This window comes from Mytilus edulis, chromosome 4 (assembly GCF_963676685.1).
Source record: "Mytilus edulis chromosome 4, xbMytEdul2.2, whole genome shotgun sequence".
In the NCBI taxonomy this organism is placed as follows: domain Eukaryota; kingdom Metazoa; phylum Mollusca; class Bivalvia; order Mytilida; family Mytilidae; genus Mytilus; species Mytilus edulis.
In genome coordinates, this window is record NC_092347.1 from 82,391,227 (window position 1) to 82,513,733 (window position 122,507).

At 32.7% G+C, this 122,507-nt stretch overlaps 5 protein-coding genes across 7 annotated transcripts; 3 read left to right on the forward strand and 2 right to left on the reverse strand.

Moving 5' to 3' along the window:
• Positions 1-49,269: 49,269 nt before the first annotated feature.
• On the reverse strand, positions 49,270-86,901 carry LOC139520746 (neuronal acetylcholine receptor subunit alpha-9-like). Of its 3 annotated transcripts, none has more exons than XM_071313667.1 (8): positions 86,318-86,901; positions 71,534-71,688; positions 69,145-69,189; positions 61,475-61,584; positions 58,918-59,132; positions 57,867-58,193; positions 52,209-52,447; positions 49,270-51,396 (listed from the first exon to the last, which is right to left on the reverse strand). In XM_071313667.1, exons 1-8 carry the CDS (start codon positions 86,349-86,351, stop codon positions 51,091-51,093), a joined length of 1,431 nt encoding a protein of 476 aa, XP_071169768.1. In that variant the 5' UTR covers positions 86,352-86,901; the 3' UTR covers positions 49,270-51,090. The 3 variants fall into 3 exon arrangements, with proteins under 3 accessions (XP_071169768.1, XP_071169769.1, XP_071169770.1); XM_071313668.1 differs by lacking the exon at positions 86,318-86,901 and adding an exon at positions 72,297-72,324 and having other exon boundaries at positions 50,648-51,396; XM_071313669.1 differs by lacking the exon at positions 86,318-86,901 and having other exon boundaries at positions 50,648-51,396; positions 71,534-72,120.
• A 10,996-nt stretch (positions 86,902-97,897) lies between these two features.
• LOC139520745 (uncharacterized) lies at positions 97,898-110,397 on the forward strand. Its single transcript, XM_071313666.1, has 2 exons — positions 97,898-98,464; positions 107,836-110,397. Exon 2 carries the CDS (start codon positions 108,061-108,063, stop codon positions 110,224-110,226), a length of 2,166 nt encoding a protein of 721 aa, XP_071169767.1. The 5' UTR covers positions 97,898-98,464; positions 107,836-108,060; the 3' UTR covers positions 110,227-110,397.
• Positions 99,076-100,458, reverse strand: LOC139521567 (uncharacterized). The gene is made up of 2 exons (XM_071315044.1): positions 100,333-100,458; positions 99,076-99,747 (listed from the first exon to the last, which is right to left on the reverse strand). The coding sequence occupies exons 1-2, from the start codon at positions 100,456-100,458 to the stop codon at positions 99,076-99,078; spliced, it is 798 nt and encodes a 265-aa protein (XP_071171145.1).
• Positions 102,669-106,298, forward strand: LOC139520744 (uncharacterized). The gene is made up of 4 exons (XM_071313665.1): positions 102,669-103,848; positions 104,421-104,668; positions 105,034-105,196; positions 105,725-106,298. Exons 1-4 carry the CDS (start codon positions 102,915-102,917, stop codon positions 105,988-105,990), a joined length of 1,611 nt encoding a protein of 536 aa, XP_071169766.1. The 5' UTR covers positions 102,669-102,914; the 3' UTR covers positions 105,991-106,298.
• Positions 110,396-111,427, forward strand: LOC139521568 (uncharacterized; the record flags this gene model as incomplete). The annotated part of the gene is made up of 1 exon (XM_071315045.1): positions 110,396-111,427. A coding segment is annotated over one exon (1,032 nt), but the record flags the coding sequence as incomplete, so codon positions are not given.
• Between the last annotated feature and the right edge of the window lie 11,080 nt (positions 111,428-122,507).

The following is a 122,507-nucleotide window of genomic DNA, read 5'->3' on the forward strand; positions in this document are numbered from 1 at the left end:
ATAACCATAATTGAATTGACACTAGAAACGAAATTTTAAATCGTGACATCAGACTATAACTGTCTAGAAGTGAAATAACTCGCAATGAGTGACCACTCTGTTATAACTACAATCGATTCTTCTTGTAAATGGTTTCTCTGAGGTAAATAAAATCTTCCTTGGTATGATTTTATTGCTATGTACATTAGAAAATAAATCGAATTTATTCTCTCTAGACTATTGTAAGAAAATGAATTTGTAGTTATATTGCTATACTGAATGCCTAAGAGTATTGTGTTACTCCTCGACGCGAATTAGTTTTCTCAGTTATTTCTTTTACGAATAATATAATCCGACACGGATCAATTTTCTTTTTAACGTCTCCAGCGTTTGAACGTACGACGAGAAAAGTAGCCTATATGATATCAAAATGTACCCTGGGTAATCAAATAAAAGCTTAATTACTGTAATCAGAAGAACAATAATACTTCATGATGAAAAAGATCAAACTTCTGCTACATCAAAAGAATTGTCACCAAGTCTCATCTGCAAATGCAACGGAAACAATATTCAGATCAGATACTACAATTTAATTCATTGGTTTCACGCAAAGCTGAATCACGGAATACGCAATTTGATTATAAAACGTCTTTAAATCAAAGGAATTTATTCTGCAGCGTGGCATCTACTTAAATAAATGGCGAGAGAAAAAAACAAGTAATGAGACTATCGATTTTTGAGGATTCTGCGACATATCAAGAAAATGACTTGTCTAGTTTTGTAAGTGAAATAGAATAAATTAGATTTGAATCCTGGAATTGCACCACTTGTTTGAATTAATCTATCTATTTCAAATAAAAAAGCAGTCTCAGCTTTAGGTTCTAGGTTATAAATGTCAATTCATCAGCTGAGCAAAATGGGGTTCTCAAGGTTTTTATCAAGACTATTAGTTTTATCCACCACTAGTGATGGTCGTGTCTTTAATAATTATTTATGTTTTATTGTTTTGTCGTTATGTCATATGTGATAAAACTAATCAATTATATACTTTAATAGCCATGTGGTTGTAAGTTTGTCATCCATAATGTGTTTAAATATCCTTTTGATATCGTCCTTCTCTTTTTGTGTTTTAAACAATCTTGCTTATATCACCTCCATTGGAACTTGGGTGGATATTTGTCCCATTGGCAATCATATATTTGTTTTTCACAATTATATATGAGAGTTTTTGAATAATTTTGTATTTTGTGTTAAATCTTTTTCAAGTAAATCTATCTTTGTCTAGTTTATTGTCTTGTCGAATAGCGAAAACATATTTTTCAACAATATTTATATTTTGTTTATGATAAATCGACAATACTATATAGACTAACATGAGGTCATCTCATTCTGTTGTATATGTTTTCAGAATGTTAAATGACAACTATTTCATACATATTAAAAACGCAAACAAATAAAACATCGAATGAGTAAAATAGGTTTTTATAGCAGTTTTTATAGTAATACATTGTTTCTACATACCTTAAAGAAAGGTTTGACTGTCCCTTTGGTATCTTTCGCCCCTCTTTTAAAGAAACTGACAACAAATCTAGTCCGTTTGAATTGTAGGATGTATATAAGCCTTAATACACCTTACCAACAAGTCTCATTGGGGTCATTTCGTGGATCTAGTTAGATATATAGTATATGTCAAAGTTTATTCATTTAAAATTCTAAATGAAAGTACTTGCATTGGTACATTTTTTTGTGAAAAGGGAAACGGAATTAACAGTTATTTTAAATTCTAAATTGATAAACATGACTCAATCGCAGCTGTGTAAAGAGTAAGAATAATTACGACAAATAAAAAAGATCAAATTCATAACATTAATTGTATCTATAATTTCAGCTAATAATGCTAAATAATATTACGTTTGATATAATACTGCTATTCATCTTTATGCCCGCGTCACACAGTCCCGATTTTTACGCCGATGACACCACGATAATGGAAATTTTCAAAATCGGGACTGATCGTATCCAGATCGGGCTATTCGTAGTGCCATCTTTAACCATCTTTAACCATCGGCCACTTTTTCTAGCCTTCGGGGAAAACTTCGGGAAGGGTTCTAAATTTTTTAACATGTTAAAAAATCACCGAAGGTGCGTCCGATGTTGAGGGTTCGTATTGAATTCGGTTCACCATCCTCACCATCGTAATGTCACCGGGAATGCATCTTTGCACATCGTATTGCATTCGTGTGTCCATCGTTTCCATCGGGCAGTTTTGACATTACGATGTCTACACGAATGAATCACGAAGATACCCGAAGGTCTTACGATGGCAACACGACTTCGTGAAGACCTCGTAATCCAGTCGTGTTGCCATCGAATAAAAGTACGAAGGCGACAAGATGGAACTACGACGGCAATAAATCCAGCTAAATGTAAGTTAATTTTCGCGCTAAAATACATTTAAAGTGCCATGCGCGATATGCACTGGTCAGTCTAATACGACAGTTAAGAAAGACGTTCACAAAACATGGAGCTCATATCATATGATTCTATGAGAACAAGAAAGGCGACAGCGTTGTTTCTATCAATTCAAATGGAACAAGAAGAGCAGCTATTACAGGCTCAGGATTTACTTTTACAAGAAAAATATTATTTTTTGTCAATTTTTCATATTAAGTAACATAATGAAAATCATAAACGCGCCTCGTACACCAACACTGCAGGTACACGTATATAGGGAAACCAACTTTTTCTTCATTATTCTAATTTTTTAGGTATCGTCTGAGTTGTTGTCACACGAATGTACTCCATAACCATTTTGTTTTCTATATGTCATATTTTGCCGCATTTTTTGCTTTCCCCACATCCTTCCTTTTGTCTATATTATTATGATATTCTCCTGGAAAGAGCTCTTTTTGAATAAAAGGGATCAACGAACCCATTATTACCTTTAAGATAGATCAGTAAACATGGGCATAATTATGGGTGATTATTCAGACTAGTGCACACATTTTACAGTTCAAACAAGGCAATGCCGAGTGTGGCATCCCCTCGTATGTAACATATTGGGGACAAATATGGACCGTGCACTATATTTGTATATGACACATGCAGAAAATGGTAAATTGAATATGCATATATTTATAAACTATTTTTTTAGAAATCAACCAAAACATAACTGAAAATACCTTTAATATTGTCTTTAGAACCAGCAGGTAAAAAAATGAGCAACCAATTTCCTGTGTATTATGCTATTTCAAGGAGAAAAAACAAGTCCATCTGCATGACCTTGACCTTTGGCCTTGAACGTAAAAAATGTCAGATCATTACAAGGAGGAACATATACCAAATGTGGTTAAAATCTTTTGAAGCATATTGGTTTTAGAGTGTCCACAAGGGTGATATTGCCTTGTATTACAACTGCCACTGTGACCTTGACCTTTGAACTTTAAAGTCAATAGCGCTTAAGATATTCTTAACGAGTAACACCATACAAAGTTTTGATCATTTTGGTTTTAGAGTGTCCATAACAATTTCATCTACACGCAACTTACACGTAGAAGCCGAGGGGATAATAAACTAAGTTTTATAAGAATTAGACAAAAAGATCGATTTGCCGCCATGCATGGCAGACTTGTACAGAAACGAAATGTTGTCGAAATTCTGTTCGTATCTTTTAGACATCGTATGGCCATCGCACCATCATCGTAATCCATCGTTTAGCCTTCGTAATCCATCGTTTAGCCTTCATGATCCATCGGGTAGGCTTCGGCTGAGATATGAAGCTTAAATACCCGTCTTCGGTTTACCTTCGTATGTCCATCTTTTGCTATCGTATATAATTTCGGCACCATCGTATAGACTTCGTTATTCATCGTACTTGCTTCGGTCACTTTTTGGTATTTTAACGAGATCGGGACCAACTTCGTACGAACTTACAATTTTCGCATTCGGGTGTCCATCGTATATAAAAATCGGGACAGTGTGACGCGGGCATTAATAAAGGAGTTTAAGCATCACTTGATATAATAGTATGAAATTCAAAACAGTGTAGCTGTGGCCATTGATTGACACATTAAAATCATTCATTGACTGGGACAATTTAGGTGAACGTTTGTATGTAACGACCAATGCTCACTATGTACTTTTTAAAGAAACTTAAACTATGGGGTCACCAAAGGTTCTCAAAACCTAAATAAAGTAATTCGAAAAATTAATCAGAAATAACACGATATTTTAATTTATATCAATTATATAAATCAAAACACAAAGTTTATTCCTGATTAATTTTTCGAATTATTTTATAATTAAAGGCGTTAAGAAACCTTTGGTGACCCCACAGTTTAAATGTCTATCGTAGGTACGTCATGAACAGTGGTTGTTACAGACAAACGTTCACGTAAATTGTCCCAGTCAATGGATGATTTTGATGGGTCAATCAATGGCCACAGCTACACTGTTTTGAATTTCATACTAATTGACTGTTAGATGCTAAACGTTTAGTAACAAATACTTAATATGCATTCAAGATAATTCAAGTTAGATCAACATCAGTTGTTATGACCAATAACATAGTGGGACTGGAACACACGATGGACAGGTACATGACACCCATTGTAAAAGTTGGATCAGAAACACTGTCCGACAAATGCTTAACTTCCCAAAGAGTATTTTAGGTTATTGAAACATTCTCCCAACACTGAAGTACCTATAATCAACGTCTGAAATCAGACCAGACAGATATTACTTCAAAAAGTCACATAGATACTTAGTCAACAATAACAGTGATAAATTAGTTATCATTTGCATGCAAGAAATCGATTGTTTGTAAGCTAAAAGCCTGTAGAATGACTTTTTGTATTTACGTATTTGTTTTAGTGATAATGAAGGTGAAGGAATATCATCAAATGTGTAAAGTTGTATTATTGCTTTAACTTTATCGTGTAAATGTTGTTTTGCCAGGAAAGTAACATACATAAAACCTTTAAAGAAAATAAAGTACCGGAAGCAATATTCCGGAAATTCTATCCGTTACTGTTACTGCAGTTGTATTGATTTTATGCCGTCAAACGGAATAATGAAAACGTTAGGAAACGGACACGAAAACATACAACGGTGATTTGAATAGTTCGATTTGGTAAACTTACGTAGTTTGTTAGAGACAATTTTTCCGGTTGCTAAACAATAACTTCATATAATGCTATGATGCGGCTTATGGTACCAGTAATGCACATTTATTTTATAACTGAACATATGGTTTTACACTAGTAATTTTTGGGGCCCTTTATAATCCTTTATAGCTTACTGTTCGGTGTGAGCCTTGACTCCGTGTTGAAGACCGTACCTTGACCTATAATGATTTACTTTTATAAATTGTGACTTGGATGGAGAGTTGTCACATTGACACTCACACCACACAACATCTTCCTATGTCTATATACATTAAAAGAAAAAAGATTTTGACTAAAATCGTGGCTTTAATTAGAAGATAAAAGTAAAAGATTTATTATATATAAAATTAAGAATGGAAACGTGGATTGTGTCAAAGAGCAGAAAACAACACAAGGCAACGAATGGATCTGCTGAATCCGTACAACGAGAAAATCCCGAACCAGAGGGCGAGCTTCAGCTGGTTCCTAAACAAAAATGGATACTTGTTCAGCGAAAATGGATGTCACATTAAACTCCGAAACATATTTATGGAAACAAGGATTTGTATAGTACTATACAAATCCTTGATGGAAAGAAAAAAATTGTTTTATTTAATGAAATATTTAAAGAAATACCTCACATATTCCATTATAAAGAATTAGTCTAAGATACAAATGAATATATCAGTATCTTCAGAATATGAATATTTTATTAGAAAGTTTGATTTACATTAATATATAACATTGTTTGATATTAGTGTTAGGATTCACGATCAACATAAAAGCCTTATATAATGTCTTTGTCAATCGGAAATAAAAAGGTCACATTTTCGTGATAAAGTAGCATCCTGTCATTAAATTAGATGAATTGGCTTTTTATTGATAGAACTTTCATAAATATAAAAAACATAATAAAGGTTTTAAATGGAAGAGGTCAATAACTTCAATTCCCGAAAAATATAATTGTATTTTCAAATTTGATCTATATATGACTTGTGAATGAACTATAATCTTTATCATGCAGTAAGAGATGTTTTTACGTATATGTGTATGTATATTTTGTAGTAATAGCTTTGTTTTGCATCCCTTTTATTTTGTGGGAAAGCATGTATTATAGTCAAATAATGAGACAGTTGGTGTTTGTAAAAGTTTTTGTTTTTGTATCCACTGTGCGAAATTCTCAAGGACAGCCAAGGTCGTAAAACATCCTCGTCGAGTTGTGCAAGAATATTGTTTCATAATATAAAGGGAAATTTAATTTTGTAGAAATCATTTCATTCTAATTTTAATTTATTTTAGCTAATTTTAAGGAAATGACAATGAGAAAAAGTAGGTATATAAGTAAAATACGAGTTTGGTCAAGATTGAGGTTTTACGAAATAAATGGCCGAATCCATCTGAAATTTTCATTTGTATTATAAGCAGGTGTTTAACACGGCAATAGACAACCACGGCTCTTTGTGGAAGTTAGTTTTTTTTGTAACCGGAGAGAACAAGCAACCTTTGGCAGTTCTTGACAATCCAGATCGGAGTTGAACGCACCTTTGGCAGTTCTTGACAATCCAGATCGGAGTCGAACGCACCTTTGGCAGTTCTTGACAATCCAGATCGGAGTCGAACGCACCTTTAGCAGTTCTTGACAATCCAGATCGGAGTCGAACGCACCTTTGGCAGTTCTTGACAATCAAAGATCGGAGTCGAACGCACCATACCACGAGCGAGGCTCGACTAAAAGAGTTGCAAGAATGGTGATCACTGTAGATGAACTACTTACACATAATGTCACTCCACAACCTTGACCCCAATAAGAAAGTAAACAGTGAATTCTGCTGTTTTGTGTAATTTAATATCGTTTCTTGTAATATTCTATGATTTTCTAATGTATCTCTTTTTTAAAATGGCAGTACGAGTTTTTACGCTTGTCCCAAGTTGCTGAACGTAAGCAAAATTAATAAATTCCATACTGATTAACGGACTACCGACACAGCAACGGATGCTTTTTGACGTCACTTACTCATAAAATCATTAACTGACAGAATATTTTCTGCATCCATATCTCAATAATGACTTTACTCATAATTTGAAAATTGTTGTTTCGTGTTTATTGTTCATGGAAAAAAATCTTAAATGACAATATCATATAACGGAATTTCTGCGTTTGTTTAAAATATATAACCTTACAATGCCAGACTAAGATTCTAGAAATAGCAGTGGAATAAAAGATAACATTAATTGCTATGTATTATCTGCTACACTAAACACGAGATATTATCAATTGTTGTTGCTCTATAATAATAATAAAATAAGCAATACAGACATGTATCTCTAAACTGCAGATTTTGATTGCTTGATAATAAAAAAAAAATGAAAGTTATTAAAAATTTCTCTTTTATAAGTCTGAGTACACTCTAGTGAACACATTATTGGTGTAATAAAATTTCTAACAAACTTAAGTATCGTTTTTATTCTTGAACAAAAATGCATAAATTGTACTTGTAAGCAAAGAAAACATGTAACATGATAGATGACTGTTTTTAAACAAAATGCGTCAAACCTTCACACGAATTATAGCATCAGTCTCTGATCTTCAAAGGATTAATTCGGCAGAGATAAGCCTTAAAGTGTGACATATCCTATTGAATGTGAACCCGATCAATATTTTATTTTCTATTTTTGGTTGACGTTTCCAATCTCTTAATGCTGAAAGATATACAGTTGTCAATTTCACACTGTTACATCACTTTATGCTACGTTAGTCTGAAAACAAGATCTCCAATGCCTTCAAATTTACACATTTTAATTGCCTTTATACTTGTTATATGTTCATCAATATACGTTATTTCAGTCAGATCTTAGATTTTAGTGCATTTATTTTTGTGAGTTTTTGGATCAATATGATTTTTTTTTATTTCTATACAACTTTCAGGTAGATAGACTATAAAATATTTTCTGACAAAGCCGATTTCCATATCAAACTTGTCGCCTCTTTCTAATTTTCTGAAGACTTTTATGGAAGAGCCGGTTGGTTATCGGCAAAAATCAATTAAAAAATAATTACACTTCAGTTTTGGAGATAAACACTAGTACTTGAACAAGCGAAATGTTTTTCAAGAAAGTATCTATACCATATAAAGAACCTTGTTCTAATCCTAGTAACAATATAATTGGAAATATAAATGTCTTATCTCACAAAGAACTTGTCAGTGAATGAATAAAGGGGTTAAATTGACAGCTAGTGATCCAATAAATAAACAGAAGGATGATTAGTCTGGTTCCTAACCTAATGGCCGAATGTCATTCCATATCGAGTTGGTTCGTTTGTTTCAAATAATGAAAAGAGTAATATTATGCATTCAAATTTTTCATTCATTGTCGACCATGACAGATAAGACCGGCTTGACAGTTGTGAAGAATATGAAAGAAACTTGTTGGTTTATTTCTATCTTAATATAATTATAGACCAAAGCACTTTAATTTTCAATAAATCAACATCGTTTCTTTTTTTAAGTTTTTAATTCCACACTAAAATTCATGATGGAACTGGTGTTAATATCTTCGGATTACGTTTGAAGACCGTAGCTCAAACCCCTTTGTCGTTTAATATTCGTTTGTATTCCCATGTGCATATGCCTACACAATTCGTCTTCTTTATGTCTTATATATACTTTAAACATTACTTTATAAGATAAAATATGTGGATGATAATGTATAAAATTATATAATCGGATGAAAATTAAATGATTTTTCGTACTTCCTTATCCATTTTTGAATACATTTCAGTACATTGTACTTTAAAAGAGGGACGAAAGATACCAAAGGGACAGTCAAACTCATAAATCTAAAACAAACTGACAACGCCATGGCTAAAAATGAAAAAGACAAACAAACAACAGCACACACGACAAAACATAGAAAACTAAAGAATAAACAACACGAACCCCACCAAAAAACTAGGGGTGATCTCAGGTGCTCCGGAAGGGTAAGCAGATCCTGCTCCACATGCGGCACCCATCGTGTTGCTTATATGATAACAAATCCGGTAAATAGTCTAATTCGGTAGGTCACATTCAGGAAAGGGAAGGGGATTGTAGTTACGACGTAAATGTTGATTAATCTCTTGTGAAATCTTACAACATTGCTATATATAGCTAGCAAACAAAGTCACGAAAATATTGCTCATGCTAACATATTATAATACAAGAAATATGGTTATAACTTAATTTTTCAATACACTGAAATATACAAAAACAAACCATTGGACTGTTTAGCATAACCTCAAGCTCCGTCTATGATTCGAAACCATGTGGAATGTCAGTTTCGGTAACCTTTATCACTTTGTTGTGACATATTCATGCAGAATAAATATGAATTGGATCCAACAGAATTTATACTGAAAGAAATAAAGCAAAATGTTTGGGTCGAGAATTATGAGAGTTGTTTTCTAAAGGTTATAATTGATGTGAAAACTCTGCCGCTGATTTATAGATTTGACATAAAAGTCAATCAAAGTTTTAATCAGACTTCGAATTCATCGTCCAGAAAACACACCAATACTCTTACATAATGTTTTTTTTTTTTTATCTAATCATAATAATAAACTTATATCAAATTGTCAAATATAGTTATATCCAGTTTTCATGAGAGTAACCATCGTGATCTCAAACGCTATGTAAACCAGAGGAGTAGATACCAAAGAGGGAGACAACTCATCACTCGAAGATAAACTGACAGTGCCATGGCAAAGAGGGAGACATTCAAAACTCATCACTCGAAGATAAACTGACAGTGCCATGGCAAAAAACGAAAAACAACGAAAGGGAAGAACACAAAACACTACATAGAAGACTAATGTAAAACACTGTGCAACCCAAACTACATCCGGGGGATGAATTTAATAGGTGCTCCGGAAGAGTTAGCAGTTCCGGCTCAACACATATTCCTGTCCTTACTTACGTGTTAACATATATAGTCAACAGTCTTTGGGTTAACCCTTCATCATTGCTCCCTACAGTAAAATTGATAAGAACTTAAAGATCCCTTAAACATCAATTTGCTATATATATATGATGCATCTTTACCATCAGACGATAGCAATTTAAAGTTTCATAATAATTTCAAAAGGAACAAACAAGGAACTTTTGAACGAGATCTAGACAATCTGAAGTATGATTTTTTTTAAGGTTTACAATTGTTATATGAAATGACATTGGAACTTTCATATTTTCTCTATTCAACATTTTTTCCCTTCTGAACAATATATGTTTTCGTTTTCATCTAACTCTGACGTCTGGAATATGCATAACATATTTGCAACTGGACGTTAAGCAACCAACAATCATCATCATCAAACACTTCTATTTATTTTACTTTTCAAATAATTTTCCATGTTTAGATTCTTTGACCGGCTATCTGTAACACATGAGCAACAGGATACACAATATCAAAATATATATGTTCATGCACGTTTGCAAATTCAAAGTATTGCAATGGCAACCGGAAACTGCGACAAAAATCTGCTGTACACAATAGGAAACCAATTGTAATGAATGGCAATCGGGCACACAGGTCATGTTGTCTCTTCGCCGTTCTTATCATCCAATTCAGAGGAATGCATTTGCTAAATGATGTACTATTAAACTGACATGAAACAATAACAATAAAGTATTGCTGCTGTGAATAGCTTTGTGGAGAAATGTCTGAGACTAAGAAATTTTATTCACTATCAATAAAGACAAATCCCGCCGGACAACGATCACAATAGATTGTCTAACTTAATCTAGAAATGATAAGAGGGAATTTCGACAGCTTAAATTATACTAGCTCTTAAAACGAAGTTTGACATTTTCATTCTTATACACACTGCATCAATTCTTGTCAACAGTTTTGCTGACGATCACAGAATTTGAAGCAAATGTATTAAGTTCAAAATTGCATTAGTAAAAAAGTTTAAAGTAAATTTAAGAAGGCGTAATGGAACCGACTGCGAGAAATTAAATTGTTTCTAAGAAAATCGATTTTTGTTGTCGAGACACAAGATTGTCACAATCACCGAAAACCTTTCCAAATCATAGAAAACATCTCCTCATTAACGGCCGTAGACAAGTGAAAATTGACAAATAATTGTACATTCCGCTCCTTACTTCACTAATGATTGCAAATTATTAAGGAAGAAGATATTCTAATTTCATATCGACAGAAAAATTACCAACACAGAAACACAATGTCCCAAGGGTAAAACTCGAGTTGTTATTTATTGAATAAAGGAATCGAAAAAGGAAATATAAGACTTTGTAGCTCATGCCAGAAACTAATTCGCTCTACTTGATGAATGATGTTCTGAAATGTCAGTTTTAAGACGGAAAAGAATTTTATTTCATAAACACTTCGTGGGAAGATTTCTAAATAGGTTGTCTTCAATGCAAGAATGAGTTTACCGATATTGCAGAAAGATAATCTTCAAAGGGAATATGTATCCTAGTTCATAATGGGTTCAGTTTAGAAAAGTACTGGATGCGTACTCCCATTTGTCCTCAATGCTCTCAGTCCAACTTCGTACTTTATTTGGCCTTTTAAACATTTTTCGATTCGAGCGTCACTGATGAGTCTTTTGTAGACGAAACGCGCATCTGGCGTACATGTAAAATTTCAATCCTGGTACTGGTATCTATGTTGAGTTTATTTACAACCACTGGGTCGATACCACAGCTGGTGGAGTTTTAGTTCCCCGAGGGTATCACCAGCCCAGTAGTCAGCACTTCTGTGTTGACTTGAGTTATCATTGATATGTTCATAATTATAAATTGACTGTTAACAAAACTTTGAATTTTTGAAATACTAAGGCCTTTCTACCTTAGGAATAGATTACCTTGATGCATTTGGCAAAACTTTTAGGAATTTTTGGTCCTCAATGCTCTTCAACTTCGTATTATATTTGGCCTTTTTAACATTTTTCGATTCGAGCGTCACTGATGAGTCTTTTGTAGACAAAACGCGCGTCTGTCGTAAATATAAAATTTCAATCCTGGTATCTATGATGAGTTTATTGCGTGTGTAACTCTCTAAATTGTCTTTCGTTTCGGGTTTATGCTTGTTGTAATCTTATTTAAATAAAGAAACCAAAACCCAGCCTTATTCATATAACAACAATTGAAGAGACCATGTATGTTTTAGTTTCTTGTTTCAAACAAGAGCCGTGTGAGTAACCAGTTTACATGTACGATTAGATTAATACATGTATATCAAACACTTACGATCCACATAAACTATTCAACTTGGTAAAAATGTATTTAAATCAGCTTCTAAACTACAGATATTTTGGTAGCTTCTATCTAAGAGTTTTTTGTAGCTTCTTACGGTTTTTCCTTTTAGAGAAGCTCCTGTTTGGCTGTGATGGATCTATACATTTAATATATAGTTTACTATCGCTTACTTTATAAAATATGGGGAGGTCAAAGATTTTTTCTTTTTAAATAGGAGAGGGGTTATACATATTTTGAGGTCTAAATGTAAGCACTTTATAAAATTGTTCACTTTTTAACACTCTAATAATGCGAACCTCCTCACCCTGTTTTGAATAACCGTCACTCCTTGTAGATTGACACTTCAAAGCATTAACTAAATACACAGATGTTCCAACACCTGCGTAAAACCCTCCTATACTTTCAGAAACAGGTTTCTAAGCATATCCACAACCCAATCCTAGGATCGCAGTGTATTTTATTCAAGAAGCGCAAGTTAAAACAACAACAAAACATGTCCTAAAACCTGAGCAAACCACTCATAAATGCACTGTCAGAAACAAGTGTAAAAAGATATAGGAAGATGTGGTGTGAGTGCCAATGAGACAACTCCATAAAAAAAAACCAATTTATAAAAGTAAACCATTATAGGTCAATGTACGGCCTGCAACACAGAGCCTTGGCTCACACCGAACAACAAGCTATAAAGGGCCCAAAAATTACAAGTAAAAGCACACATTAAAATCACAAAAACAGGTGTCTTTTAACACATGTGCAACCCCTCCTTAAATATACTACAGGTGTTTAAACTTCTGTGTTATCCACTCCTTTTAAATGATTCAACACATGAAGTTGCCCCATCCTTATAAGCTAAGTAGTATAAATAGTTTTATTCCACTGCATGTTGGTTTTGATAGCGAAATCAACATTTGATTGGTTGAAACATTCACACATGATGTCGAACAAAACTTCATATTCACCTCTGAGTATCATATTCCCCATTAAAATGTCGGGACTAAATGGTGCGACGTTATACGCGCTGTTTATGTAAAATTAATGTTAATCCGTACTGTTTATAAATATGTATGTCGTGTTAAGTAATAGTTTTAAACAAGCGGATAAGAAAAAATGCCGGTATGCAACTAATATTTGAAGTTCAGATAGTATAAAAACTCAGGCAATAGAATAAAACATTTATTTCCCTTGGCCTCGGGAAAATTATATTTCCCTCGGGCAGAGCCCTCGTGAAATATGAATATTCTTGGGTGAACAAATCTTCCTATCTCCCTCAGGCACGGGAAATAAATGTATAGTATTCTTTGTGCAATACATTTCTAGTACTGAATGTGTTATTAAAAAAACCCAATACAAATACAAATACTTTATTGGTACACTTACAATGTTGTAAGCACATTAATGTTGTAAGTGTCTGTCTTCTCGGGATTTCTGTCTCTAATTGTCGTATCGTCCCCTCCAACATCTCAACCATTTTAAAGGGGTTTTCTCCATTTAAATACTTTTTAATTGTGTTATCTAGGAGTAATCCCCCCTAAACACATGGGTTGAAGATAGTTGACGTGCCTATGCAGCTGTTCTATGAAAAAAACAATAATATAAAAACAAGGAAAACAAAACAGACATATCAAAAACAAACACTGATCCAGTTATATCGTTGTGAAAGACATAAAACGCATATAAAAAATAACACCTCCTCCTCTATCCAAAAAAGATATTTACCGTGTAGTGTTATATAATTGAGACTATGTACATAAAGAGAGATAACTCGATATTATTTTCCTATAAACAGTGTAGTTTTGTATATCTATATCGTTGATGGTTACTATATCTTTTCCTTTTAATGCTTTTTTCTCTATTTTTCTCTCTGTAACACTCTGACAACGTCCAAAGATAATAAGTGATTATTGGTTCTGTGCTTTATCTTAAATTATCTACCCCATTTTTTTCTTGTACTGAATAATGATCTGAGTCTCGTGTTAGTTTCACATGTATAATAAATATACTACTTTATCACATTAAATCTTGATTTTTTTTTTAAAGTGAGAAAAAAAAACCCAAACAAACCTTTTAATTTTTTTGCCATTTTCTTTCTCATCTGTCATGGTGAGTTGTCAACCCATTTTTACTGAATAAAAAATCATATACAATATATTAAAACTCATACTAAAAAAAAATGGGATTCAGTCCTTTTAAAATTACTGTACAATTTAATTTCAATTCTACAAAAGTTGTATCTGTCGTTTTATGAATATTTCTTTTCATACAATCATAATCCTTTTCGTAAGTTAAGATAAGCAGCAATAACATATGAATCAAATAACACTGTTATCATTTGGGTGTATCCAAAACACGTTTCTTGAATTACCTTCATTAGGAATGTTCATCCCCCAAGTAAAAAATGATAGAGTATAATCACTTACACACGTGAAGAGTCGTGTGATCAAATGCGGGTCTATAAGAAAAATAATCGAACCGACAATACAAAAAGTCACATAATTAAAACTTGCCTAGGTAAATTCTTCTTTTTTTTCTTCTTCTGGGGATTCTAAAAGAACACTTTCTCTGGACTAATCAACCTCATAGAATCTCTTTACAACACTGTAAAATTTAACGACAAGTTCTGAATATCAACGAAAAGTTTATTCTTAGAATGAAAATGAACTATACATACAAACACATTTATATCCATAACTCCGAAGTAGCAAGTGTCTAATCATATTGAAATTTCTCTCATCTTTTTAAATTCATATCGGGAAAAGAACATAAAAATTACATTTTTGTGAAATCAGTCAGAGTTAAAAAAAAAATGATAATAAAAAAATGATGTTATTATCGATGCATTCATGGCCCGAGTTGTTATTTTTAGTTTAGTTGTGTGCAATATTCCTAAAAAATACAAGAAGAAATTATAATGAAACTTGCGATATCGATTCTTACTAATAATTACTTAAAAGCCGTCCCAAAAAGAATGGGACTTCTCTCCTCCCCCTGTCATCTTCCCCCGTCCACGGAAAATCCTGGAGAAATACACCAGTCTGCGAGCTGAAAAGAGATAAATCATTAATACATGTATGTTTTCTTGTACATAAACTAAAATTTGTTATAGGTAATTGAAAGGAATAAAACTTCCATTATTTAAAACAACTTAAATTGGAAAAAAACATTAATGCATACATAATAAATCAAAACGAATGCAATTAAAAAGATAGATGGCTACGATTTTAGAATGAATCTTGAATGTTTATAAATCAAATATGTACTCACTCAGTCCAGTTTAATACTGAATCTTCATCTGGTATTGGTATCTAAGTTGCCATTTTTCTTTTCGATTGTAAAAAGTATAAAATCGAAATTTTATAATTCCTTCATATTTATGGTCCCACTTGGAGGGGTGTGGTGTTATAATTATACACCAACACTCAAGGGGCTCTGGGATGGTCGGTGTTCAGTAATACTACACTACTGGTAGGAAATTTGCCATTTTCTCTTCTTCTGTAAAAAGCATAGACACAAGAATTTTCGTAAATTGAAACACACGCGCACGCGCACACACACACATACACATTGCAAATTTAAAGATCCAACACAAAATAAGATTTAAAAAAATATTAGAAATTACGTTTATTCTCGATAAGGCAAATCAAAGAAGTTTGACAACACTAATTCTGTTTCACATATTCCTATACAACTATAATTTGGACCAAAAATATTTTGTCTCGGATTTGAGAGGTATATTAAGGGACATACATCGTGTCAAAACGGAATAAATAGAACAGTGACGTAGTTGTCATAATAATGGTATAATCATGCGTCACAATAGAAAAATGGCTGCTTCCATAAAGATGATATCAAGATATGTGATATGAAGAAAAGTGCCTGTTTAAGTATGTCAGAACCAGTCAAAAAGGTATGCCATGACAATTGTAATGATCACAGACAAAACACTATTGTGTTTATTCGATATTAAAAGTTGCTGGGTCCTTTTATGATTATGATATGTCAAAATAAATTTATGTTTACACTTCTAAAAGTAAAACTACAGACTAACCTATGCCACTTCTAAAAGTAAAACTACAGACTAACCTATGCCACTTCTAAAAGTAAAACTACAGACTAACCTATGCCACTTCTAAAAGTAAAACTACAGACTAACCTATGCCACTTCTAAAAGTAAAACTACAGACTAACCTATGCAGTTTGACTTTTTTAAAGAGACACAATAAATGATATAAGAGAGCAGATATTTGCAAACATGATTTTGCGCCTGTCCCAAGTCAGGAGCCTCTGGCCTTTGTTAGTCTTGTATTATTTTAATTTTAGTTTCTTGTGTACAATTTGGAAATTCATTATCACTGGACTAGTATATATTTGTTTAGGGGCCAGCTGAAGGACGCCTCCGGGTGCGGGAATTTCTCGCTACATTGAAGACCTGTTGGTGACCCTCTGCTGTTGTTTTTTATTTGGTCGGGTTGGTGTCTCTTTGACACATTCCCCATTTCCATTCTCAATTTTATTTATGATGCATGGACATGAAGAACTAATGCATGTATACTTAGAATGAAATTCAAAACAGTGTAGCTGTGGCCATTGATTGACACATTAAAATCATTCATTGACTGGGACAATTTACGTGAACGTTTGTCTGTAACGACCACTGTTCACGACGTACCCACGATAGACATTTAAACTGTGGGGTCACCAAAGGTTTCTTAACGCCTTTAATTATAAAATAATTCGAAAAATTAATCAGGAATAACCTTTGTGTTTTGATTTATATAATTGATATAAATCAAAATATCGTGTTATTTCTGATTAATTTTTCGAATTACTTTATTTAGGTGTTGAGAACCTTTGGTGACCCCATAGTTTAAGTGTCTTTAAAAAGTACATAGTGAGCATTGGTCGTTACATACAAACGTTCACCTAAATTGTCCCAGTCAATGGATGATTTTAATGTGTCAATCAATGGCCACAGCTACACTGTTTTGAATTTCATTCTATACCACCAACCTGACCTGTTACATGAACATATTTTGTGGAAAAGAATTAAAATTTATATATGTACAAATGTAAACCAACAAACAACCCCATATTTTACATGGGCATTGTATGTCATATAGAACAGATACATGTATACCAACACCCCTCCTGTTACCTGCCACGGACATTTAATGTCACATAGAACAGATACATGTATACCAACACCAATCCTGTAACATGGACATTTTATGTCACATAGAACAGATACATGTATACTAATACATGTACCACCACCTGTTACATGGAAATATTTTGTCATATAGAACAGAAACATGTATACCCACCCCACCTGTTACATGGATGTTTTATGTCACATAGAACAGATACATGCGTACCAACACCCCCTCCTGTTACATGGACATTTTATGTCACAAAGAAAATGTACAGGTATACCAACACTCCCACCTGTTACATGGACATTTTATGTCATATATAGAACAGATAAATGTATACAAGTACCACCCACCTGTTACATGGACATATTTTGGCACATAGAACAGATACATGTTCTATGTATCAACACCCCACCCTGTTTCATGGATATTTTATGTCACATAGAACAGCTACATGTATACCCGCATCCCTAGATATTACATGGACATTTTATGTCACATAGAACAGATACATGTGTACCAACACCAATCCTGTTACATGGATATTTTATGTCACATAGAACAGATACATGTATATCACCACCCCCATCTGTTACATGGACATATTTTGTCACATAGAACAGCTACATGTGAACCCGCACCCCCACATTTTACATGGACATTTTTTGTGACATAGAACAGATACATGTATACCAACACCTCCTCCTGTTACATGGATTTTTAATGTAAAATAGGAACAGATACATGTATACTAACACCCCCACCTTTGACATGGACATTTTATGTCACATACTAGAACAGATACATTTTAACTAATACCACCCATTGTAAGTTATATGAAAATTTTATGTCACATAGAACAGATACATGTATACCACACCTCGCTTGTAACATGGATATTTTATTACACAAAGAACAGATACATGTATACCAACATACTCTCCTGTTACATGGACATTTTATGTCACATAGAACAGATGCATGTATACCAACATACTCTCCTGTTACATGTACATTTTATGTCAGAAAGAACAGATAAATGTATACTAACACCCCCACCTGTAACATGGATATTTTATTTCACATAGAACAGATACATATAATAATTATGTATACCCCCACCCCCACATATGTTACATGGACATATTTTGTCACATAGAACAGATACACGTAAACCTGCACACCCACATTTTACATGGACATTTTATGTCACATAGAACAGATACATGTATGCCAACTCCCCCAAATGTTCATGAGCAAATAATTTCACATAAAACACCATGTACAAATTAAATGTAGACCAAAACCCCCTCCTGTTACATGGATATTCGCATGATTAACTTTTATCATGAGCAAAATGATGAGCATATGCTAAAAACTTATTTTAGAAATTAAAAGGATATTGAGTAAATATACATGGAAAATTTCTTAAAATACATAGAAAAAAATAAATATATAAATGTACATGGCTGATATTCAATTCCTTATCCTGACAGTTGATGTAGGGAATCTTTTATATCCTACATCAAGGTAAAGACAGTTCCTAGCCTTTACTTAAGTGGATTTATTGATGAAAAAAAACCACAGTCCTTTGTCATTGAATAAAGAAGTAATATAATTTCGTTATAGAAGTAAGAGGTTGGTTAGAACCTTTCACATGATCAGCATCGATATGTTGAAGGTACAAAAATAGTGTGGTACCAAATATATACTAAAGTTGCAATTTTGTAATTTGATTTTCAGAAAAGAATAAGGTCATCGGATTTATTGAAAAGTTCAAGGTGTGTTGGAGAATCTAAATATGACTTTTCAAAAGTAATTCAACTAAAAGGAGCTGCTGGCAGGGATGTTTCAAAGAAAGGGAGACCTGAAGGCAATACATCAACTTCAATATCTTCACAAGAAACCTCCAGCGCAAGCACGATTCCTGCTATTGAAGATGCAACATGCCCAACCACAAACATGACAAACACAATTGCACATGAACCAGATATAGAACTTGTGCAGGTACAGACCTTCTAAAATTCAAACTGACCACACGCACGATACACGCACGCACGATACACGCACGGTGAATGCACGATACACGCACGGTACACGCACGATACACGATACACGCACGATGAGCGATGAGCGTTACACGGAGGATTAACGCAAAATGAATGATGAATGATGAACGCACGATACACGCACGATGCACGATGAATGATAATGGCTTAAAGCCATTGATGATGGCGATCTTGTTGGAGCAGTATTTCTAGATCTAGCAAAAGCCTTTGATCTTCTCAATCATGAACTGCTTATTCAAAAATTAAACAAATACAAATTAGCTTATACTTCATTACGTTGGTTTACATCATATTTGGCTGACAGATATCAGAAAGTATCTATTTCAAATACATTTTCAGACGTACAAAAACAAAAAACGGGTGTACCTCAAGGATCCGTATTAGGACCGGTGTTGTTTTTAATTTTTATTAATGATCTTCCTTTGTCTAATCCTAATCATAACACCGATTTATTTGCTGATGATAGCACCATATCAGTCATTGGACAAAACAAAAGTTGCATCAGTCAAAAACTTAATACGGTTTTACAAGATATTTTTCGCTGGTGTGATGACAATAAGATGGCTGTAAATGTATCTAAAACGAAAGCTATATGCATTGGATCTAAACAAAAGCTTTCCGTTACATCAAATGAAAACATTAATCTTGCTTTAAATGGACAACAAATTATAGAAAGTACATGTGAAAAAGTTCTAGGTGTTTTTATTGATGCATCTCTATCTTGGTCTTCTCATATCGATTATATAATCAAAAAAGTTAACTCTTCTTTAGCTTTACTAAAAAGGATAAAGAAATATCTAAATCATAAAGCTAGACAAATGTACTATAACGCTTACGTTTTACCTCACTTAGATTATTGTTGTTCAATATGGGGAAACTGTAATAACTTTCTATTAGATAGTTTACTAAAACTGCAAAAAAGGGCAGCAAGAATAATTTTAGACGAACATGATTACACCAAACCTTCAAGAGAATTATTTCACGAATGTAACATTGTGCCAATCACACAAAGAATACTTTATCACAAATCATTACTAATGTATAAGGCAAAACATGGCTTAGCTCCAGAATATATGTCCAGTCTTATTGTATCAGCTTCTGCAAACCAAAAATATAATACGAGATTTTCATCCTCAGATAATTTTATTATTCCAAAACCAAATACAGAGTTGTATAAGTCTAGTTTCTCGTACAATGGACCAAAAGTGTGGAATGCTCTTCCTAATTCAATAAAAAAATCAAATACAGTATCCGAATTTAAACATAAATACAAATCTATGTACTTTTAACATTACCATCATATTTTTACTGTAATGCCATATCATAATTGTTTATTGTATTTTAAATTGTACATATTAATCTTTATTTAATTTATTATTATTGATGCATTGTTTATTTGTAATGTAATTATTATTGTATTAAGAGAGCCTTATTGAAAATTGGTGTAATCCAAATGAGTTACTCTCTCTAAATAAAGATATTATTATTATTATTATTATTATAAATACACGATACACGTACGATACACGCACGCACGATACACGCACGCACGATACACGCACGTTGAATGATTCATTGACGACTGAACAACGAACGCTTTTTACACGATTCTCAAAGCTATTTTATTTAGAATAGTATTTAAAATTGATATGCATTTTCATTAAAGGCAATACTTGTAGCTGTTTTGCCGATACCACCATAATAGATAATATGCTATTTTGTCAGCTCAGATTCAAATAACTTAATTTAAGTCGGCTATTTTATAGGCACCGGAAATATTTGTGAACTTGGACAGAAGCTCATAACAATAAAAATATAGTGTCTTGATTTTGTTCAGCCTCACCCTGAGAGTTCAAGTTTACGGCAAACGAAGGCGAGACATTGTGTTCCGCGAAACTCTTACTAATTTTATTTCATACAGTTAAAAATCGAGGTTTTATTTTTATGCATACAATGTCCGACGCATTATATCTACAGAGAGTGACTGGTTCTAGAAATTATTTTAACTAACATGTTTGATATAATTGATTGCAATAAATGAATGTTCTATGTATTTTTACATGTTATATATATTTTTTCACTTTGACGGATACATTTTATAAACGATTATATATGTATATATCTAAAAAATATTGTAAGCTGTTTTCGTTTTCATTACAAGCATAGCAGCAATTATTTGATTCTTTTATGTTAACATTCACTGCAAATTTTTGTAGTTCTGTACATATATACTAGTACTTATCAACAGGACATATTAAGTTATAATTTCACCAATAAATGAGTAGTTGAACAATCTTTAGAACGTGTCGGTTTTTCCTTGATATAGCCGAAAATCAGTGATCCGACTGACACAAGCGAACTGACATAACACCTGATTAAACAATCATAATTTCTTTTTTTAAGTTACAAAGTTCCTTATATTATCCATTGTTATCAGAATCGTATGTGTTAATTGAGAGCAAAAGATATTATTTTGTCAGAAAAATTTGATTCGTACAAATTAATTAGAGCTACCTAAGAAAATGACATCTACTAAATAATTAGAAAATTAACATTTGTAATACCAAATACTTCGTTATATACTTCTGAAACGACTTTTCGTCCTGAATATGCATGAAATGTTTGCCACTGGACGTTTAAACAACCACTGAATAATCGATTAATCAAATTTTGCTCTCAGTAAAAATGACTTCAACAATCGGTGTCTGTTGTTTGTTTGTACAGTAAACATACTGAATGTGTTTATATTCCTTTCCAATTTCAAGTATGTAAGAAAATTCATACATATTTTCAAACATCTTAGCTGACACTTCAAATTTCTAGGAGGTGAGATTGAGGGGGTTTTACCTAAAACTCTTTGGGAAAATGCAATTTTTAATTCCAATTTGAAACCTAACGGTAATAGATATCCCAAGGTTTTTTTTTAAATGCATGTCTAATTTGATAAGGAGATTTAAAATATCTCAATGGTAGTTGAAATTATTCAGTGCAATCATTTTGTGTCCGTCGTTGTCTTTCATACATATCAATGAATTGGTGTATCCACTGTTTGCTGTTCGTAATCTGTTGTTTATGGCAGTCAGGCCTCGCGATTGATTCTAAAATTTAAGCTCCCACTTAGGTAAATTAATGATCATTTATAGGGGAGGGGCTATTTTTCTCGATGCAAACATTATTTTCCTTCCTGAAAAAAAAAACCCAGCTTAACAATTTTCTATATGTTTTCATTAAATCATAAACCGATGCATATTAAATGATTTAAAAAAAAAATTAAAAACATATTTTTTTGGTAAATATATCTAAATGTCTGGGTAATTTTCCTCTCTAAATAATTTTTTTTTTCATTTTTTAAGGTAATAGTGTTATCAGTTATGTAATTTGACACGTGTCTTAGTGATTTTCGGAAAAATTAACGAAAACCGACACAGGCATTGTTCAATTATTATCAGTGATCTTTTATTGATTAAATTTGAATATATGCATTAAATATCAATCTCAATCTAGATAAGAAATTTGTTTACACTGCACATCACTCTTTTAGTCCTTAGTAGCATATTATAACATATTAGTGCACTTATGAGTCCTTAGCCGTGTTTAGACGCACCATTTTCTGCTCTTTGGTTGGATAGTTGTCTCTTTGACACATTCTCCATTTCAATCCTCCATTTTATTCAATTAGTTGTGATTCTCTTTATCTCTCTGTTTTATGTTTTTGCAGACAAAAACAATTCGCAGAATTAATCTAAAATAGCAGACATTAAACTCTTTCTTTTAAAAACTTTTAACATTTTAACATTTTTTCGAGATTTAACCATTAGCTTAAGGGCATATTTCCCTTCTTTTTAGAAATTTGGCTTGATACCGTATGGAGATTTTTGTTCCAACTATTATGAAGAAATTAACGACTTTTTTAACTAGATAAATATTCAACAAAAATACCGTTTTTTCTTAAATCTATTTCTTTTAACAAAAATCAATTATTAACAAAGAATTGTTACACAAATGTAGGAAGAACCCAATTTTGTAACGAAGATATTCCTTATCTCTTTACCGAAATCTGCATATCTTTATATTTTGAAACATAAAATGTTAAGGGTGTCTGCTCAAAGGACAGAAATGTCCAAGAAACCAAAATATTAAGGAAATGTCGAATGATTCAAACATTTGTCTTTTAAATTTAGCACACGAAGATATAATTTTTAGCACATATACACATGTACAAATTGATTTTGTAAAAAAATCACTGTCGGTCTAAAATTGTATCGCATGCCCATAAATGTCCTAAAGCTTTAACTGTCAGATCATGAGGGTCTGAATGGGGATTCAGTATTTCTGTATTCTATATTTTTAGGCAATTTGTTTTATAATTCGTTTTACCTTTTGCCGATCATTCTTTATTCCATATATTCTAGTACCTCATCATTTTCTTTTCTATTTGTCTGGTTATTTTTTGTATTCTTTATTTTTTTGTCTATAATTTCCTTCTATAAACCCCCATCCACACCCTCATGTATAATGGAAGACGATAAACATTTTAGTATACATACCACCCGTTGTCACTTTCACCTGACATACAAATCACATATTGTTCTTACGGCCCGTTATTTCCACCTGGACACAGGACTTGTATAATATATATATTACGTAATAATAACGGATATAGTAAATTCAGTAGAATATAACATGCATCAACGCACTGACTTCTTATATGTATTTTGAACTGACAATTGTAAATAGTATTTTTAGTTATTTTAAAACTAAGAATGAAAATCGGGAATGTCTCAAAGAGACAACAACCCGAAAAGAACAGTTGACAGCCGAGGGCCACCAGTTATATTTGCTTGTGTTTTTGTTTCGAATAAGGCAAAAGCCATTGTATTTTCAGAAAATCTCTAAACGGGTAATGAGAGTTTAGCGACCTTGACTTCCTAACAGCCCTAGCACTGTCTCTAAACACTGTCGAATTTAAGAGCCTATATCAATTAAGGGATATGCTACCTAGCTTTTAGAGTTTACAAAAATATACATTTCAGAACCAAATTTTGGCTTCTTAAATTTATATTTATACCAAAATTAAGTTCAAGGCAGTATTTTGTCGAAGAGAACTATTACCCAAAGTGCAACATGCGAGAAGAAGTTTCATTTCCCTTACAGTTTTTAGTGATGTGACTTATCTTTCGAGGTTACGTCACGGAAATATATCTTAAATGAAAAGGTGCAACTGGGTGCATACCTAAATAACAAATTTAAAAAAATGCTTTATATACTGACATTGAAACAAATATACTGCTCATAATAATTGCACATATGGAGACTTTATTTTAATTTTAGTTTCTTGTGTACAATTTGGAAATTAGTATGGCGTTCATTATCACTGGACTAGCATTTGTTTAGGGGCCAGCTGAGGGACGCCCCCGGGTGCGGGAATTTCTCGCTACATTGAAGACCTGTTGGTGACCCTCTGCTGTTGTTTTTTATTTGGTCGGGTTGTTGTCTCTTTGACACATTCCCCATTTCCATTCTCAATTTTATTTAATTAAGATATCCCGCGTTTTATAAACCATCGCACTCCATTGCGCTAAAGTCGTCAGCTTGAGTTGTTCGTGGAGCGTTTTCACAAATTCTGGTATTAATACTTTGTTGTTTCCAGTTAATCGCCATTTTGAATACGTGTTTTAAATATTTGCAAATGATACTTGTCCACACATGAACATGTTGAAGCTGGTTACGAGGTTTCCATACATATTCGTACAATCGTTCTTAAAGTTTTTGAAAATACGTGTTGAAGTTTTGATAACAAGAAATAGATGTGGTATGATTGGGGATGAGACAACTCATCGCAAGAAATAAAATGACACAGAAGTTTTCACCATAATTCACCCCACGGCCTTCAACAGTGAGTAATGAACACACCACAGTAATTATTTCATAAATTATCTCATACAATATGTTAAACAGACAATTTGTTAAAAAAAAATGAGGAAATAAATCAATAAAATATTCCTGTTGATACTATCTTTTGATTGAAAAAAGCTTCTGTCCAAGTTTGATAAAAACCCAGGACAGTTTATCAATCTAATAAGTGTTTTAAAACTTCTTGATACTATCTTATGATTATTAACAAGCTTCTGTCCAAGTTTAATAGAAATCCAGGATAGTTTAAGAAACGGTTATTAAAATTTCAAAGACGCCGACGGAATGTAGGATCGCTTAGCCTCGCTTTTTCGACTAAAGTCGAAGACTCGACAAAAAACATACAAATCAGATTTCTTTCTGACATACGGGCGCACTACGCTTTTTTATACGCCCGTCAACATTTTGACGGGACGTTTTATGATATACAAATGTCCGGCGTTCGTCCGTCCGCATGTCGCACTGTAACTTGAGAACCGCTTATCCATTTCATGAAACTTAACATAGTTGTTTCTTATGATGGTTTTCGGAATTTACTCATATTTTTACATGTTTTAGTGAAACCATTTGTATTTACACGCATCTTTGTCGGAATTAAAATAAAAACAAAACACTTATAAATATATATATTCCTTTTGTCTCCGTATATCTTACGTAAACATTTTAACAAGCTGACCACACTCTTATTTATAAGTTGGCGCACATCAAAGTCGTGCTTCTATGGCAAACAATTTTGTTGCAAAAGAAATGAAACAACAGCAAAATTATTTGTCCTTTTCATCATTTTAAATAAGAACAACACATTAATTAAATATTTGAAGCATAAATCTTTTCGATACAATTGTTTTAAATCACTTAGAATAAAAAAAGATCGTCATTGTTTAATCAGTTGCTATATATATATGTTATTTGGCACGTGTCAAACGGTTCGTTGATTTTCGGCATATCATAGAAAAACCGACACGTGTCTAAATAATGTTGAATATCTCGTTTATTTATGATTATTTTTCTGTAAAATTTGAAATTTATGCATTAAATATCAATCTCTAACATGATATATAAAAATAATACATATAACAGCACTCCTTCTATTCCTTAGTGGCATTGTATAGTCAAAGCCTTAGTGCACTAAGGATTCCTTAGCAGTGTTAAGACGTACCAAAATAAAAACAACATCCGTCATTCTTTAATAATCATAGAAAGTTAACAACTAGTTTGTTTCCCGGCCGTTATTGAAATTCTTGACAATACCTTAATATTTGTATGTTCCGAAGGCATACTGAATGTTTTACGGAGGGGACCAACCTAGTCAGTATAACAACGTACTATTGTGAATTATTTTTCGGATAATAATCTTTTAGACGTACATTAAAAACGGTGACATTGATAGGCAACCATGAACACAATGAAAAATGAATCCGTGAAAGTGTGCCATGTTTATTCCATTCAAGTAAAGACTTGTTATGATAATACCATATATTTAACTAATTTATAAAAAAAAAAAAAAATAAAAAAAAAACCAAAAAACAAGATTATATCTTAAACTTGTAAATCCAATTTCAAGTTTTAAAAGTTCCTCAATTTAAAATAATACATGATATATTTGCGTGATCTTATATTTGTTTAATTAAAATAATGCCTTCAAATACATGTAATGTTTATTTTTATTCAATTTTCCACAAAACATTTTAGCTTAGTTTAAATGAAATTCAGAACAGAGAATTCAAACACCGTTGAAGAGAATATACATATTCGTGTTAATTCGCCTCAGTTTAATTTGTTAATTCATGTTTGACATTAACATTTTAATCCGCAATCCACATTTACCCGACAATCTTGTATATTGTATTTTCTCAATGAAATAACATAACGTGCATGTGACCATCAGAAACTAAGACAAAAATGATATTTATAATGGTATTTATCAAAACTTAAATATTTCGAAATATCTTAGTAGCATAGGAATTTGCCAAATTAGCGAAGAATTATAATCTACCTAGGATTTACAACCAAGGATTTGTATAGTTTCTTTTCAATAAAATATTGTTGGTGTTTTTTGGCGACTTTAGCAGCAACATTGCCATTAAATAAAAATATTAAATTTTCGCTATATATATATCTGATAATTATAGCCGCGGGTTAAAATGTTCATTAAAATGTATAATATTATACTATAATGGGCATTTTAGAATGACATGAAGTTCATCTTCAATAGTAGAGCTACAACACATGTCATCTCGTGGACTTCTTTTCTTTCATACTTTCCAGTTTCTATTTTTTTTAGTGCAGCTACCCCACATTTAAATTTAGCAAAAACACATTTGTTTTTAATTGACAGAATATTTTTAACAAATACCAGTTGGCCAACAGTATATTTTTAAGTCCATTTTCGCTCATTTAAATAGAAATTCCAATTTTAACTCTTCTGTCGTAGAAATGTCAATATCCTGTTATTGTTTGTACGTACAACATGTATCATTATATTAAAATGTGTCAGTCCCAGCCAAGATTCACCGAATAACCACAAAATCTTTACAGATGATAAAATATTTACACAAAAAGTCATGAATCTGTATGAACGTTATGTACGATGAAGTTAATTAAGAGTCTACAAGAAAGTAAGTATGACTGTAAATTTTATTTAAAGTCGGAACATACATATATATTATATATATATACATATACTTTAACCGCTCTATAACCGACTATCATATAAAAACCGCAATGTATGAACGTTACACAATTAGAGATGAACATTTCACAAATGCACGTTATCTTATCTACACAATTATACACGACTGACGAACGCACGATACACGGTTAAGAATGAATGATTGATGAACGCACGATACACGCACGATACACGGTTAAGAATGAATGTTTGATGAGCGCACGATACACGCACGATACACGATTAAGAATACACGATGCACGCACGTTACACGGAAAATACACGGAACGATGAATGATGAACGTACGATTGGTACACGCACGATACACGCACGATGCACGCACGCAACACGCACGATACACGATGAACGCACGGAATAATGGTCAGTTTGAATTTTAGAAGGTCTGTACATAAAATACCAAAATTTATGTAGTAGTAGTTTTTTAGGACTCAACAGAAATAAATTAAAAAGTTTCTGTGAGTTTTCAAATGTTGATTTTTTAAAATCAATCGGGTCCAGGACCAATCCAGTATATCTTATTACAATCCTTCTTTTTTTAAATCAATTTCCTATGTGCATACATTTAGAGTTATTAAGAGCTGGTAAACTCAGTGTATGATAAATATTTCCGGTTATGGATAAAATTGAGAATGGAAATGGGGAATGTGTCAAAGAGACAACAACCCGACCAAATAAAAAACAACAGCAGAAGGTCACCAACAGGTCTTCATAGTGCGGTGACTGAAGGCAGATTTTTTTGGAATTTAATCTCCCCACCGAACACACACCTACATAATATATCATTGGAAAGAGGAAATCGTGTACTATAATAATATGCCTGTCGTCAGGACTTGATATGGTCACATTTTTTTTAAATTGAGGTCAAAGGTCATATGTAAAAATTTGTGAAAATTTGGGTGGGTTTCAATTTTGACATTTTTTTCTATTTCTAAACTCTACCTAAAGACAAATGATACTGCTTTGGTTTTAGTAATGTTTGTTATTATACATAAACCTTAATCATTGAGATTTTTTTATCAAAAAAAATCCTAAAACGACGTTATATAAACAAGACTTCAAAAATCAAGTTTTCAACCTGTAAAATGTTAAGAGCACCCTAACCTTATGAAAAATATCAATTTCAGGTAAAAATCAGACATTAAACTCTTTCTTTTAAAAACTTTTAACATTTTAACATTTTTTCGAGATTTAACCATTAGCTTAAGGGCATATTTCCCTTCTTTTTAGAAATTTGGCTTGATACCGTATGGAGATTTTTGTTCCAACTATTATGAAGAAATTAACGACTTTTTTAACTAGATAAATATTCAACAAAAATACCGTTTTTTCTTAAATCTATTTCTTTTAACAAAAATCAATTATTAACAAAGAATTGTTACACAAATGTAGGAAGAACCCAATTTTGTAACGAAGATATTCCTTATCTCTTTACCGAAATCTGCATATCTTTATATTTTGAAACATAAAATGTTAAGGGTGTCTGCTCAAAGGACAGAAATGTCCAAGAAACCAAAATATTAAGGAAATGTCGAATGATTCAAACATTTGTCTTTTAAATTTAGCACACGAAGATATAATTTTTAGCACATATACACATGTACAAATTGATTTTGTAAAAAAATCACTGTCGGTCTAAAATTGTATCGCATGCCCATAAATGTCCTAAAGCTTTAACTGTCAGATCATGAGGGTCTGAATGGGGATTCAGTATTTCTGTATTCTATATTTTTAGGCAATTTGTTTTATAATTCGTTTTACCTTTTGCCGATCATTCTTTATTCCATATATTCTAGTACCTCATCATTTTCTTTTCTATTTGTCTGGTTATTTTTTGTATTCTTTATTTTTTTGTCTATAATTTCCTTCTATAAACCCCCATCCACACCCTCATGTATAATGGAAGACGATAAACATTTTAGTATACATACCACCCGTTGTCACTTTCACCTGACATACAAATCACATATTGTTCTTACGGCCCGTTATTTCCACCTGGACACAGGACTTGTATAATATATATATTACGTAATAATAACGGATATAGTAAATTCAGTAGAATATAACATGCATCAACGCACTGACTTCTTATATGTATTTTGAACTGACAATTGTAAATAGTATTTTTAGTTATTTTAAAACTAAGAATGAAAATCGGGAATGTCTCAAAGAGACAACAACCCGAAAAGAACAGTTGACAGCCGAGGGCCACCAGTTATATTTGCTTGTGTTTTTGTTTCGAATAAGGCAAAAGCCATTGTATTTTCAGAAAATCTCTAAACGGGTAATGAGAGTTTAGCGACCTTGACTTCCTAACAGCCCTAGCACTGTCTCTAAACACTGTCGAATTTAAGAGCCTATATCAATTAAGGGATATGCTACCTAGCTTTTAGAGTTTACAAAAATATACATTTCAGAACCAAATTTTGGCTTCTTAAATTTATATTTATACCAAAATTAAGTTCAAGGCAGTATTTTGTCGAAGAGAACTATTACCCAAAGTGCAACATGCGAGAAGAAGTTTCATTTCCCTTACAGTTTTTAGTGATGTGACTTATCTTTCGAGGTTACGTCACGGAAATATATCTTAAATGAAAAGGTGCAACTGGGTGCATACCTAAATAACAAATTTAAAAAAATGCTTTATATACTGACATTGAAACAAATATACTGCTCATAATAATTGCACATATGGAGACTTTATTTTAATTTTAGTTTCTTGTGTACAATTTGGAAATTAGTATGGCGTTCATTATCACTGGACTAGCATTTGTTTAGGGGCCAGCTGAGGGACGCCCCCGGGTGCGGGAATTTCTCGCTACATTGAAGACCTGTTGGTGACCCTCTGCTGTTGTTTTTTATTTGGTCGGGTTGTTGTCTCTTTGACACATTCCCCATTTCCATTCTCAATTTTATTTAATTAAGATATCCCGCGTTTTATAAACCATCGCACTCCATTGCGCTAAAGTCGTCAGCTTGAGTTGTTCGTGGAGCGTTTTCACAAATTCTGGTATTAATACTTTGTTGTTTCCAGTTAATCGCCATTTTGAATACGTGTTTTAAATATTTGCAAATGATACTTGTCCACACATGAACATGTTGAAGCTGGTTACGAGGTTTCCATACATATTCGTACAATCGTTCTTAAAGTTTTTGAAAATACGTGTTGAAGTTTTGATAACAAGAAATAGATGTGGTATGATTGGGGATGAGACAACTCATCGCAAGAAATAAAATGACACAGAAGTTTTCACCATAATTCACCCCACGGCCTTCAACAGTGAGTAATGAACACACCACAGTAATTATTTCATAAATTATCTCATACAATATGTTAAACAGACAATTTGTTAAAAAAAAATGAGGAAATAAATCAATAAAATATTCCTGTTGATACTATCTTTTGATTGAAAAAAGCTTCTGTCCAAGTTTGATAAAAACCCAGGACAGTTTATCAATCTAATAAGTGTTTTAAAACTTCTTGATACTATCTTATGATTATTAACAAGCTTCTGTCCAAGTTTAATAGAAATCCAGGATAGTTTAAGAAACGGTTATTAAAATTTCAAAGACGCCGACGGAATGTAGGATCGCTTAGCCTCGCTTTTTCGACTAAAGTCGAAGACTCGACAAAAAACATACAAATCAGATTTCTTTCTGACATACGGGCGCACTACGCTTTTTTATACGCCCGTCAACATTTTGACGGGACGTTTTATGATATACAAATGTCCGGCGTTCGTCCGTCCGCATGTCGCACTGTAACTTGAGAACCGCTTATCCATTTCATGAAACTTAACATAGTTGTTTCTTATGATGGTTTTCGGAATTTACTCATATTTTTACATGTTTTAGTGAAACCATTTGTATTTACACGCATCTTTGTCGGAATTAAAATAAAAACAAAACACTTATAAATATATATATTCCTTTTGTCTCCGTATATCTTACGTAAACATTTTAACAAGCTGACCACACTCTTATTTATAAGTTGGCGCACATCAAAGTCGTGCTTCTATGGCAAACAATTTTGTTGCAAAAGAAATGAAACAACAGCAAAATTATTTGTCCTTTTCATCATTTTAAATAAGAACAACACATTAATTAAATATTTGAAGCATAAATCTTTTCGATACAATTGTTTTAAATCACTTAGAATAAAAAAAGATCGTCATTGTTTAATCAGTTGCTATATATATATGTTATTTGGCACGTGTCAAACGGTTCGTTGATTTTCGGCATATCATAGAAAAACCGACACGTGTCTAAATAATGTTGAATATCTCGTTTATTTATGATTATTTTTCTGTAAAATTTGAAATTTATGCATTAAATATCAATCTCTAACATGATATATAAAAATAATACATATAACAGCACTCCTTCTATTCCTTAGTGGCATTGTATAGTCAAAGCCTTAGTGCACTAAGGATTCCTTAGCAGTGTTAAGACGTACCAAAATAAAAACAACATCCGTCATTCTTTAATAATCATAGAAAGTTAACAACTAGTTTGTTTCCCGGCCGTTATTGAAATTCTTGACAATACCTTAATATTTGTATGTTCCGAAGGCATACTGAATGTTTTACGGAGGGGACCAACCTAGTCAGTATAACAACGTACTATTGTGAATTATTTTTCGGATAATAATCTTTTAGACGTACATTAAAAACGGTGACATTGATAGGCAACCATGAACACAATGAAAAATGAATCCGTGAAAGTGTGCCATGTTTATTCCATTCAAGTAAAGACTTGTTATGATAATACCATATATTTAACTAATTTATAAAAAAAAAAAAAAATAAAAAAAAAACCAAAAAACAAGATTATATCTTAAACTTGTAAATCCAATTTCAAGTTTTAAAAGTTCCTCAATTTAAAATAATACATGATATATTTGCGTGATCTTATATTTGTTTAATTAAAATAATGCCTTCAAATACATGTAATGTTTATTTTTATTCAATTTTCCACAAAACATTTTAGCTTAGTTTAAATGAAATTCAGAACAGAGAATTCAAACACCGTTGAAGAGAATATACATATTCGTGTTAATTCGCCTCAGTTTAATTTGTTAATTCATGTTTGACATTAACATTTTAATCCGCAATCCACATTTACCCGACAATCTTGTATATTGTATTTTCTCAATGAAATAACATAACGTGCATGTGACCATCAGAAACTAAGACAAAAATGATATTTATAATGGTATTTATCAAAACTTAAATATTTCGAAATATCTTAGTAGCATAGGAATTTGCCAAATTAGCGAAGAATTATAATCTACCTAGGATTTACAACCAAGGATTTGTATAGTTTCTTTTCAATAAAATATTGTTGGTGTTTTTTGGCGACTTTAGCAGCAACATTGCCATTAAATAAAAATATTAAATTTTCGCTATATATATATCTGATAATTATAGCCGCGGGTTAAAATGTTCATTAAAATGTATAATATTATACTATAATGGGCATTTTAGAATGACATGAAGTTCATCTTCAATAGTAGAGCTACAACACATGTCATCTCGTGGACTTCTTTTCTTTCATACTTTCCAGTTTCTATTTTTTTTAGTGCAGCTACCCCACATTTAAATTTAGCAAAAACACATTTGTTTTTAATTGACAGAATATTTTTAACAAATACCAGTTGGCCAACAGTATATTTTTAAGTCCATTTTCGCTCATTTAAATAGAAATTCCAATTTTAACTCTTCTGTCGTAGAAATGTCAATATCCTGTTATTGTTTGTACGTACAACATGTATCATTATATTAAAATGTGTCAGTCCCAGCCAAGATTCACCGAATAACCACAAAATCTTTACAGATGATAAAATATTTACACAAAAAGTCATGAATCTGTATGAACGTTATGTACGATGAAGTTAATTAAGAGTCTACAAGAAAGTAAGTATGACTGTAAATTTTATTTAAAGTCGGAACATACATATATATTATATATATATACATATACTTTAACCGCTCTATAACCGACTATCATATAAAAACCGCAATGTATGAACGTTACACAATTAGAGATGAACATTTCACAAATGCACGTTATCTTATCTACACAATTATACACGACTGACGAACGCACGATACACGGTTAAGAATGAATGATTGATGAACGCACGATACACGCACGATACACGGTTAAGAATGAATGTTTGATGAGCGCACGATACACGCACGATACACGATTAAGAATACACGATGCACGCACGTTACACGGAAAATACACGGAACGATGAATGATGAACGTACGATTGGTACACGCACGATACACGCACGATGCACGCACGCAACACGCACGATACACGATGAACGCACGGAATAATGGTCAGTTTGAATTTTAGAAGGTCTGTACATAAAATACCAAAATTTATGTAGTAGTAGTTTTTTAGGACTCAACAGAAATAAATTAAAAAGTTTCTGTGAGTTTTCAAATGTTGATTTTTTAAAATCAATCGGGTCCAGGACCAATCCAGTATATCTTATTACAATCCTTCTTTTTTTAAATCAATTTCCTATGTGCATACATTTAGAGTTATTAAGAGCTGGTAAACTCAGTGTATGATAAATATTTCCGGTTATGGATAAAATTGAGAATGGAAATGGGGAATGTGTCAAAGAGACAACAACCCGACCAAATAAAAAACAACAGCAGAAGGTCACCAACAGGTCTTCATAGTGCGGTGACTGAAGGCAGATTTTTTTGGAATTTAATCTCCCCACCGAACACACACCTACATAATATATCATTGGAAAGAGGAAATCGTGTACTATAATAATATGCCTGTCGTCAGGACTTGATATGGTCACATTTTTTTTAAATTGAGGTCAAAGGTCATATGTAAAAATTTGTGAAAATTTGGGTGGGTTTCAATTTTGACATTTTTTTCTATTTCTAAACTCTACCTAAAGACAAATGATACTGCTTTGGTTTTAGTAATGTTTGTTATTATACATAAACCTTAATCATTGAGATTTTTTTATCAAAAAAAATCCTAAAACGACGTTATATAAACAAGACTTCAAAAATCAAGTTTTCAACCTGTAAAATGTTAAGAGCACCCTAACCTTATGAAAAATATCAATTTCAGGTAAAAATCAAGTGTCATGCAGGACAATACTTTAAAATTATTTTTTAATCTATCATATTGGGTGAGGTATCAAACCAAAGCCATAGAACACTACAGTCAAATATGACCTCAAATTGAATTTGCAGATACTTCAGGTTTTTTATAGACTACTCGTTGATTATTTTTTTTTACACAATTATTACTGCTACCATAGTATTATCTTTTGTTTTTTATTTAACTCTGGGTACTATCTATAACATTATAGGTTTTGTAACTATATCCCCCCTTTTTTCCCTTGCAACGTACCACAGACTTCAAAAGTATTCCATATGAAAAAAAAGAAGATGTGATATGATTGCAAATGAGAGAACTCTCCAAATGAGACCAAATGAGACATAAAACAATTATAGGTCCCGTACTGGTTTCAACAATGAGTAAAATTCATACTGCAAAGTCTTCAATTCCCGAAACGAATAATGTAAAACAAACAAAAAATCTAACGGCCTGATAAATGTACAAAATAATGCGCATTTCGACAATACATGTCTCTTCAGTGATACGCGTGGCCAAAATATGTGAAATCCAAAGCTTACATTAAAGATGAAGAGCTATAATCCAAAAGTTCCAAAAAGTATAGCCAAATCTGTGAAAGGAATCACAGCTTTGCATGAGGAAGATACATTCCTTAATTTATAATAATTTCTAACATTTTGTAACAGCAAATTTTAATGAAACAAAAAATCCGTATTTTCATGTTTGTACCAGAGAACTGGCTACTGAGCTGGTGATACCCTCGGGGACTAACAGTTCACCACCAGAGGCATCGACCCATTGGTAGTAATAACAATATTTAATAACAGTACCATTTTTTTCTGCACCAGATGCGCATTTCGACAATACATGTCTCTTCAGTGATGCTCGTGGCCAAAATATGTGAAATCCAAAGCTTATATTAAAGATGAAGAGCTATAATCTAAAAGTTCCAAAAAGCATAGCAAAATCCGTGAAAGGAATCAGAGCTTTGCATGAGGAGATACATTCCTTAATTTATAATAATTTCTAACATTTTGACATGTTTTAATATTTCTATTTCTACACATTTCACTCATGGCCACAGGTCTGCACATGAAAGGTTCTGCTCAAAGCAAACACGTTTTTCTTTACAAGTACAGACAAGGTATTGTAGGAAGTCCGAAGACATTTGTTCCTAAAAAAATACCAGCTTCAAACCATCCCTATCAATTCATCTAAGATTTGACAGAGATCTATAAGGGGGTTTAGGAAGGTGTGATGACATCCATATGCTTTTTTGCAAAGATGCTGGGAAACATCATACGAGAAGTACACACTATCTTGAATTCGCTCAATTTCATGGTTGGCAACACATTAGATAGCGTCGCACTTTACTTTAAGAAGCATAAAATTCATTGGCATTCAAGTCAGGAGCCTGTATTTCAGTGGTTGTCGTTTTTTTTATGTGTTACATATTTTTTATTTCGTTCTTTTTTTTGTACATAAATAAGGCAGCTAGTTTTCTCGTTTGAATTGTTTTATTTTGTTATTTCGCGGCCTTTTATAGCTGACTATACGGTTGGGGTTTTGCTAGTTGTTGAAGGCCGACGGTGATAATAGTTGTTTATTTCTGTGCCATTTTGATCTCTTGTGGAGAGTTGTCTCAATGGCAACCATACCGCATCTTCTTTTTTTGTAATCGATAATTTTTGTAAAATATCTTATGACTGGAGAGTTTCAGAAAAGGTATCAAAAGTCACAGGTACGTCGGGACAGGACAATTGTTTTTCTATCCCGGCTCGTCCTTTTTTTCAAAATTCCCATTTTTTCTATTAATTTTAATAACACATGAATAATTTCAGCGCTTATCTGTATATTATGAACATTCATTACTATATGTGTTATAGTAGTCTCAGCTAGCTATAAATAAAGTGTATTTGCTTCTTACTTTCAATTCTCAGTTTACTAATCGATCCACGGCGGTCATTCATATATCATACAGACACACTCTATTTAATAAACTCTGTGGATAGTAAACTTGAAAATGATAACAGATAGGAAATACACTTTCGTAGTATATGTATATTCAAAGTATACAGAAAAACGCTAACCGGAAGTCAAATCTGACTTAAAATTTTGTCCAATGACAGAAAAATATCCGGATGCCTTTTTTCTCGTTTTTCTCCCAAAATAACTCAATCTGAATAATCATTTGAATGGATGACAAATGCGACTATGCACTGTACCTATAGAACACAGAGGCATGATGATTATTTTGTTGTGGAAAGAGGAGAAGCGACACCCAAAATGAGGTCTTCTCGTTTAATAGTATAGATTTTGCTACTAAATAATATGCTATAGTTGCCTTGTACTTGCTGAAGTTGTTTGACAACTGAATTTCTATATATAAATAAATGAGTTTAGACTGCATTTTACATGTAGAATATTTTAAATTAGAATCAGCCCGAAGAAGTGATCTATATTTATCAAGTAAAGGTGTCATGAGGAATGACCATTAAATCGTTGTCAATAGCCAAAATAAAATTAGTAAAAGCAGTATCGTGTTCTGAAATATCTGCTTCCACGGGTTTGGATTTTTTTTTTCGTTTTTAGCAAATGTTTTGTTATGCAACCAAAATGACAGAGTGCTTGAAGTTTAAAAGATGGACGGGAAACTATTTCAACTTTAACTTTATCTGACACGGATAAAATATTTTTAATACGCTCATCTGATTCAAACTTGAGTATTGTTTTTATCTTTCTAAAATGTTTTGTTGCAACAAAATATACAAGCGCTCCAGATGAACGACTGCATTCTAGAACGTGTACACTGAATACCCGAATCTGAGGGACAACAGTCAGATAATTGTATGTCGTCAAACTTCCTACACGGAGTTCTTCAAATTAACAGCTATCGCATGACACATCTTGATGTTCCCCTCATCCAATCTTTTATGCAATGCAGATACAAAAGTGGACTTCTCCAAACTGGTAAATTGATTCAAAATTTCAATCGAGTTTTTTTAGCATATTTTTTATTCACTGCACAGTGGCGTAGCTTGCCTTCTGTTTATACCGAGGCAGGGGGTCAGGGGGGCTGCCCCCTGAAGCTATCAAGGTTTTTACAATTTGAACAAGAAAGAATCGTTAAAAATAGTTGCTGTTCAATGTTAGTTCATGATAATAAAGTAAATAATATGTCTTACTATCTATACTCAAAGCTATAAAAATAACAAAATACGTGAAGGTATCACATTAGACAACCAATGAAAAGTCAGTTTCCTGACTTGCTAGCAGTTACAGAAAGCAGGAACATATATATTGACATACTGTTCCCACATGTCCCAGCAGAAAGCCAGCTCAAATGCCTAATGGCTCCCAATATATTTCCAAGCCGTAGTACACTCTAATATAGTTGGCTGTACCTCACTGTGCCATGAGTTAACGTCATATCACAAGAAATCATGACCTTGCTCGGTGGATAGAAGAAACCTGTACAAAATGCTCAATACAGAAAAAACAAACGCAAATATTAAGGTTGATTTGTAATAAGTTTTGTGATGATCATTGATTTGGTCGTAGGTCACGAATTATTGATAATCACCACAAAATGACAGCTGGATTGAACAAACGAATTTCAGGGTAAACTAGGAGAAAAACATATGCTACATGTAAAGTGTGGCATGGCACTTGTTTTAGTGGTGTATTCCTTCGAAGGTCTTGAAAGATCTTGAAATTATATATTGAATGATTTTTATTCAACTCTTTATTTTTCATTCACAATGAACATGACAACCGGCGAATAACTAACATTTACTTTATTCTGAAGTCTTCATTATAAATGAACAGTATGTGGTTGATTTTTTTTTATACATGTATATAAACTAACAGACATATTTCTCTGAAATTAGTGATTCCTTTAAATATTTTAAATTCCCTGAATAGATAAGCCTTGTGAAAACGTACTATGAATTTGAAATAGCGAGAATAAAACTTGAGAACCACACCATATAAATTATTTTCTGTGCACTATGATATATAGAATGATGCATATTTTGTTTTGTTTGGTACCAGAGTCAATAAAAATAGTCGTAGGGGAACATGTCAACGGTTATAAATGAGGGTTTGAATGCTTAGAATGGGATTATCAAATATATATTTTTCAATTATTGTCGCCCATAATTTGATTTTCCTTTATTTTATAATTTAACACCATTTTAAATCCATATTCTTTTAAATTTAAATTAAAATTTCAGGGCCGATTTTTACCTAATTCAATGGTAAAGTGATTTGATCGGGTGACTTGTGAGTTGGATCCTCATCTTTTCTACTCACTGTTTTCGCTTGCAATGGGGTAGGACAAAATAAATCTGTTGTCGATTTCCTTTTATACTGACAAACTCAAATTACAGAAAACTACCGTAAAGGGTTTTTCCAAGTAGAGGAGGGAAAATTAATTCAAATGTTCCCATAAATCTTGAATAAATCGTAAAGGGTATGAATCAATAACCACTATATTATTGTTTAGTAGCCAGTTTGTTGTAATAATCATTTAAAAGAAAAAACAGTGAAGGAAACTATTTTTTTTTACTGAGGCAGTTGCCTCGGTTGCCTCAACGTAAGCTACGCCCCTGCTGCATAAAATTTATGTCTGTTCTTTGGACTTAATCGAGCAAGTTGCAAAGGACTTGACATATCACGGAATATTTACTGAAACTATCCGTCAATTATTTTGATTTTACAATAAGACTTTTCTGACAAATTATATTTGATGTTTTATAACGAAAAAACATAGAATATAAACATATACAAACAAAGTATGTGGCATATATCAGTGCACTTTAATTGAAAATATGTGTATATAATAGTGAAAAAGGTAGCAAATTGCATATATATCATTTGAGAGCAAATTATTGACTAATACACAAAATGGGACGGAAGGCAAGTGATTGAGTTCCGTGTTGAAATTGAAGATTTTTACTCCATTCTTTTTCCATTGATTTCTTAAGTTTTTTTTTCATATTTTGGTTCCGAAATTTTTATTACTTATTAGTTTTATTAAATACTATATGCTTAAAATATTATGGGATAATTTTTATTATTGTATAGCAATATAATATTTCCCACAGAAAGTAACCAAAAGTTAGCGTGCAATAAATTCCAATATTGCACTAGTGCAATAAATCTTCAAAAATCCATGACGTCATCAACGTCAAAATCTAGTTTAAACCAATTTTTACTTTTAAATATTATATTGCTATACAATAAAAGGGTTATTGCATGAATATTGGGGAATATTGTCCCTCGTAGAACATATATTGAACTCGCAAGCTCGTGCAATATAAGATTCTACTCGGGACAATATTCCCCAATATTCATGCAATAACCCTATATTACTACTATGAAGAAGAAACTAAAGTTTGAGTCTGAATTTGCAATTAAAATTACCTCAATTTTAAATAGTCTAAACTTCACAAATTTTATAGATTAGAAGAAAATAAAATACTGAATAGCATATTTTGACATGTAAAAATAGCTTCAGGAAAAACTATTTCAATTAAATGTAAGCAAACATACCCATTTTTTTCATTTTTAAAAAGGGGGGTTGAAACTCTCCAATATACTACCAGTCATTAAAACGACTTTTTAGAAAAAAGTGACCGTACGAAATTCTGACGACAGGGCAAAAACTAAAGAAGACATATTTGTCTTTAAGTTAAGACCATTTTTAGCCGTGTGTTATTTGGGTAGATTAAACTCGCGATCTAGACGACTTTTTACACTTCTGTCACCGCACTATCAATGTAGCGAGAAATTCCCGCACCCGGAGGCGTCCTTCAGCTGGCCCCTAAACAAATATATACTAGTCCAGTGATAATGAACGCCATACTAATTTCCAAATTATACACAAGAAACTAAAATTAAAATAATACAAGACTAACAAAGGCCAGAGGCTCCTGACTTGGGACAGGCGCAAAAATGCGGCGGGGTTAAACATGTTTGTGAGATCTCAACCCTCCCCCTATACCTCTAACCAATGTAGTAAAGTAAACGCATAACAATACGCACATTAAAATTCAGTTCAAGAGAAATCCGAGTCTGATGTCAGAAGATGTAACCAAAGAAAATAAACAAAATGACAATAATACATAAATAACAACAGACTACTAGCAGTTAACTGACATGCCAGAATACATTCTTCTGCATTTATTTCTATATTTTTCTAGAAATTCACAATTGCATGTTTGTAGTTTAATTATTGTGTGTATACTAAAAAAAAGGTGTTTCGGTTATGGTCATGTAGACCTAGGCTTATCCTCGTCAGGTTTCCCTAGCCTATATGTTTTCTCCTTTGTTATATGTAGAAGAGTTCCAATTTGATTTCTCTTATGGGGATACGACACCTGTTCATACGTTTTAGTTCGTTTCTTTTTTTTTTTTTTATCTGTTTTTTTTTGTTATTTATTTCTCTCTTTATTTTAGCAGTTCTGTAATTTTATTGTGTGTGAAATTTTGATCTTTTATTTGATTTTATATGATCATATTATTTTCCATTTTAGAATTCGTTAAATATTTTTTTAGATTTTTATGTCTGTTGTACGCAATAATCGGTGGTTTTGGAAACATAGTTTTAGTATTTCTGTTTTGTTCGATTAGGTGCCAATACACCTTATCGCCAATCCCGACTGACCCGGCCGCTTGAACTTTTGACGTCAACAACAATCACTTTTCCATTGTGGCGTCAGATATTTTGTTTTATGACGTCAAAATTTTACGGGAACCTGTGTGATTTCCAGCAATGGCGGACAAATAGCGATAAGGTGTATGTTTCCTTAAAGCTCTACCAATTCCTTTAAATGCTGGTTTAAATCTTGTTGCAAAAACGAGTGGTGGAACCGCTTTCTTATTTTTATAATTGTATTTCAAAGTTTGTTTCCTTTCTCGTTTTGTTGTATTAGTCATAATGTTGTCAATCTCATTTTCGTAATGTCCTCTTTTAAGAAGTTTAGACTTAAACAGTTGGACTTCTTTATTGAAGTCTATTAGGTTATTGCAAGATCTTCTAAAAAGAATAATTTCTGCAGTAATGAATCCTTTAAATACAGATGTAGGGTGGGTTGATGTTCGTTCCAGGTATTGGAAATTATCAGTTGGTTTCCCATATAGTTTGACGTCTAAAATTTGCATTTTTTCCCATCGTTCACCTTTGAAGACAGTTATGTCTAGAAACTGTATACTTTCTGATGATATCTCATGTGTAAATTTAATTAATGGGTGTATAGTATTAGCGATGTCGAAGAAAGTCAAAAGATTATCTTCACTGGAATCAAATAAAGCCATCGTCCCGATATTAAAATTGATAAATGAGTGATATTGTTTTTAAACGGGAATAGATCAAGTATTTTTGAAATTATTTCAATCATTCTGATATCAGCTAAACTAGGACTCATTGGGTTTCCCATAGGAATCCCACATCTCTGTTTGAATATTATGTTATTAAATTCAAATTCATTATTTGTTAGAACGTAATCCAACAGCTCGAGTATTTCATTCTTGGGTGGAAGAGGTATATCATATTTAATTCCGAGTATTTTTAGCCATGCTCTATCGACCGCTTCAATTATTTCTTTGTGTGTGAGTGAATTGTACATACTCGAAATATCAAAACTGCATATTAGGATATTTTAGGTACTTTTACACTCTCAATTTTTTTGATGAACGCGATCGTGTCCTTTGTATATGTCCAAAGTGTGCTTACAACTGGATTGAGAAAATAGTCTATAAATTGACCAATTTTTTTTCAATCGGACTGTTGCATAACGAAACAATTGGTCTGCCAGGGATTTGAACTTAATTTAAGTGTTCACTGTTTGCTTTTATTTTTTCTCGATCAGTTTGATTTAATTTGTGTATCTTTGGTAGTATATATAATCTTCCTAGTCTTTTATTTTCGTATCTTGTTAAATACTCATATGTAGTGTTATCAAGGTAATTATTATCATGTAATTTTTTTAGCATTCCATTTATAATATTTTCTGTATGACACTCCTGGATTTGTTCATAATGAATGTTGTTATTTAGTATAACCATTGCCTGTTTAATGTATAATTCCTTATCAAGAACGACTGTGGATGTGTTCTTATCAGCTTTTTTAATTATAATATTTTTATTCGGTCGTAAATTGTTTAAAGCTATTCTTTCCTTTTTACTTAGATTGTCTCTAATTATGTTCATTTTCAATTTGCTGAGTTCCAGTTTTTGTGAGAAAAAATATAGAAAATTGAAGTAAAGGCACCAGTATTATGCCGCTGTTCAAAAGTCTTAAATCGATTGAGAGAAAACAAAGCAGGGTTACAAACCAAAACTGACGGAAACTATTAGTGGAAAACAACAGAAGAACAGAATCTTTGAAGTGCAACAAAAACAAACGCTCATGCACCATACATAGAAACGAACTATCTGGTAACAACTGCCATATTCCTGACTTGCATTGGTACAGGACAGTTTAAGAAAAAATGGTGGGTTGATTTAATGGCTAGCCAAATTGCACATCCTGCTTATATGAAAATTTCAAAAATACCGTTAAGGGTGCAATCAACAGTTTTTTTCTATGACGTAATATTTTGAGGGATCATGTATAAGTGACCCTTAGTGGTGGACTGATCAATAAAAATACTTGTATAAAACTAGATATCACTGGAATCAGAATGTTCTCTAGTTTATAATGGAATAAAAAAAAGTGTACTTTTAATAGTATAAAAAAGTTTTATCTAGAGAAACTGGGAAAAACATTGCCTAATTTAAGCTTAAAAAACCTGAAATCAGGTCATGTGCACACCCCTGAAGACATGATACCTGCACATTTTTACCTGGTCTTTCAAAAAAATCATGCTTCAGGGTACGTTCGCCTGCTCCGAAAAGAGATACAGTGGCTGCAAATAAGTTTTCAATTTTCACTGCCAAAAAAACAGACTGTTTACAGTGTTGTCTCCCCTCAAAACATGTATATTTAATCTATTTTTTTTGATTATTTTAACCATTCAACCTGCTTTAATTGAAGTTAATCAACATATCTTTACAACCAAATACAAAAAACATGATACTTTTTCACCAATTATGTTGATAAAAAGGGACTTCCCTCCATGTCTATTTTTAGTTGGGGAATAACCCCTATTTTTTTTTATACGAAACTGTTTATAGCACTCAAAATGACAATATAACGTGACAGAAATACAGTAAAAATAAATGCAAGAACACTCGGGACAGAAAAATATATAAATATATAATATAACAGTAGAAGAACTGGGTATAACATGTAACAGGCACTCTGAGAAAGAAAGTAATTTCAATGTTATTGTTAGGCAGTTAAGCTGCCTTATGCGAGCACCCTGGATTTGTGTTCTACCCAATAAATTCTGAAATACGTGCCATTGTTATTATCTAGCTGGCTACTATATTATTTATAACTTATTGGACAGTTTTTTTCATACTTTTCATTCTGGATTACAAGAAATATGACCAGAAAAACCTTAAATGATCGTCGATTTTCCCAAAAGTTTTGAAGTTGCACATAGGAAGTAGAGCACATAAGAATCCTTATGTAGTTTATTCTCCCCTAAGCTTTTGGCTAAGCTGTCAAAGAACAAATGTATGAAATATTTAATCGCCGAAAATTTCTAAAGACAAGTAGTTAAGATTTCCCAAATTGCAAAAGTCGTAGGAATATTGTTTGTCGTCAATACGTACAGTCATCTACGTCAGTAGTCTATTAATATATTCAACTGATCACGCTGTTGGCGGCAATTTTGAATTAGAAATGGATATTTTCGTATCTTTTAAATTTGGACGCAGGGATTCAAATGAGCGGTGGTCCTAGGTCTGCGACCTTCCACTTTTGCAGTCGGACTTACTACTTGGTTACTAGCTACTCCCGACATGCCTGACGGACCTTGAAAGAAAATAAAAAATAACTTTGTAAACATTTTTACCAAAGTTTCCTAATAAACGATCTCAAACTTATTTGCATCATTACTATTCATGGCAGCGATGTTCAATTTGTTCAATCGCTAGCTTTATACAGAAAATCGCCGACAAATAATGTGTAAATCCGAGTAAAATCGTATCTCACTGTCTGTCAAAAACAACATCGAATCGACAATATCGGATCCGATTCCGGAAGCGGATAAGGGTAATCCCGGGTTTTGGATATCAACTGAAAAAATCCAGGCAAGTGACAAAATACATCTATGCATGGTAAATAAATATAAACACTAGAATTGAAAACCAACAGATATATGTAAAAGAAAGAAAAAGCAGAAAATATTTTGTACCCCAATTGTAATGTCGAAATCCATTACAACGTGACATCTGGGAACAGTTTATCTAACAATATATATGTTCCTGGTAACAGTATAAGTTTTCGTTTATCAGTGATAAATGTTGGTAATGCATATTAGATGCTTTTCAAGTTAAACATATTAATGCAATTTCAAGGGGTATTTTTTTCTTCTCAATTTTGATAGGTCAGTTAAAATAGCTGGAAGTTTCTTATATAAAAAAAAAAAGATCTGGTATGATTGCCAATAAGACAACTATCTATAAGAGACCAAAATGACACAAACATTAGCAACAATAGGTGATCGTACACCCTTCAACAATGAGCAAAGCCCATACCGCACAGTCAGCTATAAAAGGCCCCGATAAGACAATGTAAAACAAGTCAAACGAGAAAGCTAACGGCCCTATTTATATAATTTTTTTTAACAAAAAACAAATATGTAACACAAAAACAAACGACAACCACTGAATAACAGGCTCCTGACATGGAACAGGCACAAATAGTGCAACTATATTATATGATACCTGAATGTAAGCAAATCATTTAATATATAGGTAGAGTCCATTGGGCCACTCTACCTCCTCCTGTTTGAGAACTTCGAAACAGATGAGATCCCCACCCCTCAACCATATACATTCATGTATGAGACTAAATAACTAATCAAATGAAAAATAGGGGAAGTCCCTAGGGTCACCCCACCCCCTCATATTTTAGAACTTGGAAACAGTCGAGATCCCCACCCCTAAACCATATTTATTCATGTATGGGACAATATTTATATTCTAATGAAATATAGGGGGAGTCCCTGGGGGTCACCCCACCCCTCCTGTTTGAGAACTTGGTAACGGTCGAGATCCCCACCCCTAAACCATATATCTTCATGTAGGGGACAATATAACAAATCAAATGAAATATGTAGGGGGAGTCCCTGGGGATCACCACACCCCTCATATTTGAGAACTTGGAAACGGTCGAGATCCCCACCCCTAAACCATATATATTCATGTATGGGACAATATAACCAAATCATATGAAATATAGGTGGAGTTCGTGGGGCCACTCTTCCCCTTCCGGTTTGAGAATTTGAAAACGGTTGAGATCCCCAATCTTAAACCATATATATTCATGTACAATGATGTATGGGACAATATTACAAATCAAAGGAATAATAAGGGGGTCCCTATGGTCACTGTAAACCCTCCTGTTTGAGAACTTGGAAACATTCGAGAACGTCAACCCTAAACCATATTTATTCATGTATGGGACAATATAACTAATCAAATGAAATATAGGGGGATTCTCTTGGGGTCACTCCACCTCTCCTGTTTGAGAACTTGGTAACGGTCAAGATCCCCACCCCTAAACCATATATATTCAAGTATGGGACAATATAACAAATTATGAAATATAGGTGGAGTTCGTGGGGCCACTCTACCCCTTTCTTTTTGAGAATTTATAACAGTCGAGATCCGCAATGATCATAAATAATATATATTTATGTATGGGACAATATTACAAATTTTATAAGGGGGTCCCAATGGTCACTGTACACCCTCCTGTTTAAGAACTTGGAAAAATTCGAGATCATCACCCCTTAACCATATATACTCATGTATAAGACTATATAACTAATCAAATGAAATATAGGGGAAGTCCCTATGGTCACCCTACCCCTCATGTTGAAGAACTTGGAAACAGTTGGGATCCCCAACTCTAAATTAAATGAAATATAGGGGGAGTCCCTGCAGTCATCCCACCCCTCCTGATTGAGAAATTGGAAACAGTCCAGATCCCCACCTTTAAATTAAACCATATATATTCATGTATGAGAACTAATCAAATGAAATGTAGGGTCACCCTACCCACTCCTGTTTGATAAATTAGAAACAGATGAGATCCCCACCCCTCAACCATATATATTCATGTATTGGACAATATAACATATCAAATGAAATATAGCGGAAGTCACTGGGGTCCCCACCCCCTCCTGTTTGAAAACTTGATAACGGTCGAGATCCCCACTCATAAACCATATATATTCATGTATGGGACAATATAAAATATCAAAGGAAAAATAGGGGTAGTCCCTAGGGTCACCCCACAACCTCTTGTGTGTGTTTTGAGAACTTGTAAAAGATTGAGATACCAACGCCTAAACCATATTCATTCCTGTTTGTCATTTCAAAAAAGATTGAATGACATACAAGGTCAATCTCATAGGCGACACATATGCATATCACTTTGCTAGACCCTAACACCTGTCATTTTATTCCAAACTTAGACATCATGGACTTGGGGTGAAGGTGGGAGTCATTTACATTTACTATGGACAAGTCAGTCAGACCTCATCATTGATCCCTGTAGTAGTAAACATTTGTCTGATTTGTGTCTCATAACTTTTGTACTGTACAACACAAACTCAGTTTTCTTTCCAGGGAAGCAAGCTCGTACTAAAGTCAACTTGAACTACATACAGTCAACTAATACGAACAATTACGATCAACTAGAAGAACTGCAATCATTGCAAATTTGTACCACTGCTGACTCATCGTGGTCATGTGCATTGCTATTGAAAACCTTGATAAAATATGAATTATTTGCCTTAATGATTAATTCATTAAACAACATAAATGTACAATTATATATGAATGTTTAATGTTTGTTCTTTTAAATCTTTTTGAAGAGAAAAAAAAGAGAAAGTTAAGCAACATTGCCACAGTTTTCATAATTATGTTTACCTTGGTTTTTGGTTAACTGCCTACAGTGCTTACAGCGCTTTGATTATTATCTACTTATGAATTTGATTATCACTTTGGTTTTTTTTGTCTGGCTTTTACTGAAAAATAAAAGTATTTCAGAACTAGAGCAGCTTCCACATGTTAGACTGGAATTCTAAGCTTCCGATTGTTACAGTTATAACCTGAGGGATAATGATAAGGAGCTCCTCATTTTTTTACATAACGTGATTGGAGAGCGAATATTATGCACATACATTTGGGAAACGCACCAGCCGAAGGTTCGACAGTAGGAATCATTTAACACCAGAGTACTTGGGGGTACTAATCATGATGGGGATATACTATTGGTAAAAGTAGTAGCATATGAGGGAAGCACAAATTGGCTAAACGTGGGGAACATAATCGTTACATCGTTATTAATAAACATATCAGTGATGTTCCTGTATTTACACCAAGAAGGATAACGGGTAAGGCATTACCAACACTCTTCACAGGAACTTACTTTATTTATTTCGTGTATAAGTGATACAACAATAACTGTTCCAAGAAAACCCAGTAATAAACCAGCACATACTCCCAGGAAAACCCAGGAATCAACCAAAATCTGTGTGACAAGAGAAAACAAAAACAAAAGGGACCGTTACACTCTAGGAAGACGACTCAGATAAAATTACATCTGATTAGGAATCTAACTGGGTTATATGATCACAGACGAAGAAGAGAAAATTGAAACATCTAAATCTGATTTTTAATCAGTGAGACATATCAAAATCTGAAAATCATTATGGGATCAGTTTATACGTTTTCACAAAGTAATATTTTCAGACACTCAAGAAGCATTAATGTACCTCTTGAACAATAGAAGTGAACAAAGTGCAAATACAAATTGACCTCCATTTTATTTTTATCCATAACAACATATTAAAAATGAAAATCACTGTTTAAATGCTTCAAAAATAATTTTATAGAAACGATAAAAACTTCCCTATTCAAACAGATAAAGAGCCATAACTACTGTACGACAAATGTGATAATCGTCAGACAGTATTATATCGAACGTCGTTCTCCATTGTATCATCGATAACAACATAATTAAAGTTTACACGGAATTAATTGGAACCGCCTGTCGGTCCGCATGTTTTTGCTGGAAGCTCATCCAAAACAGATAAAAAAAAATCCGTTTGGTTAACACCGTAAATTCGGTTACCTTATAGCCTTGTTGTCGAAAGGCAATTCTAAATTGTGTTTGACACCATTCCTACATGTATTGGTAAAGTGTCAATCCGTTGAAGCTATTGTTTTGTCTTTGAGCCTTGAACATTGTATGATATTTGTCAAAAATATATATCAGTACAGACTGTCACAAAAATTTAACTTATGAATAAGGCAATGCACAATTAAACTATGTAGAAATTAGAAAAATTGAAGTCAATAACATTTATATATATTTGCATTGTCCAGCACTTTAATTGCTGTAGCTTCACCTTTACTTGTGGTGAATGTTTATGTGTGTTTACACATTTTTTTGGCTGCTTGATGCCAAGTATTGTCCCATTAACATATTTTGTCTGTTGAAGTTGCCAACCAACCCTATTTTGGCAACATAACGAAACTTTTAACAAAGGTCATACAAGTGGGAAAAAAGCTAACTATAAAACAAGGTTTAAGCCATTATTTTCAGCGGAAACTGCCTGTACCAAGTCAAGAATATTGCATTTGGTTGTTTTAAGTGTTCCGTTGAAAACTAGTGTATGATTTTGTCAGTTTAAATGTACGCACAGAATTGGTTTTCAATTTTCAACCTCAATCGGTATTCACAGCTATGCTATAGCAATGCTTACTAATTTTCAACGTGAGTTGTTTTCCATTTGTTTAAGAGCAGACCATTTTAGTGTATGGTTACATTGTATGCTTACTAATGGTAATTGATGCAGATATTATTTGAAATAATCATATATAAAATACATATATATTTACATTAATGGTTTTCAAAAGTTTGCTTAAATTATGAAAAGCAAAGTTGTAAAAATAAAACCAAGAATTTGTAAGAAAATACCTCAACAATAAGACAACAATCTTACAAAAACCTAGTGGTGAAGAGTATTTAACACATATACAACATATACTGCCGCGGTAATTGCTCATTAAACATCTTACACAAAGCACAACATACACAATTTAGGGTTATATCATCTTTTAAATGTATATAACGTCAGATGTCGAAACTTAACTTTGAAATTCCCATATCTTTCACTTTTGCGATAACGTTATAAATCAGAACAATCATATTTATTTTAAGCTATAATAATAAATTAATACATAATAGTTAAAATTAAAGCATACACGTTTGATGTCCTTATACTAATCATGACACATATACATATGATTTTCAACGAAACTAAAAACTTTATGTCATCTGAAATGTATACTTAAACTGTATTGAATCCCCGTTATTAAAGTACTAAATTGACACTCTTGAAAGTGATTGTTGATTGTGAATACCCTTCATATAGCACTTATCCACTTGAAGGAATAACGTTAAGCGTAAACACCAATTCCTTTATACTTTTGAGTTATCACCACAACGCAATGAGATAAAAAAAAGAACACAGTATCCGCCTTAATGTTTGTTCGATAGCATTAGTTTTACGCCAACGTAGGTAAAACGCAGTATTTGGCAAATATTGAATTCCTCTCTACAAAATCAAGCTTCTTCTGTCATTTTCGCCAGAAAAATTATTGATGTTAAAACTGTTGTAAAAATGTAGAAAAAAAGAAAAAATCTATCCATAATGAAAGCAACTTCGTGCCATTCATCAATATTGTTTCGAAGGTCTTGGTCTTTTTCTGTATGCTTTTCAAGCTTGGTCAAAACCGTTGACTGTTCTCGAAGGTAACCAGAAATTGGGTCTCGATTGTGCAACAATAAGTCTTTATTGGTCCTGTTTGAAACGAAGGTGATTTCATTATTATCACCATTTGGTACGTGACCATTTCCAGTTTTCCTCTCCTAGAAAAATTAACAAGACATGATAATTGGTCAAGATTATGGCAGTTGTTATCAATTTGTATGATGTGTTTGAGCTTTTGAATTTCTCACTTAATTAAGGACTTTCCGTTTTGAATTTTCCTTGGAGTTACTTTCTTTTCATCTTCCGAACGACGTTCTTATACCATGACTGAGAAAATGATATGGTTTCGATCAACAATTGTAAACCATAAACAATTGTATTCTATCAGACTGGAAACTTTATGCATGGTATATTTATTTCTAATAACAAATTTGTGTTATTGAAAAAAATAGGTAATGAAAAAAAAAAACCAATAGACAAAGATCATATTGAAGGCTGGCACATGTAAAACAGGTTATGCAATTACATGATCCATGCTCTTTTTATTGATGTTTTTTCTTTGTTTGAAAATGCATGCGTCGTCTTATTTGCTATTTTATCTGTTTTCCTTTCAAGGCTTGTTCTATTTGATATTTCATAGTTTTAATTCCCTTTATTTTATATATATTTCCGTCGATTTGCTACTTTTCTAGCTAAAATCTCTTCATCCATTTCTTTATGACAAATATGTTTTGATGATGTATGTTATATTATTGTTACAAATTACGAATTTTTCGAAAAACTAAGGATTTTATTATCCCAGGCATAGATTACCTTAGCCGTATTTGGCACAACTTTTTGGAATTTTGGATCGTCAATGCTCTGCAACTTTGTACTTGTTTTTGATATGAGCGTCAGTGATGTCTTATGTAGACGAAACGCGCGTCTGGCGTACAAAATTATAATTCTGGTACCTTTGATAACTATTTACCTCTTTAATGTTTTCTGGTGACACCTGTGCTGAATTGTTGCTGGATTGTCTGTGTGATTTATAAAATCTATGAGTATTTTTCTCGCTACACACAAGCACACCTAGTCTATTTATAATAAGTTTCCGAACCCAAGATGGAACCTTTCGGCCATTTTCACCTCGGTAATGTAGATTTAATACCATAACTGTCATAAAACATGACAACGCTACTAGAGTCATCGATGAGGCAAAATACATCCCTGAAAAACACAAGATTACTATCAAACATAAGGTATTAGTACACGGAAAAAATGTTTTTGGTTTCAACAAAAAAAATAGCACGTATGTACTATAAAACAATTATTGTTCAAACATATATAAAAGAGTATATAAAAAAAAAACAAATTCATGTAATTGTTAAAGCCTTGTAATGTTAATTCCGTTCATATATGAGAGTGAGTAAACACTACAACGGTAGTTGCTATTAACATCATAAAAGTGTGTAAATAATGGGAGTGAAGACAGGTAGTATTTGTGTTAAATAAGACTATGTGGATTCCCTGATGCCAGTCCGTGTTAGTATTGTTGAATAGAGGCAAATATATGGTGGATTTTCACAATTATTCCTAATCTTTTTCATCAACCAGTCCAGTTTTGTTGAGAATACTCTACACAGCAGATATAACATGTTTCACTTTGATACAGGAGCTAATGGTAGGATTCTACGTTGAAAATAGTAATGGAATTTTCATATATTATAACAAACAGTTTAAAGTGAGAACAGAATATACTTCATCTTAATGGCTATCCATAAACACTTTTTTGTAATATATAAAGGTGCAAGACAGACTTTCAAAAGAAATTCAGAAGGTAATTAAAAACCAAATAGAAATTCAACTTTAGTATAAAGTAATGAACATTTATATCTCAAAACTCCATTTTTGTTAATACAAGGGATCTACAGGAATACGGTACAGTTTTGTAGGAAGAAGAAAATTTACCAAACTTGTGTATTACTGATGACAATAAAGATGATGATGGTGATGATTATCTTTTAAATCAAGATTTCCGAACGATTCCAAAGCTTTCAAACGGACGTGTTCAGCTCGTCCCACCTACTATCATATCCTTTTTGCCTAGATACTGACAAATTGAAAGTAATACGACTTTTCACCGATTTTGTACCATGGTAATGCTTTTTATTCTGAACTACAAGAGTTAAATGGTAGTTCTGATAGGATTAATGTTTAAAGTATTTTATTCGAGCTTTCTTTCTTTTTTTTTAATTTCTCGTTATCTTCCCAATTTTCAAATATTGTTTAATTGTTTTGTTGACGCTTAAAGATCTGTAGAAATAAATCTCGTTTTGATATGTCATTGTGCCCCCTAAAAACATAAATTTAACAATAAAATGATCCGTATGTAGGTACGCAATCGGGATCATGGCTTCGATTAACGTATGTTCTATTCGAAAACAGTTATTGAATTTTTTTTATGTTATAATGTTATCATCAGAACTTAGTTTAGTTATCAAAATATTTTGCTACTAGTATATGTTTTTTGTTTCGTCTTAGTTTATATGCAAATGAAACAATATGGTTCGAATACCTGAAGCAATATGCCCCAAGGAATTTGCAGAGAGTTACCGCAGACAAGATGGACTATCCTAAAACATACTAAAGTTTGAAAACCTTGAGTATATATCTAGATGGAAACCATTTACTTAGTACTACGAAAGGATATGTCTATACCAAGTCATGAATATGACAGTTGTTTTCCATTCGTTTGATGTGCTTGAGCTTTTGATTCAACCATTTCTTAAGGGAATTGTTGAATTTTTAATATGTCAGTACTTTTGTTATTCTACTTTTTACTCCGTTAAACTGTGTTTCATATATACGGTTCGAATAGCGCCTGCTGACTTGCAACTATCTGACAGAAAAGTATTCGCTGATAAAGACAATTGTTGCTAAGGGTGCAACTACTGTGAAGGTTTTCTACAAAACCAGGATCGGAAAAAAAATGTGCAGGGTAACTATTTAAAATCTAATATTATAGCGCTAGTTATAAGGTAAAATGAAAGTTTTTTCCCTAAATAAGATAATGGGTTTAACGTCAGGGGGAGTTAAGCCCTGGTCACGACACATCTATACAGCTCCACGACATGCAATTTGGTCAAATCGCGGGTCATCTGTGATCGTCGTACGACAATCGCACGACAGTTGCACGATATTTTGAGCATCGTGGCGCTGTCGTATGTCGTGGGACGAAAATTGAACATGTACCTTTTTGGCTCTACGATTTTTTGTCGCATCACTGTCTTTTGGCTGTCGTGAGAGTGCCGTACCACAGTCGTGAGGCTGTTGTGCGATAAATACATTGTCGTATAACATAATCCATTTAAATAAGTCAATCGTCGCAGGACTGTCGTACTACGACAACCTCACGACTGTCACAAGACACTCGTGATACAGTCGCATGATTGTCTCACGAATACCAGATTTCGTATGATGCTCGCACAGCATTGATTGTCTCTCATACGACATCGGTACGTTCGTTGTGCAGCATATTTACGTTTTATTTAGAAGAATACAATTCGGCGGGGATGAATGTTTGAAAAACATACCGTTTAAAGAGGATGGCTTTCTCACAAAAACGATTATGTTTGGCCCTGTTGAATAGGTGCCTTGCCGGACTCCAACAAGAGCAAAATAAAGTCCTGTTAGCGTTGATTCGAGTCCGTGAACAGTATATAAACGCCCGACGTTGGTGGGGTACATTATTTGACTTTTTTTTAATTTTTTTTTTTATTTTTAATTTTTTTTAATTTTTTTTTTTTTTAACTTTTTTGGATTCGAGCGTCACTGACGAGTCTTTTGTAGACGAAACGCGCGTCTGGCGTAAATATAAAATTTAGTCCTGGTGTCTATGATGAGTTTTTTTTACAACCCCACTGGGTCGATGCCAATGCTGGTGTAGATTTATTTCCCCGCGGGTATCACAAGCCCAGTAGTCAGCACTTTTTGTGCTGACATGAGCTATCATTTATATTGTTATATTTATAAATTAATTGTTTACAAAATTTTGAATTTTTTGAAATACTAAGGCTTTTCTACCTCAGGCATAGATTACTTTAGCTGTATTTGGCAACACTTTTACGAATTCGGGATCTCAATGCTCTTCAACTTCGCACTTTCGTGGCTTTTTTTTTTTTTCTTTTTTAAACTTTTTTTGATTCGAGCGTCACTGATGAGTCTTTTGTAGATGAAACGCGCGTCTGGCGTATATATAAAAGTTAGTCCTGGTATCTATGATGAGTTTATTTCAGCCATTGATCGAACGGCGCCTGATGTTTGGGCAGTATAGTACACTGATGCAAGAGTTGGAACGGGAATCTGCCGTTGATTTCGTTGGATTCATGCGGATGGAGCTTGGTATATTTCAAAAGCTTTTGCTGAGAGTCGCCACTCGCATCACAGTTGCACAACAGTTGTACGACAATGGCACGACAGTAACACGACAGTCACATGCGCAACCCAATACATGAAAACCTGAATAAATAGCCACAAACAACTCACGATTGTCGTACGATTGTCGCACGACCGACTTGCGACAAGCACACGACAGTACAATTACATATTTTTTTCTATCTTGTACCCATCGTGGAACTATCTTGAGCATGTCGTAGCTGATGTGACCACTCGAAATATTTTTTTGACATTTTGCACGACAGTGCCACGGCAACTATTCTATAGACATGATAGATCTTCCACGACAAAAAATCGTACGTTCTGTTTAAATCACCACTTAATCATTATATATATATATATTGTTAGAAAAAACAAATCCGGGTCGTAGTTCTCTTATATTTGATACTTTTCCCTCAGTTTTAGTTTGTAACCCGGATTTATATATATATATTCATTAAATAAAATAATAAAATAAGTAAAACTTTTTACTTATTTTATTATTTTATTTAATGAATATATATATCTGCACTTGCTGACTTATTGTTTGTGAAAGTCTAAAAGCAAGCTAGTTATAAAACATGCATTTCCACATTAACAGCATCCTTTACAGTAATTCATGCATTAGAAACAACCCGTGAAGGAAGGAAATACAATTTTGAAGGATTTCTCTGTCGTTTTTCACGCATCAACCTGCTAGTTAATAAAATATTCGTTATAGTTTTACTGTTTTACTGCCATTGTTACATTATAGTTCGTTTCTGTGTGTGTTACATTTCGGTGTCTCTGTTGTGTCGTAGTTCTCTTATATTTGATACTTTTCCCTCGGTTTTAGTTTGTAACCCGGATTTGTTTTTTCTCTATCGATTTATGAATTTTGAACAGCGGTATACTACTGTTGCTTTTATTTACTGGAGGTTCCATTATCATATATGCACGAACAATATAGTGTACAACAACAGCAAATTATTGAAAATGATAATCAGCCAATTAAAAAACGGGTTCTTAAAAAAAATATATTGTGTTATTTGCATGCTGGCTAATGTTTTTTTTTAATATTTGATGATATTCTCTGTGCTATATTCAAATATGCTTAAATGAATTAGTGGTTCGACCACCGAAATCAATAAAACCTTAATAAATTATGTCTAAAGACTGCTGATATTCATAATTAATCATATCGAATATTTCTAACAATAGATAAAGTGAGATGAGAGTATAAATGATTAATAGATGAATAATTAGAACTCACCGCACACTAAATGGAAATAATGTTTGCGTTAATAAAATTCATAATCAGATTACAATTCATGATCCATTGCGATATATTGAAATGTTTAATTTAACTTTAAATGCCAATTTATATAGCATATCTAATTGACAAAATAAACTAATTCAGATTGAATTGTTAAAATTATTTTCAAGACATGTGTAAACGATAAGCGGAAAATACCAGAAGGATAATCAAACTTACATGACATAAAATGATTGACAGACAAATAGTAGTATATACTAAACATCATAACATTGAAAATTAAATTGGCAATACGTATCCCACCCATAACCAGCTATGATCTAGGGTAAGCAGATCCTGTTCAACATGTTGCTCCTGTGTAATCTGATAATAAGTTTAATCAATTTACCCGATTCTTAAAAAAAATATAAGTATTAATAAAGAATTTCATTGCGTTAAAGGTATGGAAAATAAAATTAGTGCTTTTTTGGCTAATTCAAAACAGATGTATTAGTGGTAACAATTTTCTGTTGTAACGATTGTATACCGATATTCAAAGCTCGTCAATCATGTAAAAAGTAAAATCACAAAAACACTGAACTCCGTGGAAAATTCAATAGGAAAGTCCCTAATCACATGGCAAAATCAAATGATAAAACACATCAAACGGATGGACATCAACTGTTGTAATATACAGATTAAGACAAAAATAAAGGAATCGTAAGAACACCAAATTGACCAAGACCGGGTGCGTTGAAGGCTTAGTATGCGCGCAATACACGTCACGTGAATTACTATAGAGTCAAACAGTTTCAAGAAGGAATGATTTCGACGATTTTTCTAATATGTAATAATCTAAAGATCGTGCAAACAAGTCGTCTGTGAGCGAGACATATACAGACATATCCTATCAGTCAACCAATTCGTGATGATAACTGTAAGTAAGACGAAACTATAAAACGAGCTACTAATTCTTACCTATATATGGGTAGGTATCTGAAGATGCCGGTAACTGTTCGGAAACCATCAACAGGAATACAGCTAGAGATAATAGTACAGTCACACCAAGTGACACTTTTTCTCCTGATTCAGGAGGTAAGATAAATGTTAACGCTGCAACTGAAGCAGTTAGAATACAAGGAAACAGAACTGTCAAAACATAAAATTGGGATTTTCTCTTGAGCGTAAGATAAAAAGTAACATCTGGATATGGTTCAGGACAACAGTTGTAGTGAAGAACATGGCGGATAACAGGGAAAGCTGCAATATCCCATTCATTGTGTTCAATGTACGTAGCGAGATCACCTGCAATTAAAATTATAGATACACATAGTAATTTTATATCAACATAAGTTATTCTTACTCGCTGTAAACTGTTTATGTAATGGTTATCGTGCATTTAGAACTTCAATGTTAAATTTTGTAAACTTATATTATTTTTATGTAACTTTGTATATTTTTTAGCCTTTAATTATGACCGACAATATTGACATTTAATTTATATCATTTCCTCGGTGGGATTTCGATTAGAATCGTTGATTTATAGTAACAGTGCACGTACTGTGTCGATAACATAGACAACTCGTTTAACTGCTTTCCTGGTGACGCCTTTCTTCATGTATGCCTTATGTGTTATTGTAACATAGCACATCCTGTATAGTGATTTGAATATGGTTCATATGAGTTTACAGCAACACATCCTAATGAATGATATAGCTTCTTGTCTAACAATGCAAAAACAATACGACGAAAAGACAACCAACATTCCACAAAGCACAATAGGAACATGGACATAAAACCTAGTGGTAAACCCTCGCTAAGGGCATTAAATTTCAAAACGAAATTCAACATGTATTTTTTCTAAATTAAAAATTCTTTTGTTTGTACAGGAAACGGATGTCATTAGAAAAGAAGTCATAGCTGTAAACTGATAATGTGTCTTCATTGCCAAGATTACGTAGCTTCTATGCGCATGTTACCGACCAAAGCATTGCTTTTAAATGCACGAATATGAAATGTAGAAATATACCTTCAGTTGCCGAGTTCACGACATCCATTTCAAAACCATGATGGGACCACGACCCGAACGTCAGCCTACAGACTTGTGTGTCAAAGGGGAAGTAAGTTACATCAATTCGACAAACACTTTTTAAAACTGTGGGAAAATTATATGAAACAGATCCATCAGAATTAATTGTAGCTCTGTAATTTTCTCTTCCTGGCATCATTACTTCGTCGGCCGCACTATAAAATTAGACATGAATATGAGTAGAATATGTTTTTATATAAGATTTTATAATAAATGTAAAACAACGTACTTTCATAATTATGCTACTATTTTTAAACGACATGACAAGTAGAAGAAAGATAATACAGATTTTAAATGAAATATTTCAGCTTGTATTCTTCAAAGAACGACAAACTATTATGTGAAGTCCACAAAATATATTAGACTTTTACCAACAAATAAAAAAGGAGCAATGTTGTTAAATATTAGATAATAAACTCATCATAGGTATTAGGCTAAATATAAAATATATTACACCAGACGCTACAAAATCCTGGCCATTGACACTCTGATAAAAAAAAATTAAAAGGCCCAAATAAAAAACCAAATGGAAGAGCATCTGCCTAGATTCGGAAAAGTTTTGTAAAATACAGTGAGGTAATATATTTCTGAGATGGAAAATCCTTAGTACTATTTTGACAGATTCATGGGTAGGCATTACATTCGTGATTATTTTTGCCCGAACGACAGTGAGGGCTAAAATAACACGAATATAATGCCTACACATGTTAAAAATACATTAAAGTATAGCTTGCATAAATTGTTCAAATTCTGATGAGGATAATTAAGGTAATTTCTATTTCCGATGTGTATTGGTGTAGAGTGTTTGTATATGCTTTTCCACGAATCTCCCTTTTTTGTTTGTAAACAAACAAACGACAGGCAATGTGAGGGGGGAGTTTTGAACAGCCAATACGGTTGTCGTATCTAGGTCAAATATGGCAACATATTACAGTCACGATAAATGAATAAGTAACAACATGTGCATCATTTAAGACTTTGGAAGTGTTTCAAGTTAATGAAATATATTAAATGCATGCCAATTTGATAAAATTTATTATTCTGCAGTAGTCTATACGCATGTGTAAACGAATTTTATTGGATTTAGAGCATGGGTTTATTCACAAAGCGAAAGAAGCACGTCATATTAGAATCAAAATTAATCAAAGAGACAGTGAAATAGTATCGGAAATAGTTTCAATTTGCTTATTCCGTTGAAATATTTCGATGTCTGTAGTTTATACTGATACTTTGTATATAATTAATTTTGTAAAACATAAAAAATACGTCCAAATTTGTTTCCTACGGTGTAATATATCAGCATTGTCGACCTAAAGAAATTTCTGTACCAAATTATCAATATGACAGTTGTTTTCAATTCGTTTAATGTGTTTGAGCTTTTGATTTTGCGATTTGAGTTTTCCTTGAAGTTCAGTATTTTCGTTATTTTATTTTTTATCAGATATTTTCCATAGGAGGTTGTGTGTAATCACAATGTTTCAACAGCTTTTTGTCAAATTCTATTTGATTTGTCTACAGTTTAAATATGCAAAACCACATTAGAAAGTACACATATGAACATATTGTACACTATTGACCTACGACTGTAACGAATTTCTTTTATAGTGGGAAGATGTACAATAACAAGAACCTGTAGTGTTACCTCATTGAAAAAAACTTACATCCAGCAAAATTACAACATTCAAGATCAGATCTTATTAACGTTATTAAAAAACTTAGAGAAAAAAAAATGCGTCGTGAAATTTTTTGGTCGTAATGGATTATTTCGTAAAAATTGATGAATATTGTTTGGAGCAAAATAATATAGGGACTTCCAATTGTAATGGCTTTTCTACAAGAGACAATATTCACTTGTACTCGTGCATTAGCACAACTGTTGTTATGTTCAGACATTTTTCATTGCGTGCAAAACAGGGAGTGTTGCTCGCTTATGTTTTTAATTACTTTCAAGGGAATTTTACATTGATTTACAATAAATACATTTTTTTTCTCAGTTTTATGTACATAAAAACATGTATAACTTTCGTCACTACCAAAGAAATGCATCCAACAGTAACTGTATTTCTCTTCTTTAAATCCTTAATGAAAAAATATTTGGGTGTATGTAAATGAGACAATGATCAGGAAAAATCTAGAGGTAAACTGTCTAAATATTATGGGAATTGTCCATGTGCCTAGCTGTAACTCACACAGTCTAGATAAATCTTGAATAAGTTTAACAGTAACTTTCAAAAGTTACCATAAATTCCCTAAATAACAGTAAAATCCCAACTTCTGACGATGTTCCTGGCCATGAACTCGCAAATGGACATGACGTGTTTAAACTAAAATACCTTATCCGTCGATTCACGCAACCATTAAGATTGGTACCTTGTGGCAATCATGTCACAAGACCTTATTTTTATATACAACATATGACAAGAATTCGTTCTATTTTTCATGCATGCTACAGAAAGGTTGCATCTTTATCAAGGTATTTTATATGGTTATATTGTACCTGTCGTATAATGTTATATCTGGCACCCAAACTGAGGCATACGGAACATTTAAACTCGTGATTCCATCGAAGTCTGATGCATTCCATTGAAAGCGACAGTCATTCCATTTCTAAAACAATATAAAAAGAGAGTTTACAGTGATAAGTGAATCAGGTATCTGCATATATAGAATATTAAACATAAATATGAATAAATATTAGACATAACAGTACAAATGGTAACACATTGGAAATCAAGTTGTATCCGTAATTCGTATAAGTGATTGACATATTGGCCATCCTGTTGCACTAAAACGACAAATAAGTTGGACTTTTGACCAATATTTAACAGGTATTCGTTGAAAAAATAATAACTAACGTTATCATTTTTGGTGAAAATTCTTAACGGTTTAAGGGTCCAATACTACTGTTCTAACTTATATGCCATTAACACTTTCAAAACGTGTGAATTAATTTTACCGAACAAAAGACGAAAGAAAAATTGGGTCTATATCTAAATAGATTTAAAAGAATCTAAATTGATCATGAAATAAGTTTTTAGTAGATTAAAACGTTAAGGTCATATTTAATTTACCCATTTTTTAAAAACTTTTTCAAATTGAAGGTAAAATGTATTTCATAATATAATGCGCTGTTTTTAGTTTCTTTAAAAAAAGGTGTCCAATAAAACAAAGTATGCACTACAAACTATATAGCCTTTGATAAAAGAGGGGGCGGGGCATATGACATTTGCGCCGATTTTGAAATTTTTCATTCTTTCATTTGCGCCGATTTTATAATTTCACCCAATTGGATTTACAAGTAAGTTAATACTTTTACATGTACTATAATACCTTGTTTGATTGATATAGGAAAATGTGGTATGAGTGCCAATGAGACAACTCTCCATCCAAGTAACAATTAATAAAAGTAAACCATTTTTATGTTAATTTTGATTTATATTATTCTGGAACTTCGTTGTAACACGATGGACATATTGCAATCGTGTAAAACCAGAGTCACAACGGATTCTGATGGGAAGAATATTGTTAAAACACAGAAAGAACATAACCATGCGGCAGTTTACCGAAAGACCAAGGCTTAAGAACTACGGGTACGTTCAAGGAACATTCTTGAGATGTATCTATTAGGCCTTCAAAGACTTGGATGAAGAGTTGTCTCATTGGAACTCAACACATCTTCTTATATCTATTCACCTGTATTTACCTGTAATTTACCTGTAAAAAAAATCGGCGCAAATGAAATGCAGATCGGCGCAAATGCAAAACGCCGAAAAGAGGGACGAAAGATACCAGAGGGGCATTCAAACTCATAGATCGAAAACAAACTGACAACGCCATGGCTAAAAATGAAAAAGACAAACAGACAAATAATTGTTCACAAGACACAACATGGAAAGCTAAAGACAAAGCAACACAAACCCAAACAAAAACTGAGGTGATCTCAGATGCGCCGGAAGGGTAAGCAGATCCTGCACCACATGTTGCACCCGTCGTGTTGCTCATGTTATTAGTATTACGAACTCGGTAAGTAGTCTCATTCGGTAGGTCATATTCATGAAACGGGAACAGGATTGTGTAACGATAAAAGGAACATATCCGATATCATCTGTTAAACGAATATTCCATAACGGTCGACCAAATATTCCGTAACGGTAACAATAAGAAATTAATCCGTCATCAGCGGTTTGAAATGTATAAACACTGGTGTTTATGGACACTTGTACACTGTAGTTATTTTAAAAGCACAGGACATTATACGCACTACGGTGTTGCTTTCAGAACTTTTAAACATTTTGATTATCAATGGTACTTGGGTATAGTTGGTGAAATGGCAGCGAATCACAAAACAGTAACCTGATGTTCAGTGGTTGTCGTTTGTTGATGTGGTTCATTATTGTGTCTGGTTCTATTTTATTTATATAGATTAAACCGTTGGTAGACCCGTTTGAATGGTTGACATCTGTTCTTTTTAGGGCCTTGTATAGCTTGCTGTTCAGTGTGAGCCAAGGCTCCGTGTTGAAGACCTTAGTACTTTGACCTATAATGGTTAGCTTTTACAAATTGTGACTTGGGTGAAGAGTTGTCTCTTTGGCGTATATCTATATAGTATTAATCCAAAATTGTTAATATATTTCTACTTTTGAATATACGGAAATTCGGGAGATTTGTGTCTTTTAATTGCTGTAAAATTTTCGTAAACCAAAAATGACTGTTCTTTTATTCATTTTATAATAGACATGAAATTCAACCCTACGAACAAGTGTGATTTTAATATTCCTATTTGATACAATGAATAAATAAAATCAGTTAAAATTTATATCAGTGCATTTTACCCTACAGCACAAAATAAAAGTGTCGGAACATTTGTGATTGGAAAGGATAAATCCTTTCAGTTTCGTTTATAACATACCTAATTAAATTCAAATAAATTTTATAGAACGAACATTTTAATTCGGTTGAACCCATTAAATCAAGCAATCGTTTAAAAATAAGTACAAATTTCAATGCACATCTAACGGATGTCTAGAGGCATAAAACTCTATTTAAATAAATTTTACAAAGCCAATTACATCCATATCTCAATTATGCACCTTCTTGTTAAAGTTTATGGTAATAATTTTTTCAACTTTTGTACAAACATTAATATAAATTGTCAATAATAATGTCAAATAAGTTTCAAAATTACAGAATTCGAAGCACAATTGGTGTAAAGGATATTTATAGCCGAAGTTTTTTTGTGTGTGTCGGATACTAGTGAATTTGGTCCTGCTGTTGTAGACTTTAAAGGCTGCTGACAATACAGTTAGTTATGGTTTAACTTAGTTCTGAAATAAATGTTGGGATTTAGGACCAATGATCGTTTCGATAAATAATAATTAACTTAAGGTTAAGGTTAATGGATTATAAAAGATATCGACTTAAAATGAAACTATTCCTTTACTTCAATGTGATCTTAATCTTTGACCTTACACATTTAACATTTTTGAAAGATTCTTAGCAAGTCATCATTCATAAAACAGTGGCAAAAGATACCGCAGGCACAGACAAACTCAAAGATAGAAAATAAACTGAAAACGACGGCTCAAAAAGAAAAAGACAAACAGAAGCAGTACACAAGACACAAAATAGAAAACTAAAGACTAAGCAACACGAACCCAACCAAAAATTGGGCTGATCTCATAAAATGAACACTTAGTTCAAACGAAAAACCCGGCATATATATATAGAGAGAGAATTTCGTCGCTGTAAAGGATGTCTGCTTCCCTTTAAGGAGTATAAACACACGTAGTCTCGTTCTGTTGGAATAAGGTCGCTATATCATAAGACTAAATCAAGGGAAATAATCCTTCCGACAATTATGTAAGGGGTCCTTACAATGCCTAATGCAAGGCAAAATAGATGTCCCTATCTAACATGCTCTCATTTTGCAATGACACAACTGTCATATATTCCTGACTTGTGTAGCCATACCAACTTTGAATAAAAGTCATCCTATGAGTAGCCATTTTATCTTTAAATAAATGTAAATGTTTGTGACACGAACAGGTGAAAATTATAAAAAAAATATATACATTTTATGTAATTTATTTGTAAAGTATCCAAACAAAGATATCGCAATCGCATCAAATAACATATTGTCTCTAGGGGAAGACAATTTATTATGTTTATATTTATGTAGATATTGTCTTATGCACACATTGCTTTTGTATATAAAATTTGTCTCTTGGGCGGCTGTTTTTAAAAGTGACCTACCTATAATGTTTTATATTACCAAGAGTTGATATGTTTAGTGTTGTATATAATGTGTTTTGACATCAACTTAACGCCAGTTTGATTTTACATTTGATTTATTTGTTCAAATGAAATTATACCATCACAAATGATTACGTTGCTGTTTACTTGTGACGAAGTCAGATCAGTAATTGAAATTAAGAGTTTTAAGTATTTGAAGAAGTATGTCCACATGGCAACGGATAAATTATTCAACATTTCACTATAGTTAAAATAGACCATTCCAATTTTATAAATCGTAACCGATAAATTATTCATTATTTTTTTTTATTCAGTATTTCTGATTGAAAGAAGCATGTATCATTTTCATGAAACGTATTATTTTTATGTGAGTACGGTATCAATTGCTGAATAAATCGAAATAGGAAAAACACGGCTGCACTGCTTTCATTTGTGGGATCTGTGTTGTTGCGATTTAATAAATTAATTGATTTGTATATTTTTAACCATCACATATGTCATATTTTCCCAACTTCATCGTACAGTCTATTACTGAGCATTGATACAAAAACATTATTAAACCACAAAAAGACTTTTTATTGATATGAATGTGTATTAAGGAGAAAAATAAAATTTAAATTTAAACCATTCAGGTATCCTCATTTCAAGTTTGAGGAGAAAGAGACTAACACTAAATGTTAGGTTGAAGTATATAAATTTGAAATTAAAACATTAAACTAGTGTATTTAAGAAGATAAACCTATGTCACCTGGTGCAAGAAGGTATGTGTCAGAAAACTTATAACTTGTACAAAAACCCTGTACAAATTATAATGTGTATACAAACTTACATCTTATACACAACATATATACTTCTGATATTGTGCTATGTATATTATAAAAAGATGTGCTATGATTGCCAATGAGACAACTGCCCACAAGAGACCAAAATGACACAGACATTAACAACTATAGGTCACCGTACGGCCTTCAACAATGAGCAAAGCCCATACCGCATAGTCAGCTATACAAGGCCCCGATAAGACAATGTAAAACAATTCAAACGAGAAAACTAACGGCCTTATTTATATAAAAACATGTATGTTTATTTAATACTGATTGTACATGAGTAGCTGTCACTTATGTTATATTGTGTTTATATGGTGTTTTTTTTTCAAGTAAATTGCTAATGCACACATTCCTTAGTGTCACCCTTAGAAGTGTTCCTATGACCTAACTGTCTGTTGTTTAAAAACAATTACATGTTTTAGTGGATTATTACGCAAGAAAGTCTGAATACATATTTTAAAAACTATTTTAATCTTAAGACATTAATCCTAATTGCACTTAAGATAATAATATTTTACAGTAGTTTGTGAATATACATAAATTATGTATATATATATATATATCTTATATTGTGTGTTTTAAGTAAATTTATGAAAATCTAGAATAATACTGATGAATAAGTTTATGGTATCAATATCAGTTTATAATGTATTGGTTGGTATACATAGAATTGGCTTATGACTTGTTATATGCATCTTTATTTCATTTATATGTTGTTTAATATTATAATTGTCTGTATTTGGGTCACGCCTCTATTGTGCTCTTTCCAATAAAATATTGAATTGAATTGAATATTAGAATTAAGCTAAGATAAAAGGAAAATATAAAGAGAGTTCATATGAACTAGGTGGTATTGTCCTGAGGCAAATATAGTGTATTTTATTTACAATAATAAATTATATTTGAATCCTAAAATCAAATATTTTCTCTAAAGATGTAACAAATAGAATTCTTTCATCAAATGCGTTAAACAAATTTATAAAACATCTCGGACGGAATAAAACACGTTATCCATATGAAAGGAACTCATTTTTATCGTTGATTTGCGTCCTTACGCACTAGATATATACCATATCTAAATGTTATAATTGTTTTGGTATGTTGACAAAGCATGAAGAGATAACCAAAAGTAAAATAGAATTATTTCAATCAAAAATTGAGTTTAGACCTTAGTTGCCCATGTTATTTCATTTTTTCATTCAAAGATATAGAAAAGCTTCCGAAGTGCGTTCTAGAAGAACGCTTCCTTGTTCCTTAAAAAAATAGACCGCTACATGTGAGATCTAGAGTGAAAACAACGACAATCCTATCAACTCAAATAAACTCATCATAGATGCCAGGATTAAAATTTTATATTTACGCCAGACGCGCGTTTCGTCTATAAAAGACTCATCAGTGACGCTCGAATAAAAAACGGTAATAAACTCATTTCAAGACGTTTCATGATTAAGTGTCAGTTTTATGCTTATTTCAAAGGTTAACAGCAAAAAAAAGTTGAGACAATTACGTATTTTTTGCAGCAACCAAGCGGCACAAACCATTAAAAAACTGTCACATCTAAAGGGCAGTCTACAAAAATAGGCAGGTGCATGTCTATACAAGGCATCAAGAAATAAGTCATCCAGTCTTCAAAATGTGAATAAATCAAACAGAAGCAATCAAATAATTTAAGATCTCAAAACCCATTTAAAAATCAAATATACTACTTCTCAGCGCAACATTTTATAGGTAATAAGCTATGCTAGATGCGTATTGGACTCAAATGTTAGAAGCTGAAGAGCAAAAGCTAGACTTATTGTTTATGTAGTTGTTCAAATAATAACGGTTTGAACTGTACATGTACGATTGATTATTTTTGATTCATGGTTTGAGTATGGACGTATTGTAATAGATCGAGCACTTTCATTTGACGTTAACATTCCTTATGAATAAATATTACGTTATCTAGAACTCCTTTTAAACACTTATCTCTATTTATCACTAAAACATGAATAATTCTGTATTGTATTATTTGTTACATAAGTGGATGAATGTAACATTGGCAAACCCTTCAGTTACTACTGTAAGAAGTTTAACAAATATCATTTTATAAGAAGTCTTCACTAGAGAAATCTAGTTCTTATAAAGGGCCTTTTAATTGTACAAAAGTTTAACTAGACATCTGTGATACAATGTATTCATGACTAGGACAATTTACATACTGATGCATTGTCTTTGGTAAACATTTGACATTTTTCGACATCTTAAGATGTTTTAACAGAAACCTTACATATAAATATACTATGAAACCCAAAGGACTTGTGTCAGAGAAGGGCTATTTTTACGTTCTGAATTGGAGAGAGTGAATTGGTGATCTGGCACCTTAAAATAAGGTTATTTCTGGACTTTTATTATCCTCTGTTTTTAGGTTTAGGATAAGTTAAGATATAATTTTAAAATTACTGGACAAACATATACTTTGACTTTTTTTAAATAAAGTGTGGTGAATAATGATAAACTCTACCTCTTTTATAGACTAACAGTAGTAAACGTTAAAAGAAGCTTCAAATATACCAAAAACAGTTCTACTTTACTAGTTATAAAAAGACAGGTAGAATAAGCTGAATAAGAAAAAAACATCCGGAGTAAAATCTGGTTGGGGATCGCGTTGCTCATTATTCCGTATTCTGTTAACTCGCGTTTGACTGTTTGTCTATAAATCTTTGGCCTTCGGATAACTTATGTTTTTTCGACTCAATATTTTGATTGTACTTTGGTACGTGATTACCTTATTGCTGTATTACATGTATGTGCAGGAAATCTGCGTCTGAGTGTATTTTGAATAAACAGTTGAATAAGACAAGTTTGACTTGGCAGTCAGTTCATGTCACAGACTACTATTTGTTTAATCTTATGGTAAAATTGAGAATGAAAATGTATACTGGGTCAAAGAGACTACAACTCGACCAAAGAGTAGAAAACAGCCGAAGGCCATCAATGATTCTACAAATTAGAAGTAGTTTGTTCTACATCGAGGTTTGAAGGATAAAGCTTGGGTCACGTGTTTGTGTTAAATAAATTATAAATTACATTTTTGTACGAGACTTACCATTCGGAACCAGATATTTACTGTAACGATCTGTTCTCTTTCATTCTGTAACAAATGATAATTAAAGGTGTTAAAACATATTTAAAATAAAAACTGTGGCTGTCAAAGGTACAACATGTAGGTTTTTATGTTTTTAATGTAGTAAAATTGAGAAGATAAAGACTACTTTCTTTATTCTAACATATGCTTATTAAAAGTAAGCATTGGCATTTCTCGTTAATAAAACTATGCAACAGCTTGTGCCCCATTATTTATACTTTACGTTAACCTTCCTTTTTCTTTTTTTTTTTATCTTTTCTGTCTGGAAATAAAAATCCGTTAGTAATTGTAGGTATCAACGACTGAATTTTTCGTTTATCAGGAGTAGGAAAATATGTCTTATAATCCTACTTCTCCGAAATAATACCCTAGAAATTAAAAAAAAAAGAAATAGAATGGAATTCAAAACAGTGTGGCTGTGGCCATTGATTGACACATTAAATTCATCCATTGACTGGGACAATTTAGGTGAACGTTTGTATGTAACGACCATGCTCACTATGTACTTTTTAAAGACACTTAAACTATGGGGTCACCAAAGGTTCTCAACACCTTAATAAAGTAATTCGAAAAATTAATCAGAAATAACACGATGTTTTGATTTATATCAATTATATAAATCGAAGCATAAAGGTTATTCCTGATGAATTTTTCGAATTATTTTATAATTAAAGGCGTTAAGAAACCTTTGGTGACCCCACAGTTTAAATGTCTATCGTAGGTACGTCGTGAACAGTGGTCGTTACAGACAAACGTTCACGTAAATTGTCCCAGTCAATGGATGAATTTAATGTGTCAATCAATGGCCACAGCCACACTGTTTTGAATTTCATTCTAAAAGGTTTGAGCGATAAAAAAAAAAAATGTTTACAATTCAAATTCACATTAACACATCTTGTATGATACATAACCATAAAATGCATATCTATATACCCTATTTTAATGCTGCATTGATTCTGAATAAAGAGAGATGGGGGTAAACGTCTATGCGCTATCACTAATATATCATTTAATTTCTACATCCTTGTGTGCGACAGAGTTAAGATATCATCATAGATCAAACAACTGATATGTTCACTCTCGCAAATATGTATCTCATTAAATTGCATTATATGTCTAGGAATACAGGTCCATTTATCCTGTACATAAATATACTATAACCATTTTATATTTATTAGTGCATTATGGCCACATTAATGTTTCATTATGATGAATCAACGATCTGAAATTTGTTGACATCGGAGGGGAGGGATTTTGATATACAAATAAAACGGTTTAGTTGCCAATGTCTCACATATCCAACAGAAACTGAATGTAGATGTAAACAACTGCAGGTCAAAATGGAAGTCCTTCAAAAATCAGCAAAGTCCATATCATTTACTCAGCTATTTAAAAAGACTACAACATGACAAAACGTAAAGCATTGCAACCGGTAAATCCAACTATGTATGTACAATAAACACGAAAACAAACTGTCAAACACCAACCAACCAACCAACAACACTCACTGAACTCCTGGACATTATTGACCTAGACATTTTAATATACATGTATATAATACATGTTCTGTTTTTTTTAAAAGAAATTGGAATCTTTATATAAATGAAGAGACAACTATTTTTTATACGATTACAAGACTAATATCATCTAACAAGAGACATGTTCTCACAAAAGATAAATATTAAACGGCAAAACTTCAAACGTGTAGGAATATAATAAACCAATTATTTTACAGATCAAATACATTTTTTCGAAGAATGATACTAACTAGAATTGCTTACTCCTGAACTTACTTTTACTACATAGAACAGTGGTGTAGCAGTACAACATAAAAACTTAAAAAAAAAAAAAAACTTGTCAGATCGATACAAAGTAGAAAATATCTCTTACAAAAATACAGAGAGTACGTGGCAGAGTACTAATACATCCCCACAGCAAAAAAAGAAAAATAATTCGTGTGGCATTTTTTATCACGTAAGAAACAAAGGTAATTCAAGAAATACGATTAAATGCGATGTTTTGACACTTCTGAAATGACAATTTATGTCTGAAAAATTTCATCACAATGTCTTTAATGAGTTCTACACAGGCGTAATGCTTAAATACAAATTACATTCATTATCGCAATTTTACGAAATTTTCATTCGTTCTTACTGACTTATAATTTCTTTTTTCAGCACAGTAGAGTGATATGAAACAGTGTCGCTAAAAACTAAGGGCGCACGTGTCGTTATCAATAGCAATATCAAGGTAAAATAGCAATAAACAGATTATCATTGGTTATCTCAACTCGAATTCACCTCTCACTATCCAATCTTCTACTAAGGTGTATAATGAACTTGTTACTTACCACATCCATAACTTGTCTGAGTGCCGTCTGCAGCTTAACTGTAACATTCCCGCCATTTTGACAAACTGGTAACAAATCTATCGTATAGTTGGTATTCATAAATAGATGTTGGTACAACTCTGTTGTGAGTAGCTGTGTTTGTGCCAAGTACATCCCTACAAAACAGGTTTGAATTATGCACAAAATGACGCATAGAGTAGATGTATACATTGCGAAAGTATCACTGCTGTTAACGTCTTATGTTAGACAAATGCTTCAAGTTTATAATCTTCCTCACGACAACTGGTGTGACTACAATGATAAATTATCCATGTACAAATTGCGGATCATCGTTTATGCTGATCTACGAATCAGGATTCTATTATTTCTCATCGTTTGCTAGTATTAATTCCAATCTAAATTTATATATATATTGTCCATGCAAGCAACTTTTATTAATTATTTATTTTAACTAGAAACTTCCATTTATTACTACGGATTTTAAACGAACGTACAAAACTTCAAATCAGTATTATAGCAGAGTTTTTTTTTAAATTTCCAAGCCCATTTGTTTCCTTATTCAACAATATTTGAGTATCGATCAATATAAGCGCACAGCATAACTGTTATGATGAATTTCCACAACTATAAGTTATAGATTTTTCTATTATTAATTGAGCAACTACAAGTATAGATATTCTAATTGTAATTAATAATAGATGTTCTAATGAGGTGATTACATGTATTACAATGTCATTAAATTAAGTTCTAAATGTTCCCTGACATGATAATTTCATTTAGACGTTTAGAGTATGGTTGACGTAGAAACAAACTGAGTATTCTCTGTAACGAGTTGAGACCTGATTTACACATATTTTATTACCAATGTTATTTCAAATGATCGGGCGGAGCTTACGTTTAATTTGCATAGGGACAGTCTATTTGAAGATAATGACATAACAATGATACAAATCTTTTGAATATAGAATATTGAAGTGCTATCTAAGTTTAATTTCGATATATGCATATTTACATTTTTTCTCATATAATAGAAAATAGCTTTTATCATTTTGTATATTTAGTCGAATAATGATGTGTATATTTCATACAAAGGTCTATTTTTCATGAATGGAGGGTAAATATTCTAGACTTAAATCGATCACAGGGTCAGTTTTCAGTGGGGACGCTGACGTTGTTTAAAATAAAACTTGTTTTCTAAGTTTCGAGTTGATTGGACTACAATTTCATCAAAAACTACCTTAACATAAAACTTTAACATGAAGCGGGACAGACGGACGGACGATCGGACGTACAGACCGAAAAATGTAATGCCCCAAAGTGGGACAAAATACTACTTTACCAAATTAAAAAAAAAAAAATTCTGAGTTCATATTAGAATACACATAATGCAGTTGATATATAAAATAGTCAAAGGCGGATTGAGGGCGGATGCAATCTTCAATCTATTCTTTGTTTATTCTTCATTGTTTTTTTTTATATCACATTGCCACATACTTCGTAATCGTTTAAGTTGAAACATGTCTGAATTATATCATGTGTATAAAGTATTTATATTATAAATGTATGTGTCAATTTTCTTTAAATTTGGTAGAAAGTAAACTGGCAAATAACACGTACTATGACTTCAAAGTTGTTTATTATTTACTTCGGCATATTAAAATCTATTTTATTATAAAGATTTTAAATGAACTCTTACTTTTAAATCGATTTAGTTTCATTTTTTTTTTATAATTCTTTTATACGGCCTGAATACAAAGAAATAGTAATTTCAGAATTTTTAAAATGTGTAACTTTAATTATATGTAAACTGTTTTAATCAAGCGGAAAATGTAATGTTTAAATGATTCGCAACACGAAAGTTGGTATTCTTGATGATTGTAACTGTGTAACCATGGAAGTAATATTGAATATTACTTCCATGGTAATATTGAATATTACTTCCATGGTGTAACTAAGATAAAGAACTTTTATTTATCGCTTGATTTTTAATTGGTACGATTTCTCCTTAGCATGGTTAATATGTCCAGTGAAAATCAAATATAACAAATGAATGAACAACTTGGATTAGGAAAAATAGATCATATCACAGCAATCTGATTGACACAGAACTTGTATTTTAATCAGATTATTCACAACCATTAGAAAATAGAGGTATATATAAGATAGGGTAAGGCGCTCTTTATACGGATCACTAACGATGTGTTAACAAACCAAATGCATGGCATGCTATATTACACATTTTTTTTTAATTTCTTTTAAAAGTTGAAATGCTATGTACCACTATGTACAGACGTAGGAAAAGGAAAGTCTTAAAAACATTAATCAAACTTATAAATAATGGTTGTCATTTGCATTTAACTGACTTCGTTTAACTATAATGAAAACTGACACTTTAATTTTGCATTTTTCACTTACATGTGCATACACGTTTTCGTATCTCACTAAAATGACACATTGTAAACCATTATATATTTTAATTTATTATTTTTAATTGCGTATTTTAAACTTACAGATAATGTTTCAATAGTTTAATATTACACTTCCCTTATCAAGCCAAGTCTTGTATTAAACAATGTTTTTATAAATTATATTTATGAATAATTGAACTACAATTGTATGTACATGTATATCAACAATAAGGTCCGGGTTCATCATAAAGATCTATCACTGCCAATGTATAATTATTATTATTTAAATTAAATGTTCATAAAACCGATCTAATCCGTATTTCTATGCCGACAGTAACTTGTAAGTTGTAGCTACTGCTGGGCTGACACCGTTGTTATCCATCCTCGGGGACCATCAGTGTTTCATGTATATGTTACAGTAAATAGGTGAAATTAGGAATTACATGTAATTACTAAAATTTAGGAATTACAGGTAATTCCTGATGCACTTAGTTAATACAAGTAATTCCTTAAACGGCCCAGTTATTACCAGTAATTACTAATTTTAAAATGAATTTTTACACCTATTTACTGACTGCTAAAACAATGTTGTATTATGGTTAGATGATCAAAAGTTAGTACTCTTAAAATTTTGAATGGTTGATTTGTATAAAAAAATCTATTGAATAAATATGGACTTTCAAATATTTGGTTAAATCAGAGTAACTTTAGTTTTAATCCAAAATGGTTAAAGTTGACCATTATACAGATAATTTTTTACCAATTTCAGCAGACATGGAAATCAGAAATGGAAAATTCTCCCAAAGCATTATGTTTTAACTTTTTAAAGAAAACTTTGAATTTGAAGAATATTTAGACTTATTACCTTATAAAGATAAGATAAAGTTATGTCATTAGCTTCTAGATATAAAAAAAAAATAAATATCTTTTTTTTGTTGTTAAATCATTAATAAAAATGATATAGTGAAATTAGAATTCACTGTTAGCAGCCAATCTGGTTCTATTTTGTTAAATTAGCTGAGAAACAAGGTTGATGAGTTGTGCACTTGCGAGTGAATATTTGGACCTCATTGAATACCTTCAATTCAACCCCTAGCTGGAGATGGGTTATTGATGTATTAATCTATTAAAATTGTAAGGGTTTTGCAGAACAAATAGTCTCGCCTTCTTTTGCTGTTAATCGCAGGCTCAACAAAAATGAGGGAAAAATATTAAAATTTTCCTCTAGATACTATCTTTTGACTAGTACTGTAAGAAGCTTCTGTCAAAATTGGGTAAAAATACAGGATGGTTTATAAATTCTAATGTTTTAAAAACTTTAACTGCAGAGTGTATGTAATGTTAACTGGGGAAAACTAGTCCTTTTATAAGTAATATACGAAAAAAAAGGATTTTTTTTTCAAACTTTACTTTTGGATATTATCTTATGATCATAAGCATTAAGCTTCTGTCCAAGTTTGGTAGAAATCCAAGATATTTGGAGAAAATGATTTTAAAGTTTTAAACCACAGTGCTTGACGGAGATTTTAGTTTAACAAAATTATGAAAATCAATTTTGAATTGATATCATTGTCTTGCATGCATATATTTACGGAGTTTCAAAACCTATAAAACAACCATTTTCCAGTTTCAATACATAAAACACTAAAGAGTATGCACTTTTGATGTGTCTTATATTCCAACATCCCTAAGTAAGCTCCCTTAAAATACCCTACCCTTTACTTTTTTATTTGGTATCTTGAATTATGTTTTGAATTTTAAAACAAAAACATCAAGTTAGTAAATAGCTGTAAAAATGACATTAAAAATCAGTGATTACCAGTAATCACTGAAACAACTAGTAAATACATGTAATTACTAAATTGGTTAGTAATTACAGGTATTTACTTAAATGTTTAGTAATTACATGTAATTCCTAATTTCACCTATTTACTGTAACATATATATTAATAATATTAAACGGCACCAATTTATCGTTGCTGGACTATTTGGCTATTATCCGGGCTTAATTGCCTTCTTCTATTAACTGTAAACAACCGGGTTTCTTTTTTTTCCCCGTTTTCCTCTCTTTTTTCCCAATTTTCAATATAATAGATAATTTTTTGAAGAGTTGACTATCAAGATATATGAAACTTTAAGGTAGACATCTTCTGAGATTGTAAACCATTATATATTTTAATTTATTATTTTTAATTGCGTATTTTAAACTTACAGATAATGTTTCAATAGTTTAATATTACACTTCCCTTATCAAGCCAAGTCTTGTATTAAACAATGTTTTTATAAATTATATTTATGAATAATTGAACTACAAATGTATGTACATGTATATCAACAATAAGGTCCGGGTTCATCATAAAGATCTATCACTGCCAATGTATAATTATTTAAATTAAATGTTCATAAAACCGATCTGTTCCGTATTTCTATGCCGACAGTAACTTGTAAGTTGTAGCTATTGCTGGGCTGACACCGTTGTTATCCATCCTCGGGGACCATCAGTGTTACATGTATTATATTAATAATATTAAACGGCACCAATTTATCGTTGCTGGACTATTTGGCTATTATCCGGGCTTTATTGCCTTCTTCTATTAACTATAAACAACCGGGTTTCTTTTTTTTTTCCGTTTTCCTCTCTTTTTCCCCAATTTTCAATATAATAGATCATGTTTTGAAGAGTTGACTATCAAGATATATGAAACTTTAAGGTAGACAACTTCTGAGATTAAGTTGAAGGCTTCAGAATTTTGAACAAAGACATGTAATGGATGAATTAACAATTGACACAGAAAGATGATATTCCATACACAATGAACCGAACACACATATTAACTGAAGTGCAACCGATGAAATATAAAAAAAAACCCAGGGGGTCACATATTGGTAAAAAAAATCAACTCTAACTTAATGTAAGTTAAAACATGAAATTTTTTTTTCAAATAAAATATAAACACAAATAAAGAAGGTGGATCCACTCCACAAACGCCTGTGTTTTCGCCTACATGATTGAAATTTTCTAAATTGGCTTCATACAACTAAAACTATATAATATATAAGATGAAGATGATCGCCAATGAGACAACTTTCCACAAGGGACCAAATGACGCAGAAATAATCAGATTATAGTCAACAATATGGCCTTCAACAAAGAGCAAAGTCCATACCGCATGCATAGTCAGCTTTTATAGGCCTCGAAATGACAAATGCAAAACAATTCAATCGAGAAACATAACAGCCTAATTAATGTACAAAAAGTGAACAAAAAAAATCGCAAAACAGCAACAAACGATAACCACTGAATTACAGGCTTCTAACTTGGGACAGACACGTAAGTCTAAGATGCACGATTGTTTTATTTGTTGTAAGTGGGCTTTTAAATAGCTTTCAGTAACTGCGAGTACTCTCAGATCTGTACTAAGTGTCTTTTTCTTGTTGGGATATACAAGTACCCGGCCACGTTCACTTGTATTTGATTTTTATAGTTCGTTCTTGTTTTGTATTTTTATACCGCTGTCCCGTGCTAGGGGTGGTTGGAATCCCACTTACATGTTTAACCTCGCAACATATGTATGTATGTGCCTGTCCAAAGTCAGGAGCCTGTAATTCAGTGTTTGCCGTTTGTTTATGTGTTACATATTTTTTCATTTTAGGCCGTTTGTTTTCTTGTTTGAAGTGTTTAACATTGGCATTTCGGGGCCTTTAATAACTGACTATGCTGTATGGGCTTTGCTCATTGTCGAAGGCCTATAGTTGGTAATTTCTGTGTCATTTGGTCTTTTGTGTAGAGTTGTCTCATTAACAATCATACCACATCTTCTTTTTTATATATTATGTTGCGGGGTTAAACATCCTAACCCTTCCTTCACCTTTGACAGTGGTGTAATAGTACAAAATAAGAACGAACTATAAAAATCTGTCGAAAAAGACTTTACTCTTAGATGGATACAAATAGAAATACACATATAACAAAAACAAAGAGTAGACGTGAGTCTGACCGGATACTTTTACATCCCAACAACAAAAAGACATTAAGTGCAGGTTTGACAGTACTCGTAGTTACTAACAGCTACTTCAAAGCCAATAACAATTTATACAAAAATCATGCATTTAAGACTAAAATGTCATACATATTTGACGGTCTTCTTTTCTGTATTTTCCAATTTTTTAAGCCTTTTCCCTCTATGCTTTACTTTTTTTTTGCCAATTATTCTCTATTCCGTAAACAATGGTAAATCAATCACCCTCGTATACATGGTATATGGGATAAACTTTATATAGCAATTACTTTGATATCGTATATGAAATAGCTCTTTTTTCCGATCATGCTGAGAAAGATGGTTTGAATGATTGAAATATGATGCAAAGCTATCAAGCTGGACTTCGGAAAGGCTCTAGACGATGAAATCCATACAGAGATTGAAAAGGGAATAGCATCTAATGACAAAACATTATTGCTAGTACTATACTTGCTCACATAACAGAAATGAAAAACAGTTTCAAAACTCTATCCAACAGAAGTTAGAAATGAAAAAAAAGAACAAACGTTCTCCTTTTTCTTTCTGTTGTGTATTTTTTTAAAGCTCAAGAAACCTTTGTTAGCAATAAGACTGTTACAGTATCTAAAGTACAAGCCGCATGCATCACCGAAGTAAATAATAAAAAAAGCTAAAAAGTATAAACAATTTATACCCTCGTTTGCCATCAATACTTTCATATCCGCTGATTCACAAGTTTAAGCTATAGAGACCGTTCTCGACTAAGATTTGAAAAATACTGCATGTGTTACAATTAATCATGCTGAATTACAGTATCTATAATTATGTATATCAAGTACTGTTTTTAGTCTGAATTTTTAGTATTGGTATTTTCAAATAAAAAACCCCGATACATTATGTATGCTAATACAAAATATAGCGCAATAATATATACTAATAAGTATATTATTTTTTTATTATGTAGCGATGTTATTTAGCTGATATGATGCGGTTAGTTTTCTCATTTGAATTGTTTTGCATTGATCATTTCGTGCATTCGAAGCTTTTTTCTTTTCGCGGGAACTCTGGAGGTCAGAACAAATAGACAAATAACAAATTACAAAATATGATATTCAAAACTAAAATCAAGCACATCCATACTACCCCCCCCCAAAAAAAAGACAATCGCAAAAGGGTGGAACTCATGTTATCCAGAAGTATCCCGTGCAGTATCATGTAAATCAGAATTACCCCTTTTATTGTTCCCTGCCTTTACGAATCAACTAATAAAGATTATACATTGCTCAATATAAAAAAATTAAATGAACCAAGCAGAAAACTTATCGTACTATCAATGTTATAAGTTCAAATTGAAATAAAATAAAAGTAGCAACCTGCTGGAGACGACCAACCTCCTCATTAGGAATACTTTAGTAGTTTATGATCTTATATATATATCAATGAAAGTGTTTAGAAATTGTAAGATTAATATCTGCATGCCATGAAGTACTGTTTTAATGATTTAACACCAACACAGCTTTGTGTAAAACGTTATATGTACACATGAGTAGATAAACAAGCTTCCATGCATCCGAGGTATTAACCTATTTTTTTAAAAAGGTTTTGATAACAAATTACAAACATTGTCATGTAGCAACCATTTTTATATCTGGGCCATGGTCTTGTAGCGTCAAGCGTCGTATTCTTTAGACAACTATTAGATACATCTCATCTGTGACATTTGCACCCAGAGTTAAACATGTTAAACCGAAATTATTATCCTTTTTCGTAGGCCCTAATGCGCAAACAATTACAGGATGTTATGCAATTCTCCAACGAAATTTTTTACTTTCCACTGACTATAGAGCAGTGGGTGTGATAATTTGGTTTTTATGAAAGTTTGTTGGGATTTCAAAAATGTATGCATTTAAGTAAGTAAACGGTTGACTGCTTTTATACACAAAAGATTTAAAATATATCAATTCTTTTTCGTTTTTACCTTTGTAAAATATTATTCATGGCTAACTCTCCAGCGGAGACACGTTATTGTTAATATGATTTTTAAAACACTTGATGACAACTTTTATATAATATATATATAAATATCTTTGAAATAGCCTCATTGAAAGTACAAACTTTTCAGTCGAACAAGTTTAATTACTTCATGCATCTGTTCAGCTAATTAACATCGCGCAATAAATGACAATTTACAATGAAATGTATCCGTTGTCTTCTTAAATGATTGCTATCATTCATTGAAATGTAAATCGGTATTTAATAAGGCTGTTACAGTCACGGAAAGAAACACAAATTAATGTATATATACACAATTACAATTTTCGGATAAATCTCTGAACACCCATACTACGCTAATTTAAAGTCATATGAAACTTCAAATTATATTAAAGTTGAATATGATTTATTCATTTGACTATTTTTAAAACAAGTGTGCGTGAACTTTGGAATTTTTGAAAAAAGAAAATCAGTTATATAGTCTGGAAGGTAAATAGTAAAAACTTATTTTTTTTAAAGAACAGATTAAAAACACAAAATTATTTAACAAAGTTACCTACAAATTGATACGCATGCAAACTATATGGTGTTTTTTTTTATCATTAACCAGATTTTTGTGACAAAAATGTCGGTTATTGGTTTGTGATGTACGTCGGGCGGCCGGCCGGCAATCACATGTTGTCCGTGCATTTACTCATGAACCGTTTAACCAAAGCTTTTAAAATTTTAATATGTTGTTACTGACAACTAAATGAAGGTCAAGTTCAATAATGGCGATTTTTACTCTTACCGTTCATGAGTTATGGTTCTTGAAAGATTGAAAAATGGAGTTTCCATTCGTGTCCGTGCACTTACGCATGAACTGTTCTACCAAAGCTTCCCAAATTTTAATATGTTGTTACTGATGACAAAATGGAGGTCAATTTCAATAATGACGATTTTGACTTTTACCGTTCAGGAGTTATGGTTCTTGAAAGATTGAAAAATGGAGTTTCCAGTCGTGTGAACTCGTGCATTTACGCATGAACTGTTCTACCAAAGCTTCCCAAATTTTAATATGTTGTTACTGATGACAAAATAGAGGTCAAGTTTAATAATGACGATTTTGACTTTTACCGTTCAGGAGTTATGGTTCTTGAAAAATTGAAAAATGGTATTTCCAGTCGTGTCCGTGCATTTTCTCATGAACCATTCAACCAAACCTTTTGAAATTTTTATATGTTGTTACTGATGACAAAATAGAGGTCAAGTTCAATAATGACAATTTTGACTTTTACCGTTCAGGAGTTATGGTTCTTGAAAGATTGTAAAATGGCGTTTCCATTCACGTTGTTGCATTTTCTCATGAACCATTCAATCTAAGCTTTTCAAATTTTAATATGTTGATACTGAGGACAAAATGGAGGTCAAATGTGATATTGACGATTTTCATTTTCACCGTTCATCACTAATGGTTCTTGTGATATTGCCAGGACACAAATAAATATTAATAAATCCGGTTTGCTGTCGTTGTGACAGCCTCTTGTTTTTATATAAAATCACTTATTTTTTACGTGCTCCACGTAAACTTCGGCAACCAACTCGATATTTAATTCTCTTGCGATCAACGATCACTGAATGAACTATTATTTCTCGATAATTACGGTACAGATTCGTCATAAATGTAAAAAACATATATACAGGACTTGGTTTATTCAAGGAGGTTGTATGAGAAACTTCTCATATAACGTCCTTAGTTTATTGTATATGCATTTATTGGTTCAAGGAGGGGCGAAATATATCAAAAGGACAGTCAAACTCGTAGATCGAAAATAAACTGACAACGCCATGGCTAAAAAAGAAAAAGACAAACAGACAAATAATAGTACACAAAACACAACAAAGAAAACTAAAGACTAAGCAACAAGAACCCCACCAAAAACTGGGGTGATCTCAGGTGCTCCGAAAGTGTAAGCAGATTCTGCTCCACATGTGGAACCCGTTGTGTTGCTTATGTTATTACAAATCCGGTAAATATTCTAATTAGTTAGGTCACATTCGTCTTAAGGGAAAAGGATTGTAGTTACGACTTAAGGAACATAACCGATATCATCTATGAAACGGTTATTCCATAACGGTCAACCAACTCGTGATGGCGTCCTTAAAATTTACAAAGGGATGATTTCAACTTAACCCTTTGGAACTCGTGGTTTAATAGCTTCCTTTTGAGCAGCAATCCTCTATTGAGGAAATCATGATACGAAATACAAGCCCGGGAATATCGTATCAAATGGCAGATATATACTCCGTATGCAGGAGCTGCTGGAATGTTGCTAAATAGAAACGTAAGGTTTACAATTGGGACGCTGAAATCAATAATTCAATAATTTCTATAAAAATATGAGTAAGAAGAAATTCGATTCATATGACTTTAAAGTTTAACATCAAAAATTTCTTTTTTATACGAACTGGTGTCATTGACTGACATTTGATACTCATCCTTTAAACAGTTGAACTTGTATAATTATGACTGGCTTAATCATCGTTATGAAGAAAAAGTCAAAAACAAATATTTGCGTATGATATTACTGAGAATAGAAAGAAATTGATTCCATAATATTGTCGAAGGTGAGAACGATTAATTGAACATAACAATATTTACTACAACTATTAAAAAAGTACGTAATTATTTATGATTATATGTTATAATTATCGCATAATATCAAGATATCAAAAACTTTTATGATACAGTACGTTATATCGTGAGAGGTTTAGGCATACTTAATTGACAAAATTCCTTTATACGACGGTTTCAATGAAACTTGATGGGGATAGTTTATTTAAGCGAAATTAAGGAATGTATCGGCGATTTTTTTCTTATCTTATTTTGACAAAATTGTCACAATTCGACTGATAAAAACGAATTGCTATTCATTTATTCGTTCCCATATATGTTTGAAACAAAACAAACGCATGTTATTATTCTTCATATAACTTAAACTGTCAATTGAAGTTGCAATATGTTTTTAAATTTCCACGATACATAATACCTACACGATCGCTCTAGACGACAAAACCTCAAGTATAGGAACAGAGCTGTTATTCTTATTTTGATTTTTGGAAATTAAATTTGACATAAAGCATCCCTTTTGCTTCAAATTTTTATAAAGTAGTATGTCCCACCGCTTTGATAAAGAACATACAGATATACTTTATTTTTCGGATTATGAAGATTGAATACCGTTACAAAATATGACAAACCATACGCGCGTTATTTTTTTATATCATAAGACTTAAAAGTGGCGATCGAATCAAGTACAACGTTGAAGAGCAATGAAAACGAAAATTAACAAAAGTTGTCAAAAACACGACAAAATGTATATGTGCCTAGGGGTAATATATCCTAAGTGTTTCAATAAAAGAGGAGATATATATTAGATGGTCGATAAAAGACATGTGGGGGTCAGTGATTAATTTAAAACGTATCTCGTACATTGATTAACGAATTGAAAATGGCGACTCGGTGGATTCTTTAGTGGTTGTCATATTAGTACCGATATTTCTTCTTAAAATATCATTGTCAGAGAAGCTTTACTCCGTTAATGAAACAATCTTAAAGAGATCATAAACAGTTTGAATTGTTATGAAATATGATGGCAGGTTTCTCTAGTAAAGCGTTAATCTTTTAGATTAAACGCAGAAACCTTACAAATTCGGAAACACTTCAACTGTAAAAGGTGCGCTTGGTGTTAAATTTCTTCATGCAAATAAAAATACACCACCTTATGTGAATGCAAACATATAATGATATCTCAAGTGTAAAAAACATATTTAGGTCCACTGTTTGAAGAAGAGGTTTATTATTTATATAACAAGTACTTATAAGAAAGTACACACACAACAACGTTCATATACATATACATCCTCTCTGTATTTTTGTTTTTTTAGAACGATATAAATTCCGTCACCAACGAAATATTTTACATTGATATTTTGAATCGTATCTGACCATTGACAAATATTTTAAGTTTCGTATCTGACCATTGACAGATATTTTAAGTTTATCTCCATATTAATGAGGCTCATACATATGTTGTCAAAATGATAGAAAAAATGAAAGATCTTGTCAAACGGTTTTAGTCTTGCTAGCCTCTGAGTATTAACCAGTAGACAAGGACATTGTCAGTTCAGATAAGATAATAGAAAATCAAATAAGGTCGTTAGTCTTCTCGTTTGCGTTATTTTTAGGGATATTTATTATATATATATCTTGCTATGCGGTATGGGTTATGGTCATTGTTGAAGCCCGTTATGTTGCCTATTATAGTTTATTACATTGAAATTATTAGCCACATCATATTTTAGTTGCTGCTTACAAGAAAGCTATTAAACCAAGAGTTCCAAATGGTGAAGTTGAAATCATCACTTCGTAAATTTTACGGACGCCATTACGGGTAGGTTGACCGTTATGGAATAACCGTTTCACAAATGATATCGGATATGTTCATTACGACTTAATAACTACTATTCCCTTCTCTTTCATGAATGTGACCTACCGAATTAGACTACTTACCGGATTTGTAATAACATAAGCAACACGACAGGTGCCACATGTGGAGCAGGATCTGCTTACACTTTCGGAGTATCTGAGATAACCCCTAGTTTTTGGTGGGGTTTGTGTTTTTTATTCTTTAGTTTTCTATGTTGTGTCATGTGTACTATTGTTTGTCTGTTTGTCATTTTCATTTTTAGCCATGACGTTGTCAGTTTATTTTCGATTTATGAGTTTGACTGTCCTTCTGGTATCTCGTCCCTCTTTTAGTATATTACTCAATCATAATACCCTAATACCATTAAGGAATGAGAGGGAACGGAATATATTAAAAGCCATTAGTTGGACTTTTGATTCATTCACACTTTTATAAATACAGAGTAATGGTGGATACATATACTCAGAAGTACATAATGTTGGTTAAAAAATTGTACGCTTTTTTGAATATCCGAAAGCACTGTGCCATTTTTCTCATTTCAGATGTTTCCTATTATTACACAATCTTAATCTGTTTTCCTTGTCCCTTTATGAGTTGTCTACATACATTTTGTATATTGCATTCAAATACTATGACGTACAAGACTCTAAATAGAAACGCTTGAATGAGACAACAACCCAACAGTACAGTCGTGTTACAAATTGAAAGAATAAAGATACGCCAACAGCATGGTTGTAGTTAAGAAGTTGCACGTGCTTGCACGTCCATTCAATAAATACACAGCACATGTTTGCCCTTGTTGGCCTATTATCAACCAGACTTACTCCGATCTGATAATAAAAAATGAAACATTTGCTACAAAAGAAAACGTACGGAAACAATTGAAACATGGATTCATTTAAGCGAACATTTAAAAACTGAACCTCTAGGCAATATGAACTGCCGTTAAAACCATAGATATCAGATAACATGTTGAACGATAAAAAAAAATAAGATGTGGAATGAGATAGTTTTGGTGTATTGTATTCTTTTCAAATGAGACATTTTCCGAAACGATAAGATCATCATTCTTAGAAAAAACATTTCTATCTTTCTAAAGAGATTTGTCTCAAAGGAAATTTGACATCGTAGCGTGATGAACTTAGTATATAATAACACAAAGCTAATATGATTCCTTCCACTTCCTCAATATTTCCGAGAAATTATTTTTCTGTTCTTAAAACTGTTGCACTTTAATGAAACTCATTCATTAACATGTTTTCTACATGATGTAAAGTAATGCATGGCCAATATGCTACATATTTAAATAGAAATGATGAAATACTTTCCAATCCACTTTTTTCTATATTTTCGTCCATTTTTGTATGACAATGAATTTGAATTTCAACGCTATTGTCATATTGTGAACGAATTTTATTTATTGATAAGTGCAATTAACTTTTTTTTTGTCAATATATTTCCGTTACAGTGTAAACTAACAAAATCTGTTTTCTTTAAATCTATTTAAAATTAGTAACTTGAAAGCCATGTTAGGATTTCATTTTACGGATCATAAGCGGTTTCTTTTATAAAATACATTTTTTTTACATGTGCAGCATTTTATGTTTTATATCATTCATTGTTATGACATTTCAAGACTTCGTTGCAACTTGTTCTCTAGTTCCAATTTATGCATACAATTGCTTTAGAATTTTGTCAAACAAATGAATACTTTTTTTCGTCTTTATCACCATAAGAATGTCGTTTCATGTGTAAATTTGTTAATATAGGATTAAAATTATGACTGTATTGCGTTAAGTTAACGATAACTACGACTTGGCTGAAACGCTATGCAAAACCAATGTACCAAAAATATTTAAACTGAAAAAAAAATGTGAAAAAATATTAACATATAAAAGAGACAAGAGTCTGACCTACCTTGAAAAATAAGTAAAACAACATAATTCCACATCTCGATGAAAATATTCCTTTATCTATACACTTGAATTTGATCACAAAATAAAACCGGACATATAAAATGAATTTCCCTCGAAGTTACATATGATCAAGTTAAATATATATCTCCTTTCCATTTCATGTTAAAATACCGCAATTCAAAATGTAACTGATAATTATTCGGCTCACTGGACCATAAACAACGAATGTACCCATTTAACATATCCAAAACAATCTATATAGTATCTACATTACAATGTATGTAAACAATGTCATTGTTTATACTAAGGATAATTTTCCAATTTTAAATAAATCTCCGCTCCGTTTCATTTACAAGTCAAGAATATGATTTTATTTCTTAATCATTATAATCAATAAATAAAGTTATCTGTTTAATGAATTACTTTCATAGTTTATCAAGTAGAGCCAATATCCCAAGGTAATTTAAATAAATGTTCCTGAATTATTAATGATTTTAATTATGATTAAACGTCATTTCGTAAACAACTGATTTCGCCTAATTTGATTTGATTTTATAATCCTTTCGGATACATACTAGGATCAAATAACGTAAATATTTTTTTAGCGAATTGTGCAATAATATTTATAATCATTAGGCACATTAGCCAGGATCCACGTGTTTGTAAACATATTGTATGAACTTACATAATCTGTTTTAATCTGAATGTATATATGTACATAAGTCTTAACTACACTTTTATTACCAACAAACAAAATGAATGTATTTAGCTGAGCGGACTGATCTGGCGTTTGTTATATTAAATAGGATGAATACATAATATGATTACCGTATCACCATGGTGATTAGTCAGAGGCTAAACGTCAGGTTCGGGTAAATCTGTTAACGGTATTTCTGTTATTTCATTGGTTATAAATACTATCTAATGGCTGCTTCGTGGCTGTTTCCGGAATGATTATGGGGGAAATGAAGGTCATTTTAACGTCTGATTGGCTATTAATGAGTGGCATGCATTATATGTTCAACGCGTCCGTAAGTGGGGTCGGATTGAAATCATGATACTAGGTTATAGGTTCATATTATGATAAAGTGTTCATTTTCTATAGTGATTAGTTATGATAATAACTCACCACAAACTGTCAATTTGGTACAGATTATATAATCATGTGACAATGTGATGATTTAATCTTGAAATTATGTTGCTATTTTGGTAAGAAACTGTACATTTATGTATGATTGCTATTCTCTAAAAATAGAACAGTAAAGTGTATAATTTACACTTTAAACTGCGTATTAAAACGGTTAAATGATTGAGATACTTTTGTGTTCGATTTCTTCGTATAAAGCTTAGATTTTAAATAGTTAATACACAAAACGTATGTATAAAAATAATAACCATTTATTTTTCATTGCTTGGACATATTGATTAGAAAATATTAAAATCACGGAATTTACCGAAGATGTAATTTCGTTTCCAGCACTTTCATCGCTTCATTGATTTCTGGTGTAAATAAACAAACCCGACGATACTGATTAGAAGAATACAAAAATTACAAGGTTAGCAATATGGTTTCTTATGTGCAAAGAAGCCTACACCAAGCATCACGGTATTGTTATTGGCAAGGGTTTCAGTGCACTATAGGATACTATAGTGTCAGCTGTTGCAAATTATATAATTTAGCTTTTTACAATGCACAGCTCTATATTTGACAATGTCCCCCAAGGCAATCATTTTATACGATCCTACGAACCCAAAAAACTTGCAACACAGTGAACTCCCAAAAAGATGTTTGCATGTGGGGTAGACAGTTTGATGATCTTTGATGTACTCGTACATGATGATTTATTCTTTGGAGTTGTCAGGAGGCTGATTTAGAAGGGGGCCAGGGGGCTTGCCATCCTTTTCTGGGAATTTTTGTGGGCCTGCACTTATGAAAATTTCTGGATCCGGCACTGGTTGTTGGACCATAATAGTCCCAGTATGGACACAGTGGTGATCAGCAGTCATTATAAAAAAGAAGATGTGGTATGATTGCCAATGAGACAACATTACTGTCTACAAGAGACCAAAATGACACAGACATTAACAACTATAGGTCACCGTACAGCCTTCAACAATGATCAAAGCCTATACAACACAGTCAGCTATAAATTTAAAAGGCCCTGATATGACATGTATAACAATTCAAACCAGAAAACCAAGGCCTTATTTATATACATTGATATACAAAAATGAAGGAAAAACAAATATGTAACACATAAACAAACGACAACCACTGAATTACAGGCTCCTGACTTGGGACAGAAACATACATAAATAATGTGGCGGGGTAAAACATGTTAGCGGGATTCCGTTCCTCCCCCTAACCTTGGACAATGGTACATGTATAACAGTACAACATAAAAACAAACTATAAAAATCAGTCAAAAAAGGCTTAACTCATCAAATTGCCCATTGATATATCAAAAGCACTGAAAACTTCATTTGATATGTCTGATTTCAATTTATACACATCATCAGGTCTTACACTTAGTATATTTTTTCGTGATGAACATTACTATTTGGTTGATTATGTAGGAAATCACTGAAGCATGACTGGAGAAGTCGCCCCCTCCCCAGCCCCCCTTATTGTCCCAGCTGACCTGAGAATCTGTCCCATTTTAACCATTAACGTCATACAACAATTACTTTTCCATTGTGGCATCATATATTTTGTATTAAAACATCAAAATTTTACATGGAATATATGTGATGTACATGCATGTACAGTTTGTAATGGCAGACATATACATATTGTAGCAATAAGGTGTATCCAAAGCAAAATAATTAATAATAAATCAACTCAATGGATAGAAGCATACTGGTAAGTCAATTTTTTTCCCCAAACAGCATCTGCATAGAGTGATGAGATATAAATCAGGAGATCAATCACTGGTTTTAGAAGTCAAGAATTTTTATATTTTACTTATTTGGGTAGATACATGTACATGTAACACAACATTTATCTTGTCATAATACCTGTACGCTCAGTTTTCTTCATGAAAACTATCACACTGATTTTAAATCATTATAGGAATTTCCCCGAAAGCACAGTGTATAAGCAAACATTTCAGGAGGCAAAGAGTCTATTATAGGCTGACTGCAATAGTCTGTATATTATCTGAAAAAGCTTAGTTCTTGTTAACTTTCTTATTATTTCAAACATTTAAATAGATGTCTCCCAAATTTGGTGTATTTCTATTAGCTTTTTTTAAAGTCATTTTCATTTATTTTTCAACCCGGCCCAGTAATATGTTTAATATAGCTGATTTAGAGAAAGGCGACCTGGGTCACCTCTAACAAAGGCTATATTTATTGTCACTGCAAACATTTTACCTGTTCAACACCAAATGCTGTCAAGTTTGGGGTCATAATTCATCTTACATGTACATCTCCTTTGAATTGTTTGCTTATTTGTTCTATGGTCTATCTATGCATATCTATCTATATACCACATTTTCATGGTCCCACAAAAATGTTTAAAATGTATACATTTGACTTTTTTCTAGCTTCTCTCATGTGATAGCCATACCTTTTTGGTCACTATTTATGTGTTGCGTTTAAATATGAATTGTAACACTTTACAGTGACTGAACAGGTAAAACAAATACTTCTCAAGAAACAGAAAAAAGAAGACTACTTGGAACAGCACCAGACTACATGTATGAATAAAACTCAGATCGGAATAGCATGGAGGATATGATATGTCCTTGTGAATAAGCAAGGAAAGCTTTTAATAATAGTGCCAATTTTTTAATTTACTAGATTTTTCATTCATTATCTGTGCAAATTTCAACATAATTTGTCATAAATCCTTATCTAACTTTACTCAAACTTTCAGTGGTGGATCCAGAAATTTTCATAGGTGGGAGCCCACTGACTGCCTAAGAAGGGGACAACTCCAGTCATGCTTCAGTGATTCCCTATAAAAACAACAAAATTTTTCCAAATCTGACATGGGATAAAATTGTTTATCAGGTCAAGATCTATCTGCCCTGAAATTTTCAGATGAATCAGACAACCCGTTGTTGGGTTGGTGCCCCTGAATATGTAATTTTTAGGAAATTTTGCTGTTTTTGGTTATTATCTTGAATAATATTATAGGTAAAGATAAACTGTAAACAGCAATAATGTTCAGCAAAGTAAGATTTACAAATAAGTCAACATGACCGAAATGGTCAGTTGACCCCTTTAGGAGTTATTGCCCTTTATAGTCAATTTTTAACCATTTTTCGTAAATCTTAGTAATCTTTTACAAAAATCTTCTCCTTTGAAACTACATGGCCAAATTAATCCAAACTTGGCCACAATCATTTTTGGGGTATCTAGTTTAAAAAATGTGTGGTGTGACCCGGCCAACCAACCAAGATGGCCGCCATGGCTAAAAATAGAACATAGAGGGTAAAATGTAGATTTTGGCTCATAACTCTGAAACCAAAGCATTTAGAGCAAATCTGACATGGGTTAAATTGTTCATCAAGTGAAAATCTATCAGCCCTGAAACTTTCAAATGAATAGGACAACCGGTTATTGGGTTGCTGCCCCGAAAAAGTAATTTGAAGGAAATTTTGAAGATTTTGGTGATTATCTTGAATATTATTATAGAAAGAGATAAACTGTAAACAGCAATAATGTTCAGCAAAGTAAGATCTACAAATAAGTCAACATGACCAAAATTATCAGTTGACCCCTTAAGGAGGTATTGCCCTTTATAGTCCATTTTGACCAATTTTTCGTAAATTTTGTAATCTTTTACAAAAATCTTCTCCTCTGAAACTCCTGGGCCAAATTTAACCAAACTGAGCCACAATCATTATTGGGGTATTTAGTTTAAAAATTGTGTGGCGTGACCCGTCCAACCAACCAAGATGGCTGCCATGGCTAAAAATAGAACATAGAGGGGAAATGTAGATTTTGGCTTATATCTCTGACATTAAAGCATTTAGAACAAATCTGACTAGGTAAAATTGTTTATCAGGTCAAGATCTATCTGCCCTGAAATTTTCAGACAAATCAGACAACCTGTTGTTGGGTTGCTGCCCCCAAATAAGTAATTTTAAGGAAATTTTGCAGATTTTGGTTATTATCTTGAATATTATTATAGATAGAGATAAACTGTAAACAGCAATAATGTTCAGCAAAGTAAGATTTACAAATAAGTCTACATGACCGAAATGGTCAATTGACCCCCTAAGGAGTAATTGTCCTTTATAGTCAATTTTCAACAATTTTTATAAAATTTTTAAATTTTTACTCACATTTTCCACTGAAACTACTGGGCCAAGTTCATTATAGATAGAGATAATTGTAAGCAGCAAGGATGTTCAGTAAAGTAAGATGTACAAACACATCACCATCACCAAAATACAATTTTGTCATGAATCCATCTGCTTCCTTTGTTTAATAGTCACATAGACCAAGGTGAGCGACACCGGCTCTTTAGAGCCTCTAGTTCTCATCACAACCAATCAACTGATCATGCTGATACTGACATTACCAGAGAGTACACATCAAATGAAAAATCACAAATAACTGATACATATTATCAGATATTACAGAATTAAATATGTTTTAAATTTATTACAAAAAAATGTGTTCTCAATCTTGTAGATAGATATTACTGGATCTCATATACATGTAAGTACAAAAGACAACTGTCTATCCAAGTCACAATTTATAAAAGTAAACTATTAAAGGTTGTAGTTTGGTCTTCAACGCAAAGCTTGGTTCACACCAAACAGCAATTTTATACAGTCCATATCAATCATGACAATGGCGTTTGGGGTTAAACATGTTTTCGTAGGTAAATAATATTGCCATGGAACTTTTTTCATGAGAGTGTTATAGTCTATAGAGTATTACTTCCTGTTTGGTGGAATTTTGAAATAGAAGTCAATACGTTCTTGCTCAATCCTATGTCGCTTTGAAGGTGTCATGATTGTAATCCTCAGCTTAAGCAATGTGTTACTGTAATTTGAATTTCAAAATGACTGAGCGACGTTTTTCGAAGCACTGGTCAACTCCACCATAACGAATCACATGACTTAATTTGACAATCAGTAAATTCCAGCGAAAAATATCTCTATAAGTAAAGAATTGTCGGATAAAAATTAAATAATAGAGTACACAGGAAATGGCCAAGTTCACATAGTAACGTATGATTAATCATTTAAAAAAAAAACGAGCAAAAAGGGGGGGGGGGGGATGGGGCGTACACACTTTAGGTCCCCCTCTGGATCCGCCACTGCCTTCTGTTGTTGTCCATTTTGTCAAGTAGTAATCCTCAAAAGTATGTGTAGGTTATATGCTATTTTTATCAAGTTGATTATAGACACAGAATACATTTTATTATAATATCATTCCCCATTTCCATTCTCAATTTTATTAAGTCTCCTTCCATTATAACACGGGTCCACCAATAACACAACAAAAATGACAAATTAGTAGAAAAAAAGCGCTATGTTTTCATATCGCTTGAAGTGCAATATTCCAATAAAAATAAACTACTCACAAACCACTGATCTCAATATAATCAGCTAAAATACGGCAAGCTTTTTAGAAAAGCTATTACTTGTATGATATAGAAATGAGATGTGGTAAAATTGCTAATGAGACAACAGTAACTAACCACCAGGGGTCGTGTTATCGGATGTATCCTAAGCTTTGTCTAAAAATATATCATAGTACAAATTATATGCATTCATTTTTTTATTTAAATAATACCCATTTAACGTGGCTCTGTACTTGCACATCCCGTCATTGTGTTATTGTTCAATGGTAATTTTTATATTCTTGTCTTTCAGTGTTTCTTTGTTGCATATGCCGTGGCTCTGACAGTACTTATACATCCCGTTATTGTGCTATTCGGTAAATTTTTGTATTCTTGTCTCTCACTTTTTCTAATGTGCTTTGTCTATATGCCTTTGTATGCTTCTTGTTGCAAATTTGTTTGCTTTGATAGTTATTAAGATCACAACACAATGTTTACTGCTTTACCTCTATTTTTGGCATTTATACCTTTTATGTCCGTTTGTTTTATTACACATCGTTGTCAATATAATGGAATTTGATGCGACTGACATATAAGTTAGAGGTGTTAATTAGCTAACTATAAAACCAGGTTTAATCCATCATTTTCTACACAAGAAAAGCCTGAACCCAGTTAAGAATATGACAGTTGTTATCCATTCGTTTTATGTGTTTGAGCTTCAGATTTTGCCATTTAAGGTTCCACTAAAGTCAATAGTTATCAAAGGTACCAGGATTATAACTTGTACGCCAGACGCGCGTTTCGTCTACATAAGACTCATCAGTGACGCTCATATCAAAATATTTGTAAAGCCAAACAAGTACAAAGCTGAAGAGCATCGACGACCCAAAATTCCAAAAAGTTGTGCCAAATACGACTAAGGTAATCTATACCTGGGATAAGAAAATCCTTAGTTTTTCGTAAAATTCAAAGTTTTGTAAACGGGAAATTTATAAAAAAAAATATGACCATATTATTGATATTCATGTCAACACTTAGTGGGCTGGTGATACCCTCAAAATATAGGACACTACAGAAACATTTGAACTTTGCCTGTATTTTTCAACCTAAAATGAACAAAGTCCTAAACTATGGGAACATATGTGCATTCAAACATACTACACATATACACACTGTGAAAATTGTAGATAAACTTGAAATTTTAATGTTGTGGCGAAACCGGTTTTGGGGTGAACACTAAATTTTCCAAAATATCCGGAGGCCTGCGAGATGACTTAATTTGTTTTAAATTGGTATGGACGGATACTGTTACATGTAATGCAGTACAAGCTAAATTAATGTTTATTTGTCACATAAATATGTTTCAATGACAATTTTGTATGATTTCTGTATTGTACCTTTGATATTCGTCCACTTTAGGTACCAGTCTTGTATTACAACTCCAATTTCCGGTGCATGTCAAAACATGGAGGGAAACAAAATAGTGCATTTTTTTCTGAATTTTTTTCTGAACTCAATTTTTTCTGTTTGATTATAGGTTTATGCTGAATTGAAACATATATATAGACTTTAAAAAAAAATCTTGCATCTTTTGGGGAAAGTGGAAAGATATCATGTTTACTGGAAGTGGTAAAAAGTAGCAAACAGAAAGTATGTTTACTGGAAGTGGTAAAAAGTAGCAAACAGAAAGTAGAAAAAAAATGTTTTGACTTCAGGATTGCGTAACTTTTTATTCTTCGTGGCAAGACCCCCTTTTTTTTCGATTAAATCACAATTTCACATTAGTGCATACATGATATGAACATGAAATTTTTTTTCTATGTATCATTTTTTATTTTTTTATTTTCAAAGATCAGCTGTTTTGCATGTAAGCCTATGGAGCAGTCAATTACAAGACTGCAACCTTTAGATACATGACAGTCAGGATTCTACTTCGTCAAAATTATCTCCCCATTACGCCAGTCTATTTTCACAATCATAGAAATGGAAGCCATTGTAGGGATGACGCGCTGCCAATTTTGTTCTTGAAAACTGATAAATTTATCCACATAGCACCATTACGATCCTTATATGTCAGTTGTAAAAGACAAATGTATCTACTAGCTAATGAGCATAAGTTAATGATCTTGTCTGCATTGATTCAACTTAAAAGATCTTAAAACTATTGTCTGGTCGGTTGTCAGGTGGAATTTTCAAAAATTCTTAAACATTTAAAAAAATTCTAATTAAATATTTCGTGGAAGGGCAGACTAAAAATTTTACTGGTTGAAGATTATAAACCGTAGTTATCACACACAAACATTTTTTTTCGAAGATAATGCATTTTCATCATCCAACTTAAAAGACTGTCGTCAAGTTCTTTTAGTAAAATAAAAGCTATTCGAACACACCTACTCTGTTTTTGTGATTCATTAGAGAGGTATTTCACTTGACCCATATATTTCATCTTTTCGTTCTGTGATTTTTTTATGTTTTAAAGTCAAACTGTAGCTTTGATATGTAAAAATGATAGGATCTGAAGCGAGATGATATATCAAATACTCTTGCTTTGTACGTTTTAAAGACAAAATATACACCTCAAACACGCCCTAACATAAAAAGGTGCAATCGATTTTCTCTTTTCGATACCCATTTTTTTGATTTTTTTCTCGAGTCACATATTAAATGGAAGGGCAGACACGAAAATTACTGAACTAACAGATTGATAAGTTCTCCGTCCTTGGTAAAAAAAAATTAAATCGGAGGTTATGCATTTTCTTATCCAACTTGATAGATACCCATGTCGTCGACTTGATATCTAATTGTTCTGCATTACTATGTAATAGATAAATTGAAAACTTATGCAAATGGTGTTTTTAGAATAAAACACTTCGTAATTGAGAAGAAAATTGTCGTTTTATTTGTTTCTATTAACTTTTATAATTTTTGTTACTATAGTGAACATTACAGTAAGCATTTATCACCTTCTCTAAGAGCTTCGATTCTGTTGTTCTATTTCAACTGGGTTTCCGCCTGATGAAATTAAATGAACCTCGTAAATCAATACATTTTCTTAAAAATCAACATAAGCTTGTACTGCATTACATGTAACAGTATTCATTCATACCAATTTAAAAAAAATCTCAACTCATAATCACTATCCAGGATCTAACCAAAACAGTTGATAACACCGGACAAACAGATGTCATCCTCCTGGACTTCTCCAAGGCTTTCGACAAGGTTCCACATAAGCGACTTATGCATAAACTACATCACTACGGAATACGGGGCAGTCTCCATAGCTGGATTGAAGACTTTCTAAACGAAAGAACACAACATGTCGTTCTCGAAAACGGTAAATCCAATACTGCACCTGTCCAATCAGGAGTTCCTCAGGGCAGTGTCCTCGGGCCCATCCTTTTTCTACTTTATATTAACGACCTTCCAGATTACACATCATCAGTCAGACTCTTTGCCGATGACTGCGTCTTGTACAGGGAAATAAAAAACACCAAAGATGCAGAACTACTACAAGAAGATCTGGAAACCCTACAAGAATGGGAGAATGATTGGCTCATAGAATTTCATCCCAAAAAGTGCCAAGTCATCCACATTACCAACAAGAGGAAACCAATTAGACAGCCATATATCATCCATGGTCATGTCTTAGAGGAAGTAGAATGTGCAAAATATCTGGGGGCCAACATCCACCACAAACTAAACTGGACTACTCACATAGACCAAGTAGTAAGAAAAGCCAACAACACCAGGGCTTTTCTACAGAGAAATATATCCCAATGCCCCCGAAAGAACAAGGAACTCTGCTACAAGACCCTTGTGAGACCACAGATGGAGTATGCAAGCATCATTTGGGATCCACACACAGCAAACAATATCCACAACCTGGAAATGGTACAACGTAGGGCAGCAAGATTTGTTACTGGTGACTTCCACCGAACCACTAGTGTAACAAACCTATTACACCAGCTGCAACGGCCAACCCTACAAGAGCGTAGAGCTACGAGCAAAGTCATAATGATGTACCGCATAGTTAACCACCTGGTTGCAATACCAACATCTTGCTTAATCCCAACAGCAGCAACATTAAGAGGACACAACCAACGATTCCTTGTTCCATTCGCAAGAACGCAGCTATACCAGTACTCGTTCTTCCTAGACGCCATCAGATTATGGAACAGTCTGCCACCAACTACTGTAGCCTGCAACTCAATTGACACATTCAAGTGTGAGTTGCAGAAGACCAAGATGTATTAAGGACTGTGAGAAATTTTTAACTGTACATACTATTTTTTAACTGCACTGTAAATATTGGTTTGTCTGCACCACGCATCAGTTCGATAATACACCAGATGGTGGTATGAACTGTATATGGAAGAAGAAGAAGAAGAATTTTTTTTGAAAATTTAGTGTTCACCCCAAAAACCGGTTTGGCCACAACATAAAAATTTCAAGTTTCTTTACAATATTCACAGTGTGTATATGTTAAGTATGTTTAAATGAACTTATAATGTTCCCATAGTTAAGCACTTTATTCATTTTAGGTTGAAAAATACTGGCAATGTTTAGATGTTTCTGTAGTGTCCAATATTTTGACTTTAGTGGAACCTTAACTTAGGGACTTTCCGTAATTTTCCTTGGAGTTCAGTATTTTTTGGATTTTACTTTTTATGATATATCTCATACTGTACGTCAAAGGTATCCTAAGATAATCTTAACACATATGTCCTATCGTAGTCCTTACCACCGACCTTCAAAAGTAAAAATGACTATCCTTGTCAATTAAGATTGAAGTCAAGTGCACCCTGACGAGCGGGGTTCAAACTCACAACCTCAGCGTTGACGGGCTAGTGATTACAGTAGTAACTACTTCGATACATAATGAACATCTGCATTTATTAGCTAAAAACTCCCTGTTGTATAAAAACGTAACCATCACTTGCAACGATACAGGAAAAGCACGGGATATCATTGTTGGTCTACAAAGATTATTTATCAATAAACAAGATAAACGATACTCGCGTGCCATATAATGTCAAAGTTAATATAATTTCAATCGTTTGAATTTATGAATTAGTATGAAATTATTTTCTTCTGAATTGTCTGCCCATAGGTGGCGTTTTTAGGTTATGTGTTTCATCTGATTTGGCGGTTAAATCATTCGGCACGACAGGGTCCACTCGATCGGTCACGTTTATTGTTCTAGTTGTGTTTTGTCGATTTAAGTACATTCGAATTTAATCATGGATACTGAAGGTGAGCCAGATATTTCGTTGAGAACTGTCTTAACAGCTGTAAACCAACAGAGTAAAGATATCGAGGCAATTATTGACGCCAAAGTTACGGAGAAAATTGGTGGATTAAGAGAAGAGTTGCAAGGGGCCAATCAGTTAATGAAATCCCAGGTCAAGAAACTTAAAACAGACGCTTCCTATAAATGGAAATACGAAGGTAATAAGATTCAATTTGACTTCAATACTGAAAATCTCGAGGATCTTGTTCAGACTTTGTGGGCTATAGACAATGGGAAGGTAGATTACGCACGAGATTTGTTATCAGCTACCGTAGATAAAATCAAGCATCGTAACAAGCTGATCAAAATTGCTGACACTTCCGAGGGAGGTGGATCAAGTATAGAATACGTGATTGTAGTACCATCGGACTTATATTTAAGTCAAATGAAGTAAATCGGTTCTTATACAAATTACATAATTGTAGTACCATAGGACTTATTTTTAAGTCAAATGAAGTAAATCGGTTTTTATACAAGTTAAATTATTTTCCAGGTTTATTATTTGAAGATTGTAGTTATGTTTAATCGCCATATTAAGTTGGGATCGACAGGTCGACAGGTCGACAGGCCGACAGGTCGACAGGTCGACAGGCCGACAGGCCGACAGGTCGACAGGCCGACAGGTCTATAGGTCGACAGCGACATGTCAACAATTAGCTTGATTGACAGTCCGACAAGTCGAAAATGTAGCTATTTCTTTTTTTATAATTGTTAAAAGTTTAGGCAAACGGTTCTACAGATAAAAAAACATAAGCATCAACACATCCAATAACAGTATAAGCTATATATAGTTTTTCATCTAATATATAAAAGAAGTGATTGTATATTTTATTTGAGAGGAAAAATTAAATTTCAACAAAACAAAACTCGTCAATTACTATTTCTTTAAGTTTACAGTGGCGCTTTTTAATCCATTTTAGTTCATCTTTTATTGGCCGTTTCATTTTTTTTCATTAAAGATTGCAATGTCCTTTAAAAATTTATGGAAAACGTCTCCATTTGAAAACCCGTATCTGTATCTGTAGCAAAATTCATTTAATATGTCACCGATTCTTTCATGTCTCACTCCTTTCATTGATTTGATTTTAAGTTTTGCAAGCCCCCATATGCCTTCAATTTCATTTGTGCAGGTTCCATCTTGTGCTTTAAATTCTTTACTGTGGTTTACAGTTTTATGCACAAATCCTTCCTTTTCCAATGTGTTATACGCCGCCCAACAATCAGAGTTAATGTGTGCTCCTTCGGCAACATTTTCCTGAATAATTGGTAACAAGGTCTTACGATCTCTTTTTTCCACTATTTGCAAAATCACTTTCCTTGACCCCTTCTCCACCATTCCAAAAACCCAGGTATCTTGTTTTCCTGTACCTCTGTGATATTTTCTTTTTTTTCCAAAGAGACTTTCGTCGATTTCAATCAAATGTTCACTGTTTGATCCCAATAAGACTGGATCATTTGTTAACGATTCCTTACATACTATCCGGAACTGGTCATACCATTCAATAACACTGACATGACTGATATCGGAAAGTTTTTCCACTTCGTAAATTTGAAGATCTATTCCAAAGTAGTAAACTAGTTCCATCAGTTTTCGTAGTGGCAGTTTGGACTTCTGAGGGAAAAAAAGAACATGAAAGTGTGATATTTTTTTAAACTTTGCTGTGTATAACAATTCCCAAATAAAAACATAAGAAATACTGTTACATGAATATGCATTTACTTAATTTTTACATACTGGTTAACACACTGAATAGCGATGATTACACTGACCATTATGTTTATATCACACAACAAAACGCATAAACAGACTACATGTAAATTTTATTTCACAACCGGTATTCAAACCTGACATGCTACTGTTGTATTAGCCTATACATACTGTTAAATAGCGCCAAATAAACTTTTTAGAATATTGCAATCAATATCAAAACTTAAAAACTAAACGCCAATTTTAATGGATGGATTATGATAATCTATCTATTTTCGGTTTACTATATTTGGCAAACTATCCACAATGACCGGGTGATGCCCGTCCGTATCTTATGTCCCATACTCACTGTACATATAATCAGTTATGTTAACCACAACAAATCCCTTGGAAGATGATTTATTTTTTTATATCAACAACAGATGTAGATATGATTGGTTCAATATCCATTAACAATAATTAAATTTTGATAATAATCTTTTTATTTACCTCAAAAATACTACTCCTCCTTATGGAGCTGGTTAACAGGCATGCTGGGCATTTCCATTGTAAAGAATCTGAAATGTCTTTCCGTTTACACAAATTCATATCTGAAGCACAATGTGTGCAGGTCATTTCTTTCTTTAACGAGTTCTGTGCCACAGGGCCGATTATCGGCCCAAAGTCATACTCCTTTCAGTGCCAAAGGGCCGATTCATCGGCCGATTGTAATGATGTTATGAACTACGTAATGTACTATGACGTCGCCGTTTATGTGATAAATTTAATTCCGCCGTGTTGAAACATTCGCGCGTTTTTTACCAAGATTACAAAATATGAAAGGGGAGCTTTTTTATGAAATTTAGGAAAATAAAATTATGTAAGGATGTATTTATAAATATGTATATAATATTTAAAACTATAGCGTCTCAAATCCACTCTTTTTTCCCGACGCTATTGCAGTAGTCATTTAGTGTAGGCCGTTTAGTATATTTATGTTTTATTTACTTTCCTAAACGTGTTAAAGTTTGCAAAAATTCAAAGAACATAATACAAATAAAATTGTACCAACATAAAATATAGAAGATAGAAGTTACTCAAATACCCTTAACAACGAACAGATTAGAAAACGTGCAAAAAAAAAAAAAACCAAAAAGTACGCAAAAAGTGCACTACACAATAATGACGTAATTAATCTAATGACGTGATTCGTTAACGCATCCGTCGGATTATGGCTAATCCTTATCCGTGGTTATTCAGTTTATCCTCCTGAGTGAGATCTCACACAAAATTTAACCAGAATCTAGGACATATAAAAGAATACTGCAGAGAAATTTCAAAACCATTGCCTATTTCATGCTGATTTCCCCAATTCATTCGACGAAGAAGTTTGTCTTGATAACATACAGTTATGCCCATGTTTCATTAAAACGACATCAGAGAATTTTGATGCATTGTTTTTGCTGTGTTTAATTTTTCTAGGCTTTATACGGCATACGTTTATAGAAATTTCAAAGTAAAAACACTTAAAACATGAATAATAAATCAATCATTATGGGCTGTATACAAGAGATACAAGGAAAGTATTTAATATTGTATTTATCGTGTAAAAATGCCGGATTGTGCCGGCCAAATTAATATTCCAGGTCAACATGACTCTTTTAATTGATACATATGTAACATGTTTCTTAGTAAAATACATGTTCGTTGATCGATGCATGTCTGTACTCATTTATTATTCGTCCCTTCTTCCAAATAAGAGAAAGAAAAACCACGCACAACCTTAGAACTTTGTGAACAATTAAAAATTCTAAATTACAATTACAGTGACTTATTTTTGTACGGTTGTCAAGAATTAATGAACACATTATTTTTTATATTAAGATACGATAGAAATTTCCTATTAAAAGAACTCTGACAATGTTAGATCAGGTCTTCATTTTATACAATTAATTAACGGTTTTTTTCATGACATTTCGGAAGATCATATAATAAGAACCAAAAAAGGGTGGAAAATTGCCGGTCGAAAAGAAGAGATTGTTCTGTATTATCTGTACGGAATGTCCTGTTGAAAGGAAAAGACTGAAACATGTATATGCATGTGTGCTCTCTGTCGTAAAGTTGTTCATAAATCATGTAATAAATAGAAGAAACACAGCAGACGATGTAACTCTGACGAAAAAAATATCTTTCTTGAGAAATGTTTATATGAATCTTCAATTTTGTATCTCAAGCTCATATAATGAAGTTGTTCACAAAGAATAATCCCAAACTTTCTTTGATTTATATATAATGACAAATTAATTTGCATTATCTGTTTTCGTATAATACCGAATTTTGACCCTGGAGGTATATGATTTAAAAGCCAGGTTTGCTTCTCCGGGAAGGGCATTTGATTTTCTGGTACAGTTGGAGACAGTCAACTGAAAGAAGTAAAGTCAAACTTACAATCGGTGCAATTATTGTTTCATGGACACATAAAAATAGTTATCCCTACTCAAGGCCCATACCAAAAAATATAGTTTACCTTATTAAGTTGCCCTTTCTAGGACCAAGGATTCTTACTATACAAATCCTTGCTAGAACCGGAACCAGAATATCTTATAAAACGTGACTTGTCTAAATATCTAAACTCCGGAATCCAAAATCGGTAATATATGAAAGAAAATAGACTTTTATTAGAAAAGGTTTAATATTCCCGCCATTTTCAGTTAAAATCTTTTTGGCGCTATTATACTTGTACTATGACGTCGCCGTTTTTGCGTAATCGTAAAGACAATCAAAAAAAGCATTGGCACTGACGGGGTTTCTTTGAAAATTTATTTGGCAGTGAAAGGGTTAATAATCCATTATCCATCATATAAGGTACTATTGATTCTTGGCTAGAGACTACAGCATACCAATTTATTGCCTTTGGTGCTCGATCTAGTAACGGAATTCCTAAGTTTTCCATTTTCTTTTTCTATACTAATTTTTAACACAAACTACGTGCACACAAATCAGAAAACTGACTATAAAGGATTTCTCCCAAACAACTTTATGACGTTAAAAAAAAAGGGAAAATATTCAACAGATTTTCGCGAAACTACATTATGACGTTACGTTATCGCTGTTTTGCTTTGAGACTGCTGAAGATGGCTGCGGCTTTTAAAAAGTTCAGAAGCGAGGATATTTTATCCCTTTACAAATCCGCTTACAATACTAAAATTCCTTGGAAAGAAGTATTTGAAGAGGAAACAGAGAATTATTTTTCTATATTTGAAAAAGCTACAAATTGCTCCCGAAGCCTAGTTTTGTCCAGTGTTTTATCACTAACCTCTACTTTGTGTGGTCCAAATACGAAGGTTACAGTTGGAGACAACTCATATTCTACCGTGTTAAACCAGTATATCGTTGCAGTATGTGCACCCGGTGGAGGAAAAACCAATACATATTACAAAGTCATTGATCCCGTGGTGGAAAAAATAAAAGAAAAACATGGAATTGCAATTCAATTGGAGGCTTACACGACAGCAGGTCTCCAGAAACACCAATTAAATAACCAAGGGTATGGTATCATCACGTGTGATGAAGGACACAGGTTTTTGTCATCTGTAAATGTAAAACAATCGAAGGGTGAAGGCGAGAGATCTCTTTTGTGTAAGATGTGGGGAGGAAAAGGAGACTCCAGCATCCTAGTAACAGGAACAAGAGGTTTTTCCAAAACATCAATGTCCTGCTGTCTATTTATTCAACCTCAACCATTACTTTCAGAGTTATGTCAACTTGGTGGAGATGATGGTTTAATGGATCGGTTTCTGTTTTGCGTTGCCAAACCAGTCTTTAATACCACGGCAATTACTAAAGCAAATGTACCACTATTACGAGACACCAAATTGCAAAGTTTTGAAAATGTCATGAACAACATTTACGAGGAACACTTAGCAGGGAAGCACTACAAGTTGTCCGCAGATGCCGAGAGTGTGTTTGATGGTTTGATTGACTCATATTCAGACTACATGAATGCCAAATATGGATCTGACCACGGTAAGTAAACAATATAGTCATGAAAAGAAAGTGAACCGGGGTTAAATTTTCAATATTAATGTCAATATCTTTGTTCAAGATAGCAATATTATATTTATTACAATAGTCAAGAATAAAGTATTTTACATCTGCACCCCCCCTCCATCCCCACCTCCTCCAATGTACACAGAATTTTGAAAAAAAGTTGAAATGTATGAAACCACTGTTTAAGGAAGCGAACCCACTTTTAATTATTGTATCCGCCCATTCACATTTTTAAAAAGGAGTCTTGATTAAGTCGCAGCATTCAATCACATAGGCAATGATATAATCCATTCTAGTTTTTTATTGTTAATCAACCGGTTTTAAACTATTACACAAACATTTTCAATTCATACCAGAATTTTAATTTATTAATCGTTTACATAACTATTGTGGCAGCTTATATTTGCTTATAACGTAATAAATGTGCATAACAATATAATCTTAAACACAAAACTTATTTTTATTTTTATATTTTTTCAACATTTATTTAAGTTTGCTCATTTAAATTTCAAACATAATTTACATTATTCTTTTCGTTGTATTTGCAGAGGAAGACAAAGAGAATGAAACTCCTAATCTTAACATATCACTAGATGATAGTGAAATGATGACAAGTAAAGACACCATTCATATTCTTCGTCTTGCTGCCGTTCTGCATGTATTCCAACACAGTTTCAGTTGTGGATTAAATGATGGGTGCTACACACCGACACCATTAGAAATAACCAAATCTAGATTAAAACAAGCAATGGTCTTGTATAATTCATTATCTCAACAAAAATCACTGTTTGTTCAGGTTAGTCAAATCATCCTTAGTCTTAGTAATAACATATCAATGGTCTATGATCACACCTAGCATTTTGTGCATTAATATCAAATTGTAATATCAATTTGAATTTGATTATTTAATAAAACATTTCTTCAATTTAGATGACACGCAAATCTTAATACGGAACTGTACCAAAATTATATTAAATTCTTGATAACAAATTATTAAGCCAAACCAACGGCAAATTTAAAATCAATTAAATCTATTTGCGAAATAATTATCGCTATATTATAACAGCTCTTTTCAATTAATTTTTTTTTATTAATTTTATGTAGAATACAAAACATCAAATAAAAAGCTTAAATATTAAGTAAATTAAAACTTTATTACAGGCTATTGCTTCATGTGATCGGGACACACCAGCTCTTCATTTAAAACCAGTGGCAACTTTTAGGGACAGAGTCGCCAAGGCCATGTGCAAATCGTGTGGACCATTTGTTACAATACGACAATTACAAAAACGTCTAAAACGTTCACTTGCCGAGAACATCAAAAGTAAGTTTCCGTAATTATTAATAATTGTTTAAAATAGTTTCCCTATTGTCAAACAAGTTGTTTCATTGGTAACCCATACTGAATACACATCAGCTCCTTCCAATGACGCAAATATACTTAAATACAAGGTAAAATATGCATGTTCACAAGAGAACGCTCCAAAATGTATATTTGTTCATGGTATAATTTACGAAATGATGTACGTTTGATACAAAAACTCAATTATTAAACATCTTTTAATGTATTTTTGCGTGGGTTAATGATTGTGGGTTGGGGTTGGGGTTTTTATAAATATCAACATGTGCGTCACTCAGTATGTCCTTATACTTTGAAAGCACAGATGCTCCTTAAAGACACAAAATTTATGCAATTATAGTACATCACCTAGTCATGAGCTTAAAAACAATCAAATAATCAATAGAACATGATTCTCATACTACATACAATAAATTTTACGCATGTCTTTTATCATAATTCTTCTAATATTTTTATATTACACATTTTAATTATACGCATTATACTTTTTAGTTGAACTTGAAATGTTGCAACAAAATGGATTCGGCACATTAAAGACACTCAAAACCCGCCATGGAAAGCGTAACTTTTTCTTCAAAATACCAGGCAATTGCATCGATATGGAAATTGGTGCACATTCTACAATCATCAAATCGGTGGGAATTAATATTGACACATATGAGTCAACATTCAACGACTTATCAACTCTTACTGATGAAGAAAAAAACTTTACTATTCAACATCATCCACATGCAGAGGGAATCGAAGGACTGTGGTGAATTTATTTGATGACCAAACACACGCATTTTGAAACTAATTGTAATCAATTTAGTATCATTTTTCAAGAAAACATAATTCTCATTATATTTGTTTCATATCTCATCTCAACTGAAAACTTTTATTCCTTTAATTTTGTTTTTTCAAACAATCAAAGCGTTCATGGACTGCTAAGTGGTTATGGATGAAATAACATTAAACATTTTCATTAGATAAATACATGTACAATTATAATTTTGAGGCTTTACAACGAATACAGTTCTGTGAATAAAATTAATAAAATTTATCATGCGAAAGCACATATAATTCAGTGGTTTTAATTTAGTTTAATAGAAAAGTGAAAAGCAATGGTGACTGTTTAAAAAAGAAACTAACACCCATCAAGCAGTAACACAATACGATACAGTTCAATTGCTGACTTGTCGACTTGCTGACTATTTTTATTGAGTACTCAACGCCCCCCTACACAACATCCTGACTTAATGACAAATAATCTATGGATAACATGAAACATCTGCTTACCTGTCGACCTGTCGTCCTGCTGACCTGTCGACTTGCTGACCTGTCGACCTGTCTATTTGTATTGCTGACTATTTTTATTGAGTACTCAACTTCCCCCTACACAACATCCCGACTTAATGACAAATAATCTATGGATAACATGTAACATCTGCTTACCTGTCTACCTGTCGTCCTGCTGACCTGTCGACCTGTCTATTTGTATTGCTGACTATTTTTATTGAGTACTCAACTTCCCCCTACACAACATCCTGACTTAATGACAAATAATCTATGGATAACATGAAACATCTGCTTACCTGTCTACCTGTCGTCCTGCTGACCTGTCGACCTGTCGACCTGTCTATTTGTATTGCTGACTATTTTTATTGAGTACTCAACTTCCCCCTACACAACACCCCGACTTAATGACAAATAATCTATGGATAACATGAAACATCTGCTTACCTGTCTACCTGTCGTCCTGCTGACCTGTCGACCTGTCGACCTGTCGACCTGTCGACCTGTCTATTTGTATTGCTGACTATTTTTATTGAGTACTCAACTTCCCCCTACACAACATCCTGACTTAATGACAAATAATCTATGGATAACATGAAACATCTGCTTACCTGTCTACCTGTCGTCCTGCTGACCTGTCGACCTGTCTATTTGTATTGCTGACTATTTTTATTGAGTACTCAACTTCCCCCTACACAACATCCTGACTTAATGACAAATAATCTATGGATAACATGAAACATCTGCTTACCTGTCGACCTGTCGTCCTGGTGACCTGTCGACCTGTCTACCTGTCGACTATTTTATTGAGTACTCAACTTCCCCCTACACAACATCCTGACTTAATGACAAATAATCTATGGATAACATGAAACATCTGCTTACCTGTCGACCTGTCGTCCTGCTGACCTGTCTACCTGCTGACCTGTCGACCTGTCGAATTGCTGACCTGTCTACCTGCTGACCTGTCGACCTGTCGTCCTGATGACTTGTCGACCTGCTGACCTGTCGACCTGTCTACCCGTCGACCTGCTGACCTGTCTACCTGTCTACCTGCTGACCTGTCTACCCGTCGACCTGCTGACCTGTCTCCCTGCTGACCTGTTTACCTGTCTACCTGCTGACAGGTCGACCTGCTGACCTGTCGACCTGCTGACTATTTAATTGAGTATCCAACATATTTAATGTTTCAGCGAATGAATATTTCGATTATGCCGGAACTAGGCCTTCAGATTGTTGCGCGCCTAAACATATTTAAAGTTTTGGCGTATGAATATTTCGAATATTGCCGGAACTACTTAAACGTATTCTATACTTGGGCCAGGGAGGTTGGGATACCGCTAGGCAATATGATGCTAATCCTATTGCATCTGACTCCGAGGATGAAGCAAAGATTATCCGAGCTGACAATAGAGCTGTCCGCAAGAAGAAAGGGAAGTCCAAGCAGGTTAGAGGTAATGGTTCCAAAACTAAGGCTAGTAACCAGTCTCTATTAGGACAGGCTCCCAACTTCGTTCCGCAGCCCTTTCGTGGGCCTCAGCAACCTTGGTTCAATGGAATTCCCCTTCAGCAAGGTTTCAACGCTGGAAAGATGCAGAGGGGACAATGCTACTCTTGTGGGTCTTACGCACACTACAGGTTCAGCTGTCCATATGTCAACAGCAGTAAACCAGCAACCCAAACCAGGCCCCAGTGAATTTTTAAAAGATGAGTATTTTAATTATCTTGAACTTTCACATGACAATTTAGTAGATAATCATATTGATGGCAATTTGACCAATAATTATTTTGAATACGAACTAGGTCAATCTGATATAATTGTGAAAGGTAGACTTAGAAAAAACATTCAATTTTGGATAGATATTGGTGCTCCTAAATTTATTATAGATACTATTAGACATGGTTTTATTTTACCTTTCTATTCCAATCCTATATCGACTTGTTTATCTAATAATTTATCAGCTTTGAATAATGCAGATTTTGTAAAATCGGCTATTAACGATTTATTAGCTAGAGGTTTAATTGTGGAGACATTAGATATTCCATTTGTTGTGAATCCTTTAACTGTTGCTGTTCAGTCAAACAACAAAAAACGGTTAATTTTAGATTTGAGAGAAATTAACAGACATTTATGGAAGCAGAGTGTAAAATTTGAAGATATGCGTATTGCAAAACATTATATTAATGCACATTCATATATTTTTAAGTATGATGTTCATTCTGCATATCATAACGTCGATATCTTCCCGCCTCACACTAAATATCTAGGTTTTGCATGGGAATTAAACGGTGTTAAAAAATATTTCAAATTTCTGGTATTACCGTTTGGTCTCAGTACGGCTTGTTACATATTTACCAAACTAACTAGACCACTTATTAAAAAGTGGAGAGGAGAAGGCAAGCAGATTATTATGTACTTGGACGATGGGCTTGGTGTACATGATGATAAGGAAGTGTGTACTCAAATGTCTATACAGGTTAAAAAAGACATAATTAGTAGCGGTTTTGTACCGAAAGCCGAAAAGTCTATGTGGACACCTACTAAAAATCTAACTTTTTTAGGTACTCATATTGATACAGATAAAGGCATTTTTACTATCCCTGACAATCGTATTGATAAGATTATGAGTACCATTTCAGATATTGATTTGTGTTTATCCAAAAGTGGTAAAGTATTTGTAAGGAAGGTAGCTTCCTTGGTAGGACAGATTACATCTACGTCTCCCGTTATAGGCAATATAGTATATTTAATGACTAAACATTTGTCTATTGACATTAATAGTGTTCATTCATGGAACAGTTATATACATTTATCTGTAGACAGTATTGATCAAATTAATTTTTGGAGGTTTAATTTACATGAAGCCAATGTTAAACCTTTTAATTGGCAGACTATTGTATATAGTGATGCAAGTAATACGGGTTACGGTGGTTATATCGTGGAAAACCCATATAATATTGCTCATGGTACGTGGTTAGAATCTGAAGTTTCTACTAGTTCTACATGGAAGGAGTTGACTGCGGTGAAAAATGTATTTTTGTCGCTTATAAACTTTTTAAATGGCAAGAATGTAAAATGGTTTACTGACAATCAAAATGTTGTTAGCATTGTTAGTAAAGGGAGCACTAAATCAGTTCTGCAAAAGTTAGCTTTAGACATTTTTAGCACATGTATTAAACACAATGTTAATATAGATATGGTATGGATCCCACGTACTGAGAACGAGAGAGCTGATTATCTAAGTAGAATTATTGATTCAGATGATTGGGCTATTTCTGAATTTGTATTTCAGATAGTTGAATCCCTTTGGGGACCTCACGAGGTTGATTGGTTTGCCTCTGACGACAATTTTAAATTGCACGTTTTTTATTCCAGATTTTGGAATGTGAATTCATCAGGTGTTGATGCGTTCACGGTTGATTGGCGAGGGATCAACGGGTTATTTGTTCCACCTGTTTCTTTGATCCCACGTGTATTGATGTATATGCGGCAGTGTAAAGCTGTTGGTACTTTAATTTTACCTTACTGGCCCTCTGCCAGTTTTTGGCCAATGCTTTGTCCTTTTGGTGATGGGTTTATTTCTGAGGTGATAAATTTTATAGATCTTCCTACTTACAAAAATGCTTATGTAGCTGGTAAGAGTAAGAAGGCCATATTTGGCAATGTTGATTTAACTTTTCGCATGTTAGCATTACGGATGGATTTTTCATCCAGTTAGCTCATTTTGATGTGAGCATGTATTATAGATCTCTCTTGATCTTTTCTTATAGAATGTTGTTTAACATGAATTTCTTGTGTGTTTGTGTTGACAGTGGCGAATATTACAGTGACATTTAGATTGTAGTATTAAGATGATTGTAATGATTTTAAATGATTTTCATTATTAATGTTTCCTTTCAATTACACATATATTTTTGCAGGCATTCGCTGGAGAATTGCAGAATCTACCTGTCTCTTTACTTAGTAAAGTGAATTTACTTCCAGAATTACTTTCGGAATCTCGAGCACCATCTACAACAAAAGGGTATTATCAAAGTTTTTTACGATGGAAAAAATGGGCTATATTGAACGGAATTGAAAATTGTGATATTCTACCAGCTAAAGCTTTTCACGTAGCTATATATTTAGCTTCTCTGACACAGTCGAGCAATACTGCTAGTCCAGTTGTTCAGGCGTTTTATTCTTTAAAGTGGATACATTCACTAATTGGATCTTTATGTTCACCGACTGATTCGTCTTTAGTTATTAATGTGTTAGAAGGTGCGAAACGCAGTTTGGCTACTCCTACGAATAAAAAGGAACCTATTTCGGTGGAATTGCTGCATAAAATGTATGATGCCATGTTTTCTTTTGGTAACTTGTATAATCAACGTATAATTTGTGCGTGTTTCACTGCATTTGCTGGTTTTTTAAGAGTTTCTGAGATGCTTAATATTAGAAGAAGTGATATAGTTATTTTAGAGTGTTATATGTCAATTCTAATACAACATAGTAAAACAGATGTATATAGAGATGGAAATTCAGTATTAATCGCTCGTACACATTCAAATAAGTGTCCCGTTAAAAACATGGAATTATATTTGCAGTGGGCTGATATTTCATGTGATTCTGATGAGTTTATTTTTCGAAATCTAACAAAATGTAAAGATGCCTATGTTTTGCGTAAAGAAAATACCCCTTTGTCGTATTCAAGGATGCGTGAGCTCTTTATTGAGGCTTTCAAGCCTTTTGTTCATAACATAAAGCGATATGGATTGCACAGTTTGAGGTCTGGGGGTGCTAGTGTTTGTGCTAATTTGGGTTTACCAGACCGCCTTTTTAAGAGGCACGGTAGATGGCGTTCTGAAACGGCCAAAGATGGTTATGTTAAGGACTCGTTAGAAGATTTGCTTAAAGTCTCCAAAAATTTAGGGTTATAGATTTATTGCTTGAATTTTGAATTCTTTTATTGCATGATATAAAACTTTCTTTAAAATTTTCCCGTTCTTTGTGTTTCGGCCATCGGCTCTGTCGTGTGGTATTGCACTTTACTATTTCTTGTTATTATTATTATGAGAATAATATGTGGTTTTGATATATGGGTATTAACGGAAGAAGAAATATAATTTCAATCGTTTGAATTTATGAATTAGTATGAAATTATTTTCTTCTGAATTGTCTGCCCATAGGTGGCGTTTTTAGGTTATGTGTTTCATCTGATTTGGCGGTTAAATCATTCGGCACGACAGGGTCCACTCGATCGGTCACGTTTATTTTTTAATACTACGGTTTTCATAGATTTTGTATCATGCATTAAGAGATTATTTTGCTTTACATGTGTGGGTTCACTGAATGAACTATTTACATATTTATACGAGGACATTATAAAGATGTTTATATTATGTACATGAGATATATTATTATTAAATGGTAATTAAACCAGCCATCGGCTCTGTCGTGTGGTATTGCACTTTACTATTTCTTGTTATTATTATTATGAGAATAATATGTGGTTTTGATATATGGGTATTAACGGAAGAAGAATCCAAATAACTTAAAGGGTTGTCATAGCATCTGATGATTCTATTCCACCGAATAGTTTGTCGCCTTCGCAAGTGCATGATGACGGCAGACTTGTTTGTTTATGGGCTAGGACATCATATTAAAAGCTACTAGTATTATAAAAGTGAAAATGGTCGAACTCATAAATCGAAAATAAACTGACAACGCCATGGTGAACCATGAAAAAGACAAACAATAGTTCACATGATACAACATATATAGAAAACTAAAGAATAAGCAACACGAACCTTACCAAAAACTGGGGGTGAACTCAGGTGCTCCGGAAGAATGAGCAGATCCTGTTCCACATTTGGCACCCGTCGTGTTGCTCATGTTATAACAAATCCGGTAAATAGTCTAATTCGGTATGTCACATTCATGAAAAGGAAGGGGATTGTAGTTACGACGTAAGGAAAGTATCCGATATCATCTGTGAAATGGTTATTCCATAACGGTCAACCAACCTAAAGTTGGGACCAAAATTTAAACATATCCTAGATCAGATCTTTTCGATAACACGGCAGAAGGGCAAAAAATCTCATCAGATTATCTTGGGACATATCTTTGTCCGAAGACATCTTCGATGACACGGCCCCAGAGTTATTTAAATGAAGTGGTAGTAGGCAAGAGTTTAGAATGAAATTCAAAACAGTGTGGCTGTGGCCATTGATTGACACATTAAATTCATCCATTCACTGGGACAATTTAGGTGAACGTTTGTATGTAACGACCACTGCTCACTATGTACTTTTTAAAGACACTTAAACTATGGGGTCACCAAAGGTTCTCAACACCTTAATAAAGTAATTCGAAAAATTAATCAGAAATAACACGATGTTTTGATTTATATCAATTATATAAATCAAAACATACAGGTTATTCCTGATTAATTTTTCGAATTATTTTATAATTAAAGGCGTTAAGAAACCTTTAGTGACCCCACAGTTTTTATTTAAAAATGTATATCGTAGGTACGTCGTGAACAGTGGTCGTTACATACAAACGTTCACGTAAATTGTCCCAGTCAATGGATGAATTTAATGTGTCAATCAATGGCCACAGCCACACTGTTTTGAATTTCATTCTATGAACCCCTCTTTTTAAAAATGCCATTTGGTTTGATTACGGGAGAAGATTATGTGTGCCAATTTTCATAAAAACGTAAATAGTGCATTTTTTTTAAATTTGATAAATATACAGCAACAAACAATGTTTTTATCTACATTCATGAACATTTGATAAATATGAGTTATTTTTTAATACAAAATGTGTAACTTTTAAGATACTTATATCCGGCCACGTCCACTCTGTGTTTTCGTTAAATATATTTCTATTTGTATCCATCTGATGAGTTAAAGTAAAGCCTTTTTCAACTGACTTTTATAGTTCGTTCTTATGTTGTACTGTTTCACCACTATTCTACGTCAGGGGAGGATTGGGTGTCCGCAAGCATGTTTAAACCCGCCACATTCTGTACTTAGTCAGGATGATGTACATTTTGTACATGTATATTACATGTATAGTAGTTATTGTGTGTTACTGTAACAGTGGTCAAATGAGTTTTTTTTTTATAGTTATTTCAACTCTTTTACTATTCTGTTGTGCCACTGTCCCATGTTTTTTGTTCAGTATTTTGTACCTAAATTAAGTCGTTAGTTTTCTCGTTTGAATTTTACATTTGTCCTTTTAAGGCCTTTTATAGCTGACTATGCGATATAACCTTTCTCAGTGTTTGAGGCTGTATAGTGACCTGTACTGGAAATATTATTTTATGTTATTTGGTCTCTTGCGAATAGTTGTCTCATTGGCAATCATACCACATCTTTTGTTATGCCCCACATACCATAGTAGAGGGGCATTATGTTTTCTGGTCTGTGCCTCCGTTCGTTCGTTCGTCCCGCTTCAGTTAAAGTTTTTGGGCAAGGTAGTTTTTGATAAAGTTGAAGTCCAATCAACTTGAAACTTGGTTCACATGTTCTCTATGATATGATCTTTCTAATTTTAATGCCAAATTAAAGTATTGACCCCAATTTCACAGTCCACTGAACATGTAAAATGATAGTGCGAGTGGGACATCCGTGTACTATGGAAACATTCTTGTTTATATATAAAACAGTCAGAGAAATCTTTACCGTACAGTAGGCTTCAAAAGCCCCTCCTTTTCCCCGAATTAAAACATGTAAAACAATTCAATCGAGATAACTTGCGATCTAATTTATTTGATTCTGCCATTTGATAATGGACTTTCTGATTTGAATTTTCCTTGGTATTTTTTTTATATATTAAGGTGGTACCCAACACTTTCACTAAAATTAATTTGGCTCGTTTAATTTTCATAAAATTTTGACAAAGTATTTACTTTGACCCTTTGACAAAAATATAAAAATTTCAAAAAATTTGAACCAACCATTTTATCAGGAAAATTACACTGGTCATATAGCAGTTTGACAAACACTAATTTTGATCATTGAGAAGCTTATATTCCCTTAACAACACAGGGTAATTAAAACGTTATGATGATTTTACAGAGTTATCTCCCTGTAGTGTTAGGTACCACCTTAATTTTTATTACAAACAAATAAATACAATAAAACAAATACGACTACAATGAACCAATGATAACCATATTGAACTACATGCTCCTGACTTGGAACAGGCACATAAAAAATGCGGCGAGGTTAAAATGTCTTGGATAAGGATGTAAAAACTTCAAATAAGAATTATTTTTTCAAATGATTGAGCATTATATATAGAGTATGGACAATGGCGAATACACAGCAAAATAATCTCTCCTCTATAAAGATACTAGTATATCGGTATTTCCGTGTACGACGCAAACTCGCCGCTCAGAGAACGAGAAAAAAAATCAATAAAAGTTAGTATGGAAACGTTACCGGACACCTGCAAGACAAGTCTTGGGATACCTATGCCATATATAATCAAATACTGTACCAGAAGCAATGTCAAATATCAATGTTGAAGTTAGTTGTTGACAGTTTGCAGCTAGAATGGTTTTCAAACACAAGAATTGGAGAACCTGCAAGAGATTGTTCTGTGCTGGTGTTGAAGCTTTTGGTTATTACCTTAAAAACTATCAAAGTTACAGAGAAACCGTCGATAGAAAAGATTATCAAACCAGTAAGATTTCCGAATAAGTCAAATGGCTATTATCATGATTATAGTCAGTTGACTCCTCCTTAGATTCTGTTACCAACATAACCTTGAGTTTACCTTGTCATTGTGATTGAACGTACGATCTCCGTACTCAAGGCGAGCACAGTAACCTCGAGATAAATGAGGAGATAAAATATAGATCTATAAATCAATAAAATTGCATGCCTTTTAAAGTAATGCATCATCAATTTGGTGTTTTCAAATAATTTAAAGAAAGTTGCAATGCCAATAACTCAATACATAAATTTGAGTTACTTTTCTTTGTACATACTCAATACCATACCATATTTCAAAATATGTTTTCATTCAACTATATTTAGAGTTTTGATTTAGTATATACAAAGTTCCTAACATTCTGATTCTAATGTTAGAGCTATTTTTTTTTACATCTGCTTTTCTCCATTGGGAGTACTTTTTAAAATAATAGCGAGACCGAGCAAAAAATGCATTTATATCTGACGGTGTGTTTTATGATATCGGACATACGAACTTTCTATATTTGATGTCTAAAATTTCTTGCACTTTCTTTTATTTCCTTTTACTTGTAATTCACTACCTGTTTCAAAAACATGTGAAAAATGTATCATGAAAAATTACGCCAGCTAGTACATTTCTTCCTTGCCATTTCAAATGACAAAAACTGGAATTTTAAAATCAGAGACAAATTTAAAAAGTGGTAATTTAGAACGATATTATAGAGACACGTTGAAAACAGTTTTAAGAAATAAAAGAAAATTATCTGTCATTCTGTGGTAAATGACTATATATTGCCAAATAAAATGAAAACTTGATAAACAGACAGTTTAAAAACTCATTCAGACTAAATCATGACACGAGTTGAACATGCCAACGTCATACAGAAATTGCACCACAATCAGTACCGATACTGGAAGAAACTAACATTAACGAGTATAAAAAAGAACTTGTTTTTGTTGTCCGATTTTCTTAATAATCAATTAAAACGAAGAGCATGTACCTATTTAGGCTAAGCCCTAAATATCTTATACTGGAGTCCGTTGTAGATTCAGATTTAATGTTATGTTATCAAAGTCTCACCACTTGTATTAATAATTCAAATTTTGATGGCTATAATAATTTTTCTAGTCAATATAAAAGAGGGACGAAAGATACCAAAGGGACAGTCAAACTCATAAATCTAAAACAAACTGACAACGCCATGGCTAAAAATGAAAAAGACAAACAGAAAAACAATAGTACACATGACACAACATAGAAAACTAAAGAATAAACAACACGAACCCCATATAAGCTATCTGTGATTCTTGGGAGAGTAATCAACATGCGTTTGCGTGCGAAATCTGCAGAGACTTTTAAATAGACGTCGTAGATTTTCATATACATGTGGATATTTTTCTTTCTTTTCCATTCATCTTTTTAAATGTCTTGCATAACTTGTTAGATTATAGTCTTGTAATTCTATATAAATGGCTTGTGTAAATTTGCAATTTATTTCAATTAATGTATTATACATTTGTTTGTTGAAGGTGAGACTTTAAGTCTTTATCGAAGAGTGATAATCTTTTAATATTTGTTTTTATCAATTCTTGTCCCGGACATGTATAATTTCAAAAACCTTAATCCGTTTTCCAATCAATGTCTATTGTTACGGTTAAATTGCTATTGTATGTTATGAAAACTTTCTCAGTTTTATTATTACATGTACTACACTCAACTTTGTTTGGCATTGTCTTTCTTTATAGTTTGTTAACTGAGAGCCATTATGATACCATCCATTATTTGAAAGTGAAAATAACATCTCATACAGCAATTCGGTGTTTAATTGTTATCACTCCACTAGTCTGTGAGTTGGTTCTGACAGTGGATTTGTATTCTATAAGCAGACAAGCAATTATTTTCGGTAACTGCCTTGTTTTTCGGATCTTCGTCTTTTTTCGAAACAGAACCTACGACAATTCGTTTCATTTCCTAAACCACCAACGTTGTAGCAATGGCACGAAGAGAGAGCAATATCTCTTGCACGTTAAAGACACCCTTGTAGATTTCGAAAAAGAGCAGGCTAATGCCGCTACAAGGCTGCACTCGCACCCTCAAAGTGGAAAGGGATTAATATAAGTTGCAAAACTTGTTCCCCAATCCACTATAAATAAATATGTTTAAACTAAACAAACTGCCCGACTGCCTCACTTTTTTGCGTTGGCAATCATACCAGTTCTCCTTGTATTTTGATTGATAAACACAAGTCCATGTAAATTGAGAAACATACATGCCATTTATTTTCACTAAAAGTGTTGTTTTTTTTTTTATAAATTTCTGACTACCGAATTCATATAGACCAACATATTTCACATTAGAATTCTATAGTTCATAAGAGAAGTTTCAAATCCCCTAAATTTCGGACGTGGATTAAATGATTCAATGAAGTAAGTAATAAGTTCCAATAAGTATTTTTTTTCTTTCATTAGAACATAAAGAAATAAAAAAGGAACACTGTTTTAAAGAAATTTGTTCCTAAATAAAAACAAATTACACTGTACAACAAACGGTTATAGCGTACAATTTTCCTATTGTTAAGTATTATATACTTCAGTACGTTCGCTCATTGAAGGCTGATATATGAAATAATAATTCAAAAAATAAATAAAAACAGAATAAACAAAAAAGGTATCTTTTGGCTTTGCTGGAATTGCTTACCTCTATTTGTCAGTGTGATTTGAGTACCTGAAGTTGAAGTTTTCTGTGCAAAGTGTTGTTGCCTATTGTGTTGTCTTGAGCCTAGTTTGTCCCCTTCGATTATGGTTAAGATTGCCCCTTGGTATCACCTACCTTTATTGTGGTGACAAAAAACAAAACCTTTCTCCCTTGCCATGCTTCACCTTGTACAACCTTCAGTTTTCTGTGTAATGTTTTTATAACAATGGTTACTGTATTAAGGAGCACATTACTGCGGACCTACTTATATACAAATGTAAATTGGTGCAAAATTGTTAATACATGTTGCCTTTCTTATGAAAAGGGAGATGAGGTATGATTGCCAATGAGATAATTTCTTTATACATGTGGTAAATGTTTTCAACTCTGCTCCTCGAGGTAGACATCACATATTCTTCAGTGTAAAGTGTAACAAAGACCTGATCTGTTGTAAATTTTTCCTTTGACAACAAGGTTTAATGTCATCAACATGGGGGCAATATTCTTCATCTTATATTACAAAAATATCTCCCCACTATAAAGCTAGTTACAATTGTCCTTTATTGGTACAACACATATAGCGACTAATATGTACTACAAACTGTTTAAGGGTTTCGATATTGAAAGCTTCAAGTCTGATTCAATATTAAAAGCTTCAAGTCTGATTCGATATTGAAAGTTTCAAGTCTAGACTTTCTGATTGATTATTGCAAGTTTCCCATTCATAAATGATCTGACTGGCCACGTAATAAAAAGGTGACCTTAATACTGCCAACAACACTTTTCTACGAAATGTGCCAACTATAGCGAGATACTATTGTGAGCGTTAATCCATAAACGAAAAATACAACTTAAAATTTAAAACTGATTAATTTCAAGACTATCTCGTCCTGTCCTTAACATGCATGGAATATTTGCAACTGCACGTTACAAACCCAACTAAAAATACATTCAAGACTATCCAAGATAATGGGTACAACGTAAAAGTTAACTATTTCTGAATAAGCGTAAGGCTTTTAGCCCGTTGATACAAATCAGAATAAAAACAACCTAATTATAGTCCCACTCATGCTACAAAGAACTTAATGTTAATTCCTGCCCTTCCTTTATAATAAATATGTTTTTGTCTGGCAGACAAAGTTTGAATACTAGTATAATACAAATTAAGTATTTGAATTCGAAACCCACCATAAGTTTTACTCCCTAGACACTTATCAAAAAGGATATTCTGGACAATCATATATCTGTGTTTTTCTTTTGGAAGTTTAACCAAAGTTGAAGAACTGTATCTCCTTCACTGTCCTGCATGAAAAAATCCAATAAATATGATTTAAACGATCAATGTTATATTGCTTAAATAATCCACAATGCCTTTCAACATAAAAATGGTAGCATACGCTATAAATTTATTACTTTGGGATTTCATCAGGCATATTTCGTTAATAGTGACAAACAAAAAGGTAAAACATGCTACACAGAAGAACAAGTGATCAGTATGCTGGAGTTTCTTATCGACAACATATTTGTTGAGTTTGGAGGTAGACTTTTCCAACAAATTGTAGGCATTACCATGGGAACAAACTGTGCGCCTCTTCTTGCCGACCTGTTCTTATTTTCATATGAATCGGAGTTCCTCTAGACACTTGTCAAAAACAAGAGGATCAAAGAAGCCAGATTATTTAATTTCACTTTCAGATATATTGATGATGTTCTTTCCATAAACAATCCGAACTTTTCTGATTGAGTTCCATTAATATATCGGGCGATATCTTTTCTTTTTGCGCCAAAAAGTAACTCATTTGCGCCACAACTTAATTGCGCCAATACTTCTTTTGCGCCACATAATTTTCAAAACTATAGGTATCATTTGCGCCAATGAAATAATCATCTAATTTGCGCCAATTTTATTTATTTTTATTTATATATAACAACTAAATGATTGACTTCCATCCTTCTATTTTTGGGCTTGGGTCCGGCAGTTTACCGACTGGCGGAGTTAAAGTCATTTTAATAACGAAATGTATGCTGAATTAAAACGTTCACCCGTATATATACAGTTAAAACCATATAAAATGTCTCTGTTCATCATTGAATTAAAGGCTGGTATTTGTAGTTGAGAATAGACACATATTCATTTCTGCTTACTTCTCTACTCATTAGTTCTTTACAAATGCCTGACGGAATTTGTGTTCTTCGACAATAATGACCGGTTTTCCTCTATCAGACTCAAGTTTTTGAATGGTATATCAGACATCTTGACTCGTGAAAAAACTCGTGAAAAAAATATTCTATTACTAAACAATCTATTTTTTGGTGAGTTTTCTTAAATTTGATAAGTGTTCAGTGGAAAGGTTAATTATAATACATGTATGATATTGGTAAAACATGTACATGTATGATATAGGTAAAAAATATTTACAGGTAAATCTGGCGCAATTTCATTTCATTTATTGGCGCAATTAATACCATCAAAATAAAAGACAGTGGCGCAATTAATACCTTTTCAAAACTGCAATTGGCGCAAATTGATTCTGCCCAATATATCCCCCAGAACTAGAGATTAAAGAAACAACAGACACGGCTTCTTTCGCCTCATTTTTAGACTTATATCTGGAATTTGACTTACACAGTCATCTCAGTACCAGAATCTATGACAAATGAGACGATTTTAATTTTGAAATTATAAATTTCCCCCACCTTAGTAGCAATATACCAACTTCACCTGCATATGGGATATATATTTCCCAACTTATTCGATATTCAAGAGCTTGCAGCTCATATTCCGACTTTGTAAAACGTCATCAGTGTCTGAATAGAAAGTTGATGAACCAGGGTTATATCAAAGAACGTCCCGTCCTTTTTTTTAAAAAGTTCATCGGAAGGTACCAAGACCTTGTTGATAAATATTCCGTATCAATTCTCAAATAATACACGATGGTCTTGATGTATAGATTCTGCGTACTGATGTTGTTTATCATCTTAACAACGTGTTTTATAATTCATCATTTGTCTTTGTTCTATTATTAATATTACTTTTACTGTTGAATGGTTTTATGTGATATTCGTTTGACGTGGCTCGGTACTTAAATATCTCGTCAATGTGTTTGTATTGGCTTTCATTGTTTGGTGGTTTGTTTTGTATATGCGACTTTTTATATTTCTTTTGTTCTTATAACGTGACTCTGTACTTTAAAAGATCCCGTCAGTATGATATTGTTCTATTATATGTCATTATGATATATTTCTATTATGAATTACTATATACGTTGAACCACAAACGTCAAAATCATCCAATCGCGTAGTGGAATTTACTATTTGTGGATTCTTATAAATTCTATATTATTATTATACTTTTGGACTAGTTTAAATCTCGGTCTATTTCTGAAATTTATTCTTACATACTTTTGATTACATTGAACGACAAATTTATTTGACGTATACAATTTTCTGACGTCAGACACTCAAATCAATGAATGTGTTCGTAGATGGTAGATGTTTTTTGTGTTCTGTTAAATTATTCATTTTAAAATTGTTATGAACGATGATGACTGATGTAGCCATATTTTGACTATTTCTTTTATTGTGTCATTTAACGCATCAATGTAAATATAACGGAATTTTATGAGACTGTCATTAAAGTGAGAGGGTTAGCGCTATAGAACCAGGTTTAATCCACCATTTTCTACATTTGAAAATGCCTGTACCAAGTCAGGAATATGACAGTTCTTGTCCATTCGTTTTTGATACGTTTTGTTTTTTTATTTTGCCATGTGATTATGGACTTTCAGAATTGATTTTCCTCTAAGTTCAGTATTTTTGTGATTTTACTTTTTGCTGGTTCTACCAAATGTTCTACAAAACCTTTTTCTAAATCATCAAAAGAATAACTAATGTATGATATATCAATATACTGTTTAAGAAGGGATAAATCATTATTTTTACGTACAACTATAAAAGTTCCCGAAATTACAAATGTAAAACAATTCACGAGAAAACCGCCAGTCTGACATACTGTACATGTCGCTTTTTTGGGGAGAGTACGTAGCTCCCTTTCGATTTACAATGTTTTATTTGCCTTCTAGAGTAACGGAACTTTTACTGCCAAATTTAAATCAGTTTTAGTGTACGCGCTGTGAGATTTTCTTGCAGGTTTTACCAGCAATGCCATTTACTGCAGAAGCTGCTTATTTGTTTACCAGCGTTGTAGCGTCTATATGTTTTTGTACAGTTTTATCACAATTGATTTTAGTAACGACTTTTCGATTGTTCAATAAAATGCAAACAATGTTTGTCGGAAAGTATATATAAACTTAAAGCTGGTTTTGATATTGGACAATGTGTCTCGTTTCGTTTCTGGAAAAAAAGATACAACGAAAGCGTAAACAAAGTTTTAATTGTCTTTTTTGAAGCATAAGTAGTTAATGCATGTTTCCTTTGTATTCCATTTTTTGTACTTAAATGACATTTGCTTCATGTTTAAGCTACACTTTTGATTGTGTTAAATTCAATTGTAATGAACCTTTTGAAACCCTTCTAAAACTGTATATAAATATTTATCAATACATTGCAATTTAACGCGGTATATCTCCCTTCTCTATATATCTATACTGATTT

Excerpts from the sequence above, each read along its gene's own strand:
- LOC139521567 (XM_071315044.1), bottom strand. The coding sequence starts at position 100,458 with ATGACCTGCACACATTGTGCTTCAGATATGAATTTGTGTAAACGGAAA. Across the intron at positions 99,748-100,332 it reads GGAGGAGTAGTATTTTTGAG|AAGTCCAAACTGCCACTACG; the intron begins GTAAATAAAAAG and ends TTTTTCCCTCAG.
- LOC139520745 (XM_071313666.1), top strand. The coding sequence starts at position 108,061 with ATGGAATTCCCCTTCAGCAAGGTTTCAACGCTGGAAAGATGCAGAGGG.
- LOC139520744 (XM_071313665.1), top strand. The coding sequence starts at position 102,915 with ATGACGTTACGTTATCGCTGTTTTGCTTTGAGACTGCTGAAGATGGCT. Across the intron at positions 103,849-104,420 it reads CAAATATGGATCTGACCACG|AGGAAGACAAAGAGAATGAA; the intron begins GTAAGTAAACAA and ends TTGTATTTGCAG. Across the intron at positions 105,197-105,724 it reads ACTTGCCGAGAACATCAAAA|TTGAACTTGAAATGTTGCAA; the intron begins GTAAGTTTCCGT and ends TATACTTTTTAG.
- LOC139520746 (XM_071313669.1), bottom strand. The coding sequence starts at position 71,743 with ATGTATACATCTACTCTATGCGTCATTTTGTGCATAATTCAAACCTGT. Across the intron at positions 69,190-71,533 it reads TCAGACAAGTTATGGATGTG|AATGAAAGAGAACAGATCGT; the intron begins GTAAGTAACAAG and ends CATTTGTTACAG. Across the intron at positions 59,133-61,474 it reads GATATAACATTATACGACAG|TGCGGCCGACGAAGTAATGA; the intron begins GTACAATATAAC and ends CTAATTTTATAG.